The 139,286-nt window shown below is 45.1% G+C and overlaps 1 protein-coding gene across 1 annotated transcript; it reads right to left on the bottom strand.

Moving 5' to 3' along the window:
* Positions 1 to 25,468: 25,468 nt before the first annotated feature.
* On the bottom strand, positions 25,469 to 93,033 carry DEPDC1B (DEP domain containing 1B). Its single transcript, XM_040420170.1, has 11 exons — positions 92,947 to 93,033; positions 79,056 to 79,321; positions 66,291 to 66,426; positions 64,332 to 64,459; positions 51,092 to 51,222; positions 49,003 to 49,050; positions 48,024 to 48,164; positions 30,695 to 30,861; positions 27,485 to 27,661; positions 27,215 to 27,400; positions 25,469 to 26,097 (listed from the first exon to the last, which is right to left on the bottom strand). The coding sequence occupies exons 1-11, from the start codon at positions 92,992 to 92,994 to the stop codon at positions 25,936 to 25,938; spliced, it is 1,590 nt and encodes a 529-aa protein (XP_040276104.1). The 5' UTR covers positions 92,995 to 93,033; the 3' UTR covers positions 25,469 to 25,935.
* Positions 93,034 to 139,286: the final 46,253 nt, after the last annotated feature.

The following is a 139,286-nucleotide window of genomic DNA, read 5'->3' on the forward strand; positions in this document are numbered from 1 at the left end:
GGAGCCTTGTGTCTGGACGAAGGCTTGTTACCTGTTTGGCGTGAAAACAGGTTGGTTCTGCAATGGTAAAGGACTCTTTGAGGCAGAATTGCCGCATGGTGTGAATTACCACCAACCCCGCAAGGTGACTTTTTGTTTGATTATGACTGCTTGTTTTGTCACTTGCCTAAAGTGTGAATAAAACACTGAACTGTTTGATCCAAAGAACTTGTTGTTGCCTCTATACTGCGTCCGCTAATCCTGTCTACCAGAGCAAAACCCCACAGTAGTCAGGGTAATTATGTAATATGCTCAGAAATGAAGCCTGCACAGTAAAAGCTTATATAGCATTGAATTTTTCAGTGACTATTAAATGTCATTAAGAACCCGCACTGCACATCTATGTGTGTCTACTGAGAGAACAGGATGGCGGATAATATACTGAATGTCAGGGTGTTGATGGATAAACTGTACATCTCTTGTGGTTGTAGCCGTGCGCAAGTTCATGTCATGAAGATGACTTGAATTTCCACCAATCAGAGGGCAGCACTGCTCAGAAGAACAAATTCAAAACACCCATGAGTCACGAGTCATAGTTACTATGATGTACTAAAGCAGGATTGGATTTCCACCAATTCTGGGGCAGCACTGCCCAGAAGAAGCAATTAGAACCACCCACGAGTAGAGTTGAGCGAACACCTGGATGTTCGGGTTCGACGAGTTCGGCCGAACTTTCGAAAAATGTTCGGGTTCGGGATCCGAACTCGACCCGAACTTCATCCCGAACCCGAACCCCATAGAAGTCAATGGGGACCCGAACTTTTGGGCACTAAAAAGGCTGTAAAACACACCCGGAAAGGGCTAGAGGGCTGCAAAAGGCAGCAAAATGTAGTTAAATCCCCTGCAAACAAATGTAGATAGGGAAATGATGAGTTAACATAAAATAAATAAAAATTAAACAATATTAATTGGAGTGAGGTCCCATAGCACAGAATCAGGCTTCAAGTCACCCACCAATGGAGAAGGTCACTTACTATTATTTTGACCACAGCACCCAGACAAAGGAGAGAGGTCCCACAGCAGAGAACCAGGCATCATATCACCCACCACAGGAGTAGGCCACCATTTAGTTACTTTGACCCCTACACCCAGACGGAGGAGAGAGGTTACACAGCAGAGAATCAGGCATTTAGATCACCCACCACAGGAGTAGGCCACCATTGAATCAGACCCCGGCAACCATGTCAGATGGCACAAGCATAAGCTTTATATCAATCAGCACAGGAGAAGGCGACTTTGACAGACTTTGACCCCTACACCCGGACGGAGGAGAGAGGTTTCAAAGCAGAGAATCAGGCATTTAGATCACCCACCACAGGAGTAGGCCCCAATTTAATGGGACCCCGGCAACCATGTCAGATGGCACAACCATCAGCTTCATATCAATCAGCACAGGAGAAGGCGACTTTGAAAGACTTTGACCCCTACACCCAGACGGAGGAGAGAGGTTTCACAGCAGAGAATCAGGCATTTAGATCACCCACCACAGGAGTAGGCCCCCATTAAATCAGACCCTGGCAACCATGTCAGATGGCACAACCATCAGCTTTATATCAATCAGCACAGGAGAAGGCGACTTTGAAAGACTTTGACCCCTACACCCAGATGGAGGAGAGAGGTTTCACAGCAGAGAATCAGGCATCATATCAACCACCACAGGAGAAGCCACCATTTAGTTACTTTGACCCCTGCACCCAGGAAGAGGAGAGAGGCACCACAGCACATATTCTGGCATCATATCAGCCACCACAGGAGAAGCCACCATTGAGTTACTTTGACCCCCGCACCCAGGAAGAGGAGAGAGGCACCACAGCACATATTCTGGCATCATATCAGCCACCACAGGAGAAGCCACCATTGAGTTACTTTGACCCCCGCACCCAGGAAGAGGAGAGAGGCACCACAGCACATATTCTGGCATCATATCAGCCACCACAGGAGAAGCCACCATTGAGTTACTTTGACCCCTGCACCCAGGAAGAGGAGAGAGGCCCCACAGCACATATTCTGGCATCATATCAGCCACCACAGGAGAAGCCACCATTTAGTTACTTTGACCCCTTCACCCAAACAGAGGAGAGAGGTTCCACATCAGAGAATCAGGCATCATATCAACCACCACAGGAGTAGGCCACAATTTAATGGGACCCCGGCAACCATGTCAGATGGCACAACCATCAGCTTCATATCAATCAGCACAGGAGAAGGCGACTTTGAAAGACTTTGACCCCTACACCCAGACGGAGGAGAGAGGTTTCACAGCAGAGAATCAGGCATTTAGATCACCCACCACAGGAGTAGGCCCCCATTGAATCAGACCCTGGCAACCATGTCAGATGGCACAACCATCAGCTTTATATCAATCAGCACAGGAGAAGCCACCATTGAGTTACTTTGACCCCCGCACCCAGGAAGAGGAGAGAGGCACCACAGCACATATTCTGGCATCATATCAGCCACCACAGGAGAAGCCACCATTGAGTTACTTTGACCCCTGCACCCAGGAAGAGGAGAGAGGTTCCACATCAGAGAATCAGGCATCATATCAACCACCACAGGAGTAGGCCACAATTTAATGGGACCCCGGCAACCATGTCAGATGGCACAACCATCAGCTTCATATCAATCAGCACAGGAGAAGGCGACTTTGAAAGACTTTGACCCCTACACCCAGACGGAGGAGAGAGGTTTCACAGCAGAGAATCAGGCATTTAGATCACCCACCACAGGAGTAGGCCCCCATTGAATCAGACCCTGGCAACCATGTCAGATGGCACAACCATCAGCTTTATATCAATCAGCACAGGAGAAGCCACCATTGAGTTACTTTGACCCCCGCACCCAGGAAGAGGAGAGAGGCACCACAGCACATATTCTGGCATCATATCGGCCACCACAGGAGAAGCCACCATTGAGTTACTTTGACCCCTGCACCCAGGAAGAGGAGAGAGGCCCCACAGCACATATTCTGGCATCATACTAACCACCACAGGAGAAGCCACCATTGAGTTACTTTGACCCCTGCACCCAGGAAGAGGAGAGAGGCCCCACAGCACATATTCTGGCATCATATCAGCCACCACAGGAGAAGCCACCATTGAGTTACTTTGACCCCCGCACCCAGGAAGAGGAGAGAGGCACCACAGCACATATTCTGGCATCATATCAGCCACCACAGGAGAAGCCACCATTGAGTTACTTTGACCCCCGCACCCAGGAAGAGGAGAGAGGCACCACAGCACATATTCAGGCATCATATCACACACCACAGGAGAAGGCCTCTTTCAGTGATTTAGGCCTTTGGACCCAGACAGAGGAGAGAGGCACCACAGCACATATTCTGGCATCATATCAGCCACCACAGGAGAAGCCATCATTGAGTTACTTTGACCCCTGCACCCAGGAAGAGGAGAGAGGCCCCACAGCACATATTCTGGCATCATATCAGCCACCACAGGAGAAGCCACCATTTAGTTACTTTGACCCCTGCACCCAGGAAGAGGAGAGAGGCACCACAGCACATATTCTGGCATCATATCAGCCACCACAGGAGAAGCCACCATTTAGTTACTTTGACCCCTTCACCCAAACAGAGGAGAGAGGTTCCACATCAGAGAATCAGGCATCATATCAACCACCACAGGAGTAGGCCACAATTTAGTTTATTTGACCCCTGCACCCAGGAAGAGGAGAGAGGCCCCACAGCACATATTCTGGCATCATATCACACACCACAGGAGAAGGCCTCTTTCAGTGATTTAGGCCTTTGGACCCAGACAGAGGAGAGAGGTCAGAGATTAGCTTCATATCCCCCAGCACAGCAGAAGACCGCTTTATTTGACTTAGGCCTCAGCACCCAGACAGAAGACAGAGGTAGCATGGCAGAGGTTATGGCTTCATGTCACCCGTTAGTTTAACCGGCCACTTTCATCTGGTTAGGCCCCGGCGCCCAGACAGAGAAGAGTTTCATTCAACTGTGGGTTTCATAAAATTTGTATCAAATAAAGAAGTGGCCCGTAGCACAACAAGACATGTTTTAGGCAGTTAATAAGGACTACTCTGCACAAGGGAGGGACAGGTCCTGTGGGATCCATGCCTGGTTCATCTTTATGAAGGTCAGCTTGTCCACGTTGGCTGTGGACAGGTGGCTGCGCTTGTCAGTAATGACGCCCCTTGCCGTGCTGAATACGCGTTCAGATAAAACGCTGGCCGCCGGGCAGGAAAGCACCTCCAAGGCATAACATGCTAACTCTGGCCACGTGGACAATTTCGAAACCCAGTAGTTGAATGGGGCCGAACCATCCGTCAGGATGTGGAGGGGTGTGCAGACATACTGTTCAACCATGTTAGTGAAATGCTGCCTCCTGCTAACACGTTCCGTATCAGGTGTCGGTGCAGATAGCTGTGGCGTGGAGACAAAACTTTTCCACATTTCTGCCATGCTAACCCTGCCCTCAGATGAGCTGGCCGTGACACAGCTGCGTTGGCGACCTCTTGCCACTCCTCTGCCTTCACCTTCCACCTGTTCCCCTGTGACATGTGGGAATGCTCTCAAGAGCGCCTCTATCAGCGTGCGCTTGTACTCGCGCATCTTACGGTCGCGCTCCAGTTCAGGAATTAAAGTGGGCACATTGTCTTTATACCGGGGATCCAGCAGGGTGGCCACCCAGTAGTCTGCACACGTTAAAACGTGGGCAACTCTGCTGTCGTTGCGCAGGCATTGGAGCATATATTCGCTCATGTGGGCCAGGCTACCCATGGGTAAGGACAAGCTGTCCTCTGTGGGAGGCGTATCGTCATCGTCCACCGTATCCCCCCAGCCACGCACCAGTGATGGGCCTGGGCTGCCACCCCGCTGTGAACTTGCGTCATCCTCGTCCCCCTCCACCTCCTCCTCCTCATCCTCCTCGTCCTCCAGTACAGTGCCTTGGCTGGCGACTTGTGAACCTGTCCTCTGCTGCTTAAACAAACCTCCCTCTGAGCCACTTCGAACAGACTGGCCCGAAAGTGTTAGAAACGAGCCCTCATCCTCCTCCTCCTCCTCCACCTGGGCCACCTCCTCTAACATCATTGCCCTAAGTGTTTTCTCAAGGAGACATAGAAGTGGTATTGTAACGCTGATAACAGTGTCATCGCCACTGGCCATGTTGGTGGAGTACTCGAAACAGCGCAGCAGGGCACACAGGTCTCGCATGGAGGCCCAATCATTGGTGGTGAAGTGGTGCTGTTCGGCAGTACGACTGACGCGAGCGTGCTGCAGCTGAAACTCCACTATGGCCTGCTGCTGCTCGCACAGTCTCTCCAGCATGTGCAAGGTGGAGTTCCACCGGGTGGGCACGTCGCATATGAGGCGGTGAGCGGGAAGGCCGAAGTTCCGCTGTAGCGCAGACAGGCGAGCAGCGGCAGGATGTGAACGGCGGAAGCGCGCACAGACGGCCCGCACTTTATGCAGCAGCTCTGACATGTTGGGGTAGTGGTGAATGAACCTCTGCACCACCAAGTTCAGCACATGCGCCAGGCAAGGGATGTGCGTCAAACCGGCTAGTCCCAGAGCTGCCACGAGATTTCGCCCATTATCGCATACCACCAGGCCTGGCTTGAGGCCCACCGGCAGAAACCACTCGTCGGTCTGTTGTTCAATACCCCGCCACAACTCCTTTGCGCTGTGGGGCCTGTCCCCCAAACATATGAGTTTCAGAATGGCCTGCTGACGTTTACCCCGGGCTGTGCTGAAGTTGGTGGTGAAGGTGTGTGGCTGACCGGATGAGCTGGTGGAAGCAGTGGAGGAGGAAGCCGAGTAGGAGGAGGAGGCTACAGGAGGCAGAGAATGATGCCCTGCGATCCTAGGGGGCGGAAGGACGTGCGCCAAGGAACTGTCCGCCGGGGGCCCAGCCGCCACTACATTCATCCAGTGTGCAGTTAGTGAGATATAGCGTCCCTGGCCGTGCTTACTGGTCCACGTATCTGTGGTTAGGTGGACCTTGCCACAAATGGCGTTGCGCAGTGCACACTTGATTTTATCGGACACTTGCATGTGCAGGGAAGGCACGGCTGTCTTGGAGAAGTAGTGGCGGCTGGGAACCACATACTGCGGGACAGCCATGGCCATCAGCTGTTTGAAGCTGTCTGTGTCCACCAGCCGGAATGACAGCATTTCAAAGGCCAGCAGTTTAGAAATGCTGGCGTTCAGGCCAAGGGCTCGAGGGTGACTCGGGGGGAATTTGCGCTTCCTCTCTAAGGTTTGAGATATTGAGAGCTGAACGCTGCTGTGTGATATAGTGGAGACGCTAGTTGACGGTGGCGGTGGTGGTGGTGTCGGTGGCACATCCTCTGTTTGCTGCTCGGCAGGTGGCAACATTCCTCTCGAGGCGGAAGCCGAGGCAGCAGCGGTAGAGGGAGCAGGGGGAGCCTCAGCGAGTGCCTGGTTTTTAAGGTGTGTACCCCACTACAGTTCATGCTTTGCATGTAGATGCCTGGTCATGCAGGTTGTGCTGAGGTTCAGAACGTTAATGCCTCGCCTCAGGCTCTGATGGCAGAGCGTGCAAGTCACTCGGGTCTTGTCGGTAGGACATTGTTTAAAGAAGTGCCATGCCAGGGAACTCTTTGAAGCTGCCTTTGTGGGGCTGGGTCCCTGTTGGCGATGTCCAGTAGCAGGCGAACTCTGGGGGCGGCGGCTCGTCTGCTTTGGCCCCCTGCTCCCTCTTTGGCTTCGCTGTTGTCTCGGTCTCACCACTACCTCTTCCTCTGAACTGTGAAAGTCATCGCCACGACCTTCAGTCCATGTGGGGTCTAAGACCTCATCGCCCTCTGCATCGTCTTCCACCCAGTCTCCCTCCCTGACCTCCTCCTGTTCAGTCTGCACACTGCAAAAAGACGCGGCAGTGGGCACCTGTGTTTCGTCATCATCAGAGAGTCGGTGACTCTGCTGTGGTGGTATTCCCATGTCCTCTTCATCTGGAGACATAAGTGGTTGTGCGTCAGTGCATGGTATGTCTTCCTCCACTGGGGAAGGGCTAGGTGGACGCCCCTGGGAAACCCTGGAAGCAGAGTCTTCAAACAGAAGAAGAGACTGCTGCATAACTTGTGGCTCAGACCGTTTCCCTGATATGCTTGGGGGTGATGTGACAGACTGATGGGCTTGGTTTTCAGGTGCCACCTGTGCGCTTTCCGCAGAAGACTGGGTGGAAGACCATGTGGTGAACGTGCTGGAAGCACTGTCGGCCACCCAATCGATTAATGCCTGTACCTGCTCAGGCCTTACCATCCTAAGAGCGGCATTGGGCCCCACGAGATATTGCGGTACATTCTGCCGGCTAGTTGAGGGAGTTCGTTCCCTACTGTGTGCGCCTGGGGCCGAACGGCCACGTCCTCTACCAGCAACAGAGGCTCCACGGACACCACCACGACCGCGTCCTCGTCCCTTAATAGTATTTTTCTTCATTGTTGCGATTCAACTCGCACCACAATGAAATATATTATTTTTTATAAGCAAAATCCCCTCACTGGAATACTTTCAGTCTTTTGACTGTATGGATTGCAGATGGAATGACTGTTATATGTGAGTACCGCTTTCTTTGACAGATTCTAGTATGGGTACATATATGTTTTCCCAACTGCAGCACATTAGTTTGCTAATTCCAGATGTATGAAACGCAGGCCTAACTGTATCTAGTATATTGAACGCCAGATAAACTAACTTGGCCTTTTTTAAATAAAAAAAATCCCCTCACTGGAATACTTTCAGTCTTTTGACTGTATGGATTACAGATGGAATGACTGTTATATGTGAGTACCGCTTTCTTTGACAGATTCTAGTATGGGTACATATATGTTTTCCCAACCCCAGCACATTAGTTTGCTAATTCCAGATGTATGAAACGCAGGCCTAACTGTATCTAGTATATTGAACGCCAGATAAACTAACTTGGCCTTTTTTAAATAAAAAAAAAATTCCCTCACTGGAATACTTTATGGCTTTTCACTGTATGGATTACAGATGGAATGACTGTTATATGTGAGTACCGCTTTCTTTGACAGATTCTAGTATGGGTACATATATGTTTTCCCAACCCCAGCACATTAGTTTGCTAATTCCAGATGTATGAAACGCAGGCCTAACTGTATCTAGTATATTGAACGCCAGATAAACTAACTTGGCCTTTTTTAAATAAAAAAAATCCCCTCACTGGAATACTTTCAGTCTTTTGACTGTATGGATTACAGATGGAATGACTGTTATATGTGAGTACCGCTTTCTTTGACAGATTCTAGTATGGGTACATATATGTTTTCCCAACCCCAGCACATTAGTTTGCTAATTCCAGATGTATGAAACGCAGGCCTAACTGTATCTAGTATATTGAACGCCAGATAAACTAACTTGGCCTTTTTTAAATAAAAAAAATTCCCTCACTGGAATACTTTCAGTCTTTTGACTGTATGGATTACAGATGGAATGACTGTTATATGTGAGTACCGCTTTCTTTGACAGATTCTAGTATGGGTACATATATGTTTTCCCAACCCCAGCACATTAGTTTGCTAATTCCAGATGTATGAAACGCAGGCCTAACTGTATCTAGTATATTGAACGCCAGATAAACTAACTTGGCCTTTTTTAAATAAAAAAAAAATTCCCTCACTGGAATACTTTATGGCTTTTCACTGTATGGATTACAGATGGAATGACTGTTATATGTGAGTACCGCTTTCTTTGACAGATTCTAGTATGGGTACATATATGTTTTCCCAACCCCAGCACATTAGTTTGCTAATTCCAGATGTATGAAACGCAGGCCTAACTGTATCTAGTATATTGAACGCCAGATAAACTAACTTGGCCTTTTTTAAATAAAAAAAATCCCCTCACTGGAATACTTTCAGTCTTTTGACTGTATGGATTACAGATGGAATGACTGTTATATGTGAGTACCGCTTTCTTTGACAGATTCTAGTATGGGTACATATATGTTTTCCCAACCCCAGCACATTAGTTTGCTAATTCCAGATGTATGAAACGCAGGCCTAACTGTATCTAGTATATTGAACGCCAGATAAACTAACTTGGCCTTTTTTAAATAAAAAAAAAATTCCCTCACTGGAATACTTTATGGCTTTTCACTGTATGGATTACAGATGGAATGACTGTTATATGTGAGTACCGCTTTCTTTGACAGATTCTAGTATGGGTACATATATGTTTTCCCAACCCCAGCACATTAGTTTGCTAATTCCAGATGTATGAAACGCAGGCCTAACTGTATCTAGTATATTGAACGCCAGATAAACTAACTTGGCCTTTTTTAAATAAAAAAAATCCCCTCACTGGAATACTTTCAGTCTTTTGACTGTATGGATTACAGATGGAATGACTGTTATATGTGAGTACCGCTTTCTTTGACAGATTCTAGTATGGGTACATATATGTTTTCCCAACCCCAGCACATTAGTTTGCTAATTCCAGATGTATGAAACGCAGGCCTAACTGTATCTAGTATATTGAACGCCAGATAAACTAACTTGGCCTTTTTTAAATAAAAAAAATTCCCTCACTGGAATACTTTCAGTCTTTTGACTGTATGGATTACAGATGGAATGACTGTTATATGTGAGTACCGCTTTCTTTGACAGATTCTAGTATGGGTACATATATGTTTTCCCAACCCCAGTACATTAGTTTGCTAATTCCAGATGTATGAAACGCAGGCCTAACTGTATCTAGTATATTGAACGCCAGATAAACTAACTTGGCCTTTTTTAAATAAAAAAAAAATTCCCTCACTGGAATACTTTATGGCTTTTCACTGTATGGATTACAGATGGAATGACTGTTATATGTGAGTACCGCTTTCTTTGACAGATTCTAGTATGGGTACATATATGTTTTCCCAACCCCAGCACATTAGTTTGCTAATTCCAGATGTATGAAACGCAGGCCTAACTGTATCTAGTATATTGAACGCCAGATAAACTAACTTGGCCTTTTTTAAATAAAAAAAATTCCCTCACTGGAATACTTTCAGTCTTTTGACTGTATGGATTACAGATGGAATGACTGTTATATGTGAGTACCGCTTTCTTTGACAGATTCTAGTATGGGTACATATATGTTTTCCCAACCCCAGCACATTAGTTTGCTAATTCCAGATGTATGAAACGCAGGCCTAACTGTATCTAGTATATTGAACGCCAGATAAACTAACTTGGCCTTTTTTAAATAAAAAAAAAATTCCCTCACTGGAATACTTTATGGCTTTTGACTGTATGGATTACAGATGGAATGACTGTTATATGTGAGTACCGCTTTCTTTGACAGATTCTAGCATGGGTACATATATGTTTTCCCAACCCCAGCACATTAGTTTGCTAATTCCAGATGTATGAAACGCAGGCCTAACTGTATCTAGTATATTGAACGCCAGATAAACTAACTTGGCCTTTTTTAAATTAAAAAAAAATTCCCTCACTGGAATACTTTATGGCTTTTCACTGTATGGATTACAGGTGGACTGGTATTAGTAGGGGTGACACAAGCACACCCAAGTCCCTGATGTAGGATTTCTATGGCACAGACCACTATTACAAGTGATTAATGGACGTTGGGAGAGATTGTGCTGCAGCACTAGTCCCAAGATGGCCGCCGCCTATCAGCCCAGTAACATGTGCCACAAAATGGTCTGCACAACCTTTAAAAAAAATAGCCTTGGACTGTGCTGCTAAATCGCTATTGGTCTGAATCCCAGGTGTAGATGTCTGACTTGTTTGGAGCTTTGGAATGCACACTGTGGCAGCTTCTGCTGCAGCACTACAAGTCGCAAAATGGCGGCCGGCGGTCAGCCCAGGTACATGTGGATGGAAAAATCACTCTGGCCACTCTAAAAATAGCCAATCCCTATCAAAAAAGCAGCTCAGCTGCAGTTGTTCAGATGAATCACAGGTGGAGGAGAGAAATTTGCTTCCAGTTATTCAATTATCCCTGCCTATTCTCGCCCTAGCATCAGCTGCGTCTATCCCTGTTCTATTCACATCGGGAGTGAGCACGTCCCGACGTGCGCACAAGCTTATAAAGAGGCTGAGTCACATGCTGCACTTGGCCAATCACAGCCTTGCCAATAGTAGGCATGGCTGCGATGGCATCTTAGGGCAAGTAGTATGATGCATGTTGATTGGCTGCTTTGCAGCCTTTCAAAATGCGCCAAAATACATGCCGAACGACGAACCCGAACCCGAACTTTTACGAAAAAGTTCGGGTTCGGGTCCGTGTCACGAACACCCCAAAATTCGGTACGGACCCGAACTATGCTCGAACTGTTCGCTCAACACTACCCACGAGTAATGAGTCACGCTGACTGTGATGTCATAAAGCAGTCTTGGATTTCCACCAATCAGAGTGCAGCAGTGGTTCTAACTATCAGCGCCATCACTTCTCCTCCTCATTCTGGCTTATTGTCTTGTGCAGTAGCCTTTCTGTTCCTTGTGAGCATGTCACGTAGCAGAGATGGCAGAGGACAGAGCAGAGCCAAAGCCAAGATCAGCAGAACATCCAGACCTGGCCTGAAGTTTCTAAGGAAAGGGAATTATGGCAAACGCTTCAGTGCCAATGCTCCAGTGATCCTGGCCGCTGTGATGGAGTTTATGACTAGGGAGGTCATCTTCTTGGCTGGGTATGAACACCCGCCGCATTACTCCTCCTCACCTACAGCTGGCAATGCATGTAGATGTGGAGCTGGATGAACTGTTAAAAAATGTTGTCATACCAAAGGGGGGCGCTATGTACTTTTCTCCCATCAAGGAAGTGTACCCTGCTTCATCCAGATACTGCCACCTGCAGACCTCTAAATGCCTCTCTCACTGACCCAAAGGCCCTTTTAAGGGCCACCCACGTGTCAAAAATAGAGCTAACATACTTACTTAAAAGGAGTTGTGCAGCTAGTAATATTGATGTAGGTAAAAAGGCTGGGCACACCTGAGGAAATTTGGTCACTGCGTTTATTAATTGCGATATAAAACTAAAAGCACATATAGCTAAAGGGTAGTAAACCCAATTAGCGCTCCAATATATAAGATGTATAGTAAAATATAGGTGGATAATAAACAATATAGCCTTTATTGAGTAGTGGGGTGATACTACTTGACTGTGAGCACCCTGGTTGGTGACTAGTAGCCCTGTGCATCCTACTACCCTATATTCTCAATCATAGTAATATTGATGACCTATCCTTGGATTGGTCTGGCCCAACTCCTGACAGCCCCGCCGATCACCTGTTTAAAGAGGAGGCGGCGCTCCTTCCTCTTCAAGATTGCACTGCTCATCGTCTCGCTTGCAGCAGCGCAGTGTACTAATTACACTACTGCTGCGCCTAGACTTCTGAGATGACGCGCAGTGCAATCTTGAATAGTATGTAGTGCTCACACGAGAGCCTCCTCCTTTTCAAACATCTGATTGGCGGGGGCATTCAGACCCCACCTATCAAATATTGATGACCTAGCCCAAGGATATATAAATTTGGTGCATTCTATATTTGCAGCATCTTACAAGATGATCAATATCTGATTGGTGGGGGACCGACTACATCACCTCTTTGAAGAGGAGGCGGTGCATCTATGAGCATTTCTTCCTCTTCAAGATTGCACTGCGCATCGTCTCGCTTGCAGTGGAGACGCCATGTAATTACAAATGCTTGTTCCATTCTAGTGAATAAAACTCTCTCTTGTAATTACACTACCGCTGCGCCGAGACTTCCGAGACGACGTGCAGTATAATCCTGAAGATAATGTAGTGCTCACACCAGCGCCTCCTTTACTTCAGCTGATGGGCAGGGTGCCGGGAGTCGGACCCCCACCGATCAGATATTCATGACCTATCCAGAGGATATATAAATTCGGCGCAAGCTAGATTTGCAGCAGCTTACAACAACTTGTACACTTTTCTGTTGCTTTAACCAGCTCATGGCTGGCCAATTCGAAAAATGAATTTAGCCCGAAATAACTGGAATCCATTAATAAATATTACCCCAAAGGTGTCCATAACCTTTGGAAGTCAAACTTTCCAATAACAATATTATCAGGGAACAAAAAGAAGAAAACGCACACAAACACAACTTTAGACATGAAATACTGAAAAACATAGATATTTATTAAGTGCACATGACAGACTATATCATTATACAACAAATACATTTATACCATTGTAGCAGATCTTTAAAATTGTTTATGGAACAGATTTTTCTAAAATAAATTACAAATATTTTTCACTAAGCCTTTTTTATTTCCAAATGTGATCACTGAAAGACGGCAATTAAAAAAGACATGCCCAAAAATTTGGATTATAACTACAGTCTACGGCTCTGCAGGCCCCAAAAGCAGTAAATGATGGCCAGGCATTTAACAGGGCCAGTGTTTTGTTTTTTCCTCCCCACTTTCCAAGAGCAATAAGTTAAAAAAAAAATTCTAGTTATATAGCTATAAAAGGGCATTTTTTGCAGGACAATTTATATTTTTTAATAGCACTATTTAATGTACTACAGTTTGTATTCGGAAACTGGAAAATTTGACCTTTTGAGGTCAAATCATAAAACCCTGCAATTCTGCCATGGTTTTTAGGTTTGAGGTTTGCGGAGTTCACTGTGTGCCAAAAATGACATGACAACCTTATTCTGCGGGTCTGTATGAATACGGCGATACCAAATTTATACTATTTCTATTATGTTTTACTACTTAAATACGACCTTTAAATTTTTTTTTTTGCATCATTATATTCCGACAGAGCTGTGTGTTTATTGATTAATTTCTTGGCTTCGCAGGCAGCTGACTGACAGCGTTGTGAGCTTGCACAAGGCAGCAGGCAGTCATAGCAATAGATAGGAGTCTCTCCCTTTGTCTAACCCCATCGCAGTTGCTATTGATCATGACATCTTAGGGGTTAAATTACTGAGATCAGAGTTATTACTGATCCCGATTACGGCCAGTGTATGAATAAAGCTCAGCGAATAAGCCCACTTCATGCAACCTCTTAAGGGCTCATGCACATGATCGTTGGAGGTCTTGCAGACCAAAAAATGCGGATCCACAATACACGGACACTGGCTGCGTGCATTCAGCAATGGTTATTCACTTTTATTTATTTTACTCACTCATATAGCGCTGACATATTCTGCAGAGCTTTACAGACATCATCATTACTTGCTGTTTCCAATGGGGCTCACAATCTAAATTCCCTATCAGAACTTCTTTGGAGGGTGGGAGGAAACCCACACAAACATCATGAGAACATGCAAACTCCAAGCAGATATTGTCCTTGGTCGAATTTGACCCTAAGACCCCAGCGCTAACCACTGACCACCTGTGCTGTCCTGGACAACATAGAAGGACCATGACGTTTTAACGAATACAGCAGTACGGTTTTCTTCTGGTCGATTCTCTGCATATTTGCTGGGTTGCGGTCAGATCTCTGCTGGTCCCCATTACAGTTAATGGGGCCGGACGGAGACTTTCAAGCTTCCGGCAATGCTGGAATGCAGAGAGATCTGGCAGGCTGTTCCCTGACGGATCTGCCTGCTGCATCCTTAGTACTAGTGTGAAGCTAGCCTTATTTGACTTATTTCTTGTCCACCTTACTGAGGAGGTCACACATGCTCAGTTTAAATCTTCGATTGTCAACATCCGTATACTCTGTTAAAAGATGCAGCAGTTACAGGGAAAGAGCCACCGCTGAAAGGACCCACCCCCTGAACTGTCACCTTAAAGGGCTTCTGTCACCCCACTAAAGTGATTTTTTTTTTTTGGGGCTAGTTAAATTAGTTATATAGCGATATATGAAAATATAATTGTGTTACTTACATTGATCCAGCAGTTTATTCAAAAAACGAAGTTTTATCATATGCGAATTCGGTCTCTACCAGCAAGTAGGGCGGCTACTTGCTGGTAGCTGCTGCAGAAATCCGCCCCCTCCTCTTGTTGATTGACAGGGCCAGCCGGGATCTCCTCCTCCAGCTAGCCCTGTCGGCATTTCAAAAATCGCGCGCCTGTGTTGATTCGGCGCAGGCGCTCTGAGATGAGGAGGCTCGTCTCCTCAGAACTCCCTCAGTGCGCCTGCGCCGATGACTTCTTCTATTTCGGTGATGTCATCGGCGCAGGCGCACTGAGGGAGTTCTGAGGAGACGAGCCTCCTCATCTCAGAGCGGCTGCGCCGAATCAACACAGGCGCGCGATTTTTGAAATGCCGACAGGGCTGGCCGGAGGAGGAGATCCCGGCTGGCCCTGTCAATCAACAAGAGGAGGGGGCGGTTTTCTGCAGCAGCTACCAGCAAGTAGCCGCCCTACTTGCTGGTAGAGACCGAATTTGCATATGATAAAACTTCGTTTTTTGAATAAACTGCTGGATCAATGTAAGTAACACAATTATATTTTCATATATCGCTATATAACTAATTTAACTAGCCCCAAAAAAAAAAAATCACTTTAGTGGGGTGACAGAAGCCCTTTAAAGAGAATCTAGCACAATAACTGGAGCAATGAATGGGGAGATCTCTGGTTCCATGTGAGGTACAGGGTTTGTTAGCAAGAGATCATCATGTACTATATGATGCCTGATTTTAATTTTTTTACATCAATCATGGCATAACTCCTTTAGGTGATAGAGAAGCATAAAAAAATAGGAATTAGACTTACCGGTAATTCACTTTCCAGAGATTCCCTCATGACAGCACAACAGGAGGATGCTTCCCTTTGACCTTCTTGGGACAGGAATCAGAGAGGTAAAAGGTCCCTCCCACCTCCACCCACCAGTGTTTTCCAGATTACTACACCAGGATGAATGCAACTGATTCATTAAAATCATCAGAAAATAATGCAATATTAAGGGTACTTTCACACTTGCGGCAGGACGGATCCGGCAGGCTGTTCACCATGTCGGATCTGTCCTGCCGCTTTTTCGCCGTGCCGCCGCTCCGTCCCCATTGACTATAATGGGGACGGGGGCAGAGCTCTGGCGCAGCACGGCGAAAGCCGCCGGACTAAAAAGTCCTGCATGTCCGACTTTTTAGTCCGGCGGCTTTCGCTGTGCACCGCTGGCGCTCCGCTCCCGTCCCCATTATAGTCAATGGGGACGGAGCGGCAGTCCGGCGAAATAGCGGAAGGACGGATCCGACATGGTGAACAGCCTGTCGGATCCGTCCTGCCGCAAGTGTGAAAGTACCCTTACATAGTAAGGGAGGGAATGTACGGGTGCTGTCATGAGGGAATCTCTGGAAAGTGAATTACCAGTAAGTCTAATCCTATTTTTCAGTTCGTCCCTCGTGACAGCACAACAGGGGACGTACCAAATTATAAATTTGGGGGGGGGGGGGGGGGGAGGGGGAGACCAAGTCTAAGGACAACATATCTCAGATATTTATCATTGGATAAAAATACCAATTTTATAGAATCAAGAACAAACCTGAGACAGAAACTTTTTGATTCTGCTAGAAAACTAAATTTTGATGACAGAATTTGTGAACCCAGTCGTATCTCTGAAATGTCTCTATCTGCATCCTTGATCAACAGACCTACCTCTGTTTTTAGACTTAAATACTTAGAGGAAGAATAAATTATCTTATTAGACATCGGTCATAGAAAGGATGCCCTTTACCTCTAAGCCTAGTCAATATGGTAAGTACCATTGCATATAAGCTACTCGCTCTAAAACCGGATAAAATATGGTTATAATCTGATAAACAACCAACTTCGGATGTCTACAAGGTATATGTAAGAAACAGAGCCAAGCTGACAGCACTGGCACACGGCAGGCATGTACATCAACCATGAGGTAACCTGTACCATTAACTTCATACTGGTCCAGGATAAGCTTGGGATCCCGTACCAGGAGGTGTTGGGTATGAACTCAAGGAAGAAGAAGGAGAAGTACCCTCCCGACGAAACCAGGCCAACCGAGAACCCACCTGCCTGCATAGCTTCAAGGTCAGAAGCAGTCTTAAGGGTTCGACAAGATCTTTACATGGCACTAACCAGGAGACACAGGGACTGAGGAGTGGCAAAAGGTTACAGGACCTGTGCAGCGTACAAACCGGATTCCAAAAAAGTTGGGACACTATACAAATCGTGAATAAAAACTGAATGCAATGATGTGGATGTGCAATATTTTATTCAGAATAGAACATAAATCACGGAACAAAAGTTTAAACTGAGAAAATGTACCATTTTAAGGGAAAAATATGTTGAATCAGAATTTCATGGTGTCAACAAATCCCCAAAAAGTTGGGACAAGGCCATTTTCACCACTGTGTGGCATCTCCCCTTCTTCTTACAACACTCAACAGACGTCTGGGGACCGAGGAGACCAGTTTCTTAAGTTTAGAAATAGGAATGCTCTCCCATCCTTGTCTAATACAGGCCTCTAACTGTTCAATCGTCTTGGGCCTTCTTTGTTGCACCTTCCTCTTTATGATGCGCCAAATGTTCTCTATAGGTGAAAGATCTGGACTGCAGACTGGCCATTTCAGTACCCGGATCCTTCTCCTACGCAGCCATGATGTTGTGATTGATGCAGAATGTGGTCTGGCATTATCTTGTTGAAAAATGCAGGGTCTTCCCTGAAAGAGATGACGTCTGGATATGAGCACATGTTCTAGAACCTGAATATATTTTTCTGCATTGATGGTGCCTTTCCAGACATGCAAGCTGCCCATGCCACACGAACTCATGCAACCCCATACCATCAGAGATGCAGGCTTCTGAACAGAGCGTTGATAACAACTTGGGTTGTCCTTGTCCTCTTTGGTCCGGATGACATGGCGTCCCAGATTTCCAAAAAGAACTTCGAATCGTGACTCGTCTGACCACAGAACAGTCTTACATTTTGCCACACTCCATTTTAAATGATCCCTGGCCCAGTGAAAACGCCTGAGCTTGTGGATCTTGCTTAGAAATGGCTTCTTCTTTGCACTGTAGAGTTTCAGCTGGCAACGGTGGATTGTGTTCACTGACAATGGTTTCTGGAAGTATTCCTGAGCCCATTCTGTGATTTCCTTTACAGTAGCATTCCTGTTTGTGGTGCCGTGTCGTTTAAGGGCCCGGAGGTCACGGGCATCCAGTTTGGTTTTACGGCCTTGACCCTTACGCACAGAGATTGTTCCAGATTCTCTTAATCTTTGGATGATGTTATGCACAGTTGATGATGATAGATGCAAAGTCTTTGCAATTTTTCGCTGGGTAACACCTTTCTGATATTGCTCTACTATCTTTCTGAGAGACACTGCAACTCTGAGAAGCTCTTTTTATACCCAATCATGTTGCCAATTGACCTAATTAGTGTTAATTGGTCTTCCAGCTCTTCGTTATGCTCAAATTTACTTTTTCCAGCCTCTTATTGCTACTTGTCCCAACCTTTTTGGGATTTGTTGACACCGTGAAAATTGGAATCAATGTATTTTCCCTTTAAAATGATACATTTACTCGGATTAAATGTTTGATCTGTCATCTACGTTCTATTACAAATAAAATATTGACATTTGCCATCTCCACATCATTGCATTCAGTTTTTATTCACAATTTGTTTAGTGTCCCAACTTTTTGGGAATCCGGTTTGTACATAGCTGCAGCTATATGTGTGAGCGTGGCTGTAAGTGTGAAAGTGGACAAAGGAAAGCACAGTCTCTATTGCCATTTTGTTCCCTGGGTTGGCTTGCAGTGAGAGGAGTCTCCTTTCCAGAGGCGACAGAGGTGCCCTTGAGGTTATGGGTATTAGGTGCAATGAAGGCTGGGTCCCTAATGTTCGTGACATCAGCGCCCTTAGGTGCAAATAGATAGAATAACAGAGCAGCTTAGTTGGGCATAAGTTGACATTTACTGAAAGTCATTTGTTTTGAGGTTGATATACCAATTTATTGCCTTAGAAGGAACAACTTTAGTCCATACAAGACAAATTCCCAGCCAGTATGGTGCTGCCTCCCAGTATAACGGGTCAGTGTAGGATCTTTACTAAATTTCAGAGCTCTGGTCACACTAATGTTCCTTTAACTTCAGACTGACCCATACTATCTCCAGGTAAAGAGTATACTATACCCTATAAATCACAAGGACGGTACACATATATGTCTTGCACTCCTTGAATTACATACGATTTCTATTAATATTGTCCAAAGAGGAATGCGGCTCCAAATACAGCTTTGCATTAAACTGTAAATCGTGAATAGGCACTGTAGGCTACTCCACTCACCTAATGAGAGTAGAGAGTGCATAGATTGAACTACCACTCATCTCCACTAGGCTTTCCCTAATCTTTCTGTCACACTGGGTCCTTATCTGGGATCTTCACCTTAGGACCCTTTTAGCTTTAACTTAACTTCCTGCCTCCTAGCCTGGTAGGCGGCAAGTGTCGGCCGGCCACTGCCCGGAGGCAAGTGGCAGGAGGCCATGCACAGAGGCAAGTGGCAGGAGGCCATGCACAGAGGCAAGTGGCAGGAGGCCATGCACAGAGGCAAGTGGCAGGAGGCCATGCACAGAGGCAAGTGGCAGGAGGCCATGCACAGAGGCAAGTGGCAGGAGGCCATGCACAGAGGCAAGTGGCAGGAGGCCATGCACAGAGGCAAGTGGCAGGAGGCCATGCACAGAGGCAAGTGGCAGGAGGCCATGCACAGAGGCAAGTGGCAGGAGGCCATGCACAGAGGCAAGTGGCAGGAGGCCATGCACAGAGGCAAGTGGCAGGAGGCCATGCACAGAGGCAAGTGGCAGGAGGCCATGCACAGAGGCAAGTGGCAGGAGGCCATGCACAGAGGCAAGTGGCAGGAGGCCATGCACAGAGGCAAGTGGCAGGAGGCCATGCACAGAGGCAAGTGGCAGGAGGCCATGCACAGAGGCAAGTGGCAGGAGGCCATGCACAGAGGCAAGTGGCAGGAGGCCATGCACAGAGGCAAGTGGCAGGAGGCCATGCACAGAGGCAAGTGGCAGGAGGCCATGCACAGAGGCAAGTGGCAGGAGGCCATGCACAGAGGCAAGTGGCAGGAGGCCATGCACAGAGGCAAGTGGCAGGAGGCCATGCACAGAGGCAAGTGGCAGGAGGCCATGCACAGAGGCAAGTGGCAGGAGGCCATGCACAGAGGCAAGTGGCAGGAGGCCATGCACAGAGGCAAGTGGCAGGAGGCCATGCACAGAGGCAAGTGGCAGCAGGCCATGCACAGAGGCAAGTGGCAGCAGGCCATGCACAGAGGCAAGTGGCAGCAGGCCACAGACACAGAAGTAACAGGCCAGGCACAGAAGCCGTGAGGCGGCACGCTGGGCACAGAAGCCGTGAGGCGGCACGCTGGGCACAGAAGCCGTGAGGCGGCACGCTGGGCACAGAAGCCGTGAGGCGGCACACCGGGACCAGGCACAGTATAATTTTTCCTAGATAAAAAAAACAAGTCAGACAAACTAAGCCAGGTTGCTAGACATGAAAAGCTTCAAGTCTGTGACCTTGTCAAATTGAATGCAGCCTGAAAATTTTAACTCCACATTCAGTCCTCAAACAGGTGATGATACTATTGTTTGAGTTCCCATTTAGATCCACACACAGGTTCTTAATTAAAGTAATTAGAACTGTTGAGGCAATCCAGTTGGTTAAACACATGTCTAGTTTAGGCTACTTTCACACTTGCGTTCAGAGCGGGTCCGTCTGGGGTCTGCAGCGTTCAGGTGTCCGCTTGCTGAGCGGAGGCTGAACGCTGCCAGACTGATGCATTCTAAGCGGATCCGCATCCACTCAGAATGCATTAGGGCAGTACGGATGCGTTCCGGGCCGCTTGTGAGCCCCTTCAAACGGAGCTCACAAGCGGAGCCCCGAACGCTAGTGTGAAAGTAGCCTTACTTACCTGACAAGTAGTTTGCCTGGTTTACTTACCAATCTTGGAGTATGTGCCGCCAAAGCAAGCACCAATATTGTCACGCAGCTTCTGCCAACACCTGCATACACAGCGTTGGTAAGGAGAGGAGAAAAGGCCCCATTCCAGCTGCTGACTTTTTCAGGCACACTGAGGCGCGATCCTGCTGAACTCCACATGCCCAGAGGCAGGGTTAAGGAACAGCAGATCTAAGCTCCATTAACCCATAGCCATCCATAGTGAGGTAACCACCAGCTGCATTACCCATTTCATCAGGGTTAGGAGCAAGCCAGGGACCTCCGCATAAGAGGTACTGGCAAGGCCACTTATACGGTAGGAAGGATGAGGATGAACCCAACGATCTAACACAGGCCATCAGAGAACCCACCTATAGGCTTGGGCTCCACAGAGTCAGGCAGCAAGCCATGCACCACCAGGTGGGTTCCGGGCTGCTAAAAGACCTCTACCCAGAGAGGATTTAGCAAGGCTATTTGAGACCTGGAAGGGGAGGCCCGACACCCCCCCCCCCCCCCCGATCCTAGTGCCAGCCTTAGGCCCTAAAAGTTCTTGTAGAATCTCTTCAACCCTAGAGCAGGGAACCTCTCTGCGTCCTTCCAGGAATAGGACAGGAAGAACACTGGTGAGTGGAGGTGGGAGGGACCTTTTTAACCTCTCTGTTTCCTGTCCCAAGAAGGTCAAAGGGGAGCATCCTCCTGTTGTGCTGTCATGAGGGATGAACTAGAAAAAAAGCATTTCTCAGTCTGCAAGGACTTTATTCAAAAAAGCTAGCAGAGAAAAGAGTATTTCTCCATTCCAGACAAAACAGTGATTTGAGGTTTCAGCTGCAGCAAAACACTTTCCAGATAGAAAATAGTCTAAGCCCCACCCATTACTCTACACTGGTACGAGGAAAAAGAGGGATGCGGGTCAAGATTAATTCCATGTATGACACATAGAAATTAAAGTAACAATTTTTGTACTTTATTGTCTCTAACACTTATTATTTACTCCCACTTGACAAAGAAAAAAACAAACATCCATTATCAGAATCATTGATAATAATAATAATAATGCAAAAAAGCACCCTGCCATCTCATCAGCAGGTATATTAACATTCTCTATGGACATAGTATGGCCCTTCTAGAATAAGTGGCGCCGAATATCAAAAGCAGAAATGACAAAATAATTAAAGGGGTTGCCTGCGACTCAAATACTGATGGACCTATTTTCAGTAGAAATCATCCATATCTGATCAATGGGGGGGGTCAGACTCCCGGGACCCTCGGATCTGTTGTCTGAAGGGTCCAGGGTGCTCGGACAACCACTGCAGCCTCTTCACTGCGTACAAAGCACAGCGTTGCACATATTATGATACTGCAGCTTAGCCCCATTCACTGGAATACGACTGAACTGCATAAAGGACGATGTGCAGCGTCCCCTTTCAACAGCTGATCTGCTGAGTGATGGGCCCCTATCAATCAGATATTGATGACCTATCCTGAGGATAGGTCATCAATATTTGAGTCTCAGACAACCCAGGTAATTCTGTGGAGGTCTTGCATTCCCAGTTTCATGAAAGCAGCATTTTCAGTAGTATATAGTTATAAAAGAAATTATTTACTTTGTAAGTCTCACAAAGTATATCATAGTCATATTTATTGTAGTTTTTCAAGAAACACAATTTTAATGCTATCAAGTCTTAAAATGAACCAGAGAAAAAATGAAGAGCATGATGTATGGGTCTGCATCCCAATGCCATATGCAATACAAGCCTATATATCTACAGCATTGCACACATTAGCTTTCAAAGGGTAACTTGCCTGCAGTGTTTTATGCCCATATGATCAAAGGTAAACCATTGTCCTAGGATATGAGAATGAAGGCCTGTGCCTGAACAGGGTAAAATAGCAACACACCGATATAATTCAGAGTAGCTATGTTGCCTTATGCAGGTGTAGACATACATGACAAAAGTGATCAGTTTACCTTCAGCCAAAAAACGGGGAAGTAATGGCGGATTTACACGGCCAGAGGAGCAGTCGATTATCAGGAAGGAAGCGCTTCTTCCAGACAACTGGCTGCTCGTTCAGTGGGGGTGAAGATCTGCATTTATACGCAGTGATCCCCTCCACAATATGAGAACGAGTGGTCACTGCTGCCATCACTCTTCCTCATAGAGCTGCATTGTTTCTGGGCAGCAGAAGATTGTTTAGACGGCACGATCTGCTGGCCAGAAACGATAATTTACCTGCCTTCATTAATGACTGTTTCACCCGAAAAACGAGCGTTTCACTCATTCATCGGGTGATTGGCTGCACCTTTAAACGTGCAGATTATGGGGAAGGAGCATTCATAGAAACATTAGCCCTTGATACTCTGCCCGACAAGCAGGCCGTGTAAACCCACCTTAAAAAGGGGTTCTCTGGGAAAGATAAAAATGAAAATACTCAAAAAAGCATGTTCTTAAATGCCTTTAATTATTTATAATAGCTCGTTTTGTCTAGAGGACAATAAGTGAAGGAGTTAAAATGGTGGCTCTCAGATTTCTGAGCATGAAATCCATCCCCCTCGAGACACTGCAGGACGGCCTGTGTGAGGAAGCAGAGCACAGAGTAAAGTCTGCCGGTCTCAGCAGTGTGAAACTCTACATTATGTGCAGAGGACAGCTGAGATAACTGCTCAGGTGTGTCCCTGTGCTTCAGAAAGGAGTTTACCTCATCCCATACTCACAAGCTGAAATGTTTTCTAATGACGCTCCTCCCCTACAGCAGAGTGTCTGGTCCTCATTCCTAGACCTCAGCCGGTGAGTACGGGATGAGGTAAATTCCTTTCTGAAGCACAGGGACACATCTGAGCAGTTATCTCAGCTGTCATCTGCACATAATATACAGCTTCACAGTGCTGATACCAGCAGTCTGTGCTCTGCTTTCTCCGTGTCTCGAGGAGGACGGATTTCATGCTCCTAAATCTGAGAGACACCATTTTAACTCACTTACACTGATTGTCCCCTAGATAAAACAAGCCATTATAAACAATTAAAGGCATTTAAGAGTTTATTTATAATACGTTTTTTCAGCATTTTAATATTTATCTTCCCTGGAGTACCCCTTTAAAGAATTCAATATAGGACTATACATCATCGAGACATTAAGATGAAGATGCACTGCACCATCCGCCTCTGTGCAAGACATTTGTACACTAACCGTTATGAATATTTGAAGATTTCATTTGGATGACTCAGTGGTATGAACAGATCATTGTGTTATTATAGGTCTCTGTATCGGGACCTGATAGTTACCAGACTATTAACTGGTAATAGAAAAGTATATACATCTCATTTTGAACTCCCTTCATAAAGGATATTTTACCCCCAGAAATGAAACAGTAATCTATGATCAGAAAACAAAGTTTTGTGCTAGAAACAAATTCTGGATTATCAGACACTCTTGATTAACAGATGACAGAACAAAGTAACTGTGCTTTTTATGTGCTGTCCTGCTTTATTTAGTCAATATTAAAGAAGCACTCCAACAATTGTTTGCCTGTATGGTGCAGACTAGCTATTATTAAAGAGAAATCCAGGGGCTCATGTGTATGCCTTGTGTGTTCCTATTATAGCTGATGCACCATTGATGGGTCTACCATGCTGATTTATTCATCTCATCTCATCAGGTTTCCCCAAGTCAGTCAACATTCCGCACTATGCTTCTGGATCTTTAGAGACAGAGTGGGGTGAGTCTTATCACACAGGGGGCAGAGTCTTGTACGCTGTCCCAGCTAAGGACCACCAGTAATAAATTAGGGATATAGAACTGCTGTCTCGTAACTCACGCTGTAGAGTCTCTTTGTATTCCTATGTGATGCAACTGCAGCCTGCCTCCCCCGTCTCCTGCTTATGATAGCTATACTCCTGTCAGCTCTTACAAGCAGGAGACCAGGAGAGCAGTGTGAAGCTGCATTTCATAGACATACACTGGAGAGTCTACACACAACACTTGCAGATAGTAATCAGGCAGTGTGAGTCAGGGGAGTTTTATAATTGCTTCTGCCCACTATGTTCCTCCCCATTTCTCTCCACTTTAGAAAAATGCCAAGAAGCGGAAAAAATGGCAAATTATGACATAAATACGGTATGTGCCATAATTTGTGACTTTTTAACACCACAAGTGACATAAAAGCTTTAATAAAACGTCCCCCGTTGTCTGTTAGGGCAGAGTGAGATCTTCAGCAGCACATTGTAGATAGGTCACATACAACAAGGAGGGTGGAGCTGGTTGGGGAGGGGGGTAAGAATTGGAAGGGGGGGGGGGGATTTGATAGGCGGTTATGTAAAACTGTAGATCACAGGAAGTCAACCGACTATGGTTGCATGACACAGCTGCCCATAGTGAAAGGAGTCGAAACGTACAGATACAACTGAGACGGGATTTCACAAATTACACTGCTAGAATACTGCCGGTGAGTTACCATTACACATAAACAAAAATTGCTTGAGTGCTTCTTTAATCAATAGATAGAGCTTCACTTTATATTGCTTTATTACAGTCTAATTATATAAAAAGTAAAAATGTATAAAAAAAAAATAAAAAAAATTTAAATGACACTTTTGCAAAAATATTAAATATTACTAATCATTAAAAAATGGTTTATTTTCTGACACTAAACTGATTGTAGATAAAGACAATTATCAGAAGGTTTATATACAGTGCTACCTCATTTTTCAGTCATCCAGTGTATTGAAGAAATTCAAGTACGTACATAATTTTAAACCTTTTTTAGTCAAGTTTTAAAATGTTCCCCCGAGAATAATGTTCAGTCAATTTTACATTTTCAGTAGTCACATAAAAAAACAAAACACTGTCCATAAGGGGAAAAGTCTTGAAATGTTTGCCGAATAACAACATTTAAGTTCATGTTAACAACTGACCTATTGTAATAGATAAAATACTGATAAGTGGTCATCCTATCTCGTGTCTTGGCATGTAAAGTATCTTTATACATTGTAAACCGTCACCTCTGTTCCAGGTGGAATCAGAGAGTTCTTTTACATGCGAAAGCTTCGTGTCCTCTGAAACGACTGGAAAGGCCGTTTTAGGGTGAAAAAGGATAGCTGAGATTTTAGGCTCGTTTTCTCTGGAAATATAGCAGCTTCACTCTCTGGCGTTGGGAAACGTTCCTTGTAGATTTGAGGGTGAGCTCTCTGAAACTGAAGAACCAAAAATAAAATTAACAAGACCACTAAGGTGCACAGCCCCATACTGCAGTTAGGATGATGATTACAGCAGACCTGGCATATAGAACGTAAATGGTCTGAACTTGCTGTACACGCCTGTGATATACGTTTTTGTCGGATTTCAAAATAACCATCATTAGTGCATGGATTTTTTTTTCTCACTTTTCTTTAATGTGATGATTTCAAAATTTAATTTATATGTTGCTGCCATTTTCTATGAAACTGCTCTCTTTAGATAGGAAGTGACATCAGAACTCTCCAGATAACCCTATCCTTCACCCAGCTAGATATCAGCGGTCCACAGTCACTGTCAAAGCTGCTTATCCTTGTCCTGCAGTCTAAAAGAATTGTCATTGACTGCTTAATTGTACTGCCTCATCAAGTAAAAGGTACAGCACCACAACAGCAACAGCCAACATGCAGTACTGCCCGATGTGAACAGATCTCAAAGGGTCACCTCTCAATGTGGTCTCACCTCATTTACACATCAGTGTTCCACGTATGTGTGCTCTACGTGTTCTCCACAGACAGCACACGACCCCATTCATTTTAATGTCTGTATTTTACCACGGTCTGCGGGTCCGTGTTTTTAACACGGGAGCATGCTCTATTTTGTTAGTGTTCACCGATCTCTCCCGCCCATTATAGTCTATGGGTCCTTGAAAACCGCGTATGCCATCCGTGTTTCACGGATCATTAGGAAGAGATGCTTTGAAAATTATTTATTTTTCAGCTGTGCAGTGTCAGTGAAACATGGATTGCACATGGACAGGTAAAAACGGATATGCGGACTAAGCACGGATCCTTCACGGACATCTTCACAGAGGCATTACTGACCACCGTTTCATGGATTTGAGCACGGACGTGTGAATGAGGCTTTATACTGTCTCTTGCTAATATAATACACCTGGGTCAAATGGAAGGAGTGCTGATACCATGACAAAAAAATATAAAAAAATGTTTTCTATACATTGGCATAAAATCACTACACTTCAGTCAAGAAGGCATGTACTGGTTCTCCATAACTGCTGGATGTGTGGATTAGTTTGTACCTTGAAACACACATAGATATGAGGAAGAATATACTAACCTGTTTCAGCTTTTTCTTCTTATCCTTGGAAGACAAGGTCTTGTTAGTTATAATTTCTTCTAGTGCAACTTTCACAGGATCTTGAGGTTTGCTCAGCTTCTGATATTCATACTCATGTGTTGTCCCCTGTGGCTGGATGAAAGTTGGATGAAGCGTGCCGTCAATGTTAGCCCCTGGATATTTTATCTGAAACCAGAAAAATTGTTAAAAAGTGAAATAATCTTATTATGTCTGGATGGTCCTATGTAAAAATAAAATAAAAATACATGCCTGGACCCTTCTTTGGTGTGCCACATAATCTTCCACAGCGTTTTTAAAAGACGTCGGAACAGTCAGAATATCCTGGCAATTGTCCATCATGAAGGTTACAAGATTAGTGGATAAAAGTTCACCCAGGTCCGCCTCCTCCTTAGAGCGAAGGACGCAGCGAGAAAAGGTCTGCACCATCTGATAACAATGACAGAGAGATGAAAGAGTCATCGTCCCTTTGGAAGGGATTCTATAAAGAATAATCTGAATACATTTTAGGTGGAAATTCTTCTGAGGTCATAGATAAAGAGGAGACCAGTGAAGTCGGTGATCTGATCACCAAGCTGGATATTTTCCCATTTATCTATGATATATCAGAAGAATACTCACAACCATCAAGAAACAAAATATGTATTAAAATCAAAAGTAAAAAGCTACACTCAAAAAAAAAAAAAAAAAAAAAAAAGTGTGAATATGAAGTTAAAAGAGGTTGTCCAGCTTCCACAGGAAAACGAACAGCCAAGGGGATTGACTTGTAATAAACAATATTTGATTACTTAAAGAGAACGTCTCCCCTCCCCTGACAGGTCTGTTTTAGTAACTACTTGCATTCCCCATGTAATACCAATTCTGGAGCATCTATTCTTATTGCTCTTTGTGCCATTCCTCTGTTATTTATATTAGTTTATGAATGAATTGCCAGCACCTTGCAGTAAAGGTACAGATGGGTTTTACTATCAGTATTAAGGATGGTATAATAAGATGAATTGTCACAATAGTTTTTAAGTAAAGAGCATTTTGTGAAAAAAGAGTGACTTGTTAAAAATACCTTTAATAAATATTAGAGTGGGTATAGGTATATATATACCAACTGTGAAGGAACTACGTTGGCTGAGATTACTCAGTAGGGGAGTAGTGGCCCCTTAAACAAGAAAAACATACATAATGACACGGTAACCATTAAGATGAATAGGTACGGGAAATTAGTTATTAATTTCTGGCCTGGTGTGTATAAGGCCAGGAACATGAACCAACTACCCCTAGAGTCCCTAGAGGTCTGCTGTGCCCAGGGTGGCCCCCTGATGGTGGAGGTTCCCTGTCCCCGTACCTAGTGCTAACCGATCCCTGGAAATCCCTACAAAGGAAATTAATATAAAAACTCCAGGATAGACAAAATAAAGAATAACAGGAGCTCTATGTAGATGTCTGTCACCGTTACTCTCTATAGAACCACATCTGTTGGTCACTATTGGTTCCCAACACTAAAAGAAGGTCACCAATAATCCCCGACGCGTTTCGCCTAATAACTTATTAGGTTCATCAGGGGGTAAAATGAATTGTGGTACTTAGCTTTGTGACCAGATACAAAGACCATGATAGTTATTTCACTGCTGGTCCCCAAGAGGAGAAAATGGACCTCTTTCATCCCGCTCAGTGGTGCAGGTGGGAGAAATGGGGGTCTGTCCAGGCAGGGGGTCGGGCTTTCTGGGTCCAAAGGTCCTGGACAGACCCCCATTTCTCCCACCTGCACCACTGAGCGGGATGAAAGAGGTCCATTTTCTCCTCTTGGGGACCAGCAGTGAAATAACTATCATGGTCTTTGTATCTGGTCACAAAGCTAAGTACCACAATTCATTTTACCCCCTGATGAACCTAATAAGTTATTAGGCGAAACGCGTCGGGGATTATTGGTGACCTTCTTTTAGTGTTGGGAACCAATAGTGACCAACAGATGTGGTTCTATAGAGAGTAACGGTGACAGACATCTACATAGAGCTCCTGTTATTCTTTATTTTGTCTATCCTGGAGTTTTTATATTAATTTCCTTTGTAGGGATTTCCAGGGATCGGTTAGCACTAGGTACGGGGACAGGGAACCTCCACCATCAGGGGGCCACCCTGGGCACAGCAGACCTCTAGGGACTCTAGGGGTAGTTGGTTCATGTTCCTGGCCTTATACACACCAGGCCAGAAATTAATAACAGATGGGTTTTACCAGTAGCGGGTGTGTCTGACCCTGGCAGCACTGATTGGACAGAGTCAGACACACCTGCTACTGGTAACGCCCAGGAGTACCTTTACTGCAGACTGCTGGGAACTTATTTGTAAACTTCTAGCAGGAATAATAAAAGGACAGACACAACATAGAGTCAGAAGAATAGATGCTCCAGAATTGGTATTACATGGGAAATGCAAGTAGTTACTAAAACGGACACATCAGGAGAGGTGACAGGTGCTCTTTAACTGATAGATCCCTCGTCGCCACTCCAGTTCTCCTGGCAGAGCTCTTTTTCCCTGGCTGCCGTGGTGAAATCATGTCAACAACACCAGACATCACCGCTGTAGCCAGTCACCAGCTTCAGAGATGCACTGAAGAGGTGAGAAATTGGCTGCGGTGGTCATGTGTTGCCGATGTGATATTACTGCAGCAGCTGGCAAAACAGAGCCCTGCTGGAAGAACCAACCTGTGAGCGAGCGATCTGTCAAATAAGTAATCATCTACTGTTTATTACAGGTAGATCCCCTGAGCGGTCAGATTTTCCCTTGAAACTGGACAACCCCGTTAAAGGTTAGGGCAAAATTTTGCAAATGCATCAATATTTTAAGCCACCAATAATAACTGTATAGAAAATGTCATCTCAGACTTCAAAATTCTAGTAATAGCAACTGAAGTATATTTAAATAGGATTGTCCAGTATTAGAGAAACATGGCTGCCTTTTTTCAGAGACAGCACCACCCCTGTCCACAGGTTGTGTGCAGTATTGCAGTTTCGTCCATTGACTCCAATGGAGCCGAGCTGCAATACCAGATACAATGCGCAGAGGTTGTGCCGTCTTTGAAATAATGCAGCCATGTTTTTTCTAATCCTGGACAACCCCTTTAATGCATTGGTAGAGAGTATTAAAGATTCTACTTGCTCTGAAAAGCAAAAGTGAATTCATTTCCTAAAACCAATAGCTTTAAGTGAGTTGTACTACGATTCTTCTTCTCAGGACCCAGCCCGTACATGGCACTGTTCTCTCATGGCTTTATCCCTTTGCCTTGGTGTGGTACTTAGCTTAGAATACTATGTATTTGTGTAAGCTTTTACAAACTGTTACAAAGTGGATTGCTCACAACATTTCATATACGCTTCATTGTTAGCAGTTGCAGCCCTCTCTAAGAGGAGACCACTATAGTGCTGAGCACAGCAGTCGAGGAGCTTCAATTATCCGGACTCTAATAACATACCAGCGCTCGGTTTCCCGTTGTATCACACAGAGGTGGCATTTCTCGGTTGAGGCTTATTCTTGCCATCATCCTCATTAGCAGCTGCAGTTTCCTGCGATTTTCCGGAGGAAGAAGTAGACAGCAAACCTGAAGAGCTTCAATAGCTGCGAGCCTCTTTTGCAGAAGACCTGTGACAGGACAAATCACAATGAACGAATAGAAAGAGATTTTGTACCTTAGATGGCCTGAGTGACGTTATCACCTCTGGTAACAAACACGTCATAAGAAATAAATCACATAAGAAAGAAAGAAAACAAAAAAGGGAAAAAAGAAACTATATCAGCTTTACACTGGAAATCTGTGTGCTGCCTGGACAATATATCTAAATTTAAACTTAAAAAAAAAAAAAAAAACACCACCACATAGCTTCTCACATCATCTTTAATGTGAAATTGCCATGTATGACAGCTGAGCTGCCGTATGCTGGCACAACAACTACAAAGTGGATGGTGCGTTCTGCTTCTGGCACGGTGTTATTTCCGGTGCCTTCTGGGAACAGATGATTGGTGGGGGTGCGGGGTGTCGGAATCTGCTATTGACATCAATATCTAGAACCTGGAGAACACCTTTAAAGAGGACCTTTCACCACTCCTGACATTTCGGTTTAAAAACTTCATGCATTCCCCATGTAACAATAGTTCTAGAGCATCTGCTCTTATGTCTGTATGTTGTGCCATTCCTTTATTATTTCTACTAAGAAGTTATGGATGAATTACTAGCAGTCTGCAGTAAGGGTACAGAGGGGTGGTAACCAGTTGGGTGTGTCTCTGCACAGTCTAACAGTGGCAGCACTGATTGGATAGAATAAGACTGTGGAGGTACACACACCCAACTGGGTACCTACCAACCCTCAGTACCCTTACTGCAGACTGCTAGCAGTTCATTCATAACTTCTTAGTAGAAATACAGTAATAAAAGGAATGGCACAACATACAGACATAAGAATAAATGCTCCAGAATTATTGTTACATGGGGAATGCATGAAGCTATTAAAACAGGCATTTCAGGAGTGGCGACCGGTCCTCTTTAAGGCGTTACTCCCAACTCATCTCCACAAGATTAGAGTTGAGCGAAGCGAGCTTTAGATGCTTCATCCGAAGTCACTTCATTCAAAACTTCAGAATAATACTATATGGTGATCCGTCTCCATACAGTATTAGAATGTATGGGCTCCCATGAGGTCAAGTAAGTTCGTTGAATAAACTTCAGTAGTTTATTTTTATTTTTTTACTCGTTTTATTGAAGTTTAACAAGTAGGGCATGTTACATCAGGACAAAGCAGGGGTAAATCCCACGCAGGGGATACATTGACATCATAATATAACTCAAGAATCTTGCATCAGGTCTAAAGAGGAATCTTTTCTCGATCAGACATAAGGAAACAGCGGGAGTATTGAGGCATTAAAGGGATTCTGTCACCTCGTATAACACAAATTCAGATTTTAAACCAGTCATGCTCCACAGCTTACCTTGAATCGGCTGTGCTGTTTTTTTATTGTAATCCGTCCAGCAGTTTTGCAGTCTTGCGCGCGCTTCGGACGTCACTGGGCTCGGCGCATGCCCAGTGACGACGATGAAGCTCCTGCCCTCAGTCTCCAGCAAATCGCACTGGCGCAGCCCTCAGACTTCGCTCGGCCGTCAGGGAGGGGGAGGAGAGGGATGAGATGCTGTGGGCGGTTAGGGATTCTGGAGGAAGGCGTTTTGGGCACTGTAAGAGGGGCGTTACTGGGCACACAATGGGGAACATAACGCCCCTCTGGGCACCTTCAGGGTTTTATAAAAGTAGTTTTTCTGCAAAACTGCTGGACGGATTACAATAAAAAACAGCACAGCCGATTCAAGGTAAGCTGTGGAGCATGACTGGTTTAAAATCTGCATATCATCATACAGCCGGCATATGGACGATATCAGCCACCGAATACATACATGCATTGTGCAATGTCAAAGGAGATGAGCAGCACCCTCCCCATACCTTATGAAACTTTTGTGGATATTTTCTGTGAATAAATAAAAAGATTTTCAAACTCACAGAGTGATTGGCCAATGATTTCCATTGACCTAGTGTGGGTGCTCTATCAGCCATCCACCTCAGAGCAATGGCTTTTCTAGCAAAGAATAAAGTCTCACTCAAGAATACCCTGTGGTGATGCCCCCAAACCTCTTCATCTAATATCCCCAGAACACAAATTTTTGGGCATAACGGCACTGCAGTGGGAACCATAGTTGTCAGCACCTCTATTACTGCATTCCAGAAGCATTTTAAGTACGTGCAATCCCACATGAGGTGCCAGAAGTCAGCACCATCCTGCGAGCACCTATGGCATCTATTGTGTGATATCCTGCCCATTTTGTGTAGTCTAGTGGGCGTTTGTTAACTTCTGTTCAGAATAAACAGCTGGATCAGCCTGTTATTAATTGATGGAGAGACCCTTACTGGAGCCATCAGGGCTTCATTCCAGTCATCAGCCGATAGAGAAGGTATTGAGTTCCTCCACCTTCCCTCAACTGCAAGAGGGTTAATCAGCATTCGGTTGTTGAGCAGATGCATATAAAGCACAGAGATAATACCTCTCGGACCCTGTGATCTTAGGACACCTATTAGGGGCTATTTTGAAATTTTCCGACCTCCTGCCCCGAATTGAACTGATAATGTGTGCCTCAGTTGCAGATACCTAAAGAAAAAGTTGCGAGGTAGTTCAAATTTCTCCTGCATCTGCAAAAAGGAGCATAGAGTGCCCCCAACATATAGGTCTCTCAGGGTAAGAACCCCGTGGGCCTTCCACAGATTCACTCCCTCCAATTCTTTCAGATGGGCAAACATAGGGTTATCCCATATCGGTATATCATCCGGGAGATCCTTAAATGATTGCATCTTGGCAGCACTCCATACCTGGTGAGCCAATTTATGTATAGGGAGCAAGCGCATAGGAACAGAACGTGATCCTTCCAGCACTGGCCACAGGGAGGACATGCTTACATATTTCCTGAAATAATATTCTGCATTTGTCAATTCTGACATTAGAATCCAGGGGGTTAAGAATTTCAGCTGACCAGCTAAATAGTATAGGAAGAAATCAGGCAGGGCGGCACCACCCTCTAGCTTGGATCTCTGCAGAACATTAAGGGAAAGTTTCCGTCTAGACTCCCACCAAATGAAATTAGCTACCAGTGAATGGATGCGACCAAAGAATCCCTGCGATACCGGTGTGCATGCATGCGCTAGGACAGTGATGGCGAACCTTTTAAAGGCCGAGTGCCCAAACTGCAACCCAAAACCCACTTATTTATTGCAAAGTGCCAACAAAGCAATTTAACCTGGAATACTATAGTCCAATATAGTATATCCTCTATGTACTTTATTATTTAGCCATAATAGCCTGCCTACATTCAGTGCGCTGCCTGTGCTGTTCATAGTGCGCCTGCGCTGATGAATGGCAGGAAAAGTCTAAGGCATATTGTACACCATAGACTTTTTCCAGAGTGCGGGTGCCCACAGAGAGGGCTCTGAGTGCCGCCTCTGGCACCCGTGCCATAGGTTCGCCATCACTGCGCTAGGAGGTATAGCCCTTTGGGTAAGAGGATCATTTTGACCAGATTTAATCTCCCCATAGTTGATAACGGTAGGGTCTTCCATATTCTGAATTTATCGACGAACAGGGGTTTCAGGGGTGCTATATTTAATGAATACGCCAATTGTGGGTCCCTGGTGATCACAATTCCCAGATACTTGAAGTGGTCTACAACCAGCAAGTTACAGTATTGCAAGGGCCACGAATGTGTCCATAGGGGCATAATTGCTGATTTCATCCAATTTATGTGCAAACCCGAGTATTCCCCGAACCTTTCTATTATGTCAATCGCTCTGGGGAGCGTAGCGTCAGGTTCATCCATAAAAAGAAGATCATCCGCGTATAATCCAACTTTATCTGTTCTGTCTCCCATGCACACCCCTTTAAAGACCTGGTCCTGCCTGATTCTTAGGGCAAGATGTTCTATCGCTATGGCGAAAAAGAGCGGCGACAGGGGGCATCCTTGCCTAGTGCCTCTATGAAGTTTGAAGGACTCTGAGAGCGACTCGTTCACCAGTATATTAGCTTTGGGAATTTGGTATAGTATCTCCATCCACTTGACGAACTGAGGGCCAAATCCAAAACTCTGCAGCACTTCTATTAAGTACACCCACTCCACTGAATCAAAAGCTTTGGCTGTGTCCAGCGAAGCCAGAGCCCAGTGCTTATCCCTTGCCACATCTGCACAATGGCCTGCGCTCTCCTAATGTTATCAGATGTCGACCTACCCGGTATAAATCCTGACTGATCTTTATGCACTATAGTGGTGATTACCTTGTTTAATCTAGTAGCCAGTAGTCTTGTGAGTATTTTATAATCTAGGTTCAGGAGCGAGAGGTAGTTTATTTTTTTAAGTGGAAAACCACTTTAAAACTTGAAACCAAACTCTGCTTCGGTTCCGACTAGTACCTCGTTTCAAGAATGTTAGGCTGAGTTCACACTTCATTTGGTCAGTTATTTCCATCAGTTATTGTGACCCAAAACCAGTAGTGAAGCCTACACAGAGATTAGGTATAATGAAAATATATGTACCTGTCCTGTATTTTTTACCCGCACCTAGTTTTGCCTCACAATCATCTGTTGGGTGCAATGCTGTCATGGAGACTTTATACATACAGTAGATATAAAAAGTCCACACAGCCCTGTTAAAATGTCAGGTTTCTGTGATGTAAAAAAATGAGACAAAGATAAATCATTTCAGAACTTTTTCCACCTTTAATGTGACCTATAAAATGTACAACTCAATTGAAAAATAAAGCATCCCACAGCAAAAGCCATGGTCCACAGCAGGGCTGTGGAGTCGGTAGATAAATGTTCCGACTCAGACTCCTCAGTTTTATGTACTTCCGACTCCGACTCACTGACTCCGACTCCTCTGTATTAATATGCGAATGTATTTTATACATTCCTTGAGGGAAAGAAACGCAACCTACCACAGGACTACTGGCTGGGAAGCCAACAGTCTACTGTATTGCACAGTTTAAGCAAAAGACAAACACAATGAAAACAAAGGAGGATCCAGGAAGGGGCATTTATTCTAAAACATGATTTTCCTAGGAGAATCCCATAGTCATGTTTAAAGTTTAAGCTAACAATCGGAGTTTACAAGTTTTTATAGCCTTAGCTAAATGACAGCAGTTTTTCCAATGGTTTACAGCTTAAGTCTTGAACTATTGGCCCTCCATTCCCTTCACGTATACAAGTGTCTCACTCTCTAGTCCTGCAAAAAATTTATTTAATCCCTTATCAGTGAGAGGCTAGGTTACACATGGACGCTGCGTGTAACACAACACTATGGAAAGTATAAGTATTGCAGCTCCTAATTGTGCGTTGCGTGCCATATAGTGAAGCACATGAAAAGCATGCTTCTTCACGGTCACTTAACGTGTTCGTTTTGCGGTTACGTGAGGCACTGCATGCATTGGTCTTTATTCTTACAGTAGAGAAGTCATTAATTATAACTTTTTGTGAATTGGGACATTTAAACTTGCTTTTTTTTATTTTATTAATCCAATCTAAATTTAGTAGGAGTCGGAGTCGGTGCATTGTTTGCCGACTCCGACTCCAGGTACCCAAAATTTCCCCCGACTCCGACTCCTCGACTCCGACTCCACAGCCCTGGTCCACAGAGAGCTTCCAAAGCTTCAGAGGGATCTCATTGTTAAAAGGTATTAGTCAGGAGAAGGGGACAAAATAATTTCCAAGGCATTAGATATACCATGGAACACAGCGAAAACAGTCATCATCAAGAGGAGAAAATATGGCACAACAGTGACATTACCAAGAACTGGACGTCCCTCCAAAATTGATGAAAAGAGAAGAAAACTGGTCTGGGAGGCTACCAAGAGGCCTACAGCAACATTAAAGGAGCTGCAGGAATATCTGGCAAGTACTGGCTGTGTGGTACATGTGACAGCAATCTCCCGTATTCTTCATATGTCTGGGCTATGGGGTAGAGTGGCAAGACTAAAACCTTTTCTTACGAAGAAAAACATCCAAGCCAGGCTAAATTTTGCAAAAACACATCTGAAGTCTCCCAAAAGCATGTGGGAAAAGGTGTTTTGGTCTGATGAAACCAAGGTTGAACTTTTTGGCCATAATTCCAAAAGATACACTGCTCAAAAAAATAAAGGGAACACTTAAACAACACAATGTAACTCCAAGTCAATCACACTTCTGTGAAATCAAACTGTCCACTTAGGAAGCAACACCGAGTGACAATCAATTTCACATGCTGTTGAGCAAATGGGATAGACAACAGGTGGAAATTATAGGCAATTAGCAAGACACCCCCAATAAAGGAGTGGTTCTGCAGGTGGTAACCACAGACTACTTCTCAGTTCCTATGCTTCCTGGCTGATGTTTTGGTCACTTTTGAATGCTGGCGGTGCTTTCACTCTAGTGGTAGCATGAGACGGAGTCTACAACCCACACAAGTGGCTCAGGTAGTGCAGCTTATCCAGGATGGCACATCAATGCGAGCTGTGGCAAGAAGGTTTGCTGTGTCTGTCAGCGTAGTGTCCAGAGCATGGAGGCGCTACCAGGAGACAGGCCAGTACATCAGGAGACGTGGAGGAGACCGTAGGAGGGCAACAACCCAGCAGCAGGACCGCTACCTCCGCCTTTGTGCAAGGAGGAACAGGAGGAGCACTGCCAGAGCCCTGCAAAATGACCTCCAGCAGGCCACAAATGTGCATGTGTCTGCTTAAATGGTCAGAAACAGACTCCATGAGGGTGATACGAGGGCCCGACATCCACAGGTGGGGGTTGTGCTTACAGCCCAACACCGTGCAGGACGTTTGGCATTTGCCAGAGAACACCAAGATTGGCAAATTCGCCACTGGCGCCCTGTGCTCTTCACAGATGAAAGCAGGTTCACACTGAGCACATGTGACAGACGTGACAGAGTCTGGAGACGCTGTAGAGAACGTTCTGCTGCCTGCAACATCCTCCAGCATGACCGGTTTGGCATTGGGTCAGTAATGGTGTGGGGTGGCATGTCTTTGGAGGGCCGCACAGCCCTCCATGTGCTCGCCAGAGGTAGCCTGACTGCCATTAGGTACCGAGATGAGATCCTCAGACCCGTTGTGAGACCATATGCTGGTGCGGTTGGCCCTGGGTTCCTCCTAATGCAAGACAATGCTAGACCTCATGTGGCTGGAGTGTGTCAGCAGTTACTGCAAGACGAAGGCATTGATGCTATGGACTGGCCCGCCCGTTCCCCAGACCTGAATCCAATTGAGCACATCTGGGACATCATGTCTCGCTCTATCCACCAACTTCACGTTGCACCACAGACTGTCCAGGAGTTGGCAGATGCTTTAGTCCAGGTCTGGGAGCAGATCCCTCAGGAGACCGTCCGCCACCTCATCAGGAGCATGCACAGGCGTTGTAGGGAGGTCATACAGGCACGTGGAGGCCACACACACTACTGAGCCTCATTTTGACTTGTTTTAAGGACATTACATCAAAGTTGGATCAGCCTGTAGTGTGTTTTTCCACTTTAATTTTGAGTGTGACTCCAAATCCAGACCTCCATGGGTTAAAAAATTTGATTTCCATTTTTTAATTTGTGTGATTTTGTTGTCAGCACATTCAACTATGTAAAGAACAAAGTATTTCAGAAGAATATTTAATCAATTCAGATCTAGGATGTGTTATTTTTGTGTTCCCTTTATTTTTTTGAGCAGTGTATGTTTGGCGCAAAAACAACACTGCACATCACCAAAAGAACACCATACCCACAGTGAAGCATGGTGGTGGCAGCATCATGCCAAGGGGCTGTTTTTCTTCAGTTGGAACTGGGGCCTTAGTTAAGCTAGAGGGAATTATGAACAGTTTCAAATACCAGTCAATATTGGCACAAAACCTTCAGGCTTCTGCTAGAAAGCTGAACATGCAGAGGAACTTCATTTTTCAGCATGACAACGACCCAAAGCATACATCCAAATCAACAAAGGAATGGCTTCACCAGAAGAAGATTAAAGTTTTGGAATGGCCCAGCCAGAGCCCAGACCTGAAACAGATTAAAAATCTGTGGGGCGATCTGAAGAGGGCTGTGCACAGGAGATGCCCTCGCAATCTGACAGATTTGGAGTGTTTTTGCAAAGAGTGGGCAAATCTTGCCAGGTCAAAATGTGCAATACTGATAGACTCATACCCAAAAAGACTGTAATAATGTGCTGTAATAAAATCAAAAGGTGCTTCAACAAAGTATTAGTTTAAGGGTGTGCACACTTATGCAACCATATAATATTTTTTTCTTCCCTCTACCTAAAAGATTTCAGTTTGTTTTTCAATTGAGTTGTACAGTTTATAGGTCACATTAAAGGTTGAAAAAGGTCTGAAATGATTTATCTTTGTCTCCTTTTTTTACATCACAGAAACCTGACATTTTAACAGGGGTGTGTAGACTTTTTTTTATATCCACTGTATCTACCTCCACACATATACACACTGAAATGGCTCTATTTAACAGAGGTAGGACACACAAATAAATTGTATTTGGAGATTAGGATCCAAGCAAGCTCCAGTACAACACTGAACCATAGGATATGTCATGAATGTCCAGTAGGTGCAGGCCCCACCTCTGGTACCCGTTCCTATCTGCATTCACTTCTATCATAGTTTCAAAAATAGCCAAGCTATTTTTGGAATTCCCATAGAACGGAATGGGCATAACCATGCATGTGTAGCCACCTCTCTATTTCCGCTGGCCCCAACATGAGGCCCTGTTCTCAAAGACAGAGGAGGGACCCACACCAAATTTTGTAGATATCCCATATATGTCCCAGACGGGAATGCCCCTTTAACCCCCTAACCCATAATGCCGTATATATACACAACGTTATGTGCCGCGGGTGTATGGAGCGCGCCTCTGCAGTGACCTTGCTCCATAGGCGCCACGTGTGCCAGCTGCATCATACAGCCTGCACCCTGCCGCTCCCTGTCAGTGCGGCCATCGCGCCGCCCCCGTTATTTAACCCCTTAGGTGCCGCGATCAACGCTGATCGTGGCACCTGTGAGTGAAGGCAGAGGGATGTGGTTCCCTCTGCTTTCCAATCAGAGCCCCCGCAGAATGCCATTGCATTCTCCATGCTGAGCTATGCACGAGGCATAGCTCAAAATGGAGGGAGTAAAAATCCTATTCACCTTAATAGATCTTGAGCGGTGAACGCCGAAATAGAAAAAAAAAAAACGAAAAAAAAAACAACAACTCGATTTGCATTTCCCCCCCCCCCCCAAAAAACTGTTCAAGTTTGGTATCGCCACATTCGTATTGAGCCACAGAATAAGAATGTCAGGTCATTTTTTGTGCATAGTGAACGCTGTGATGTCAAAACCCCAAAGACCTTGGTGAAATTCAGTATCTCTTTTTTTCAATTCTGCCACACAAAAATTCTTTTTCCTATTTTCTAATACAAAACATGGTAAATTAGGGTACTTTAACACCAGCGGCAGGACGGATCCGACAGGCTGTTCACCCTGTCGGATCCGTCCTGCCACTATTTCGCTGTGCCGCCGCACAGTCCCAATTGACTATAATGGGGACGGGGGCGGAGCTCCGGCGCAGCACGGCAGTTCGCGGTGAGAGGCCGCTGGACTAAAAAGTCGGACATGCAGTATTTTTAGTCCGGCGGCCTTTCGCCATGCTGTGCCGGAGCTCCGCCCCCATCCCCATTATAGTCAAGGGGGATGGAGCGGCGGTCCGGCGGCACGGTGAAATAGCGGCAGGACGGATCCGACAGGGTGAACAGCCTGTCGGATCCGTCCTGCCGCTAGTGTCAAAGTAGCCTTAACCACCTCCGGACCGCCTAACGCAGATTCGCGTTCCGGAGGTGGCAGCGCTGCGCACAGTCACGCATATACGCGTCATCTCGCGAGACGCGAGATTTCGCTCCAAGCCGGCCCGCGCATGCGCATCGCGGGCCGGCAAAAGTTAAAGAACAAGTTAGTCACCAGCCTGCCAGCAACGATCATTGGCTGGCAGGCTGGCGATTTTTAAAAAATCCAATCACAAGCCATGTAACAGATCATATTAGTAAATATGATCTGTTATATGGCTTCTCTGCTCCTGTGCTGGTCCTTTTCGTCGGTTGGATCCAGCACAGGAGCAGACTGAACTGTGAGTAGCACCAACACTACACCTTAGCCCCAGATCACCCCCCTGCACCCCAATTAACCCTTTGATCACCCCTTTGATCGCCCCTGTCAATCACCAGTGAAAGGAAAAAAAGTGATCAGTGTAAACTGTCACTTTTTTTTTTTCACTAGTATTGGCTGTTAGGTTTTAGGGATAGTTTAGGCCCCTTGGTTAGGTAGTTAGCGTCAGTTAGCGCCCAGCCCACCGCACCGCAGTCACTTTTATTCGCTGAATAGCGTATCGCTAATCAGCATTTGTACTTTTATAGTATCTGTAAGTGATCAAAACTGATCACGGTCAGATCTATAATAGTATTAGTGTCACTTTAGTTCGCCCTCCACCCAAAACGCAGTGTTTGCCCGATCAGGCCTGATCGGTCGCCCACACGTGCGTTCACCCACGCCCGCCCCACCGCAGTGACAAAAAATATATATTTTTTGATCACTGCACATTCATTTTACACGCACTGCGGCGATAAAAAAATCAGTTTTGATATTTTTTATCAACCGCAGCGGCCTCCGGTACTTCGCTAGCCTCCCCTTTGTAAGACAGGTTTGCTTTTTTTCTTGGGTAGTCTCAGGGAATACCCCTAAATTTAGTAGTCCAAAATGTCAAACAGGGGGTATTCTTCTGAAGAGGCCTACAGGATTCTGACCCAGTCGGATGAGGAGTGGGAACCCTCATCTGATGAATCTAGCGGGTCAGAATATGAACCTGTGGAAAGCAGTGGCTCTCTGACCCAAAGTTCGGACGAGGAGGTGGAGGTCCCTGGCAGCACCAGGCGTACCCGGCCCCATGTCGCTAGACCACAGGTTATGCAGGATCCGCTTCAAGAGCAGCAGAGTGGGGCTGTCGCTGCCGGATCACGTGGTGAGGCATACACCAGCAGCGCAGCCCTCCCTGGACCTAGTACCAGCACTGCCGTACAACATGGTGACGTGGCGAGCACCAGAAGGGCAGTTGAAGCTGGTACGGTGGCACGTGCACTAGTTACCCCGTCGCAGCCACCGCAAAGACAGGCCCGTAGAGCCCCTAGAATCCCTGAGGTGCTGGCAAACCCTGATTGGCAGTCACCAACTTCAGCCGCACCTGTAGTTCCCCCTTTCACCGCCCAGTCTGGAGTTCGGGTTGAGACGGCTCAAATCGGTTCGGCCCTGGGATTTTTTGAGCTGTTCTTGACTGCGGAGCTCTTGGACTTAGTCGTGGCAGAGACCAACCAGTATGCCACACAATTTATATCCGCCAACCCGGGAAGCTTTTATGCCCAGCCTTTCCGGTGGAAACCAGTCCAAGTTTCCGAAATTAAAATTTTTTTGGGCCTTCTCCTCAACATGGGCCTGACAAAAAAGCATGAATTGCGGTCATATTGGTCAACGCACCCGATTCATCACATGCCCATGTTCTCTGCTGCTATGTCCAGGGCACGATTTGAGGCCATCCTCCGTTTCCTGCATTTTAGCGACAACACCACCTCCCGTCCCAGAGGCCACCCAGCTTTTGACCGGCTCCACAAAATTCGGCCCCTCATAGACCATTTCAACCAGAAATTTGCAGATTTGTATACCCCCGAGCAAAACATCTGCGTAGACGAGTCCCTAATACATTTTACCGGGCGCCTTGGCTTCAAACAATACATCCCAAGCAAGCGTGCCCGGTATGGGGTCAAATTGTATAAGCTCTGTGAAAGGGCCACAGGCTATACCCACAAATTTCGTGTCTATGAGGGAAAAGATCAGACCCTGGAGCCGGTCGGTTGCCCTGACTACCTGGGGAGCAGTGGGAAGACAGTCTGGGACTTGGTGTCACCCTTATTCGGCAAGGGGTACCATCTTTATGTGGACAATTTTTACACAAGTGTGGCCCTCTTTAGGCATTTGTTTCTAGAACGGATTTGCGCCTGTGGCACCGCGCGAACTAGTCGCGTGGGCTTCCCCCAACGGCTTGTAACCACCCGTCTTGCAAGGGGGCAGAGGGCTGCCTTGTGTAACGAAGAACTGCTCGCGGTGAAATGGAGAGACAAGCGTGACGTTTACATGCTCTCCTCCATTCACGCAGACACGACAATCCAAATTGAGCGAGCAACCCGTGTCATTGAAAAGCCCCTCTGTGTCCACGACTATAATGCGCTCATGGGAGGGGTGGACTTCAATGACCAGATGTTGTCTCCGTATTTAGTTTCCCGCAGAACCAGACGCTGGTATAAGAAGGTGTCTGTATATTTAATTCAATTGGCGCTGTACAATAGTTTTGTTCTCTACAGTAAGGCTGGGAGAACACGATCTTTCCTCAAATTCCAGGAAGAGATCATCGAGAACCTCCTTTACCCAGGAGGTTCCGTGGCCCCATCCCCCAGTGTAGTTAGCCGTCTACACGAGCGACATTTCCCCAGTGTCGTTCCTGGTACCTCAACCCAACCGTCACCCCGAAAAAGATGTCGTGTCTGTAGCAGGAGTGGAATAAGGCGTGACACCCGCTATTTCTGTCCTGACTGTGCTGACCACCCTGCCCTATGCTATGGAGAGTGTTTCCGGAAGTACCACACACAGGTACACCTAGCATAGGGATTGCATCTCACAGGACAGGCACACAGGGCTATTAGGGCCCTTTTACTCTCAGCTGCTGCAAACCTCTCCTTTCACCTGGGATAAAGTGCATAACGTACTTCGCCACATCTTTGGGCGATTTGCGCTTTGCACATTGTCCCATGGGGAAGGAGAGGTTTGTTCTATAAAGGTAAAAAAAACTAAACAAAAAAAAAATTACCGGTAAGTAAAAAAGTTAAAAAAGTTTAAAAAAGTTAATATGTTCTGTTCTAAAGTTAATAAAGTTATTGCTTTGCGGCCTGGTTTTTTCTTTTTTGTTTTGTTTTTTTTACCTTCCAGGTGGACCAACCGATCGACCAGCTGCAGCACTGATGTGCATTCGGACAGAAGCATTGTGCTGCTGTCAGATTACACGCAAGTCGGTGTATGCGGCGCTGCAAGACGAGATTTCTCCTCTGCAGTAAAAGATATGTTTGCCGAGGCATATGAGCTGAGGAGGTGGCGGTGTTCATATACTTTGGCAAACACTTTGTATATATAAAAAAAAAAATCCCGGCAATGATTTATTCATCCACATCGATTGATGTGAATGGAGAAATCTGGTTTGCCAGGGCATACGAGCTGAAGTGGGTATGGATGTTGGGCGGAGCTCCTATGTCCTGGCAGACGCCTTTCCCCTCCTTTTTCTTTTTTTGGCAGAGATTTTTTCATCCACATTGATCGATGCGAATGAAGAAATCTGTGCCGTTCATTTTTTTCTTTCAGCCCAGAGGCTGAACGGAAAAAAAAAATCTCATTACCCGTATGCTCAATATAAGGAGAATAGCAGAAACTCCTAATGCTGGGCATACATGTAATGATTGCGGAGACCCTCAAATGCCAGGGCAGTACAAACACCCCACAAATAACACCATTTTGGAAAGAAGACACCCCAAGGTATTTGCTGAGGGGCATATTGAGTCCATGAAAGATTGAAATTTTTGTCCCAAGTTAGCGGAAAGGGAGACTTTGTGAGAACAAAATCCAAAAAATCAATTTCCGCTAACTTGTGCCAAAAATTTTTTTTTTCAATGAACTCGCCATGCCCCTCATTGAATACCTTGGGGTGTCTTCTTTCCAAAATGGGGTCACATGTGGGGTATTTATACTGCCCTGGCATTTTAGGGGCCCCAAAGCGTGAGAAGAAGTCTGGTATCCAAATGTCTAAAAATGCCCTCCTAAAAGGAATTTGGGCACCTTTGCCCACCTAGGCTGCAAAAAAGTGTCACACATGTGGTATCTCCGTATTCAGCAGAAGTTGGGGAATATGTTTTGGGGTGTCATTTTACATATACCCATGCTGGGTGAGATAAATATCTTGGTCAAATGCCAACTTTGTATAAAAAAAATGGGAAAAGTTGTCTTTTGCCAAGATATTTCTCTCACCCAGCATGGGTATATGTAAAATGACACCCCAAAACACATTCCTTACCTTCTCCTGAGTACGGAGATACCAGATGTGTGACACTTTTTTGCAGCCTAGCTGGGCAAAGGGGCCCACATTCCAAAGAGCACCTTTCAGATTTCACAGGTCATTTACCTACTTACCAGACATTAGGGCCCCTGGAAAATGCCAGGGCAGTATAACTGCCCCACAAGTGACCCCATTTTGGAAAGAAGACACCCCAAGGTATTCCGTGAGGGGCATGGCAAGTTCCTAGAATTTTTTATTTTTTGTCACAAGTTAGTGGAAAATGATGATTTTTTTTTTTTTTTTTTTTTTTCATACAAAGTCTCCTATTCCACTAACTTGTGACAAAAAAAAAAAATTTCCATGAACTCACTATGCCCATCAGCGAATACCTTGGGGTCTCTTCTTTCCAAAATGGGGTCACTTGTGGGGTAGTTATACTGCCCTGGCATTCTAGGGGCCCAAATGTGTGGTAAGGAGTTTGAAATCAAATTCAGTAAAAAATGACCTGTGAAATCCAAAAGGTGCTCTTTGGAATATGGGCCCCTTTGCCCACCTAGGCTGCAAAAAAGTGTCACACATCTGGTATCTCCGGACTCAGGAGAAGGTGGGGAATGTGTTTTGGGGTGTCATTTTATATATACCCATGCTGGGTGAGAGAAATATCTTGGCAAAAGACAACTTTTCCCATTTTTTTATACAAAGTTGTCATTTGACCAAGATATTTATCTCACCCAGCATGGGTATATGTAAAAAGACACCCCAAAACACATTCCTCAACTTCTCCTGAGTACGGCAATACCACATGTGTGACACTTTTTTGCAGCCTAGGTGGGCAAAGGGGCCCATATTCCAAAGAGCACCTTTCGGATTTCACTCGTCATTTTTTACTGAATTTGATTTCAAACTCCTTACCACACATTTGGGCCCCTAGAATGCCAGGGCAGTATAACTACCCCACAAGTGACCCCATTTTGGAAAGAAGAGACCCCAAGGTATTCGCTGATGGGCATAGTGAGTTCATGGAAGTTTTTATTTTTTGTCACAAGTTAGTGGAATATGAGACTTTGTATGAAAAAAAAAAAAATCATCATTTTCCACTAACTTGTGACAAAAAATAAAAAATTCTAGGAACTCGCCATGCCCCTCACGGAATAGCTTGGGGTGTCTTCTTTCCAAAATGGGGTCACTTGTGGGGTAGTTATACTGCCCTGGCATTCTAGGGGCCCAAATGTGTGGTAAGGAGTTAGAAATCAAATTCTGTTAAAAATGACGAGTGAAATCCGAAAGGTGCTCTTTGGAATATGGGCCCCTTTGCCCACCTAGGCTGCAAAAAAGTGTCACACATCTGGTATCTCCGTACTCAGGAGAAGGTGGGGAATGTGTTTTGGGGTGTCATTTTATATATACCCATGCTGGGTGAGAGAAATATCTTGGCAAAAGACAACTTTTCCCATTTTTTTATACAAAGTTGTCATTTGACCAAGATATTTATCTCACCCAGCATGGGTATATGTAAAAAGACACCCCAAAACACATTCCTCAACTTCTCCTGAGTACGGGGATACCAGATGTGTGACACTTTTTTGCAGCCTAGGTGGGCAAAGGGGCCCATATTCCAAAGAGCACCTTTCGGATTTCACTCGTCATTTTTTACTGAATTTGATTTCAAACTCTTTACCACACATTTGGGCCCCTAGAATGCCAGGGCAGTATAACTACCCCACAAGTGACCCCATTTTGGAAAGAAGAGACCCCAAGGTATTCGCTGATGGGCATAGTGAGTTCATAGAACTTTTTATTTTTTGTCACAAGTTAGTGGAATATGAGACTTTGTAAAAAAAAAAAAAAAAAAAAAAAAAAAATCATCATTTTCCGCTAACTTGTGACAAAAAATAAAAAGTTCTATGAACTCACTATGCCCATCAGCGAATACCTTAGGGTGTGTACTTTCAGAAATGGGGTCATTTGTGGGGTGTTTGTACTGTCTGGGCATTGTAGAACCTCAGGAAACATGACAGGTGCTCAGAAAGTCAGAGCTGCTTCAAAAAGCGGAAATTCACATTTTTGTACCATAGTTTGTAAACGCTATAACTTTTACCCAAACCATTTTTTTTTTACCCAAACATTTTTTTTTTATCAAAGACATGTAGAACTATAAATTTAGAGCAAAATTTCTATATGGATGTCGTTTTTTTTGCAAAATTTTACAACTGAAAGTGAAAAATGTCATTTTTTTGCAAAAAAATCGTTAAATTTCGATTAATAACAAAAAAAGTAAAAATGTCAGCAGCAATGAAATACCACCAAATGAAAGCTCTATCAGTGAGAAGAAAAGGAGGTAAAATTCATTTGGGTGGTAAGTTGCATGACCGAGCAATAAATGGTGAAAGTAGTGTAGGTCAGAAGTGTAAAAAGTGGCCTGGTCTTTCAGGGTGTTTAAGCACTGGGGGCTGAGGTGGTTAAATGGAGGCACTAAAAAAAAATTCATCTTGTCCCGCCAAAAATAAGCCCTCATATAGCTGTGTGAACAGAAAAATAAAAAGTTATGGCTTTTGGAACATGAGGAGGAAAAATCGAAAATGTAAAAATTAAAATAGGCCTGGTCTTTCAGGGGTGAAATGATACCTAGCAGAAGAAATATATGATTTGAAGGGGTGGGTTGTCCTACTTTTAAAGTGTAACTGCCATTATTTTTGTTAAGTGTACGGCAATTGATAATAAACATTTTTTCAATATTCTTTATTTATGGATTTTGCATTTTTTTTATTTAAAAAAACTGACCCTGTATTTGACTTTTGGCAGAGAGCTGCACTAAAGCGGTCTCTCTCTATAATATTTGTCAAAAACGGTGTCATATATTTTTTTTTTTCAGAAATAATGCAAAATCAATAAAGTATATTAAACTTCCTGCGCTCAATTGCCATATAGAGACAATTTATAAAATAGAACAGCAATGTTTCAATGCTGTGTTTCCTCAATAAAAAGTATAGAAGCTATAGTAATTCACTGAAAAAAACTGCAAAAAACAAACAAAAAACAAGCGCTCGTTATTTCAGAAAGACATGTTCATTCACAGGCTTACCGAGTATATTCACAAAAACATCAAACAGCTGAAATGTCAGCAGTGGCTCCTGCAGAGAACTGTAATAATCAGCGATGGTCTTAAACACATCTTTTTCAAAGCCCAAGTACATTGGCTGCTTCATTTCAGAGCAATTTGGCCCTAAATAAGAAATGTTAAAAGTAAAATAAGAATTAAATACATTATATGTATATTGGGCAGACTGGATGGGCCAAATGGTTCTTATCTGCCGACACATTCTATGTTTCTATGTAAAGTAATAGTCTACTAAGCAAGTTATCCACAAATTCATGCAAATACAAGTCCTAAAACAGTCTAGGATCTGAAGTAACGGTCTGTCTGGTATAGCTGCTCTTCTCCTTTCATGTGAATGGACCGACGCTACAGTTCCAGACACAGGTGATATTTTTGTTTTGTTTTGGGGTGGGGTTACTTTTTTCTTGAAATTAACCTCTGCAATAGGTCTTAAAAGGGTTATCCAAGAATGGGGGGACCTGAAAAAGGAAGGATTACTTACCTGCTTTCCGGCACTGGCGCCTTGCTCCTTCTCCTCCAGTCCTGCAATGCTCCGTTGGGCTCCCGCACTGTAAAACTCCAGTTTGACATCGCCGCGACCGCTGGCCAGGATGGTGACTGGCTCCCTTTACATCATGATAAATAGTCACATGACGCAAGAGGTCCTGGTCTCCGCCACGGCTAGTGATTGGTTGCGGCGATGTGAAACCGGATGTTTACATCGAGGGAGCCCTGTGGAGCATCACAGGCTGGGAAAAGGAGGAGCGGGGAGCCCGTGCAGGGAAGCAGGAAAGTGATCTTTCCCTTATAGGTCCGGTAACTTCACCCCCTCCCCTTCCCAATATTTGCATAACCCCTTTAATTAAAAAATTCCTATTGTTTTGTTTCTACTAGTAAATCAATGGACCTCACAAACTAAATCATTGTACATAAATATGGATGAAATAGGTCACTATATACTTACAACTAGCGAGGCATTTCATTGCTGACAGCAGCCAGTGCGGAAGTTCCTCTGTAGAAACACAATAATATTGTCTGCGTCATTAGAGCAGATTTTATGTGAATGCCATATGGCGGTGAGTCTCTAGATATTTACAGGGGTCATTAAGAAATTTCAAATGATGGACAACCCCCAGAACTCCCACTGAACAATAAAACGTAGGGGATGAAATGCGTGCTGACGAATAGGTATATACAGACACAGCACCATATGAGTGTGGTCATGGCTGGTACCTGAAATGCACAAACACACTGGTTTTGTGGTCCAGGGGGTTAGACACTTCATGAAGCGTTAAAAGGGGTTTCCGAGATTTTTTTTTTTTACTGATGACTTATCCTCTGGATAGGTCATTAGTATTTGATCGGTGGGGGGCCGAAACCTGGGACCCCTGCCGATCAGAGGTTTTAAGAAGGAAGTGGCGCTCCTGTGAGCACCGCTGCCTTCTCACAGATTACAAGCACAACGCTGTACATTGTATAGTGGCTGGGCTTAGTATCGTGCTCAGCCCCATTCACTTGAATGCGCATAGGCCACGTGTCACATGAACTTGTTGGCACTCAGCCTAGGAAAAGCAGAGGGAAGGGCGAGGCGCTACTGCTAGGGTGACGTGTTTTGGAGGCAGACTGATTCTTCCTCAGGCTAACGAATACTGACACCATTGCCAATTTATAGCAATGCCCCCGAAGTGGAAAGTAAGTGCAAAGGTCATAGTATGAACCATATTGTGTTGAAAATAAATAAATAATATAAGTCATAATAAAAGAGAAATAGATATAAAACATACTAATATAAGTGCCATATTATGAAATAATTGTGATAAGGAAAAATTACCAAAAACACATGAATATAATGGGAAAAAACTAAATTATGACAAATATGTGAGGGTGAACAAACAATAATGACAATTGTAATTAACATATAACTTACCGTTCAATAATGTATGTTGAATATTAACATTATTATTTGTTCACATTCACATATTCATTTATGTAATAATAAATGTTTTGGGGGGAGGGGGGGTGTGTCACATAATATTCATGTATTTTTGGTAATTTTTCTTGATATCACAATTATTTCATAGAATGACACATATATTAGCATCTTTATGTATCTTTTATTATGATCTATATATTATTTTTTCAACACAATATGGTTCATACTATGACCTCTGCACGCACTTTTTACTTCTGGGGCATTGTTATAAATTGGCAGTGGTGTCAGTATTCGTTGGCCTAAGGAAGGAGGCAGACCGCCTCTGAAATGCGTTGCCTTCTGCTTGTCTGGTTTTATGGATTTAATGATTTATGTGCAATAAATTACAGTTTTAGTGTGCAGCGTCCCAGAAGACCATTTTTTCTGTTTTTGTTTTCACTCATCTATATCGGGTTCCAGCACGGATATCCTGCTTGGTTGAGAGCAGCGCTCACTCCATTTGACTGTATGAACTTCTCAGAGTTGTGCCTGAAATAGCCACAACTGGTCTGGTAAGCGCAATTATATTGCTGGCCATCATTGTTATTAACAGCGCATCAATAGGAAGCGCCCGGGCGCTCTGTTCTCGGAAAACCCCTTTAATTCATAGCTTTTTATAAAGATAGGCCACCTGATCAAAGTACTGGACAAAACTTCATTCTAAACAAAGCCACTTAGTTTAAAGGAGTTTGCCAGGAGTTACATATTGATAGCCTATGCTCAGGATAAGTCATCAATATGAGATTGGCAGGGGTCTCACTCCCAGGACCCCCACCAGTCAGCTGTAAAAGAGGCTGCGGTGCTCCATAAGCACTTAGACCTCTTCCTAGGCCATGCGATGTCACATTCATCGGGCACATGCCCTAGGCACAGCTTAGCAATACCAAGCACAGCCACTATACAGTGTATGGCATGGAGCTTGGCAAGCTGCAAGGAGGATGTGGTGCTCAGGGAAGCACTGCGGCCTCAACACTTGATCGGCCGGAGTGCCGGGAGTCAGACTCATAGGGATGAGTGATAGGTCATCACTATGTAAATCCTGGATATCCCCTTTAACAATAGGGCAGAAAGCAGCACTCACTTGATCTGTCATCCATCACCACAATCCCTTGCTTGTTGACATTGTACACATTGTGCATTATGTGCTTCCCATTTGCCTGCTTAGTGTCCATCACTTCTTCCAGAGAATCAAGTCCAAGTATCTTCTGTATACTGCAAGACAGGGAAAAGTCAGACTGAAACCATTAATCATTCACAAAATTGCTTAAAGGAAATAATGGATTGAAAGGGATTAACCTTTTCCCAACCAGCGGCGTACTAGCTGACCGAGTCTTTAAAGATGGCGCACGCTCCTGAGCAGAGCAGGCACCCTAGCTGCAGGGTGCCTGCTGTTTCCTATAGCAGACACCTGCGGCTAATGTCTGCAACCGGCGGTAATGCTGACCACTGCATCTAAATGCACGAAACACCGGAAGAGGGGTGCTGCACACAAGCTCCGGCTCCTCCGATCGCCGCAAGGGGGAGCCCGGAGCTTGTGTGCAGCAGCCCCTGTCTTTGTGAATGACAGGAGGCTGCTGCATAGTATTTCCTATGGAGCCCTTGCCTGTAAGTGGGCTGCATAGGAAACTAGCAATTTTCTAATAGACTCCAATGCTAATGCATTAGGGTCTATGATAGCAATCTAATGATTGCTTGTTATAGTTCCCTATGGGAACTATAAAAAAAGTGTAAAAAACAAAAACAAAAAAAAAAACACATCATGGGTATCGCCATATGCGAAAACCCCATAGTATAAAAATATCTTCCCCAAATGGCAAACAGCAAAATGGAAAAAAAAAAATCATCAAAATGGCTGATTCGTCGTTTTTGGTCGCTTCATTTTCTAAAATTATTTTTTTTAATAAAAAGTGATCAAAAAGTCATACACACCCCGAATTGTATCAATGGAAAGTTCAGATCGCCCCGAAAAAAAAAAATGAGCCCCAATACAGCTCCGTATACATAATTACAAAAAAGTTATATGGGTCTAAATATGGTAATGAGAAAATAAAACTGATTTTTTTCCAACTTTTTTTTATTTTAGCTCAAAACGCAAGAAAAACTATACTAAAGATATCGCCAGATTCGTACTGACCTGTAGAATAAAAGTTACTGGTCAGTTTTATCGCACATCAAACGTCATAAATAAAAAACCCGTAAAACAGTGGCGGAATAAGATTTTTTTCCCCGCTTCCCACTACATCATATGCTATATTAAATTGTGTTGTTGGAAAGTACAACTTGTCCTGCAAAAAAAAAAAAAAAGCCCTCATACAGCTATGTGAACAAAAAAAAAAAAAAGTTATGGCGCTGGGAAGGTAGGGAGTGCAAAACAAAATAGCCTCCAGGGCAGAAAGGGTTAATCTGATAAATAAAAAATAATAATAGTAATTATAATTATATGTCCGGGAGGCTATTTTTACATACAATAGTTCCTTTCAGAACAGCCTATAAGATGGTTGAGATGGGGTCGGACGATATCAAAAATATTCCCACGATAACGATATTAAGAAAATTTATCGCGATAACGATATATATCGTGATAAATGCCCATTTAGAAGAAAAAAACCACTTGGGGCCACAAGGAGACGTTGCACTGTATGGGGGCAGCCACAAGGAGACGTTACACTGTATGGGGCAGCCACAAGGAGACGTTATACTGTATGGGGGCAGCCACAAGGAGACGTTATACTGTATGGGGGCAGCTACAAGGAGACGTTATACTGTATGGGGGCAGCCACAAGGAGACGTTATACTGTATGGGGGCAGCCACAAGGAGACGTTATACTGTATGGGGGCAGCCACAAGGAGACGTTATACTGTATGGGGGCAGCCACAAGGAGACGTTATACTGTATGGGGGCAGCCACAAGGAGACGTTATACTGTATGGGGGCAGCCACAAGGAGACGTTATACTGTATGGGGGCCACAAGGAGACGTTATACTGTATGGGGGCCACAAGGAGACGTTATACTGTATGGGGGCAGCCAGGCAGCCACAAGGAGACGTTATACTGTATGGGGGCAGCCAGGCAGCCACAAGGAGACGTTATACTGTATGGGGGCAGCCAGACAGCCACAAGGAGACGTTATACTGTATGGGGGCAGCCAGGCAGCCACAAGGAGACGTTATACTGTATGGGGGCAGCCAGGCAGCCACAAGGAGACGTTATACTGTATGGGGGCAGCCAGGCAGCCACAAGGAGACGTTAATTGTTATACTTTTATATGTAATTTTTCACCATTTCGGGTATATGTAACTAGTCAATTGACTTCTAGTAACGACAAAAACATTACAGGGTTAATGCTGTACCAGTACGAGTGGTTTATAGTAATCTTGTGCATCATCTCCTACTAGAAGGTGTATTGCAGGCTGTAAGCAGAAGTGTTGGTGGCGCTCCTGTCCTGCGCTGAGCAGCCTCGCCTGTCATCTGAGTCAGACGTCAGTGGGCGGAGCCTGCATTGAGGACATGGGGTAGACGCTGCGGGCAGCAATTGGTGTAGAATCATGCTGGGGCGGGGGGCCGCGGATGCAGATTTTGAAGCGGACAACGCACATGACCGCTTCTATGACGTCACAAAATACCGCGGTAATTAGGAAACAGCGATATTGCCATATCGCCGTTTTTTTTTATACCGCGGTATATCGTGATACCGGTATATCGCCTCACCCTAGGTTATATCGCCTAACCCTTGCCATTCTCAAACTGATGACTTATTTTAAAGCTGGCCATACACATTAGGTAAGAGTTGGTTGATGGTTGAACAGCAGTTGAACAAACATCTGGTGAAGGTTTGCTCCACAGACATGGCCATATACATTTTTGCTCATATTGGACATTACAGTTGTGCAGACTGCTCATACACATTCAATGAAACCAGGCAAAAGATAAAAGAAATTTCTGGAAACATTCTTTGAATGTTTTGTTCATGAACGAACTTACGGTACTTTCAGTAAAGATCTTTTGTCCGACTATCTGACTGTTCTGTCATTCTTTTCCGTTGAAATCATCCATTTTGATCCACTTTAGACTAATGTATGTGTAGGCACTCTTAAAAAAAAAAAATCACTGTACTTTCGTACAATTTCATTTACTAGAGAATGGGGTAACCAGCAAATTTCTAAATCATTTCATTTTAAAATCTGCCTGCATCCACCTGAAAAAATCTGTAAAGTCATGGCCACTAGGGGTCTCACTGCCACCTAAGTTGTAGTCCACTGCCTGTTGTCAGGAAAGATCCATCCCTGGTAACAGACTCAGAATACGGTGGAGAGGAAGTGGGGGCTAAGATCAAGAGCCTGATAAAACAACTGCTTCTATACTGCTTTTGAACATCACAGGAGCCTCCTGTGTGCCTGCAAGTGTCATTTATCCCTCGTTATCTGTTTTGTGAGGTCTGGAGCTGAAAACAAACATAGTCAGAAGTAAGGGAAAGGACATCAAAGCAGTACAGTGCTAGCAGAAGGGAGACGCCCCCTACTTCTGAGTGAAATGCATCTAGCTGTGCAGCTGAAACAGGGAATAATATGGCTGAAAAGAAAAATTATGGAAGCCAAAACATAGCTGTTCCTTCACAGTTATGATTGTGCAACAAAGCACAAACAATTTTTTCTATTGGTACCATTTGGGGGGACATGGTGATTAAAAATTGGGGAACATTTTTCCATTACTGTTTTCAATTTGAAGAAAAAATATTTCTTATATTTTAACAGTTAGGACATGGTGATTTTTACTATTCTTGTTTATTTACTTTTTATATATAAAATTGTGAAAGGGGTGATTTGAATTATATATTATACATACATACATACATACACATACATAGTGGGATGCGAAAGTTTGGGCAACCTTGTTAATCGTCATGATTTTCCTGTATAAATCGTTAGTTGTTACGATAAAAAAAAATTCTGTTAAAGAGGACCTTTCACCTGTATAAACGATGTTAACTGAGTATGCTGCCATATAGAGCGGCGCCCGGGGATCTCACTGCACTTACTATTATTCCCGGGCGCCGCTCCGTTCTCCCGTTATAGGCTCCGGTACCTTTGCTTCTTAAGTTATAGTAGGCGGGTCTTCTCTTGTCCTGTGGGCGTCTCCTTCTCCTAGGCTGCAGCGCTGGCCAATCGCAGCGCACAGCTCACAGCCTGGGAGAAAAAAAACTCCCAGGCTGTGAGCTGTGCGCTGCGATTGGCCAGCGCAGCAGCCTAGGAGAAGGAGACGCCCACAGGACAAGAGAAGACCCGCCTACTATAACTTAAGAAGCAAAGGTACCGGAGCCTATAACGGGAGAACGGAGCGGCGCCCGGGGATAATAGTAAGTGCAGTGAGATCCCCGGGCACCGCTCTACATGGCAGCATACTCAGTTAACATCGTTTATACAGGTGAAAGGTCCTCTTTAACCCCTTAAGGACATAGGACGTACCGGTACGCCCTATTTCCCGAGTCCTTAAGGACCAAGGACGTACCGGTACGTCCTAACTTTTAAATCGGGATTCCGGCGCCCGAGTGGTTAAACGGAACGGGATTTCGGCTGAAATCCTTCAGCCGGCATCCTGTGACAACGCCAGGGGGGGGTGATGTGACCCCCCCGTGTCGGCGATCGCAGCAAACCGCAGGTCAATTCAGACCTGCGGTTTGCTGCGCTTTTTGCAGTTTCTGATGCCCGCGGTCCCTGACCGCGGGGATCAGAAACTTTTGAGTGCCTATAATCTATATTTTTCACCCCCCCCTGCACCCCTGCATGATTTGATGCCGGCGGGTGGTGCGGGGGGGGGGGTGTCGTAGGCGGTGGGGGCGTTGCGGGAGGCGGGCGGTGCGGCAGGCGGGATCGCGATTCCCCGCCCGCCTCCCCATGAACGATCGTTGGCTTCTAGTGGTTATACCAGGGTGCCAGCACATTGCTGGCACCCTGGTATAAACGGCTGACATCTGTGCAGATGTCAGCCGTTTAACCCTTTCCATACCGCGGTCTGTACGGACCGCTGTATGGAAAAAGTTATCTGTCATCGGTCAGGGAGCTCCCTCCCTCTCCATCGGGGGGCTGCTGTGCCTTTGCAGCCCCCCGATGGAGAGGGAGAGAGCCCCCCTTAGCCCCGTGCTTACCCTTCCCCGTCTGCGAAGTTCTGAGCAGACGGGGAGGGTTCCCATGGCAACAGGACGCCTGCTCAGGCGTCCTGCTGTCCATGGTGCTGAACAGATCTATGCTGAAAGCATAGATCTGTTCAGTGTAAGTAAAATACAGTACAGAACAATATATATTGTACTGTACTGTATTATACAGACATCAGACCCACTGGATCTTCAAGAACCAAGCGGGTCTGGGTCAAAAAAATGTAAAAAAAAAGTGAAAAAAGTTAAGATAAAAAAAAAAACATTTATCACTGAATAAAAATTAAAAAAATAAAATAAACTACACATATTAGGTATCGCCGCGTCCGTAACGACCTGATCTATAAAATGGTCATGTTACTTTCCCCGCACGGTGAACGCCATAAAAATAAAAAAATAAAAACTATGAGAAAATTGAAATTTTGCCCACCTTACTTCCCAAAAAAGGTAATAAAAGTGATCAAAAAAGTCGCATGTACGCCAAAATAGTACCAATCAAACCGTCATCTCATCCCGCAAAAAATGAGACCCTACTCAAGATAATTGCCCAAAAGCTGAAAAAACTATGGCTCTTAGACTATGGAAACACTAAAACATGATTTTTTTTTGTTTCAAAAATAAAATCATTGTGTAAAACTTACATAAATAAAAAAAAAGTATACATATTAGGTATCGCCGCGTCCGTATCGACCGGCTCTATAAAAATATCACATGACCTAACCCCTCAGATGACCACCGTAAAAAAATAAAAATAAAAACAGTGTAAAAAAAGCCATTTTTTGCCATCTTACGTCACAAAAAGTGTAATAGCAAGCGATCAAAAAGTCATATGCACCCCAAAATAGTGCCAATCAAACCGTCATCTCATCCCGCAAAAAATGAGACCCTACTCAAGATAATCGCCCAAAAACTGAAAAAACTATGGCTCTTAGACTATGGAAACACTAAAACATTTTTTTGGTTTTAAAAATGAAGTTATTGTATAAAACTTACATAAATAAAAAAAAATGTATACATATTAGGTATCGCCGCGTCCGTGACAACCTGCTCTATAAAATTACCCCATGATCTAACCTGTCAGATGAATGTTGTAAATAACAAAAAAAAAAAAACGTGCCAAAAAAGCTATTTCTTGTTACCTTGCTGCACAAAAAGTGTAATATAGAGCAACCAAAAATCATATGTACCCTAAACTAGTACCAACAAAACTGCCACCCTATCCCGTAGTTTCTAAAATGGAGTCACTTTTTTGGAGTTTCCACTCTAGGGGTGCATCAGGGGGGCTTCAAATGGGACATGGTGTCAAAAAAACCAGTCCAGCAAAATCTGCCTTCCAAAAACCGTATGGCATTCCTTTCCTTCTGCGCCCTGCCGTTTGCCTGTACAGCTGTTTACGACCACATATGGGGTGTTTCTGTAAACTACAGAATCAGGGCCATAAATAATGAGTTTTGTTTGGCTGTTAACCCTTGCTTTGTAACTGGAAAAAAAATATTAAAATGGAAAATGTGCCAAAAATTTGAAATTTTGAAATTGTGTCTCAATTTTCCATTAAATCTTGTGCAACACCTAAAGGGTTAACAACGTTTGTAAAATCAGTTTTGAATACCTTGAGGGGTGTAGTTTCTTAGATGGGGTCACTTTTATGGAGTTTCTACTCTAGGGGTGCATCAGGGGGGCTTCAAATGGGACATGGTGTCAAAAAAACAGTCCAGCAAAATCAGCCTTCCAAAAACCAAACGGCGCACCTTTCACTCTACGCCCTACTGTGTGCCCGTACAGTAGTTTACGGCCACATATGGGGTGTTTCTGTAAACAGCAGAGTCAGGGCAATAAAGATACAGTCTTGTTTGGCTGTTAACCCTTGCTTTGTTAGTGGAAAAAATGGGTTAAAATTGAAAATTAGGCAAAAAAATGAAATTCTCAAATTTCATCCCCATTTGCCAATAACTCTTGTGCAACACCTAAAGGGTTAACGACGTATGTAAAATCAGTTTTGAATACCTTGAGGGGTGTAGTTTCTTAGATGGGGTCACTTTTAGGGAGTTTCTCCTCTAGGGGTGCATCAGGGGGCTTCAAATGGGACATGGTGTCAAAAAACCAGTCCATAAAAATCAGCCTTCCAAAAACCATACGGCGCACCTTTCCCTCTACGCCCCGCTGTGTGGCCGTACAGTAGTTTACGGCCACATATTGGGTGTTTCTGTAAACGGCAGAGTCAGGGCAATAAAGATACAATCTTGTTTGGCTGTTAACCCTTGCTTTGTTAGTGGAAAAAATGGGTTAAAATGAAAAATTAGACAAAAAAATTAAATTCTCAAATTTCCTCCCCATTTGCCAATAACTCTTGTGCAACACCTAAAGGGTTAATAATGTATGCAAAATCAGTTTTGAATACCTTGAGGGGTGTAGTTTCTTAGATGGGGTCATTTTTGGGTGGTTTCTATTATGTAAGCCTCGCAAATCGACTTCAGACCTGAACTGGTCCCTAAAAATTTAGTTTTTGTAAATTTCTGAAAAATTTCAAGATTTGCTTCTAAACTTCTAAGCCTTATAACATCCCCAAAAAATAAAATATCATTCCCAAAACAATTCACACATGAAGTAGACATATGGGGAATGTAAAGTCATCACAATTTTTTGGGGTATTACTATGTATTACAGAAGTAGAGAAACTGAAACTTTGAAATTTGCAAATTTTTCCAAATTTTTGGTAAATTAGGTATTTTTTTGTGCAAAAAAAATAATTTTTTTGACTTCATTTTACCAGTGTCATGAAGTACAATATGTGACGAAAAAACAATCTCAGAATGGCCTGGATAAGTCAAAGCGTTTTAAAGTTATTAGCACTTAAAGTGACACTGGTCAGATTTCCAAAAAATGGCCTGGTCCTTAAGGTGAAAATGAGCCCGGTCCTTAAGGGGTTAAATATATCATATAGGAGACAAACACAGTGATATTTGAGAAGTGAAATGAAGTTTATTGGATTTACAGAAAGTGTGCTATAACTGTTTAAACAAAATTAGTCAGGTGCATACATTTGGGCACTGTTGTCATTTTATTGATTCCAAAACCTTTAGAACTAATTATTGGAACTCAAATTGGCTTGGTAAGCTCAGTGACCCCTGACCTACATACACAGGTGAATCCAATTATGAGAGAGTATTTAAGGGGGTCAATTGTACGTTTCCCTCCTCTTTTAATTTTCTCTGAAGAGTAGCAACATGGGGGTCTCAAAACAACTCTCAAATGACCTGAAGACAAAGATTGTTCACCATCATGGTTTAGGGGAAGGATACAGAAAGCTGTCTCAGAGATTTCAGCCGTCTGTTTCCACACTCAGGAACATATTGAGGAAATGGAAGACCACAGGCTCAGTTCAAGTTAAGGCTCGAGGTGGCAGACCAAGAAAAATCTCGGCTAGACAGAAGCGACGAATAGTGAGAACAGTCAGAGTCAACCCACAGACCAGCACCAAAGACCTACAACATCATCTTGCTGCTGATGGAGTCACTGTGCATCGTTCAACCATTCGGCGCACTTTACACAAGGAGATGCTGTATGCGAGAGTGATGCAGAGGAAGCCTTTTCTCTGCCCACAGCACAAAAAGTGCCGCTTAAGGTGGGCTAAAGCACATTTGGACAAGCCAGCTTCATTTTGGAATAAGGTGCTGTGGACTGATGAAACTAAAATTGAGTTATTTGGCCATAACAAGGGGCATTATGCATGGAGGAAAAAGAACACAGCATTCCAAGAAAAACACCTGCTACCTACAGTAAAATATGGTGGTGGTTCCATCATGCTGTGGGGCTGTGTGGCCAGTGCAGGGACTGGGAATCTTGTCAAAGTTGAGGGACGCATGGATTCCACTCAGTATCAGCAGATTCTGGAGACCAATGTCCAGGAATCAGTGACCAAGCTGAAGCTGCGCCGGGGCTGGATCTTTCAACAAGACAACGACCCTAAACACTGCTCAAAATCCACTAAGGCATTTATGTAGAGGAACAAGTACAACGTTCTGGAATGGCCATCAGTCCCCAGACCTGAATATAATTGAAAATCTGTGGTGTGACTTAGGCCTCATGCACACGACCGTGGTGTGCATCCGTGGCTGTTGTGCCGTTTTCCGTTTTTTTTTCGCGGACCCATTGACTTTCAATGGGTCCTTGGAAAAATCGGAAAATGCACCGTTTTGCAGCCGAGACCGTGATCCGTGTATCCTGTCCGTCCAAAAAATATGACCTGTCCTATTTTTTTGACGGACAACGGTTCACGGACCCATTCAAGTCAATGGGTCCGTGAAAGAACACGGATGCACACAAGATTGGCATCCGTGTCCGTGATCCTTGGCCGTAGGTTAGTTTTTATACAGACGGATCCGAAGATCCGTCTGCATAAAAGCTTTTTCATAGCCGAGTTTTCACTTCGTGAAAACTCAGATCCGACAGTATATTCTAACACAGAGGCGTTCCCATGGTGATGGGGACGCTTCAGGTTAGAATATACTAAAAGAACTGTGTACATGACTGCCCCCTGCTGCCTGGCAGGTGCTGCCAGGCAGCAGGGGGCAGTTCCCCCCCCCCCCCTGTAGTTAACACATTGGTGGCCAGTGGGCCCCCCTCCCTCCCCTGTAGTTAACTCGTTGTTGGCCAGTGGGCCTTCTCCCCTCCCTCCCCCTCCTAATTAAAATCTCCCCCCTATCATTGGTGGCAGCGGAGTGTACTGATCGGAGTCCCAGTTTAATCGCTGGGGCTCCGATCGGTAACCATGGCAACCAGGACGCTACTGCAGTCCCGGTTGCCATGGTTACTTAGCAATTTGTAGAACCATTATACTTACCTGCGAGCTGCGATCTCTGCGTCCGGCCGGGAGCTCCTGCTACTGGTAAGTGCCAGGCAGCAGGGGGCAGTCATGTACACAGTTCTTTTAGTATATTCTAACCTGAAGCGTCCCCATCACCATGGGAACGCCTCTGTGTTAGAATATACTGTCGGATTTGAGTTTCACAATGTAACTCAAATCCGACGGTATATTCTAACATAGAGGCGTTCCCATGGTGATGGGGACGCTTCAAGTTAAAATATACCATCGGATTGGAGAAAACTCTGATCCTATGGTATATTAACTCCTGACTTTACATTGAAAGTCAATGGGGGACGGATCCGTTTGAAATTGCACCATATTGTGTCAACTTCAAACGGATCCGTCCCCATTGACTTGCATTGTAATTCAGGACGGATCCGTTTGTCTCCGCACGGCCAGGCGGACACCAAAACGACTTTTTTTTCATGTCCGTGGATCCTCCAAAAATCAAGGAAGAGCCACGGACGAAAAAACGGTCACAGATCACGGCAAAACGGAACCCGTTTTTGCGGACCGCAAAAAAATATGGTCGTGTGCATGAGGCCTTAAAGAGAGCTGTCCATGCTCGGAAGCCATCAAACCTGAATGAACTAAAAGATGTTTTGTAAAGAGGAATGGTCCAAAATACCTTCAACCAGAATCCAGACTCTCATTGGAACCTACAGGAAGCGTTTAGAGGCTGTAATTTCTGCAAAAGGAGGATCTACTAAATATGGATTTCATTTCTTTTTTGTGGTGCCCAAATTTATGCACCTGCCTAATTTTGTTTAAACAATTATAGCACACTTTCTGTAAATCCAATAAACTTCATTTCACTTCTCAAATATCACTGTGTGCGTCTCCTATATGATATATTTAACTGACATTTTTTATCGTAACAACCAACGATTTATACAGGAAAATCATGACGATTAACCGCCTCCGGACTGCCTAACGCAGGATCGCGTTCCGGAGGCGGCTCACTCAGGCAGAGTCACGCATATACGAGTCATCTTGCGAGACGCGAGATTTCCTGTGAACGCGTGCACACAGCCGCGCGCGTTCACAGGAACTGCAGGTAAGCGAGTGGATCTACAGCCTGCCAGCGGCGATCGTTCGCTGGCAGGCTGTAGATGCGATTTTTTTAACCCCTAACAGGTATATTAGACGCTGTTTTGATAACCGCGTCTAATATACCTGCTACCTGGTCCTCTGGTGGTCCCTTTTGCTTGGATCGACCGTGAGGGGCATGGCGAGTTCCTAGAATTTTTTATTTTTTGTCACAAGTTAGCGGAAAATGCTTATTTTTTTCTTTATTTTTTACCTTGGGGTGTCTTCTTTCCAAAATGGGGTCACTTGTGGGGTAGTTATACTGCCCTGGCATTTTAGGGGCCCTAATGCGTGAGAAGTAGTTTGAAATCAAAATGTGTAAAAAATACCCTGTGAAATCCTAAAGGTGCTCTTTGGAATGTGGGCCCCTAATTTACATGAAGAGACACTACTACTTTGCCCACCTAGGCTGCAAAAAAGTGTCACACATGTGGTATCGCCGTACTCAGGAGAATTTGGGCAATGTGTTTTGGGGTGTCTTTTTACATATACCCATGCTGGGTGAGAGAAATCTCTCTAAAAGACAACTTTTCCCTTTTTTTATACAAAGTTGGCATTTTACTAAGATATTTATCTCACCCAGCATGGGTATATGTAAAATGACACCCCAAAACACATTGCCCAACTTCTCCTAAGTACGGCGATACCACGTGTGACACTTTTTTGCAGCCTAGGTGGGCAAAGGGGCCCACATTCCAAAGAGCACCTTTAGGATTTCACAGGGCATTTTTTACACATTTTGGATTTCAAACTACTTCTCACGCATTAGGGCCCCTAAAATGCCACGGTAGTATAACTACCCCACAAGTTACCCCATTTTGGAAAGAAGACACCCCAAGGTATTTCGTGATGGGCATAGTGAGTTCATGGAAGTTTTTTTTTTGTCACAAGTTAGTTGAATATGAGACTTTGTAAGGAAAAAAAAAATAATAAAAAAAAAAAATTTCCGCTAACTTGTGACAAAAAATAAAAAAACTTCTATGAACTCACTATGCCCATCATCGAATACCTTAGGGTGTCTACTTTCCGAAATGGGGTTATTTGTGGGGTTTTTCTACTGTCTGGGCATTGTAGAACCTCAGGAAACATGACAGGTGCTCAGAAAGTCAGAGCTGCTTCAAAATGCGGAAATTCACATTTTTGTACCATAGTTTGTAAACGCTATAACTTTTACCCAAACCATTTTTTTTTTTACCCAAACATTTTTTTTTATCAAAGACATGTAGAACAATAAATTTAGAGAAAAATTTATATAGAAATGTAGTTTTAAAAAAAAATAAAAAAATACAACTGAAAGTGAAAAATGTAATTTTTTTTGCAAAAATTTCGGTAAATTTCGATTAATAACAAAAAAAAGTAAAAATGTCAGCAGCAATGAAATACCACCAAATGAAAGCTCTATTAGTGAGAAGAAAAGGAGGTAAAATTCATTTGGGTGGTAAGTTGAATGACCGAGCAATAAACCGTGAAAGTAGTGTAGTGCAGAATTGTAAAAAGTGGTCTGGTCATTAAGGGTGTTTAAGCTAGGAGGGGCTGAGGTGGTTAACAAGGTTGCCCAAACTTTTTTTTTTTTTTTACATTTTCCACCCCCTGAACATGCCATCTTTTGATCGCTAGTACCATACACTGCATAAGAATATATTGCAGTTTATGGGATATTTATAGGCTGCCTTTCAAGCCCTGCCACCAGCACGGCTTAGCAGGCCGCTTACTATGACAGCCCTGGAAGTCTTCACAAGGCACCAAACTGTCATAGCAAAGGCTTGGAGATGCACAATTCTTCGTCGGGGACCCCTCTCAGAGAACAGAGGGAGCCCCCACTGTCTGACTGCTACGATGCCTCAGTCGCAATTGAATGTGGCATCTGAGGAGCTAAATGACCATAATCAAAGTTAAAATCCTAGTTACTGGGGCCAGGTGTCTGCTGTGTTGTACAGCCACCACACACACTGTATGGAGCAGGTTCAGCTTGTGAGCCCACTCCACATATTCCGTGCATGCTAATATTGCACATGTACACCATTATGCGTTAAAGAGTTAAAGGGTTATTCCAGTTTAACAAGTTATGCCCTATCCACAAGATAGCGGATAAATATTAGATCACTGGGGGTCCGACCACGAGAAAAGAGACACTGTACCCTGCGGGGGCCCCTGAAATGAATGGAGATCATGTAAAACTGCAATAACCATAAGACTGTGATACAACATGGCTGACTTACCGTAATAGTGTCCTAGATTTCCATAGCTCTTCAATATTTGCTGGGGTTAACTCTCTGCGATACACCAGTCGACAAGCAGGAACCTCCCCGATAGCAATGCTGTGACGTTTATACCACAACTCAGAATTCTGGGGGAAAAAATTATTTCACTTAGGCTAGGTCTACACGACGACATTTGTCGCGAGACAATTTTTATAATCCATTTGAGATGTATTTTTCTGCAACTGTCGCATCATAATCGCAGCATGTCGCATGTCACAGTGCAACACCATAGACTATCATTATAAAAATTGTCGCGCGACAAATGTTGCAGTGTAGTTGTGCCCTGTCGCGCGACAAATGTCGTCGTGTAGACCTAGCCTTACAGGCAACAGCAGAGAGCTTTTCCTCTGACATGCTGTACATTTAATACTTAAAGGGAACCTGCCAGGATGAAGAAATGACAGATATGCTGATTTTGGTGGGGTGTAATTTTTGTGCCAAATGGCGGAATTATTATGAAACTTACAGTACTGTGATCTAGGAGTCTGACGTATTCATAATCTGTGGGCTCTCCACCTGCCGCTATTAGACAGCTTTCTCACTATGTATAGCGACAGGGAGAAAGCTGTCAATCAGTAGCAGGAGTAGCCTGCATCCTATAATTATGCTGGACTCCTAGTTCACAGCATTGGCTTCACACTGCAACTAATAAACATGCTGCCAACAGGCTCTCTTTAAGGGCGCATTCACACGACTGCAGTGTTTTGCGGATCTACAAAACACGGATACCGGCCGTGTGCGTTCTGCAATTTGCGGACGGCATATGGCCTCAACTATAATAGAAAATGCCTATTCTTGTCTTGCCTAAAATGCCTATTCTTGGGGAATAAATGCGGACTCATTCATACAGCCGTCTGAATGAGCCCTAAAAAGAGAAATGCGTTAAAGTGGCTGCATCAGAAAAAGCCACCATGAACATATGTGGGTGTCATGTACATTGAAGATAGTGGGGAAGGCCCTGATGTATGGACTTGAGCACCAAAACATTCACATGAAGAGACACTACTATATATGATCGCTGGTGGTCCAACTGCTGGAACTCATGAGACTGCATAGTGCTCGGCTATCTCCATCGCTCCTACAGACGTGAATGGAGAGGTAGTCCCTAATGGGACTACTGCTCCATTCACACAGGAGACTCGGGAGCCCCCCTTCTCATGATCAATGGGCCTCCCTGTGGTCAGATCCCCAGCGATCATTTATCACCTGTGGATGGAATAAAACTCATTTAGATTAAACGCTTCATAAATACAAGAACTTTAATATTTCTAACGACAGAGTTCCTGGAATTGAATCTTAACAGCAGCTCAAGTGATTAAAATGGCTGATGCTTGAGCAATCACTGGAAAACAATCTTCAGAAACACCTGAGTCTGTAAACCACAAAATCAACTTGACACCAGAGCAATTTGTCTTGTGCTTGAAACCTGAAGGGCTGGATCCATGGAACGAGAGGAAATGCCTTTGATTAACATTTCCCCTTCATTCACTTGGGAATAAATATATTAGCATAACAGGGCATCAGCCGTGAAGATGAAAGTGCGGCAGGTGGCATTGTCAGAAACCACAGAACACACAGAAAGCTAAAGAAATGTTTCCTGGATCAAGGACACAAGGTACGCGTCAAAAGTCCCTGAAGGCGGATACCTGATCCAGCAGGGGAGAGGCCATGTAGCAGGCTGGATCTATTTCATGTTGCACATTCTCATCGGCAATGCATTGGATAAGATGTGCAAAGGTCAGAAGACTTCTTTCTCTGGAGCCCCCGAAAGTGGACATCACCAGCTGTGGGCGCTGTAGAGATAGACTACCCCACAGCACTGACCGTCCACTGCTGCTCCATCACAATCGTCCGCATACAGTCCTCACGCAACTTTTAGGGAGTCAAAGGAAAGGGAGGGGAAGAAATGAAACTCACCATTACGACAGGTCTCACAGGAATATGAGCATATGAAGTGACAGAGTCTTCATCAGTCCAGCGAGGGAACGGAAGAGGCTCCACTTTTTGTGCAGGTGTTTTTGGGTATGGTTTCAGCGGTGAGGTCGGTGGAAACCTGTACACAAAGAAAAAAAAAATAATAATATTAATGTGTAGAAGTCTGGGTCTCACTCCCCAATTCTAAAATGCACATCCCAACCCATCCCTTGGTTGAACTTGATGGACTTATGTCTTTTTCCAACAGAACTAACTATGTGAATTGTGCCAATGATGAACCAGAAGTGTTACCAGTGAGTAGAAGATGTCTCCCAAGCTAATCTATGAATGCATATGTACCAAATGAGTTATTGAGGTCGACTAGATTTACACATACATAGCTATACCCTTCAGGGGGTATTCAGGTTGTTTGAAGTTATCCCCTATCCACAGGATAGGGGATAACTATTAGATCAGTGGGGGTCCTATCGCTGGGACCCCCACTGATCATGAGAATGAGGGCCCCGTACCTCCTGAATTGAATGGAGCAGCCGGTCGCACATGTGCATGGCTGCTCCATTCATTTCTATCGGAGTTCTGGAGATGGAGTACAATGCTCCACTATCTGCAGAACTCCCATAGAAATGAATAGAGCGGCCATACGAATGCCTGATTGGCCGCTCCGTTTATTTCAGGGGGCGGAAGAGTTATGGAGCCCCGGTTTTGGGGTTTGGTGGGGGTCCCAGCAGTAGGACCCCCACTGATCTAAGAGTTACCCCCTATTCTGTGGATAGGAGATAACTTCAAACAACCCAAATACCCCTTTAATAAAGATAGAAGGGCATGATAAAAAAATATATACACTGCTCAAAAAAATAAAGGGAACACAAAAATAACATCCTAGATCTGAATTAATTAAATATTTTTCTGAAATACTTTGTTCTTTACATAGTTCAATGTGCTGACAACAAAATCACACAAAAATTAAAAAAATGGAAATCAAATTTTTCACACTCAAAATTTAAGTGGAAAAACACACTACAGGCTGATCCAACTTTGATGTAATGTCCTTAAAACAAGTCAAAATGAGGCTCAGTAGTGTGTGTGGCCTCCACGTGCCTGTATGACCTCCCTACAACGCCTGTGCATGCTCCTGATGAGGTGGCGGACGGTCTCCTGAGGGATCTCATCCCAGACCTGGACTAAAGCATCTGCCAACTCCTGGACAGTCTGTGGTGCAACGTGACGTTGGTGGATAGAGCGAGACATGATGTCCCAGATGTGCTCAATTGGATTCAGGTCTGGGGAACGGGCGGGCCAGTCCATAGCATCAATGCCTTCGTCTTGCAGGAACTGCTGACACACTCCAGCCACATGAGGTCTAGCATTGTCTTGCATTAGGAGGAACCCAGGGCCAACCGCACCAGCATATGGTCTCACAAGGGGTCTGAGGATCTCATCTCGGTACCTAATGGCAGTCAGGCTACCTCTGGCGAGCACATGGAGGGCTGTGCGGCCCTCCAAAGAAATGCCACCCCACACCATTACTGACCCAATGCCAAACCGGTCATGCTGGAGGATGTTGCAGGCAGCAGAACGTTCTCCGCGGCGTCTCCAGACTCTGTCACGTCTGTCACATGTGCTCAGTGTGAACCTGCTTTCATCTGTGAAGAGCACAGGGCGCAACTGGCTAATTTGAGAATCTTGGTGTTCTCTGGCAAATGCCAAACGTCCTGCACGGTGTTGGGCTGTAAGCACAACCCCCACCTGTGGACGTCGGGCCCTCATATCACCCTCATGGAGTCTGTTTCTGACCATTTGAGCAGACACATGCACATTTGTGGCCTGCTGGAGGTCATTTTGCAGGGCTCTGGCAGTGCTCCTCCTGTCCCTTCTTGCACAAAGGCGGAGGTAGCGGTCCTGCTGCTGGGTTGTTGCCCTCCTACGGCCTCCTCCACGTCTCCTGGTAGCGCTTCCATGCTCTGGACACTACGTTCACAGACACAGCAAACCTTCTTGCCACAGCTCGCATTGATGTGCCATCCTGGATAAGCTGCACTACCTGAGCCACTTGTGTGGGTTGTAGACTCAGTCTCATGCTACCACTAGAGTGAAAGCACCGCCAGCATTCAAAAGTGACCAAAACATCAGCCAGGAAGCATAGGAACTGAGAAGTGGTCTGTGGTCACCACCTGCAGAACCACTCCTTTATTGGGGGTGTCTTGCTAATTGCCTATAATTTCGAACTGTTGTCTATCCCATTTGCACAACAGCATGTGAAATTGATTGTCACTCAGTGTTGCTTCCTAAGTGGACAGTTTGATTTCACAGAAGTGTGATTGACTTGGAGTTACATTGTGTTGTTTAAGTGTTCCCTTTATTTTTTTTGAGCAGTGTATATATATTATATACACATATATACACACACATTAATGTTTTTTTGTTTTTTTTTCATACTGATATGTCATCAATATCTGAATGCCAGGAGTCCGACACCCTGCACCCCCACCGATCAGCTGTATGGGGTAATGCATTCTAGTGCATTCTGTTTCATTCAGTTCAAGTTTGTCTCCATTGACAATGAATGGGGACAAAACGGAAGCGGTTTCTCCACTATTAAGATCCTGTGACGGCATTCAATAGCGCAAAGGGTAAGCGCAGATGTGAAAGTAGACTGCGAGAAGCCCTTATCAAACAAATGATCGCGCAGGGGTCCCAGGTGTCACACCCCCACCGATCAAATACTACAGATCTATCCAAAGGATAGGTTATCAGTATGAAAAGTTGGAAAACCCCTCTAAATTCAATACAAAACAGTAAGCTCCTCAGCAGCCCCTAGAGCAGTGATGGCTAACCTCCGGCACTCCAGCTGTGCTGAAACTACAACTCCCAGCATGCTCCATTCATTTCTGAGAACAGCCAAGCAAGTGTGCATCTTGGGAGTTGTAGTTTTGTCACAGCTGGAGTGTCGGAGGATCGCAATCACAGCCCTAGAGGCTGCAGCTAGAATTGAATGGTGTAATCTATAGGAGGACGTTACAAAGCCATTTATGCCAGTTTTATGTTAGTTCTCCACTAGATTGGGGATAAATAACTGATCGGTGGGGTTCTGACCGCTGGGACCCCTACCAATGCTAAAGAAGCATAGATTTCGTTTTCGGTCACACAGACAGCCTAAAGATCCACCAACGTTATCAGGAAGCAGGTGCCTTTTAATAAATTTGAGTATAGTAAGAAATTTTACTGCAGTGTACATTGGGTTAAAGTGCTCTGTGGAGTTCTAAAGTATCTAGAGGCAACTAGGGAATTTAGTAAATCTGACTATTGACTCAATACCTAGGACAAAACAAAGGACGTGCTGCAGGCAAGACTACTATTGCACTCTGGATCAGATTAGCCATTGTTCTCCATTATGAAAAAAAGGGTGTTTCTCCCCCACAAAGGGTTTGAAGGCACACTCTACTGGGCTGTATCTACCGCCTGGGCGGAGGGGGCCTCCGATTCCCTAGAACAGATCTGCCATGCAGCCACTTGGACTAGTCCGTCCAACTTTTTCAGACATTACAAATTAGATGTCTTGTGAAATAGAGATTTAGCTTTTGGGTGAAAGGTTTTGTCTGCTGCTGTCGCACCTTAAAAAAAAAAAACTGGTTTCTCTCAAAATCCTCCGGGTTAGTGCCGTTGGGGTGGCATGTGGAAAAGATGAAAATTACTCTTACCGGTAATTAGCTTTTCCATTAGTCTGCACAACGGCACTGGGGATTCGCAACCTTTATGCTTAAAAATTGTACAATGTCTGTTGTCATTCGTTTTGTGTGTCATTCAATTTCTTGCCTCTATCTTCGAATCCTAGGTTATTAACTGGAGCAGGTAAAGGGGAGGGGGCCTTTAACCACTGATCTCCACTGAGGAGGCGAGGTGACCTCCGGGTTAGTGCCGTTGTGCGGGGGCGTATGGAAAATCCAATTACCGGTACAAACAATTTTCATCTTTTTAATGGCAGCATTTTGGAGTACACATAAGTTACTGATTAACTTATAACCCTTTCTGGGGGAGATGAGAAAAATAAAATAAAAAAAATAAATAAAAAATACAGCAATATCACCATTGACTTTTTATGTTGTAAAATAGGCTACTTTCACACCTGCGTTCAGGTGTCCGCTCGTGAGCTCCGCTTGAAGGGGCTCACGAACGGTCCTGAACGCAGCCGTCCAGCCCTGATGCATTCTCTATGGAGGCGGATCCGCTGAGAATGCATCCGCCTGCCAGCGCTCAGCCTCCGCTCCGCTCAGTGAGCGGACACCTGAACGCTGCTTGCAGCGTTCGGGTGTCCGCCTGGCCGTGCGGAGGCGAGCGGATCCGTCCAGACTTACAATGTAAGTCAATGGGGACGGATCCGCTTGAAGATGACACCATATGGCTCAATCTTCAAGCGGATCCGTTCCCCATTGACTTACAATGTAAAGTCTGAACGGATCCGCTCAGGCTACTTTCACACTTAGAAAATTTTCTAAGTTATAATGCAGACGGATCCATTCTGAACGGATGCAAACGTCTGCATTATAGGAGCGGATCCGTCTGATGAAACATCAGGCGGATCCGCTCCGAACGCTAGTGTGAAAGTAGCCTTATGAGTTCATTGTATGGCATAGATAACACAATAACTATTCTCTGGGACAGTAAGATTTATTTTTTTTTTTTAAGTTTTCACTACTTTTGCACAATAAAAAAAAGGAGACTTTTGTATTACTTACCAGTAAAGTCTCTTTCTCGCTCTTCCTTGGGGGACACAGGAAACCATGGGTATAGCTCTGCTCCCTAGGAGGCGTGACACTAAGTGAAAGCTGTAAGCCCCTCCTCCATCAGCTATACCCTTCAGCCTGGAGAGAGAGACTACCAGTTGCGTGTCCAAGTAGTGAAAGATAACCACCAACCGGAAAAAAAGGAACTGTCAAGCCCCAACGGGGGCAACCAAGCCGGAACCACAACTGTAAACCCAAATGAAGGGCGGGTGCTGTGTCCCCCAAGGAAGAGCGAGAAAGAGACTTTACTGGTAAGTAATACAAAAGTCTCCTTTTCTCGCCCATATTCCTTGGGGGACACAGGAAACCATGGGACGTTCCAGAGCAGTCCCAGAAGGGAGGGACCAGAACAAACTAGACCAACACCGGAGGCATCAATCAACTGCCGCCTGCAACACCAGACGGCCTAAAGCAGCGTCAGCCGACGCATGAGTATGCACCCTGTAGAACTTGGTGAAGGTGTGCAAGGAGGACCAAGTGGCCGCCTTGCAAATCTGCTCCGTAGAAGCCCGATTCCTCTGAGCCCAGGAAGCCCCGACCGCTCTAGTGGAGTGAGCGGTAACACCGAGGGGCGGAACCTTGCCCTTGGCGAGATAAGCCTCAGTAACAGCCATCTTGACAAAACGGGCGATAGCAACTTTGGATGCCGCCATCCCTCTGCGCGACCCCTCCGGAACCACAAAGAGCGAGTCAGTACGCCTGAAAGAGCTGGTTACCTCCAGGTAAACCTTGAGCGCCCTGACAACGTCCAGGCGATGAAGCTCCCTCTCCCGGGGGTGGGAAGGGGAAGGACACAAAGAGGGGAGAACGATGTCCTCGTTCAGATGAAAGGCGGAGACCACCTTAGGAAGGAAGGAAGGGACCGGACGAAGGACCACCTTGTCCTGGTGGAACACTAGGAAAGGTTCCAGACAGGAGAGTGCAGCCAATTTGGACACCCTCCGAAGAGAGGTGACGGCCACAAGGAAAATAACCTTGCAGGACAGAAGTCGCAAGGAAACCGTCCGCAGAGGCTCAAAAGGAGAAACCTGGAGCGCTGAGAGAACCAGGTTCAGGTCCCAGGGCAGTACCGGAGGGCGGTACGGGGGAACCGCGTGAGCCACGCCCTGAAGGAAGGTCTTGACAGGACCAAGGGGGGCCAGTGGGCGCTGAAACAAAATGGACAGCGCAGACACCTGACCCTTCAAAGAACTAAGACCCAGACCCTGGGCGAGTCCGCTCTGCAGGAAGGACAAAACAGTGGGGAGAAAAAGGCGGAGCGGAGGAATCCCCAGATCGGCACAGAACCCCAAATAGGTCCTCCAGGTCCTATAATAGATCCTAGAAGAGGACAGCTTGCGGGCACGGATCATGGTGCGGACGACGTCCGCAGAAAAACCCCTACGTGTCAAGACGGTGGTCTCAACAACCACGCCGTCAAACGTAGGGACCTTAAACGCGGGTGGAAGATCGGTCCCTGAGAGAGAAGATCTTCCCTGGCGGGCAGCGGCCAGGGCGCGTCTGCCAGGAGCAGCATGAGGTCGGCATACCAAGATCGGCGGGGCCAGTCCGGAGCGACCAGAATCACCGAGACGCCCTCCGCCGCGATCTTCCGAAGGACCTTGGGCAGGAGTGGGATGGGAGGGAATATGTACGGACGCGCGAAGCCTCGCCAAGGACGAACGAGGGCGTCGGCTCCGCAAGCTCCCGGATCCCTGGCCCTGGACAGATAGGCGGGGACCTTGTGATTGAACTTGGAGGCCATGAGGTCCACGTCCGGCATGCCCCAACGAAGGCAAATGGCCTCGAATACCTCCGGGTGAAGAGACCACTCGCCGGGGTCGACAGTGGTGCGACTGAGGAAGTCCGCCGCCCAATTGTCCACCCCTGGAATAAAAATTGCCGATAGAGCCGGGACGTGGGCTTCCGTCCAACGGAGAATGCTGGTGACCTCCCGCATCGCTGCAGCGCTGCGAGTGCCCCCCTGGTGGTTTATGTATGCCACGGCCGTGGCGTTGTCCGATTGCACACGAACTGGATGACCCTTCAGCAGATGAGTCCAGTGTCGCAGAGACAGAAGGGCCGCTCTCAGCTCCAGGACATTGATCGAGAGTTTGGACTCCGATGGAGACCAAATGCCCTGGACGGATCGGGGAGGAAACACGCCTCCCCAGCCCAAGAGACTGGCATCGGTTGTAACCACCAACCAGTTGAGCGGCAGAAAGGACCTGCCCAGAAGAGGGGACTGTAACCACCAGCGGAGAGATGACCGCACCGGAGGCGATAGATGGAAGGGATGATCCAGAGACTGCGGCGATTTGTCCCAGGAGGAGAGGATCGCCCGTTGGAGAGGGCGGGAGTGAAACTGCGCAAATGGGATCGCCTCGAAGCAGGCAACCATCTGCCCCAAGACCCGCATGCAGAAGCGGAAGGACGGTCGACGGTGGAGAAGGAGACCCCGAATCGCCCGGCGGAGGGTCAATCGTTTTTCCGAGGGAAGACGTACCTCTGCCGCTCCCGTGTCTAAAAGCATTCCCAGGAAGACCAGTTGTCTGGAGGGGGGAAGGGAGGACTTGGGGAAGTTGATGACCCAACCGAACCTCGCCAGAGTCTCTAGAGTGAGATCCACGCTGGCAACCGCTTGAGAAAGGGACGGAGCCTTGATGAGGATATCGTCCAAGTACGGTAGCAGAAAAATACCCCTGGAACGGAGTAAGGCCAAAACCGGGGCCAGGACCTTGGTGAACACCCGGGGGGCTGTTGCCAGCCCAAAGGGAAGGGCGACAAATTGGAAGTGGAGGTCCCCCACGGCGAATCGGAGGAAGCGATGGTGACACCGGGCTACCGGAACATGGAGGTAGGCATCCTGTATATCGATGGAAGACATGAAGTCTCCCCGCTCCAGGGAAGCCACCGCGGAACGGAGGGACTCCATCCGAAACCGTCGAAGGAGGAGAAAACGGTTGAGCTTTTTGAGGTCCAAAATGGGCCGCACCGAACCTCCCTTCTTGGGAACTACAAAGAGGTTCGAATAGAACCCTTGGAACCTTTCCTCTAGAGGAACGGGGGTAATCACTCCTCTGTCCAGTAAGGCTTGAACAGCCGCGGAGAACGCAGCCGCGCTTTTCGGGTCCCGCGGCGGGCGGGAGCGAAAGAACCGATCTGGAGGGAAGGACGCGAATTCGATTTTGTATCCGGAGGACACAATTTCGAGAGCCCAGGCGTCGGAGACGTGAGCCATCCAGACGTCCCTGAAAAGGAGGAGCCGGCCCCCCACCCGGGTGGGTGGGGGCGCGCCTTCAGGCAGAGGACTGCTTTGCTGCGGGTGTGCGGGTGTGCGGGCAGCCTGCGGCCTGCGCCAGGAGGGCTGCGCCCGAAAAAACGGCTTCCTACGCTTATCCTGGGGAGGGGCCGAAGCGGCAGCTGCGGGGGGAGCCCCAGAGTTCCTGCGGGAGGACCGAAAACGAGACGCACCGGGGCGTCCGCGGGGGGCGCCCCTGGCTTGGGGTTGAGGAAGATGGGTGCTTTTACCACCCGTGGCCTCCGAAATAAGCTCGTCTAGGCGGACCCCAAAAAGGCGGGAACCCGCAAACGGTAGCCCCGCCAAGGAATGTTTGGAGGCAGCGTCCGCTTTCCAAACCTTCAGCCAGAGCTCCCTCCTGACGGAAACCGCCAGGGCGGAGGAGCGTGCAATAAGGGCTCCCGCATCAAGGGAGGCCTCACAAACAAAATTCCCGGCCCGAATAATAAGCTGGGCCAAGGAACGTAGGTCCTGGATGGGGACGTCCGAGTCCAACTCCTGTTCCAGCTGCGCACCCCAAGCAGAGATTGCTTTACCTGCCCAAGCAGAGGCAAAAACCGGTCTGAGGGCAGAACCGGAGGCAGCAAAAATGCCCTTGGAAAGGGTCTCCATGCGACGGTCCTCCGCTGACTGAAGAGAGGACCCGTCGGGAACAGGGATGGCCGTGTTCTTTGACAAACGGGCCACAGGGGGGTCCATCTTGGGTGGGGACGACCAGGTGGCCACGACATCGGCCGGAAAAGGATAGCAAATGTCCAGCTTCTTGGGGTTGACAAAACGGGCGTCCGGGCGAGCCCAAGCCTTAGACACCACGGAGGAGAAATCAGAGTGGATTGGAAAAACTTTTGAGGCCTGCCTGGGTCTGATAAAGGAGACGCTAGCTGCGTCAGAGCTAGGGGGGTCATCTTGCACCTTAAAGGTGTCACGAATATCAGAGATGAGCTGACCCATCGCTGAGGCTAGCTTGGACGGCAGGGCCGAGTCCATTTCCAAATCTGAAACCGCCAATTCACCTTCAGAGAGCGAATCCTTTGGAGAGGAGAGGCTCGTCTGAGTGCGCACGCGTGGCGGGGAGAGGGAGGCATCCGAGGAGGAGGCTCGCTCTACTCTAAAACGCTTCTGAGAGTGCCTAGCTTGGGAAGGGTCACTAAGAGAGGGTGAACCCGCCGCAGCGGCAGAAGCGATGGACCCGGAGGGCGCGACAGTAAGAGTGGCGTCCTGCGGGGTAGGCGGCCTGTCTATTAGGCAGCCCACGACCTGAGTGAGGCTTTCCACGGCCTGGGACAGGGATCTAGCCCAGTCAGGCGGGTCAGAGGAAGCAGGGAGCGACACAGCGGGCGACTGAGGCTGCGGTGGAGCTCGGCATGCAGGACAGTGCGGATCAGACTGCCCCCGGGGAAAGGCTTCCCTACAAGCGGTACAGGCATGGTACCAAGGCTTGGCAGCTGCAGAAGGGTCTGACATGGTGGAAAAAAAGTTGCACTTAAAGTGGGAGACCCCAGGTGGAAAAAAAAAAAAAAAAAAAAAAAAAAAAAAACGGGGATCACACCCAAGTAACAGTACTGGTGGCACGGATGGGGTTAACAGTCCTACCAGACCCAGATGATGCAAGCGGCAGACAGCAAGGGCAGCAGACTGAAGGGAGGCTGTGGAGGAGAGGCGGCAGGCACAGAAGACAGAGCTCCACGCAGCATCTGAAATGTGGAGCCCGACGAACCAGGAAGTAGCGGAGCGCATGTAGAAAGCTCCGCCCCCCCCCCTTGCCGCGCTGAAGAGAAGCAGAGCCGCGCGCGCGGCAAAATGATTTAACCCCCTAGGTAGATGAAGTGCCGGCCATGAAAAGGTGCCGTTCGCGCCAAGTAAGCGGCCCCCGCCTGAATGTGACGACTCCTCATACAGCCGTCCCCCTGACTGCCCTGCCGTTGAAGTGGTAGTCACCCCCCTAAGAACCACCTTGTCCTGGGTCTGCAACACCAGAACGAAGTCCCCCCCAAATGATGGCAGGTAAAGTTGCCGGCCCCGATATGCCCATGGGGGAGGGGAGGGAAGGGGGGGGGGGAGGGGGGGTAGATGGACACCACGGAGAGATGTAGCAGCGGTGGGAGGGAGGGAAGGGGAGGCTGGAGCAGCCACTCTCACCATACGCTGTCTTCGCCCTCAATCCATCCAGCAGGGTCGCCCCTTCAGCCACTGGCACCGCAGTGGCAGGAAGCCGGGGGAGGGACTTGGCGTGCGGGCGACCCTTGAGCTGGCGGGACGCAGGGGAGCGAGGCTGCCCTGGTCCACCTTGTCTTCTGTGGGGGAGGCGGCAGTGCGGTATTACCGGCACTGGCGCGACTCAACCCCGGGAGTAAACAGAGGGGTCTAGTGCGCCTCTGTTGTCCCTGTAAGTAGAAAAAAACCGAATTAAAAACAACAAATAACGCAAAAATAAAAAAATTATAGGAAAACAACCCTGCCTAAGCAGGGAGTGTCTTGCCTCCTTGGACACTAAGCAAAAACTGGTAGTCTCTCTCTCCAGGCTGAAGGGTATAGCTGATGGAGGAGGGGCTTACAGCTTTCACTTAGTGTCACGCCTCCTAGGGAGCAGAGCTATACCCATGGTTTCCTGTGTCCCCCAAGGAATATGGGCGAGAAAAAAGCTTTTTCATTGCCACATTCTCAGACCCATAACGTTTTTATTTGGGAGGGCTTGATTTTTGCAGGACTTGTAGTTTTCATTGGTACTATTTTGTGGTTAATAACACTTTGATATCTTTTTAGTCCTCTTTTTGGTGGTGAATAAGAAAAAAAAATAAAAAATTCCTGAAATTAAAAAAAAATTTTTTTTCCAGCAATCCTCATAGGTCTGATCAATACAGATACATTGATACCAAAGTATTTTTAAATGAAATAAAGTTGTATTTTTAACTTGAATCTTTATTTAAAATCTTTATTTTACACTTATTAGCCCTACAAGATGACGGACATGCGATCCTTTGTTCGTTTACATAATATACTGTACTACTTATGTAGTGCAGTGTATTATGCTGCCAATAGGATACTGGGCTACTAGGCCTTCACTGCACCCCAGCATTCCATGTACAGACATCAGCACCCTGCAATCTCATCCGCAGCTGTGCTGATGCGTGACAGAGGAAGTCTCTTCCCTCTGCAACTACGCAGATGCCAAGGTCGCTATTGATTGCAGCATCTAAAGGGATTAAATGAAAATTAGCGCTTCTGACGATTTGGGCCATTAGAGCATAAGCCTGGCTGTCATAAGAGAGCTGAACTACTGCTCTTTGTGTTGAGAAGAAACACAAAAGCAACTTGTGAACCCAGCCTAAGGCCTCTTTCACACTACAGTTTTTTTTTTTCCGGTCCGTATACGGTACCATTCATTTTAATGGGTCCGCAAAAAAAACTGAATGTACTCCGTATGTATTCCGTTTCCGTGTTTCTGTATCTCCGTTCCGTGCAAAGATAGAACATGTCCTATATTTGGCCGCAAATCACGTTCCGTGGCTCCATTAAAGTCAGTAGGTCCGCAAAAAGAACGGAATGCATACGGAAATGCATCCGTATGTCTTCCATATCCGTGCCGTTTTTTGCGGAACCATCTATCCAATTTGTTCTATGTAATTACTGTATATGCCATACGGAAAAACGGAACCGAAACGAAAAACGGATCCATGAAAAACAGACCACAAAACACTGAAATAGCCATACGGTAGTGTGAAAGAGGCCTAAATAAAACTGGTTCCCAGAGCAGTGTAACCAGCTACTAAAGTCTGAAATAATTAGTTCCACCATTTAAACTTGCCTACTAATCTAGTAAAACACCAGATAAACTTGTAGATGTTAATACCAGGTTACTACGTTTTACCCAGCAAAAGATCTTCCATCTATCCAGAAGTTTCAAGGGTTAACACTTTATACAGTAACAGTTAGCAATTAAAAGGGCTGTCCAGGATTTTAACATTAATGGTCTATCCTCAGGATACTAGATTGGCAGGTCAAGCCTGACCGAAACTACACAACTCTGTCTATTGTGTAGAGCAGAGGTCAGCACCCTCCGGCACTCCAGCTGTGGTGAAACTACAACTCCCAGCATGCTCCATCGACTTCTATGGGAGTTCCAACAACAGCCAAGCATGTTTGTATGCTGGGAGTTGTAATTTCACCACAGCTGGAGTGCCGAAGGTTGCTGATCCCTGGTGTAGAGGATGAAGTGCTGCTCCCATAGAAATGAATGCTGCAGTTATGAGATCATATCATTATCGTGCCAAAAATAACCTAGCGCTGGATTGGGTATTTCCGTCAACCCCATAGTGGCGGCTACGCTTGCGCGGTGTGCTTCCCATTCATTTCTAAGGGACTTCTGAAAATAGCTGAACACACCTTTCAGCTATTTTCAGCAATCCCATAGAAATGAAAGGAGAGCAGCCCCACATGCGGGCACCATTTTAGAGATAGCTGTGGGTCCCAGAGCAGACAGAGTGATAAGATAGTGCTTGAGATGACAACTCCTTTAAAATCCTGGAAGGCCCCTTTAAATCTACTGCCTTTATTATGTTGTTTTATGCTTTCATTAACATTTTCGAGTTTCCCTTTGTATGTAAATTAAAAGGAGGGTGTGGGCGCATGTATCCTGAAAGCCAAGGACCAGGTCATGCACATCATTTGCACATTGACAAAACTCACCTGTACAGGTTGTTGTTATCCTCAAAGTCTTCCTTTCCCCATCTTCCTTTCACATCCTCGATGACGTGGTTCTTCTGGAACTTCTTTAACAGCTGGACGGTTTGACTGCGAGTTACTTCTGGTCCAAAGTTTTGGTTGCACTGGAGCAGTTCATGTAACCAGTCCACGGCTTCTGTCGCAGTAAAGCAGCGCTCATACATCTTAAAGTGCACACGATGCTTCTTCTGGGTCATTCCAGAGCGGAAAAGCTCAATTGTTTCATTCCACTGTAAGACGGAGGAGAAGAGAAGAACTACGTTATGCAATGTCCTGCATCATCAGCAAATTTAAAAGGGGTATTCCGGTAATCTGAAGTTACCCCCTATTCACAGGATTGGGTATAACTATTAGAATGGAGGGGGTCATCACCGATCACGAAAACGGGGACCCCGCACTCCACTGGGCCCTCCGACAACTGACTTCCACTACATTCATCTCTATGAAACTGCAGAGATAGAGTACAGTCACTATGGACATACTGGGCAGCATCGGGGAAGCCTGATGGACAATCAATGTCTTAGGTTTAAAAGAAAGGCGTCACCATTTTTTTTTTCTGCCAGTTACAACCAGATAGTAGCACATACCCTTTTTTTCTAATTTTAGATTTTTTTAAATTCTATTTCCTGAACATGATTATGGGGCGGCCATCTTGTCTGAGCTGTTCAATTGAATAGGAAGGAGCAGCCCGTTCTGGAGAGGTAGGGCCTGCACCTATCTGACATTGGTGGCATATCCCAGTTATATGCCACCAATGTTTCAGACAAGACAACCCCTTTAAGACCCTGGGAACGATCATTCAGCCAATCACTGCCTGAGGTAAGCCATTGTTGGTGCTGGTATTTGGCCGAGCGTTCGGTCCCTCTGTGTCGAGAAGCACCAGGAAGTAGGGACTGGTGGAGGCTCAGGATTGGTGTGCCATCATTATTTACATTTCTTGTAGAAGATTCTGAGCTTTTCTAAATATTTTTTTTAAGTAATGGCACCAAACCCAACGAATAACAATTCAAAAAAGTTAATTTTTCGATGCAAGCCTCTATACCTGGAGTCCGAAAATAACCGTAGATGATGACTCATGTCCCTGGGCTCCTTGATGGCTTTCTCAAGCTTACATTTTCTCCTTTTAAGTGAAAAGGAAATATGAAATCTCTCACTGTGAAATTGAGTTGAGCAATGAATACTAAAGATTTCTCCACAGGCCAGTTTCAGGGAGACAGGGTTCTGTCACCCGCACCCATTATTCAGTGTTAATTAACGGACTGTGAAAGTGACCCCTGCAAACACAACCTCGCTGGAGCAAACTACCAGCAGTCCACACTTTCTGGTTGTCTTTCATACTGCTGGAAACATCACATTTCAGGTTTGTGCCCTCACCAACAGGACTAGCTCAGGTCATGATCAGCTTGTGGACTAGATCAGAGAGGACCCTGACCGATTACATGACCCCACATTCTCTGGTGATAAACACTGAATGCAGCTGGTCAAACTTGGTACGAAGGAGGACCTTCAATGAAATGCAGGCCAATTCTGGAACATCTTTCCTTTAGGCCTCATGCACACGAACGTTTTTTTTCACGGTCCGCAAAAACAGGGTCCGTAGGTCCGTGATCCGTGACCGTTTTTTCGTCCGTGGGTCTTCCTTGATTTTTGGCGGATCCACGGACATGAAAAAAAAGTCATTTTGGTGTCCGCCTGGCCGTGCGGAGCCAAACGGATCCGTCCTGAATTACAATGCAAGTCAATGGGGACGGATCCGTTTGACGTTGACACAATATGGTGCCATTTCAAACGGATCCGTCCCCATTGACTTTCAATGTAAAGTCCGGAGTCCCTTTTATACCATCAGATCGGAGTTTTCTCCAATCCGATGGTATATTTTAACTTGAAGCGTCCCCATCACCATGGGAACGCCTCTATGTTAGAATATACTGTCGGATATGAGTTAGATCGTGAAACCTCATTTCCGACAGTATATTCTAACACAGAGGCGTTCCCATGGTGATGGGGACGCTTCTAGTTAGAATATACTACAAACTGTGTACATGACTGCCCCCTGCTGCCTAGCAGCATCCGATCTCTTACAGGGGGCCGTGATCAGCACAATTAACCCCTCAGGTGCCGCACCTGAAGGGGTTAATTGTACTATCATATCCCCCTGTAAGAGATCAGGGCTGCCAGGCAGCAGGGGGCAGACCCCCCCCCCCTCCCCAGTTTGAATATCATTGGTGGCCAGTGCGGCCCCCCCCCCTTCCTCCATTGTAATAAATCGTTGGTGGCACAGTGTGCGCCCCCCCCTTCCTCCCTCTATTGTAATAATTCGTTGGTGGCACAGTGTGCGCCCCCCCCCCCTTCCTCCCTCTATTGTAATAAATCGTTGGTGGCAATCATTGGCCCCCCTCCCTCTATAGCATTTTCAACATTGGTGGCCAGTGTGCGGCCTCCCATCTTGCGCCCTCTATTGTAATAATTCGTTGGTGGCACAGTGTGCCCCCCCCCCCCCCTTCCTCCCTCTATTGTAATAATTCGTTGGTGGCACAGTGTGCGCCCCCCCCCCCCTTCCTCCCTCTATTGTAATAAATCGTTGGTGGCAATCATTGGCCCCCCTCCCTCTATAGCATTTTCAACATTGGTGGCCAGTGTGCGGCCTCCCATCTTGCGCGCCCCCCCCCCCCCCCCCCGATCATTGGTGGCAGCGGGTTACTAGCAATAGTACAAGATTCATACTTACCTGGGAGCTGTGATGTTCGTGTCCGGCCGGGAGCTCCTCCTACTGGTAAGTGACGGTTCATTTAGCAATGCGCCGCACAGACCTGTCACTGTCACTTACCAGTAGGTGGAGCTCCCGGCCGGACACGAACATCGCAGCAGCAGGTAAGTATTAATCTTCTACTATTGTACTATTGCTAAGTAACCATGGCAATGAGGACTGTAGTAGCGTCCTGGTTGCCATGGTTACCGATCGGAGCCCCAGCGAATAAACTGGGACTCCGATCGGAACTCCGCTGCCACCAATGATGATGGGGGGGAGGGGGGGGGGGGGAGATGGAGGCTGCACACTGGCCACCAACGTTGTTAATGCTATAGAGGGGGGGGGGGGGGCAATGGGGGGCGCACACTGTGCCACCAACGATTTATTACAATAGAGGGAGGGGGGGGGGGCGCACACTGTGCCACCAACGAATTATTACAATAGAGGGAGGGAGGGGCGCACACTGTGCCACCAACGAATTATTACAATAGAGGGAGGGGGGGGGGCCGCACTGGCCACCAATGATATTCAAACTGGGGAGGGGGGGGAGGGTCTGCCCCCTGCTGCCTGGCAGCCCTGATCTCTTACAGGGGGATATGATAGTACAATTAACCCTTTCAGGTGCCGCACCTGAAGGGGTTAATTGTGCTGATCACGGCCCCCTGTAAGAGATCGGGTGCTGCCAGGCAGCAGGGGGCAGTCTTGTACACAGTTTGTAGTGTATTCTAACTAGAAGCGTCCCCATCACCATGGGAACGCTTCTGTGTTAGAATATACTGTCGGTTCTGAGTTTTCACGAAGTGAAAACTCAGCTTTGAAAAAGCTTTTATGCAGACGGATCTTCGGATCCGTCTGTATAAAAACTAACCTACGGCCACGGATCACGGACACGGATGCCAATCTTGTGTGCATCCGTGTTCTTTCACGGACCCATTGACTTGAATGGGTCCGTGAACCGTTGGCCGTGAAAAAAATAGGACAGGTCATATTTTTTTCACGGCCAGGAAACACGGATCACGGTCTCGGCTGCAAAACGGTGCATTTTCCGATTTTTCCACGGACCCATTGAAAGTCAATGGGTCCGCGAAAAAAAACGGAAAACGGCACAACGGCCACGGGTGCACACAACGGTCGTGTGCATGAGGCCTTAGGTTGTGTTAATCCTCTGCCATTCCTCCGGAAAATTTATGACTGCATTAAGAACTGGATGTTATCATACCACTTGTGAAAGATGTGTGTCCCTACATAGTTGGACATGCTAGTCCTTGACTGGACAGAGTCAAAGTATGCAGGGATACATCCCAAATATACCAGTGCATGTGAGGTCTTGCACTGGACAACCATTGACCCAAGATGCAACATAATAGTAATAATAACAACAACAACAGTGTTAACAGCATATACTTGGGAAGGTGAAGCTACTCTGTGTTTTGCAGTGTCCATTGGAGGTACAGGTTAGGCTAGCTTCACACAGCAGTAAGAGATCCAGCCGTCTGTTCCAACAGGGCACAGCGTGCCGAAGCTCTCTGGATCTGGTATTGCCAGATGGTACCTCAATGCCTGCTGCTGGCCTCATTAACTATAATGGGGTCCAGCAGGGATCCGGCTGCAACTCTGCAAATATGCAGAGAATATGTCGGGCAGCCTGCTGGATCTCGTGGCGCTTGTGTGAAACTAGCCTTAGGCTACATGCACACGACTGTATGCGTTTTGTGGTCCGCAAAAAAAAAACGGATGCCATCCGAAATTACAAAATAAATTACACAGTGCAAATTTTTAAATATTTTTTTTTACAATCTACTGCACTACTCCATAAAGCAAAAAAATTACACATTTTCTGGCTCATACGTTGGAAGTGCACTGCAAATGCAATGTGTGAAGGTGCATTTACACTTACTGAGTAGCAGCAGGTTGCTGGGAAGGATGCGTTCCTTCCCAACAGTCGGCTGCTCTTTCAGTGGGGGTGAAGCATTTACATGTAGCGATCACCTCCACAGTATGAGCGAGCGGTCGCTGCTGCTAACGCACCTCCTCATTCAGCTGCATAGTTTCTGGGCAGAAGATCGCTGTTTAGACAGGACATTCTGCTGCCCAGAAATTATAATTTAGTTGCCTGTATGAACTACAGTTTCACCCGATGAACAAGCATTTTGCTCAGTAATCTTGTGATCGGCTGCGCCTTTACGCGGGCAGATGGTCGGGAACGAACGTTCATTCCTAATAATCTGCCTAGTCATTGCACTGGGAGAACTCACCTTAAGTGGCCTAGTGGTCAGCCACAGTGCAGAGTATATTTTATCATGTAAATATCAAAGTATGAGCGGAGTAGACAAAGGAGACAGTCTACAAGAAAAGAGAGTGTTATAGTGAGAGGCCCAGCCTGTGGAGGGGTGTATACATGGGCTGGCAGCAGGACAGATACCGCTAGAAGCAAGGGTCACCGTGGTTTATATAGTGGAGCCCTGGAAAGATAAGAAGGGTGAAGTCATCAATTACAGTCAGACTAAAGTACATGCAGCCGGCTCAAAGTAAAACAGAAAACACATAGTGAGATATATATATATATATATATATATATACACATACACACACACTGTCAGTGAATGGGTATATTCTAGTTATCACCCAGAAGCCTAATATCCTGAGGCTTATTTCACACACAGGTTTGGTGAACATGGATGCAAGGTCCCAAGGCTGCTAGTGTATTAGAATCATTAGCATCCTTGGTGTAGCGGGCCTTCAGCAGATAGTTTTTTTCGTAATAGTTGTATGGAACATCTATAGAGCTGTGGTGCATGTCCTGGAGCCGGGAACGGGAGGTAATGCGCATGCGACGGCCTCTATGCTCACTCGCTCCTGGGATTTCCCGTCACCAGAAAAGCTGGATGCTTCCCTTGCTGCACACAAGAGCAGCCATTGCTACTGCATGGCAGGAGTGGAAGTAACCCCTTAGAAACAAGCAGGGTCTCAAAGGTTTGATAGGGTCTACTAATGGATCACAGAGGAATAATGGTAAATAGACACACATTAGTAAATCTCTTAAAGGGAGACGTTATAACTGATCCCCAATCCTCAGGATAGGTCATCCATATCTGTTCGGTGAGGTTCCGAGACCTGAGACCCCCGATGATCAGCTGTTTGAGAAGCCACGGCCTTCTCTAAGCTTTTCTTAGGCCACTGACGACACGTTCATCACTCACATGGCCTAGGTGCAGCTCAGCCTATAGAAGTGAATGGGGCTGAGCTCCAATTAGGCCTTGTGACCAATGTACAGGCGGCCTAGGTAGAGGCTACCATGCTCAAGGCCTCTTCTAACAGCTGATGGGCGCAGGTCCAGGGTGTCACACCCCTGCAGATGTGATATTGATGACCTATCCAGAGGATAAGTCATCAGTAGTAAAAAGTGGACAACCCTTTTAAGGAGGCCGCAGCACTCACCGCAGCCTCTTCAAACTGATCGGTTGGGTTATTGGGTGTCAGACCCCACCAATCTGAGGGCAGTTCCTGAGCATAGGCAATCAATATTAAACTCCCAAAAAACCTTTAAGAAATCTCATCCACACACTGTGTCCAAAAAGTCGTAAGTGGTGCAAATTAAAAATTTGCAGTGTGTCAATTGCAGATCTCCATTGCACATTTCATCCATTGCAATAGAAAGGGGTGAAATCCACCACCATTTCTGCAGCAAAAACCACAGCACACTTTTCCGCAGACCTTTAAGCGCGTGTGGACGTACCCTAAAACCTGTTCTAATCAATCAGCTCTTGTTTTACTAATTCATCTCCACGCTACGCGATTTTAGAGCGAAGTGTGTCTCTGAGATCACCCAAGATTGCTGCAAAATCCTTATGTTGAACAAGCATGTTTTTTTTTTTTAAGGTTTTCATGATGAGACACATGAGCAGTTGTACAGCCTTTAACGGCCCGTACAGGAATGAGGCATTACTCTAATAAAAGACAAAAAAAAACAACAGGCCCACAATCACCGCTAGCAGCGTGCTGGAACTTGTACTGACAGAAGAGGAAGAACTACAGCTCAGGAGGAAACTTGCCGAGACCTCAATAACCATTATGTACGGTACCAACTACATCATGTAAAACGGGCAGGAAATTGCCAAACCACAACTCGTACAGAGGTATGTAACGAGAAGTGCCCTGCCACCCGATATTACACCACCCACACACGGGAAAAGATACCAGAGCACCGCCTGAACCTTCAGAAGGGTCCTGTCACCTAGCTTTGCCAAACAGCTGAAGGAGATATATATATATATCCCTCTAAAAAAGAAAAAGAAGTTAAGAGGAGAAATGTTTATATATCAGTTTTGCTCCCCTTCACTTGAATGCGAGCTGACTAGGTAACAGGTGATCACTGGGGGTGCTGGGTGTCGCACCACTACTGATGGATGATCAATCCAGAGAAAAAGGTCATCAATATCATTAGCCAGAGACCCCCTTTAAGTCCACCACCCCACCCATACCATCAGCTATTAGTGGAGAGTTGCCGGGCCCCATATACAGTGGGTGATCAGTACCATCAGCAGGCACGCTCAGCCACAGATTACATTTTAACTAATTGGGGGAGATTTATCAAAACTGGTGCAAAGAAAAAAACTGGCTTAGTTGCCCATAGCAACCAATCCGATTCGACTCTTCATTTTTCACAGCTCCTTTCGGAACATGTAAGATGGAATCTGATTGGTTGCTATGGCTACAAAGCCATTTTTACTTTGCACCAGTTTTGATAAATCTCTCCCTATAGAATTGAAAGCATAATGGATACTAAGGGCCGATTCACACAACAGTGATGAGGCCGGGAAACGCAGTCCGTGTGTCGGCCGCATCTCCGGGGCCGACTGTGGCCCCCCTGACCCGAACTGACTGCATCATAGTGATTTCAGTCTTCATCTGACTATAAGGCCTCCTGCACACTGGTGCGGGTGAACACACACAAGAGCCGCACAAATTTCCATGTGGATTTTTGCTCATTTCTGCAGCATATCGCACCAAAATCCACAATTTCTAAATTGTGGATTTTGGAGAGGACTAGACGCAGTTTTGCCGCAGATCTCAACTTTAGTTGAAAACGGGTGAAATCCGCAGCTAAAAACCACAAACATAACTGACGTGCTATTTACTTTTGAAATCTGCAATGCAGGTCAATTACCGCATGGAGAAAAAAAAAAACGTAAAGTGTACATGAGGTTAGTGTCATCTCATACACTTTGCCGGTATTGTAATACGCAGTGTTTTTTCCACATGGGAATCCTCGTGGAAAAAACACACGTATTCCGCAACATGTGCAGATGGCCTAATAGGGTCCGGCAGTGATCCGCCCACTTTCCAGCATAAATAACGGGTTTCATCCGGAATTTATACCGGATCAGGCATTCTGTAGATGTGAACGTACTCTAATATCTGCATGTAAATCATGCAAATTTTGCCACTGATTCATCCCTAATTTTTTTTTATTTTTTTTTTATTTATGTCCCATGTGGACAATGCCCTAACAAAGTCCACTGAAATCAATGAGGACAGTAAGGCCCTGTGCAGGACAGTCGACTTGTTGCAGATTTTGCACTGAAAATCCCCAAAAACAGGCCTACGGTTCACATCGGTGCCATTAGGAGCCTGTCACAGACTCCCAAATCACCGCCAGATGCAGCTGTATATTGTCAGGCAGAATGACAGGAACCATTAGGCCCCTTTCACCCGTGATGGATTGGCTCCAGATGCGTTCAGTAAAACTTGCACCATTTTGCAAGCAAGTTCAGTCAGTTTTGTCTGCGTTCAGTTTTTTCCGCGCAAGTGCAATGCGTTTTTCACGCGCATGATAAAAAACTGAAGGTTTACAAACAACATCTCTTAGCAACCATCAGTGAAAAACGCATTGCATTCGTATTTGCTTCCGGACGCAATGCGTTTTTTACTAAAGCCCCATTCACTTCTATGGGGCCAGGGCTGCGTGAAAAAACAGAATATAGAACATGCTGCGATTTTCAGGCAACGCAGAAGTGATGCGTGAAAAAAACGCTCATGTACACAAACCCATTGAAATGAATGGGTCCGGATTCAGTGCGGGTGCTATGTGTTCACGTTACGCATTGCACCTGCGCGGAAAACTCGCTAGTGTGAAAGGGGCCTAAGGCCTCTTTCACACGAGCGTGTCCGGATGCGTTGCGGCAAACCCGCGCGAGTAGGTACGCAATTGCAGTCAGTTTTGATTGCGTTCCTTTGTTCAGTTTGTATCGCGCGGGTGCAATGCGTTTTGCACGCGCGTGATAAAAAAACTGAATGTGGTACCCAGACCAGAACTTCTTCACAGAAGTTCAGGTTTGGGTTCAAGGTTGTGTAGATTGTATTATATTCATTATAACATGGTGATGGATCATGTGATGAGCGTAGTGATGTCATCAAAGGTCCTATTCCTCACAGAAGAAGACAGAAGAGATGCCGGCTGCGCGAACAAGTGGATTAAGGCAAGTTAAATTATTTATTTATTTATTTTTAACCCCTCCAGCCCTATTGTACTAAGCATTCTGTATTCAGAATGCTATTATTTTCCCTTTATAACCATGTTATAAGGGAAAATAATAAAGATCGGGTCCCCACCCCGATCGTCTCCTAGCAACCGTGCCTGAAAATCGCACCGCATCCGCACTTGCTTGCGATTTTCACGCAGCCCCATTCACATCTATGGGGCCTGCGTTGCGTGAAAAATGCACAAAATAGAGCATGCTGCGATTTTCACGCAACGCACAAGTGATGCGTTAAAATCACCGCTCATGTGCACAGCCCCATAGAAATGAATGGGTCCGGATTCAGTGCGGGTGCAATGCGTTCACCTCACTCGCCAGTGTGAAAGGGGCCTAAGAGTGGCTGCACACGGTGCGGTTTACATATGGTTTATCCGTGCAGATTACGAGTGGAAAAACCGCAGTGTATAACAATACCAGCATTACACAAATCTACTGCACACTTAGCTTTTTTTCTTAGGTGCAGAAATTGTGAATTTTGAAATCTGAAGCACGTCAATTGTTGTCGCATTTTTTGGGTGAATTTCACCCTTTTCAATGGAAGGGAAACATCAAATCCACGCCAAAAACTGCAATAAGTAGTGCACATTTAGGCCTCTTGCATACGAACGTTGTGTGCCCGTGGCCATATAGCCGCATACGGCGGGTCCTCAATACTGTGCACTCCGCATCATGGATGCAGACCCATTCACTTGAATGGGTCTGCAATCGCGGAGATGCGGAACGTAAGCACAGATCGGAACCCCACGGAAGCATTACGGAGTGCTTCCGTGGCGTTTCTGTCCGTGCCTCCGCACCGCAAAAAAAATAGAACTTGTTCTATTTTTTGCGGTGTGGATGGATCACAGTCCCATTCAAGTTGAATAGGTCTTGATCCATCCCGGCCGCCGCACAGACGTTGCCCCGTGCATTGGGGACCGCAAATTGCGGTCCCCAATGCACGGAACAGATGCACAACGTTCGTGTGCAAGAGGCCCTATGTGCAATTTCAGTGCAGATTTCTTGCAGATTTTCTGCCGCTTAGGCCTGTTTCACACTTGCGTTCTGGCATTCCGGTCTTCAGATCCGGCAGAGGATCTCAAAACTGGGCCAAAACGGTTCTGTATTGTTCCCATTGACAAAGAATGAGGACAAAACTGACCAGTATGCCTTCCGTTCCATTTTGTTACGTTTGCGGTTTTGGGTCCGGTCTGCGAATCGGAACAAACCGGATCCAGCAGCAAAATCAATGCAAGCCGATGATGCCAGATCCGGTTTTTATTTCGGATCCAAAAAAAACAAAACAGATCTGTCACCCATTGACTTAGGCCTCATGCACACGGCTGTGTTCCACGGCCGAGAGCGGTCCGTGGTAACCCGGCCGGGATTCCTGCTGACAGCAGGAGCGCACGGTGTCATTGGTTGCTATGACGCCGTGCGCTTCATGCCGCCGCTGCTGTACAGTGATACACTGGTACGACCTATACGAGTGCATTACTGTACAGCAGCATGAAGCGCACAGCGTCATAGCAACCAATGACGCCGTGCGCTCCTGCTGTCAGCAGGAATCCCGGCCGGGTTACCACGGACCGCTCACGGCCGTGTGCACGAGGCCTTACAATGAGTTTAGTCCTGGATCCCGTTTGTTCCATTTCAGTGTAACATAAACGCATCGCAACGGAACGGACGCGTCCGAATGTATTAACATCAAACTGAACCGTTTTGATCCGGCTTTGAGATCCTCTGCCGGAACTCAAAACCGGAAACCAAAACGCAAGTGCGAAACAGGCCTTATGGAAAGCAGACAATCGCCTTTTTGGTTCAAAGGTCCAGTTGGGCATCTTGGTGCCCAGCACATGCTGGATTTGGCACTTTCTAATCTATTTATTTTCTGTCCCCCATACCAGAACAGAAACGAAAATAAAATGCTCTGCTCCTCCCCGTACTGCATAGCGCACAGGGAATAGGAAACGCCATTCACAAGCAGAGGAGAGATCTGCACAGAATTCAGGGCACCGGCTTAGTTGCCCATAGCAACCAATCAGATTCCACCTTTCATTTTCCAAAGGAGCTCTGAAAAATGAAAGGTGGCATCTGATTGGTTGCTAGGGGCAACTTAGGCCTCTTTCACACTTGCGTTGTCCGGATCCGGCGTGTACTCCACTTGCTGGAATTACACGCCGGATCCGGAAATACGCAAGTGTACTGAAAGCATTTGAAGACGGATCCGTCTTCAAAATGCTTTCAGCGTTACTATGGCAGCCAGGACGCTATTAAAGTCCTGGTTGCCATAGTAGGAGCGGGGAGCGGGGGAGCGGTATACTTACAGTCCGCGCGGCTCCCGGGGCGCTCCAGAATGATGTCAGAGCGCCCCATGCGCATGGATGACGTGCCATGCGATCACGTGATCCATGCGCTTGGGGCGCCCTGACGTCACTCTGGAGCGCCCCGGGAGCCGCACGGACGGTAAGTATACTGCTCCCCACTACACTTTACCATGGCTGCCAGGACTTTAGCGTCCCGGCAGCCATGGTAACCATTCAGAAAAATCTAAACGTCGGATCCGGCAATGCGCCGAAACGACGTTTAGCTTAAGGCCGGATCCGGATCAATGCCTTTCAATGGGCATTAAAGGGGTTATCCCACTTAGCAGTTTCATACTTACCTGCTGCCACCGCGCGTTCACTTCCTGGATTCTGGCTGGGGGCGGGCTTCATCTTGATTGAAGTCTTCTCCCGGCCGGGCCGCGCGCTGGACTGAACGCGCACGCTGCCGCGCATGCGCAATGTGACTTATTTCTGGCCAGTATAGTACAGAGCCGGCGTGCGCGTTCGCAGCTCTGTACTATTCTGGCCGGGAAGAAGTCACCGTCGGGCATGCGCGGCAGCGTGCGCGTTCAGGACAGCGAGTGGCCCGGCCGGGAGAAAAGAAGAAGTCTTCTGGGCAAGCGCGACCATCGGGATTTTGCGGAAGAGCGGTGGTCGTAACCAGGGGAGACCGAGTCACAACAATAAGGTAAGTGGGGATGAATTTTCTCCTAATCGGTGGGAATTTGTTAATAAAGTATATTTACAAAAATGATCACTGTCAAATCATTAACAGATTTAACAGTGATCATTATGATGGGATAACCCCTTTAATTCTGGATCCGGCCTTGCGGCAAGTGTTCAGGATTTTTGGCCGGAGCAAAAAGCGCAGCATGCTGCGGTATTTTCTCCGGCCAAAAAACTTTCCGTTCTGGAACTGAAGACATCCTGATGCATCCTGAACGGATTTCTCTCCATTCAGAATGCATTAGGATAAAACTGATCAGGATTCTTCCGGCATAGAGCCCCGACGACGGAACTCTATGGCGGAAGACAAGAACGCAAGTGTGAAAGAGCCCTAAGCCAGTTCTACTTTGCACCAGTTTTAATAAATCTCCCCCTATGTTGCAAAATTGCCACAGGTGCTCAGGTTTCGCTCTTTTGCATTGTGTGAAATCTGTAACATTGGTGAACTAACGCGAACGGAAACCTTCGAGTGAAAAACCATGCATCAGAACAGAGAAAAAAGCGTCATTGTGAACAGAGTCGTAGATTATTTCCTGTCATACAGGTACTTTCAGCAGCCTTCTCCCATCCAGGCTGGGGGCTGAAGTGGCACAAAAGCTTAGGCTACTTTCACACTTGCGGCAGAGGGATCCGGCAAGCAGTTCTGTCGTCGGAACTTCCTGCCGGATCCGGCAATCTACATTCAAACGGACAGCATTTGTAGACTGATCCGGATGAGGATCCATCTCACAAATGCATTGCAAGAACGGATCCGTCTGTCATACGGATAAACTGATCCGTTTCTATTTTTTTTTCTCTCACATTTTTAAAGGTCTGCCCATGCGCACACCGGCATTGCAGTATTTTTAATGCCAGATCCGGCACTAATACATTTCAATATAAATTAATGCCGGATCCGGCATCTGATCCGAAATTTTGGACGGAGATAATACCAGAGCATGCTGCGGTATTTCCTCCGTCCAAAACGCCGTTCAGTGACTGAACTGAAGACATCCTGAACGGATTTCTCTCCATTCAGAATGCATGGGGATAAAACTGATCAGTTCTTTTCCGGTACTGAGCCCCTAGGATGGAACTCAGTCCCGGAAAAAAATAACGCTAGTGTGAAAGTACCCTCAAAGGGCAGATGTGCGACTGCACCAAGGAGCTGACCATCACTTTAGTAAGCGATCAGAGATGTGACCCGTGATGTGCCAGGTAGCGGCGCTCTATAGGCTTGTAACGCGTGCACCCCGTGGTGTGGGTGACTACCTGGCAGGACAAGTCATGTGACATCAGAAATAAAAACTGCACAACCCTGGCCTGACAACAACATGGCACATAATGCACACACTGACTGCAATCTCCAGAACGGATTAGATCAGCCACTGCTCAAGTCTAAAAATTTTCATAGTATTCCCCATATCTAGGACTGAGCATAGCTTAGAAAATTTGCAACCATGTATATACAGGACCTCTGACGTCATACCACCGCAGCGCAGACTATAGAAATCCCCATGCAGCGCCCTGACTACAGCGCAGAGGTAGGTAGCTCTCACCAGCTTGGTAGCTCTGTAGGGGCCCGGGCCTATGATGCGGTGCTCCATGTCCCCGGCCCGGTCGCCTCTCCCCGGTGTTGCTGTGTCTCCAGGAGACGGACACAGTTTGAATCTTGTACCTGTGGGACGGCGGCCGCCTATTGGCTGTGGGGACACCACGTGACGTCTCTGGGGAGTGAAGGAGGAGGTGGCGGGGGCGGCGCAGGGACTTCTTCTTCTCACTTGCTGGGGCCGCTGCGTGCAGTGTGCGGGGCGACTACCTGCGGGAGCACATAGGATGGGGGCACCCTACATCATGCTGTGCCCCCTCAACTAAAATGCCCCCACCTAGTGAGCCGCCGCCGGGCACAGGGAGATGAGCGCTTCCATTGCGCTCATCTCCATTGTAAACTGCCTGTGCCAGCGGAGCTGCGGAGGTGCAGGGGAGGGAGAGGCGTGTCCCTTCCTCTGATAGGCTGCAGGCAGGCCCCGAAGTGGAGGAGAGGCCCCGCCCCCTAATTGCTCCTGTTTATCTTTCTAAAGCTAAAGGACCTTTGATGATGTCATCACAGGTCCTGTAAGGGAACTGCACAGTGTAAAGTGTAGTTCCCAGGTTAGAACAGTGCATCTGCCAGGACCTGTGATGACATCATCTTCAACATCACAGGTCCTGCAGAATCTAGCAAAGGAACTGCACCAAAAATGGTGTAGTTCCTAGGTTTCAAAGGTATATCTGCCAGGACCTGTGATGACATCATCACAGGTCCTTCAACCCCTAATAGCAAGTATTAGAAGTTCGCAAGCAGCTCTGCATTGATCCATACAGACTGGAATGGAGAGGTAAGAGGAGGTCCTCCACTTCTCATCATTTACCCCCCCCCCCCTCCATGCCCTGTTTTTACTCATTGCTCACTCATGTATAATACTTCAGACAGGTACAGTGACCACAACCTCATGTACCTCACACACACAGTGACCATAATGTATAACTGACCACATATTTCTGTAAACACTGCATCTACAGTATTATACCTTGTATGTGTCACATCAATACACTGCTCTGTGTGTAATATATATATATAGATACACACACATACATGCACACACACTGCATATATTACACAGTATTATACATGAAATATGTACAGATATATAGTATATACCGCAGTGCACTGATATGTGAGGTACAAGGTATAATAGATGCTGTGTGTACAGATATCAGTACACTTCTGTATATACTATATATGTGAGGTACGAGGTATAATAGATGCAGTGTGTACAGATATATAGTATATACAGCAGTGTACTGATATGTGAGGTACGAGGTATAATAGATGCAGTGTGTACAGATATATAGTATATACAGCAGTGTACTGATATGTGAGGTACGAGGTATAATAGATGCAGTGTGTACAGATATATAGTATATACAGCAGTGTACTGATATGTGAGGTACGAGGTATAATAGACGCAGTGTGTACAGATATATAGTATATACAGCAGTGTACTGATATGAGGTAGGAGGTATAATAGATGCAGTGTACAGATATATAGTATATACCGCAGTGCACTGATATGTGAGGTACAAGGTATAATAGATGCAGTGTGTACAGATATATAGTATATACAGCAGTGTATTGATATGTGAGGTACGAGGTATAATAGATGCAGAGTGTACAGATATATAGTATATACAGCAGTGTACTGATATGTGAGATACGAGGTATAATATATGCAGTGTGTATAGATATATAGTATATACAGCAGTGTACTTATATGTTAGGTACAAGGTATAATAGATGCAGTGTGTACAGATATATAGTATATACAGCAGTGTACTGATATGTGAGGTACGAGGTATAATAGATGCAGTGTGTACAGATATATAGTATATACAGCAGTGTATTGATATGTGAGGTACGAGGTATAATAGATGCAGAGTGTACAGATATATAGTATATACAGCAGTGTACTGATATGTGAGATACGAGGTATAATATATGCAGTGTGTATAGATATATAGTATATACAGCAGTGTACTTATATGTTAGGTACAAGGTATAATAGATGCAGTGTGTACAGATATATAGTATATACAGCAGTGTACTGATATGTGAGGTATAATAGACGCAGTGTGTACAGATATATAGTATATACAGCAGTGTACTGATATGAGGTAGGAGGTATAATAGATGCAGTGTACAGATATATAGTATATACCGCAGTGCACTGATATGTGAGGTACAAGGTATAATAGAGGCTGTGTGTACAGATATCAGTACACTTCTGTATATACTATATATGTGAGGTACAAGGTATAATAGATGCAGTGTGTACAGATATATAGTATATACAGCAGTGTACTGATATGTGAGGTACGAGGTATAATAGATGCAGTGTGTACAGATATATAGTATATACAGCAGTGTACTGATATGTGAGGTACGAGGTATAATAGATGCAGTGTGTACAGATATATAGTATATACAGCAGTGTACTGATATGTGAGGTACGAGGTATAATAGACGCAGTGTGTACAGATATATAGTATATACAGCAGTGTACTGATATGAGGTAGGAGGTATAATAGATGCAGTGTACAGATATATAGTATATACCGCAGTGCACTGATATGTGAGGTACAAGGTATAATAGATGCAGTGTGTACAGATATATAGTATATACAGCAGTGTATTGATATGTGAGGTACGAGGTATAATAGATGCAGAGTGTACAGATATATAGTATATACAGCAGTGTACTGATATGTGAGATACGAGGTATAATATATGCAGTGTGTATAGATATATAGTATATACAGCAGTGTACTTATATGTTAGGTACAAGGTATAATAGATGCAGTGTGTACAGATATATAGTATATACAGCAGTGTACTGATATGTGAGGTACGAGGTATAATAGATGCAGTGTGTACAGATATATAGTATATACAGCAGTGTATTGATATGTGAGGTACGAGGTATAATAGATGCAGAGTGTACAGATATATAGTATATACAGCAGTGTACTGATATGTGAGATACGAGGTATAATATATGCAGTGTGTATAGATATATAGTATATACAGCAGTGTACTTATATGTTAGGTACAAGGTATAATAGATGCAGTGTGTACAGATATATAGTATATACAGCAGTGTACTGATATGTGAGGTATAATAGACGCAGTGTGTACAGATATATAGTATATACAGCAGTGTACTGATATGAGGTAGGAGGTATAATAGATGCAGTGTACAGATATATAGTATATACCGCAGTGCACTGATATGTGAGGTACAAGGTATAATAGAGGCTGTGTGTACAGATATCAGTACACTTCTGTATATACTATATATGTGAGGTACAAGGTATAATAGATGCAGTGTGTACAGATATATAGTATATACAGCAGTGTACTGATATGTGAGGTACGAGGTATAATAGATGCAGTGTGTACAGATATATAGTATATACAGCAGTGTACTGATATGTGAGGTACGAGGTATAATAGATGCAGTGTGTACAGATATATAGTATATACAGCAGTGTACTGATATCTGAGGTACGAGGTGTCAATACACTGCTGTATTTACTATATACCTGTACACACTGCATCTATTATACCTCGTACCTCACATATTACACTACTGTATATATTGTATACCTGTATACACTGCATATATTATACCCCGTACCTCACATATCAGTTCACTGCTGTATATACTATATACCTGTACACACTGCATCTATTATACCCTGTACCTCACATATCAGTACACTGCTGTATATACTATATACCTGTACACACTGCATCTATTATACCCTGTACCTCACATATCAGTACACTACGGAATATACTATATATCTGTGCACACTGCATCTATTATACCTCGTACCTCACATATCAGTGCACTGCTGTATATAATATACATCTGTACACACTGCATCTATTATACCTCTTTTGTGTGCCAGGGCTGTTTTGTAATCCCATTCCGGCCCTGATGGCATAAATTATAAAACGCAGCAGCAAGAATAGTTCATGGAACAAAGGGAGGGGCTATAAAAGGGGAATGGGGGCCCAATTTAGATTCCTGCTATGGGGCCCAGTGATTTTTATGGACGCCCCTGGCTGCAGGCACTAGGCCGGCAACATATCAGAGGCCGGCGCAATGACGTCATCATGCCGCCAGAGCCTTATATTACAGCGTGGGACACAGGAAGAGGCTGCATCGCTGAGACTGAGACTGAGGTAAGTATAAGTGTTTTTTTTTTGTTTTTTTTACAATAGTGTTACTGGCACTTTGGGGGGGGGCTTATTACAATACTGGCACATGATGATGGGGGGACTTTATACTGGCACATGATGATGGGGGACTTAATACTGGCACATGATGATGGGGGGACTTAATACTGGCACATGATGGGGGGGACTTAATACTGGCACATGATGGGGGGGACTTAATACTGGCACATGATGGGGGGGACTTAATACTGGCACATGATGATGGGGGGGGACTTAATACTGGCACATGATGGGGGGACTTAATACTGGCACATGATGGGGGGGACTTAATACTGGCACATGATGGGGGGGACTTAATACTGGCACATGATGGGGGGGACTTAATACTGGCACATGATGGGGGGGACTTAATACTGGCACATGATGGGGGGGACTTAATACTGGCACATGATGGGGGGACTTAATACTGGCACATGATGATGGGGGGGACTTAATACTGGCACATGATGATGGGGGACTTAATACTGGCACATGATGATGGGGGACTTAATACTGGCACATGATGGGGGGGACTTAATACTGGCACATGATGGGGGGGACTTAATACTGGCACATGATGATGGGGGGGACTTAATACTGGCACATGATGATGGGGGGGACTTAATACTGGCACATGATGATGGGGGGACTTAATACTGGCACATGATGGGGGGGGACTTAATACTGGCACATGATGGGGGGGGACTTAATACTGGCACATGATGGGGGGGACTTAATACTGGCACATGATGGGGGGACTTAATACTGGCACATGATGGGGGGGACTTAATACTGGCACATGATGGGGGGGACTTAATACTGGCACATGATGGGGGGGACTTAATACTGGCACATGATGGGGGGGACTTAATACTGGCACATGATGGGGGGGACTTAATACTGGCACATGATGGGGGGACTTAATACTGGCACATGATGATGGGGGGGACTTAATACTGGCACATGATGATGGGGGGACTTAATACTGGCACATGATGATGGGGGGGACTTAATACTGGCACATGATGATGGGGGGACTTAATACTGGCACATGATGGGGGGGGACTTAATACTGGCACATGATGGGGGGGACTTAATACTGGCACATGATGGGGGGGACTTAATACTGGCACATGATGGGGGGACTTAATACTGGCACATGATGGGGGGGACTTAATACTGGCACATGATGGGGGGGACTTAATACTGGCACATGATGGGGGGGACTTAATACTGGCACATGATGGGGGGACTTAATACTGGCACATGATGGGGGGACTTAATACTGGCACATGATGATGGGGGGGACTTAATACTGGCACATGATGATGGGGGGACTTAATACTGGAACATGGGGGGGCTTAATACTGGCACGTGATGGGGGCTTATTACTGGCACGTGATGGGGGGCTTATTACTGGCACGTGATGGGGGGCTTATTACTGGCACATGATGGGGGCTCTTGTTACTGGCACGTGATGGGGGCTTATTACTGGCACATTGGGGGGCTCTTGTTACTGGCACGTTATTGAGGGCACTTATTACTGGCACATTATTGGTGGGCACTATAGGGGCATCTACTGAGGCCACAAAGAAGGGGTGTTTTATATGGGGGGCTCTGTACAGTAGCATTTTATACTGGGACACATTATGGTGGGTACTATGGAGAAGGGGAGACAGGAGTACTATGGAGTCATCTACGGGGGGCACTAAGAAGGGGTATTTTATACTTGCAAATTATGGGGGACACTGAGGCCATCTACTGGGGCACGATATATGGGGCATTTTATACTGGTACATTATGGGGGGCACTAGCAGGAAGGGGGGAGAGGAGCACTATGGAGGCATTTACTGGGGCACTATATAGGGGTATTTTATACTGGCACATTATGGGGGACATTAGCTCAACTGGGGGCATAAGGGGGTATGTTTTGCACATTATAAGGAGAATTATTTCTACTGGGGGGCATTATGGTGGGTGTTATTACTCCCCCATGGTATGACCCCCTAGTAGCAGCACCAGTCTCTCTCTGATCTGCTATCCCTCTGCCCTTCTCCAAATACTTATTATGAAATCTTTCTCATTAGGATAAAACACAACATCAGCTCCGCCGAGCCCCCGGCCAAAGTGTGGAAGTGGCGTCCGAGATCCCCAAGGGCCAAGCCAAGTAATTGTAAGTGTTCATGTGAAATATGTTTATTTTATATATGTACACTCCTGTGAGAGGCGGGGAGGGAGATCTGTGGATGACACTGTTATGGAGGGGGAAATGGGGATGACACTGTCATGGGGTGGATCTGTGGATGACACATATAGCATAAGATGCTATATACGGTATGTGGCATCCACAGATCCCCCCCATAGCAGTGTCATCCACAGATCCCCCTCTCTATAAAAGTGTCATCCACAGACAGCTGGACTTTTCTTCCCTGTTGCGGTTTTAGGTATTGGGTAAAGTATCGCAGCATTTCTAAGCGTACTTGTGTAAATGTATCGTTGTTATAGCTGCCCCCCCTACTTTTGTCCTGGCCCCCAGTGTGCCCCCCCAAAATTTGAAAGCTAGAGACGCCACTGGCTATGCCTCACAACTTTCTGGACATGCATAGCTGTAGGTTGGGGGGGAGACACCCTACATGATTTTTAGCCATTTTTGCTCCTGTAGTATGTTTTAACACCTGAGGTTTTATATGGATTTTTAATGGGAACCTGTCACCGGGATTTTGGGTATAGAGCTGAGGACATGGGTTGCTAGATGGCCGCTAGCACATCCGCAATACCCAGTCCCCATAGCTCTGTGTGCTTTTATTGTGTAAAAATACCAATTTGATACATATGCAAATTAACCTGAGATGAGTCCTGTACGTGAAAGGAGTCAGGAGCAGGACTCCTCTCAGGTTAATTTGCATATGTATCAAATCGTTTTTTTTTTACACAATAAAAGCACACAGAGCTATGGGGACTGGGTATTACGGATGTGCTAGCGGCCATCTAGCAACCCATGTCCTCAGCTCAATACACAAAATCCTGGTGACAGGTTCCCTTTAAAATCGAAAAGTAGGGTATAAACCCCACCCCCTGTAATGTCGTTTTCTGAGAAGAGCAGAGGAGAATATGTTGTTGGTACCAAAACGTTTTTGTTTAAGGCTATGCCCACATTTGACTGAAATGCTGCAGATCTGTACAGTAGCATGGGGGTCATTTACAAAGACCGGCTTTTTACACCAGTGTTAGTTTCCCCTTTGCGCTGGTGGAGGATGCATATAATCGTCATAAATAAACACTACGCCAGCCCCTGACTAGTCATTTTTTTTCACCAACAGAGACAATTTAAAAAAGTTAAAGGAACCCGTCATTATGAAAATGCAGTGCAATCTGCGGGCAGCATGTTATAGAGCAGGAGGAGCTGAGCACATTGATATATAGCTTTATGGGAAAAGATTCAGTAAAACCTGTCATTTATACATTTAAAGGGAACGTGTCATCAGAAAATAGCCTGCTGTTTATAACATATTTTTAATTTTCCTCGTCACTTTTCATATTTAAAGGGTTTCTGTCACCACAATGTTTGCTATTAAACAGGCTGACATTATACTGTACATGTGCAAATGTCACCTGAATTTAACTCTGCTATTCTTTTTTTTCAGTGTGCCCCCATTTTTGTGCTATTATCACTTTTATTATATGCAAATTAACCTCTAGGAGCGGGGGTAAGGGGGCGTTGCACCTGCTCCTAGAGGCTCCGTTCTCCCATCTCATGTCACACCCTTCCTTGATTGAGAGCGCCAGGCCAGCTTTGGTCTCCTCCTAATAGCCCTGTCTGCCGGGGAAATCTCGCGCCTGTGCTGTCCCGTTCAGTATTCAGCGCAGGCGCAGTGAGGAAGGACGCTTGCAGTCTGCTTAAACTAATAACACACAAAGAATTAAATGTTACCATGTTTTTATTGAACACACCATGCAAACATTCACAGTGCAGGTGGGAAAAGTATGTGAACCCCTAGACTAATGACATCTCCAAGAGCTAATTGGAGTGAGGTGTCAGCCAACTGGAGTCCAATCAATAAGATGAGATTGGAGGTGTTGGTTACATCTGCCCTGCCCTATAAAAAAATACACCAGTTCTGGGTTTGCTTTTCACAAGAAGCATTGCCTGATGTGAATGATGCCTCGCACAAAAGAGCTCTCAGAAGACCTACGATTAAGAATTGTTGATTTGCATAAAGCTGGAAAGGGTTATAAAAGTATCTCCAAAAGCCTTGCTGTTCATGAGTCCACAGTAAGACAAATTGTCTATAAATGGAGAAAGTTCAGCACTGCTGCTACTCTCCCTAGGAGTGGCCGTCCTGTAAAGATGACTGCAAGAGCACAGCGCAGACTGCTCAATGAGGTGAAGAAGAATCCTAGAGTGTCAGCTAAAGACTTACAAAAGTCTCTGGCATATGCTAACATCCCTGTTAGCGAATCTACGATACGTAAAACACTAAACAAGAATGGATTCCATGGGAGGATACCACAGAGGAAGCCACTGCTGTCCAAAAAAAACATTGCTGCCCGTTTACAGTTTGCACAAGAGCAGCTGGATGTTCCACAGCAGTACTGGCAAAATATTCTGTGGACAGATGAAACCAAAGTTGAGTTGTTTGGAAGAAACACACAACACTATGGGCCAGATTTATCATTACTCTGACAGCTCACTCCACTTTCACATATGGCTAAAGTCAGTTTAGGCTAAAATAAGTCAGATTTATGATCGGCCCTTTCAGACTGTAATAAATGTGGTTTGACGGTAGCAGTTTATCCGTCAGTAAGCAGCTTTACAAAAGTCGCATGTCTTTACGAAAAAGTTGCATGACTTTTTAAATTGTCACAATAGTAAATCTGTCTAGAGATTCATTTACATAAGAAAACACGCCCACTTTCAGAAAACTGGCGAGCATATCAATAAAAGTCGCAAATGTTTGCGCAGTTTAAGCGATTGTGCAAAAATTTGCGACTTTTTTACTCCATTATTCTGACTTGAGCTAATGATAAATCTGGCCCTATGTGTGGAGAAAAAGAGGCACATCACACCAACATCAAAACCTCATCCCAACTGTGAAGTATGGTGGTGGAGGCATCATGGTTTGGGGCTGCTTTGCTGCGTCAGGGCCTTGACGGATTGCTATCATTGAAGGAAAAATGATTTCCCAAGTTTATCAAGACATTTTGCAGGAGAACTTAAGGCCAACTGTCCACCAGCTGAAGCTCAACAGAAGATGGGTGTTGCAACAGGACAACGACCCAAAGCATAGAAGTAAATCAACAACAGAATGGCTTAGGGTACTTTCACACTTGTGGCAGGACGGATCTGACATGCTGTTCACCATGTCTGATCCGTCCTTCCTCTATTTCGCCGGACCACCGGTCAGTCCCCATTGACTATAATGGGGACGGGGGCGGAGCTCCGGCGCAGCACGGCGGTGCACGGCGAAAGCCGCCGGACTAAAAAGTCGGACATGCAGGACTTTTTAGTCTGGCGGCTTTCGCCGTGCTGCGCCCCCATTATAGTCAATGGGGACGGAGTGGCGGCACGGCGAAATAGCGCAAGGACGGATCCGACATGGTGAACAGCATGTCGGATCCGTCCTGCCGCAAGTGTGAAAGTAGCCTTAAACAGAAGAAAATACGCCTTCTGGAGTGGCCCAGTCAGAGTCTTGACCTCAACCCGATTGAGATGCTGTGGCATGACCTCAAGAAAGCGATTCACACCAGACATCCCAAGAATATTGCTGAACTGAAACCGTTCTGTAAAGAGGAATGGTCAAGAATTACTCCTGACCGTTGTGCACGTCTGATCTGCAACTACAGGAAACGTTTGGTTGAAGTTATTGCTGCCAAAGGAGGTTCAACCAGTTATTAAATCCAAGGGTTCACATACTTTTTCCACCTGCACTTTGAATGTTTACATGGTGTGTTCAATAAAAACATGGTAACATTTAATTCTTTGTGTGTTATTAGTTTAAGCAGACTGTGATTGTCTATTGTTGTGACTTAGATGAAGATCAGATCACATTTTATGATCAATTTGTGCAGAAATCCATATCATTCCAAAGGGTCACATACTTTTTCTTGCAACTGTATGTCTGTATACACAGCCATAGAGGGAAGTCATTTAAGCCTGCATTTTATATTAAAAATGACATGGAAAAAAAAACCTGAGCTCTACATTACAGTTGTACCTATACAAGAGAAAGCATGCTGAGCAATACACTTATGTTTTCCATTTGGAAAATCATAAAGGGGTTATCCAACCCCTATAATGACCCCCAAAATACCCGGGCCCCTCCTCTAGAGCATACTTACCTGCTCCCCAGTACCCGCGTCCCTCTGAATCCCTGCACAGCCGCAGCTGCATCTATCCGTCAAGCGATCAAAACATAGCAGCTAGGGGCAGATTAAGGCTAGGGCTACATGACGACATTTTGTCGCACCAATGTTGCGCGACCGTTTTTATAATGATAGTCTATGGTGTCGCACTGCAACATGCTGCGACACAACAGGATTTTTCTGTGATTGTCGCAGTGCGACACCATAGACTATCATTATAAAAATGGTCGTGCGACATATGTTGCATGTCGTTGTGTAGCCCTAGCCTTATTGGAACGAACGTTCCTGCGAAAACTCGTTCCCGGCAATCTGCCAGTCTAAATGTGCCACCAATCACCAATGCTGTACCTCGGAGCGTCTAAATCCCTTTTTACTGATCGTTGCAGATATCTTGAAATCTGAAGCCCTTGACAGAGAAATATATCCAGGCGTCCTTTTACACTGCCTGATTACGGGTGTAAATAGATGATAAAACCAGTTTATCTGTGCTCGCTTAGAAAGCCTTTACACAACCCAATGGAAAGTGCATGGGGGACTGCGATCATTCTTCCCCCCTTGTGTTTCACATTTGGTCAGCAGCACATCCCCAGTTTATATGGAGAGATGTTCTGCAGACCAGTGAGCATTTTGGTGCTTGTATATACAATCAGATCAGCCGACAATTAAGAAAACACCCTGAACTTAAAAAAATTTGAATAACAAATAGTACGTATGACCCTGGTAAACAAATACTGACCCTGACCAGAATCCCTAAGTAAACACAGACTGCCTAAATGCTGACCCCAGCATGGGGTACCTTGGAACTAGGGATGAGCGAATGGACTTCGGATGAAACATCTGAAGTCGATTTGCATAAAACTTTGTTCCAATACTGTATGGAGCAGGATCTCCGCACAGTATTAGAATGTATTGGCTGCGATGAGTCAAAGTTATTGCTTCGCGAAGTCTCACGAGACTTTGCGCAATAACTTCATAAATGAATTTTTACTGTAAAAAAAAAACATTTCCCGAACTCGTACAGCTACTGCTCCTTACAGTATTGGAACAAAGTTTTATGCAAATCGACTTCTGATGTTTCATCCGAAGTCGATTCGCTCATCCCTACTCATAATAGAAGTCTATGGCCAGCATAGACTTCTATTATGACAGAATGCAAGATGAAATGCCTCTTATAGGCCTCCGTGGTGCATGCCGTCATAGAATTCCGTTATGGTCCGTGGTAGCGGAATCCATAACGGGATTCTCCGATAACCCAAACCTTGGACGCCGAACTTAAAACACAAGTTCGTTTAACACTAATCATAGGGCTACATGGCAACATGTATCATACAATGACAAAGTCGCACGACATCTCATGTAATGTATGTCTATGGCGTCGCAGTGCAACATGCTGGGACGCAACTGTCGCAAAATAATCCAGACATGCCAAATTTTCTGTTGCAAGTTGCTAGCGACAGTCACTCCAATGACTTCAATATGTCACAGGCGACTCGGTTAGGTTTTGACAGCCAAATCACACCTCTAAAATTGTCACGCAACAGCAAGTTGTAGACAACTTTGTGTCTCAAAACTTTGCCGTGTAGCCCTAGCATTGCTCTCTCGGATATATTCAGGGGGCGGTGACACGTATGCTTTTGGTTTGACCAATTTTTATCAATAACGGTATAACAGTAGCTACTTGCAGTGATTGCTGAAGAGATTTGTCCTGAGGACATACCGTAGCAAAGTGGACGTGTCAGATTTGGCTGCACCCCATGAACACCTGTCCTTCCCCACTGCTCAAGGGGCGTCTGATTTGAGTGGATTAAGAGCTGAGTGACAGAGTCAACTGTGTGGCTGCTAAACGTTATGTAGATGTGATGCTGAAGATGCAGCTGCCGGCACCACCTGGCCGCCCCCACACACGCACTTATGATAAGTACCTACTTACGACAAGTTGTATTTCTCAAGGCCTCTTGCACACAAACGTTGTGCCTCCGTTCCGTGCATTGGGGACTGCAATTTGCTGTCCCAATGCACGGGCAACGTCCGTATGACGGCCGGGACGGATCAAGACCCATTCAACTTGAACGGGTCCGTGATCCGTCGGCACGGCAAAAAAATAGAACAAGTTCTATTTTTTGCGGTGCGGAGGCACGGACAGAAACACCACGGAAGCACTCTGTAGTGCTTCCGTGGGGTTCCGATCTGTGCTTCCGATCCACATCTCTGTGATTGCGGACCCACTACGGCCACAGGCACACAACGTTCGTGTTCAAGAGGCCTAACACAGTCACACAACAGCTGAAAACTCATCCTCTCCTAGTCTTAGGTTATATTCACACATCGCAGTTGAGATGTGGTAGAAGCTTTTGGAAAAACAATGTAGCTTTGATACAGTTGCGGTTTTTACAGATGAAACGTGTTAAATAAATGTATTTTACATGTAAAAACAGCAACCACATCCAATGGCTTTTAACTCTATCTCAATGGTTGGGTTTCACACATTTGTTTTTAAACTCCGTGTTTTTGCCATATTTTATTGCTTTTTTTCGGCATTTTTTTGTGCACCAAGGCAGTAACATTTCACATCACCACTTTCTGTGGAGTCTTAAAGGGGTTGTCTCACTTCAGCAAATGGCATCTATGATGTAGAGAAAGTTAAAGGGGTTGTCCAGGTTCAGAGCTGAACCCGGACATATCCCCATTTTCACCCAGGCAGCCCCCCTGACTTGAGCATCGGAGCAGGGCAAAGGCATTTTCTGGAGTTCCGGTGACGTACAGGGGCTCTCCATGGGGCTGCCAGGCGGAGGCTTCCGCCCAGCAGTGAGCCCGGTGACGTCACCGGCACTGATGGGCGGGCTTTAGCGCTGCCCTAGCCTGAAAGACGGCTAGGGCAGCGCTAAAGCCCGCCCATCAGAGCAGGTGACTTCACTGAACACACTGCCGGGCGGAAGCATGAAATGCTCCAATGCTAACATCAGGGGGGCTGCCTGGGTGAAATTATGGGTATGTCCGTGTTCAGCTCTGAACTCGGACAACCCCTTTAATACAAGCCATTTTCTAATGTATTGTGATTGTCCATATTGCCTCCTTTGCTGGCTAGATTCATTTTTCCACAATATTATACCCTGCTCATATCCAGGGGTTACAACCACCCTGCAATCCAGCATTGGTGGACATGCTTGCACACTATAGAACAAAGAGTCGGCCTCTCTGGTGGCCAGGACAGCGGTAGTGCCCATAGGCACTCATGCATAGCAGCTCCTGTCTTGACCACCTCGTATCTGCGCTGCAGAAGTGGTCATAACCATGGAAACAAGCAGTGTATAATGTGATGGAAAAATGAATTAAGGCAGCAATATGGACAATCACAATACATTGGTAAGTTCCTGGTCTACATGATAAAGGACTTTTGCTGAAGTGAGACAACCCCTTTAAATGCAACACTCCATGCCCTTAGCATGGGCTACCCTTGCTGTGGGTCAAATTACAAAATTTAGTGGACTGGCACCTTTTCTGACATCAAAGGACTCCTGATGTGGGCCTGCACTGCTGCTATTTTAAACTCTCTTTTTTTTTATTGCACGCTATCAATAATACAAATCAGTGCTCCAGACTAAAAAAAAATATCAAGGAGCCATTGGCTCCTAACCTGACAAATTTAGGAGCCAAATTAAATTTTTAGTAGCCAAATTTAAAATGCATATAATATAGCTGGGATGCTTAGGAGCAGGGGGTTTTCTAAGCTACAGCCCACGCAGTTAAAGTGGTTGTATGCTAATTTCCATGACCTGCCAGACTAGCCAGATTTGCATTGGTAATCCCTAGGTGCTGGGTCCTGGCTCATTCGCTTCCAGGCCTCCGCTGCTCGTCTGCTTTTTCGAGAGTCTCATCCAAACAAAAACTTTCCTTGACTGAGTAAGGGCTCATGCACATGAACGTATTTTCTTTCCGTACCAGATTTTTTGCGGTACTGTATGCGGAACCATTCACTTTAATGGGTCCGCAAAAAAAAACGGAAGTTACTTCGTGTGCATTCCGTTTCCGTATGTCCGTTCCGCAAAAAAATAGAACATGTTCTCTTATTGTCCGCATTACGGACAAGGATAGCACTGTTCTATAAGGGGCCAGCAAAATGCATACGGTCGTGTGCTTGAGCCCTAAAGCACATAATTTAGATTTGGATGCTATGTTCTCCTCTCCAACCTTTTTAGCCACTAAGAAGCACTGGGGTACAACCCCTCTTACCCTCACCAGGAGTACAGCACCAAGCTACACTGACACATTGTAACAAACCCACAGCTCTGTTGCCAGTTGGTTCAGAGCTCGAGGGGGCTGAAGCCAGAGACTGAGTAAACGGCCTCTGGAAAAGGGATTGTGTGGGACCTGAGCTCTACTTAAAGTACGGTACCTTCAGCGCGGACCCAAACTCCATTTTTATGTGCTATTATTATAGGTAGAACAGACCTACTCCCCGATTCTGGGACTGCAGCTTTTGATTAATTTTAGGAACCGCACACAAAAGGTTCTGTTTAGAAGTTACATGTATAGGGATAAGTGTGTTGGTTTCTAAATACATACTAAGATGGATATATTTGATTTTAGGGAAAATATGCACCTTAATGTGGAAGAGGTTTTTAATATAAGAAAAGATGTTCAACAGACCAACGATATTGATGGTATTTTTGAGGAGTTGGAACACCTGATGGCTAAAGAGATTAGGACGATCTGGGATGTTATTTCACTAGAGAAGTTTTTGGTGGAGGAGAAAATCCCAGAAGGCTTGAGGTGGCAACTCCCTTTTAAGGCTGAGTTCACACGTGCGTGTCCGGATAAGGTCTGGATGCGTTGCGGCAAACCCGCGCAAGTAGGTACCCAATTGCAGTCAGTTTTGACTGCGATTGCGTTCCGTTGTTCAGTTTTTATCGCACGGGTGCAATGCGTTTTGCACGCGCGTGATAAAAAACTGACTGTGGTACCCAGACCCAAACTTCTTCACTGAAGTTCAGGTTTGGGTTCGGTGTTGTGTAGATGTTATTATTTTCCCTTATAACATGGTTATAAGGGAAAATAATAGCATTCTTTAATACAGAATGCTTAGTAGGTGGTCAATTGAGGGTTAAAAAATAATTAACTCACCTTCTCCTCTTGATCACGTAGCTGCCGGTCTCTTCTTACATCTTTAATCATGAGCTGCTGGCTAAAGGACCTGTGGTGACGTCAGATCACATGGTCCAATCACATGGTCCCTCACCACGGTGATGGACCATATGATTGGACCATGTGATGTGATGTCACCACAGGTCCTTTAGCCAGCAGCTCATGATTAAAGATGTAAGAAGAGACCGGCAGCTACGCGATCAAGAGGAGAAGGTGAGTTAATTATTTTTTAACCCTCAATTGACCACCTACTAAGCATTCTGTATTAAAGAATGCTATTATTTTCCCTTATAACCATGTTATAAGGGAAAATAATACAGTGAATAGACTGTCATCTTAGCAACCGTGCGTGAAAATCGCACCGCATCCGCACTTGATTGCGGATGCTTGCGATTTTCACGCAGCCCCATTCACTTGTATGGGGCCTGCGTTGCGTGGAAAACGCACAATATAGAGCATGCTGCGATTTTCACGCAACGTATAAGTGATGCGTGAAAATCACCGCTCATGTGCACAGCCCCATAGAAGTGAATGGGTCCGGATTCAATGCAGGTGCAATGCGTGAGGTGAGGTGAGCGCGGAAATTTCGACCATGTGAACTCAGCCTAACTCTAACGATGAAGAGGAACTAAGTGACTGGGAAAAATTTGTGAATTCATGTGGACTGAATGCAATGAGATTCATTATTGATAAAAGGAAATGCAAACCCACTAATTTGTATAGTAGAATAGAATATATAAAAACAAGGTTATCTCCATTTAACCCCTTCAGGACCCTGCCATTTTTCACCTTAAGCACCAGGCCATTGTTTGCAAATCTGACATGTGTCACTTTATGTGGTGATAACTTTAAAACGCTTTTACTTATCCAAGCCATTCTGAGATTGTTTTCTCGTCACATATTGTACTTTATGACACTGGTAAAATGGAGTCCAAAAAATTTATTTTTATTTATAGAACAATTCCAAATGTACCAAAAATTTTGAAAAATTTGCAAATTTCGACATTTTTATTTCTCTACTTTTATAATAGATAGTAATACCTCCAAAAATAGTTATTACTTTACATTCCCTATATGTCTACTTCATGTTTGGATCATTTTGGGAATGCCATTTTATTTTTTGGGGACGTTAGAAGGCTTAGAAGTTTAGAAGCAAATCTTGAAATTTTTGGAAAATTTCCAAAACCCACTTTTTAAAGACCAGTTCAGGTCTGAAGTCACTTTGTGAGGCTTACATAATAGAAACCACCCAAAAATGACCCAATTTTAGAAACTACACCCCTCAAGGTTTTCAAAACCGATTTTACAAACTTTGTTAACCCTTTAGGTGTTCCACAAGAATTAATGGAAAAAAGAGATAAAATTTCACTTTTTTGGCAGATTTTCCATTTGAATCCATTTTCCAGTTACAAAGCAAGGGTTAACAGCCAAACAAAACTCAATATTATGGCCCTGATTCTGTAGTTTACAGAAACACCCCATATGTTGTAAACTGCTGTACGGGCACACGGTATTGCGCAGAAGGAAAGGAACGCCATTGTCATGCCCTGCTCAGGTTATGTGCGGAGGTCTGCCAGGTTAGCAGCACGTGTGTAGTTTTTTGTTTGTTTTGGGTTTGGAGTTGAGCTGTATCTGCCTCATTCAGGTGCACTGGGTGGGGTCGTTTGTGCGAGTTTAAATTACGCCCCTTCCCAGTGTCCTGTGTGGGTTATAGCTTCTATCTTGCTCTGTGGAAAGGTGGATTTGCTGTTTCTGCTCTGCTACAAGATAAGTTGGTTTTGGTTTCCTTTCGTGTTCTGTCTAGGCTGTTAGAGAGACACCTGCCTCCTCCAGGACCTGAGGAAGCAGGCTGCCTTATTCCCCCTTTCCACCATCTCAGGGATATTAAGGAATCTTCAGCCTTAGGCACGGCACACGTTGATTCCCACCTTTTAGGGTCTGAACGTGGGCACAGAAGTCCAGGGAAAGCTGGTAGGGAATTGTCAGGAGGTGACCGTTATCCCCAGCTTCTGGCCCAGATGCTTGTTTTGCGGTTTTCTGTAGTGTTGAGCGGGAGGTGCCATATTCGATTTCGCAATATTTCGCGAATATTCGATTGAATATTCGACTTATATTCGTCGAAATCGAATATTCGTCATTATTCTATTTATCTTGAATAATATGCGATTTAATTATTCGCGTATTGTGATTTTCTTTACACTGTATAAGGCAACTTTCATATTGGTTGGCTATGTCTTTGGCTAATATGTGTATTTTACTAATATTCGCTATATTGCTATAACTTAGTTTTTTGATTATTGGGAATATTCTAAAATACGAAGTTACAGCAATATCACGAATATTCGTAAAATACACATAATTTAGCTAATATAGTGCTCTAAACTTTTTTTTATAGTCTAATTTTTTGGTCTTTTCTGAACTTAATTTTTTGAAAAAATTTACACTATTAAAAAAAATACTACAGCACTATATTAGCTAAATTGCAGTCTGTGTATTTTTCCAATATTCGCTATATTGCTATAACTTAGTTTTTTAGAATATTCTTCATATTCTAAAAAACAAAGTTATAGCAATATAGCGAATATTCTTAAAATACACATATAGACTGCAATTTAGCTAATATAGTGCCATAATTTTTTTTTATAGTGTAATATTTTTGTCTCTTCTGAGCTTTAGAAGAGACAAAAAAATTAGACTATAAAAAAGATTTTAGCACTATATTAGCTAAATTGAAGTCTATATGTGTATTTTACGAATATTCGCTATATTGCTATAACTTAGTTTTTTAGAATATGACGAATATTCCAAAAAACTAAGTTATAGCAATATAGCGAATATATTCGTTACTTTTTAAATCTGTACTGTTCCACTTTTGCAGACTGCTCCCCGACAAGCGTCCCCGTCACCATGGTAACGGCTGTGGGTTAGAATATACCATCGGATCTGAGTTTTCACGATCTCAGGGAAAACTCAGATCCGATGGTATATTCTAACCCACAGGCGTTCCCATGGTGACGGGGACGCTTGTCGGGGAGGTGTATGCCGAAGTTGATTAAATAACGAATATATTCGCTATATTGCTATATATTTGTTTTTTCGAATATTCGTGGAATAATCGAAATCTTGATTTTGACTTTTTTGTTCCAAATAATATTAGATTTTTTTTTTATTCTCTATCGCTGTCCCTAATTTAAATAAAGCGGGTAACGTAAACGTTCGTGAAAAAGCGTATGACGTAATTTACAGTACTAGAACCGCCCAGTGACTGTGACCAGTGTCTATAAAGCATTCATCATCACTATTTGAACTTTACAAGTGAATGGCTACTGGAAGTACGTCAAAGTTCAGACACATATTTGAGAAAGATGAGGACGACATCATATTAACTGTAAGTAATATTCTCTTAAAGCATATATGTTGTTTGTGTAGATATTGCATGCAGCACAATGATTGTTCTGTAGATCACGAATTCTGAAATATTCGTAGATGCGATTATTATCTATATTGATACAATTTTATTTTTTGGACTGTATGTCTCGAAGGACATACGGTCGTGTGCAAGTGGAGTAAGTGTCTAAAGTAGCTAGTAAATATAAACTACCCAAAAAAATAACATTAAACTGTATCCGAACTATCTCTAATCTAAAAAACACTACAATGACCATAAACATGTGTAACTTTTGGATTTAGATGTAAATCTTAAAGGGGTTCTGACTGTTTACCGCGGGCCCACTGACGTCACGACTAGTATCAACTAGTGTGGGCGGGGCTAAGCTCCATTCACTTGAATGGAGCTTAGCCCCGCCCACGCTAGTTGATACTAGTCGTGACGTCAGTGGGCCCGCGGTAAACAGTGAGAAGGCCGCGGCGCTGCTGGAGCGCCGCTGCCTTCTCAAACAGCTGATCGGCGGGGGTCCCGGGTGTCGGACCCCCGCCGATCAGAAACTGATGATCTATCCAGAGGATAGATCATCAGTTAAATGAAAGTGCAGAACCCCTTTAAGTGTTTATACACCTACTCCACACAATGCACTAATTCTCTGATAAACTAAATTGCATTAATATTTTCTTTTCTTTTAAACATACAGTAATCAATAAATGCCATAAACGAATGGCCAAGTACCAGAGGAGCAAGAAAAGGATCGATTGGCTCTAGATAAGCTTCTGCGGCGGGTTTCAAAAAAGGTTCGGGGGATGGATCAGAGGAACAGTAAAATAAAACATATAGTTGCATTTCATGAAAAAAAATTAAAATAAGCCAAAAATGACTGTTATTGTTAAAATGTTTGATATTGTTATTGTTAAAATGTTATTAAAAATATTTATCTGCCACAGACTTGATGTGTCCGATCTTGAAAGTTCTATCAGTCAGAGGAATGCTTCGTGTGTAGCTAATTTTGTACTTCTTTTTCTTGTTGTTTAAAAAAATTATTTTTTATTTAAACAAAAATTTTAGAAAGTCAAATAGTGTAATTTTTTTCATGTTAGCCCATTCCTGCTGCACACTTAGTCAGAGGTGACTTGGTTTATTTTCGGTGTTGTCCTGGTCTGGTAGGGGCCCATTCCTGGGAACAAATTCCTGCTGCACACTTCGAACATGCTGCTGACTGTCGTGCTGAGTTAGGCCGAGCTACAGTACAGACCAAAAGTTTGGACACACCTTCTCATTCAAAGAGTTTTCTTTATTTTCATGACTATGAAGGCATCAAAACTATGAATTAACACATGTGGAATTATATACATAACAAACAAGTTTGAAACAACTGAAAATATGTCATATTCTAGGTTCTTCAAAGTAGCCACCTTTTGCTTTGATTACTGCTTTGCACACTCTTGATGAGCTTCAAGAGGTAGTCCCCTGAAATGGTCTTCCAACAGTCTTGAAGGTCCAGCTCACCCCAAACCATCTCGATTGGGTTCAGGTCCGGTGACTGTGGAGGCCAGGTCATCTGGCGCAGCACCCCATAACTCTCCTTCATGGTCAAATAGCCCTTACTTTCAAAGTTTTCCCAATTTTTCGGCTGACTGACAGACCTTCATTTCTTAAAGTAATGATGGCCACTCGTTTTTCTTTACTTAGCTGCTTTTTTCTTGCCATAATACAAATTCTAACAGTCTATTCAATAGGACTATCAGCTGTTTATCCACCTGACTTCTCCTCAACGCAACTGATGGTCCCAACCCCATTTCTAAAGCAAGAAATCCCACTTATTAAACCTGACAGGGCACACCTGTGAAGTGAAAACCATTTCAGGGGACTACCTCTTGAAGCTCATCAAGAGAATGCCAAGAGTGTGCAAAGCAGTAATCAAAGCAAAAGGTGGCTACTTTGAAGAACCTAGAATATGACATATTTTCAGTTGTTTCACACTTGTTTGTTATGTATATAATTCCACGTGTTAATTCATAGTTTTGATGCCTTCAGTGTGTGAATCTACAATTTTCATAGTCATGAAAATAAAGAAAACTCTTTGAATGAGAAGGTGTGTCCAAACTTTTGGTCTGTACTGTATGTGTAGCCCTTATACTGGACCCTTAACATCTACCTGGTGCTGATGCTGAAGTCTGTCCTGACCCTGATGACTTATGTGTGGGCCTTATACTCCACCGTTACCGATACTTGCTGTTGTAGGTCCTGACACTGCTGAGTTATGTGTGGGGCGTATACTACAGTGTTACCATGTACCTAATGCTGTCTGTTCTGCTGTGTGTCCTGACCCTGGAATAAAGGGGCCTTACAACTAATTTCTAAAATTACACCGTAACATTACATAAGACAAAACACACGTTATCAAACTGAAAAAAATGTTTTTATAACAAAAATAAGAAAGAAAACCTCTATGGCAACTTTTTTAGCTCCAATAATACTGTATCAATTTTTTTGAGCTGGTGAAGGTGTTTTTCCTCCATTTGCCGCAACCTCTTATTGAATTGATGCTGCAATTTTTTAAACTGCCCAAAATCTTTGAGGAATTGCTTTTTGGTGGCCTCCAATTCCTTTATGACCTTGTTCACAACTGGAAAAAAAATAAAAAATTTAAATTAGGGTTACTTACAAGACAATTAGTGCATTGTGTGTAGTATGTGTTTAAACACTGGCGATTTACATCTAAATACAATAAATATTGATATTTACATTAATTATATTTAGGTTTTCTTAGTGATAGTTCTGATAGAGTAGAATGTTATTTATTTTGTTAGTTAATATTTTTTCCATAGTTTACATAATATGTTGCAATTTTTTTCCCCCTATAACACTAGTTTCTGTTGTCCCCTCATTGTTACCACTTTTAACCACTTCACGGGCGGCCATTAAGAGTAGGCCTCAGCGGGACGTGACTTGATGCAGAGGGACAGTCTATTATGGACCAACAAACACCCTGCCCCCAGGCATAAACGTTTGTGAACCGGGGTGCAAATGCAACTCAGCTAAACAGGCAGCCATGTTAACTAAGGGTTGCTATTTTTCAGATTCATTACACATGTGCATTACAGCTCCGGAGATGCAGGGTGGTGTGGGGATCGTGGGATGCTTGTGAATATGTTATGTATATCAAATTATAGTAATGTGTGCACATATTTACCCTCCCGCTGGGGGGTGTAGACCACCCCTTCCTCCTCTTCTGGAGCTGAGGGGGCGGAATTAGGGTGGCTGGGAAGGTCCGGCCTCCTCCTCAGTCGCCTCTGTATCACCAACATCTGGGGGTGAAGTGGCCTGCACATTTTCTCCCTCCTCCATGGGCGCCTCCACATTTTCTACCTCCTCCTCCATGTGCGCCACCTTTTTTTTTTTTTTGTGGTGGCGGACCGAGGGAACAGGTTTACCTGTAATAATGACACAATGTTAAGAATTTACACAAACAACTCATAAATCATAACAAAGGTAAAGATCAAGAAATTCCTATATGGTGGAATCTGCATGGGATTATGAATTATACCAATAGTGGATTTACTTTATTTAAAAAAATAAATAAAAAAGTATTATAGATGGGTAAAACTAGTCTAAGTTACAAGGCAGGATGAGGTAACATGGGATTTGTTAGGAAGGTGCCCTATAGGGTATTGTGACTGGGTGATGGATGTTTAGGTAAACCAAATTAGAAAAGGGGTTATTGGATGGTGTTATGTTGGGTATATAATTTTTTGTGGCTGCCAGCGTTAGACTGTCTGCCAAGCCGCATTTTGAAGATCTGCTGCCAACACGCCCTCCCTCCCTGTTTATTTAGTTGTCAAAGTAACTTAATAATTAGAAGGAGGCTTAAAGTCTCCCCTTTAACTGTCATTTTGACTGTGACCGCCCCTTTAACAGTGACTTTAATGGTGACCGGCCCTTTCACAGTGACTTTCACGGTGAACGCCATTTTAACTGTGAACTCCACAGCTCCCGTCAATTGGCAGTTAGGATTTAAGTGAAAGGCTGGCAGGCTTGTATTGGATAATACAGGTCATTTTTTTGGAATATCTCGTGTACGTCGTAGAGAGCCGAGACCCCCGCAAGATTTATTTCCAGGTAGCAAGGGATGTGTATACCAAGTTTCATTGAAATCGATGGTTGCGTTTTTGAGTTTTTGTGGAACATACATACACACATTCATACATACACACATACATCCTTTTTTATATTTATATATATATATATATATATATATAATCTTGAATCCCATGCAAAATAGGTGGGGGATGTATGTAATGGTCGTGGACGTTGACCGGAATACTGAATGATGTTTGCAGTGTATGTAGATATAATCAAAAATACCTATATATATTTGTGTGTGTAAAATGTATGAAATCATCCGGTGACATCATACATCAGTACCGCGCTATGTGTATAACAATATATATACAATCTCAGAGAGGTAGAGATGTATGATGAAAGCGGAAGATTTTGTACATGTCACAACAGGTATTAAGTAATCATTTGAAAAGGGATGAAATACGGATGTAGTAGAGTTAACACACATGCTTTATGAGACGTGTTATGTAAACTTAATGCAATTAAATACGTTAAGATATTTTAAAAATGCCTTGTGTTTCATGATTACGCGATGAGTTAAGAAATTTGAGTTAAGAGGTTGTGTGTTAACCATACTACATCTGTACGGATTAGCAGCATAACTGAATATATACATTACTGAGTGTTGTAGAGAGAGATACAAAAATCATGTAAGCATTGTACCTGGGCATAATCTCCTACTATACTCATCGACCCGATCTAGATGTAGGCGCTTCAGGTCGCACCACTTTTTTTGAATTGCCTTGTAGTCGTGCCATATGCCGCTTTTTAATTTTAATTCGGCCCGGACAGACCGTACGATGGCCTCTTTTTCTACCCTTTTGTTGGTCCAAGGGTATCCCCGCTCCAGAAAGCGCTGAAGGATAAAGATGAAAGCATATAATCACAATTTTTTTATTATACAAATATTCAAAGAAATAACCAAAAAAGCAAAAAGTAGTTAAGTCTTTAAAACACCTTCACGCATTATGACGTAAAGGTACGTCATTGTGTGACAGGGGATGTTTGGAGCGGGCCTCTGCAGTGAGCCCGCTCCATACACACGATCTGCCGGCTATATGATACAGCCGGCATCCGGCCGCACTAACAGGAAGCGGCGATCGCGCCGCCCCTGCCATTCAACCCCTCAGGTGCTGCGTTCAAGGCTGATCGCGGCACCTGCGACGTGATGCGCCTCCATCTTTCTTCCAATCGGAGCCCCCGCAGTGAAATCGCAGGGCTCCGATCGGTTGCCATGGCAGCCTGGATGCTGTTGAAGCTATTCAGGCCTGCCATGGCTTTCTCCATACTGAGCTATGCACGAGGCATAGCGCAGAATGGAGTGTGTAAAAATCCTATTCACCATAATAAATCTCTATTATGGTGAATAGGAGAGGGGATCAAAAGATCCCATGTACGAGGCCCCTATGGGGGCTAATTGCTGTAAAAAAAAAAGTTAAATAAAGTTTAAAAAAACACCACTATATTAAAAGTTTGAATCACCACCCTTTCCCAATTTTACATATAAAACGACATAAACAATAAAAATTAAAAAAATATTGTGTATCGCCGCGTCCGAAAATGTCTGAACTATTAAAAAAATATTTAAAACCGAAGAAAAAATGAGAAACACGCGATTTGCCTTTTTTTTTTTGTCATTTTGAATAAAAATGTCAGGTAATTTTTAGTGAATAGTAAACACTGTGATGTCAAAACCCCAAAAACCTTGGTGGAATTTTGTATTTATTTCAATTTTGCCACACAAATAATTTTTTTCCTTTTTTCTGATACAAAACATGGTCAATTAAATGGTGGCATTAAAAATGCATCTTGTCCCGCAAAAAATAGGCCCTCATATAGCTATGTGGATGGAAAAATAAAAAAGTTATGGCTTTTGGAACATGAGGAAGACAATACAACAATGTAAGGCTACTTTCACACCTGCGTTAGGTGCGGATCCGTCTGGTATCTGCACAGACGGATCCGCACCTATAAATGCAAACGATGGTATCCGTTCAGTACGGATCCGTCTGCATATGTCTAAGTGTAAGGCCGAATGCACACGGCTGTGTTCCGCGGTCGAGAGCGGTCCGTGGTATGCCAGGCTGGATTCCTGTTCAGAGCAGGAGCGCACGACGAGTGTATTACTGTACAGCAGCGGCGACATGAAGCGCACGGCGTCATAGCAACCAATGACGCCGTGCGCTCCTGCTCTGAACAGGAATCCAGCCCAGCATACCACGGACCGCTCTCGACCGCGGAACACGGCCGTGTGCATTCGGCCTAAGTCAAACGGATCCGTCCTGACTTTACATTGAAAGTCAATGGGGGACGGATCCGTTTACAATTGCACCAATATTGTGTCAATGTAGACGGATCCGTCCCTATTGACTTACATTGTAAGTCAGGACGGATTCCAGAGCGGAATGGAGGCGGAACGGAGCCAAACTGATGCATTCTGAACGGATCCGCATCCATTCAGAATGCATTGGGGCTAAATTGATCTGTTTGGGGCCGCTTGTGAGATCCTTGAAACGCAGTGTGAAAGTAGCCTAAAAATGAAAATAGGCCTGGTCTTAAAGGGGTTAAAGGGGAAATATTAGATTTAAAGTTACCGATATAAGATCGGATTGTATTGCGATTATATGTATGTGAGGTCTGAGCAATCAGATATTGGCCAGCTAAGCTACGATGTACCTGTCTAGTTAAGTGACGGTACGGTATTGTGTGTACTGCTGGTTTGCATCCCTGTGGTGCACCCTGGGTAATGCTAAATGAACCATCAAATACTGGCGGTCTGACAAGAAAAGCTCATGGACATAAATTTTAATCTATATATATTGTGTGTATGGTATATAGTGTGTGTTATATATTGCATGGCAGGAAAACGGACGTGCTATGTGCATGTGATAGATATTTATCTGTCGTCCATGAATAAATGCTACTGACATAGTGCTGTGAAGTAACAAAAATACCCAATCAGTAGTATCTGCTATATATATATTTTTTTTAATCATTGTAGTTCTTATTCGCATACACGAATATTTTGCAACACTCAATCTACATATAAATAATTTAGATGTAGATCGAGTGTTGCTAAAGATTGTTCTGACATACATGCAATATGAAATAAAATACAGTGCTGTAATACAATATTACTTACAGTGAGAAGAACTTCTTCTTCCTTTTGAAATCGAATTCTTGCCATTTTCGATCGACGATTTTTCATTAAACTAACTAACGCCAAACTCCACTGGAAGCAATACAAAACCGAAAACAGGGAACATGTCACGTGACACGATTACGTCACTCCTCACGCGATTATTCATAACATTCCCGATTTTTGGGTAAAAATCGGGAATTCGAATAACAAAATTGATTCCACCCTGCTTCTTGCAATATAGCGAATATTCGAAAGAATAATTTATAATCGATCGATTTAGCTAATATAGTGGTATAATCTTATTTGTGGGCCAATGACCTCATTGGCCCACAAGCAAGAAGCAGTGAGGGATCATGTTTTTTCAGATGTTTAAAATTTACGAATATTCGATATAGCGAATATATAGCACTATATTCGAAATATTCGCAAATTCTCAAATTTGCGATATTCGAGAAAAAAATTCGCTATTCAAATATTCGCGCTCATTTCACTGGGATAATTTTAAGCTGCCATGTCACATTTGAAGCCCCCCTGATGCACCCCTAGAGTAGAAACTCCAAAAAAGTGACCCCATTTTAGAAACTACACCCCTCAAGGTATACAAAACTGATTTTACAAACTTTGTTAACCCTTTAGTTGTTCCACAATAATTAATGGAAAAAAGAGATGACATTTCTGAATTTAAGTTTTTTGGCAGATTTTCCATTTTAATCCATTTTTTCCAGTTACAAAGCAAGGGTTAACAGCCAAACAAAACTCATTATTTATGGCCCTGATTCTGTAGTTTACAGAAACACCCCATATGTGGTCGTAAACTGCTGTACGGGCACATGGCATTGCGCAGAAGGAAAGGAACACCATATGTTTTTTGGAAGGCAGATTTTGCTGGACTGGTTTTTTGACTCCATGTCCCATTTGAAGCCCCCCTGATGCACCCCGTAGAAACTCCAAAAACGTGACCCCATTTTGGAAACTACAGGATAAGGTAGCAGTTTTGTTGGTACTATATTAGGGTACATATGATTTTTGGTTGCTCTATATTACACTTTTTGTGAGGCAAGGTAACAAGAAATAGCTGTTTTGGCACCGTTTTAATTTTTTGTTATTTACAACATTCATCTGACAGGTTAGATCATGTGGTATTTTTATAGAGCAATGGCATTAGCGATCACTGCTCCCATACTCTAGAGGAGCTGAAAGAGCTAGCATTCAGCAGATTTTCGGGAAGGAACGCTTGCCTCACGACTATCTGCTGTAATATCGTCCCCTGTAAAAGGACCTTTAGAATAAGGGCTCATTCAGATGGCCGTATGTTATTTGCAGTCTGCAAATATCTGGATCAGTTGTTCAGCAAAATCTTCTGCATGTCCACAAAAAAACGGAATGTATGTTTCTGTATTTCTTCTGTATTTTACGGATACGCAAAGAAGAAATGTGACATGACAGGGTATTAAAGTTTGCGGACACATCCACAAAATATAGATTGCATACAGAACACATTCCATGTGCAATCTGCATTTTTGCAGAACCATAGACTTGAATGGGGCCACAGACCACATTTTGCAGGCAAGTATAGGACATGTTCTACCTTTTATGCGGACATACGGAAGTGGATATCACATGAAAAAAAACATTTGGAATAAATATTGGCTGCACTGTTTATTCATGGTTATTAATAAATAATCATTTATTAAAACCAAATTAAAAACCAACAATATAAATAATCAACAATGATCAAGTTGACCCAGCAGAAGCTGGGCGACACTACCCCAACAAATAAACTTTGCGACAAAAGTAATTAAAACATTGGGCTGCTGTCCGGTATTATAGACTGACAGACAATAGCGCCGTTTGCCAACATATAAAGGGAAGACTTTCCTGCTGAAAAACCATTCTTCCAATTGAAATGATTTCTTACAGCCGCTGCAAATAAACACCAATCAGTTGCCCGCAGCAACCGCATGGCAGCTGGTGGAAGACATAACGCAGTATAGCCAACCTTTACCTGACCCACAGGTACCTCATTCCTGAAAGAGAGAAAAACCATACATAGCACATACAATATTAACCCTTCAGGGACTGTTAGCATGTGTCCCCCAACTATGACACTCTGCGGGGCTCTTAACATTCTCATCCAATGTGTCAAATTGAAAGCTGACAATATTGAGGAAATCATAGATAGATATATAGATATGAGATAAGCGATAGATAGATAGATAGATAGATAGATAGATAGATAATAGATAATAAGAACAGATAAAGTGATATGAGATTTATTTTATTTATTGATTTTACTCCCTTATATAACGCTACTACAGTCCTGATCAAAAGTTTAAGACCACTTGAAAAATGGCAAAAAATCATATTTTACATTGTTGGATCTTAACAAAGTTCTAAGTAGAGCTTCAACATGCAACAAGAAGAAATAAGAGTGAGACAAAACATTTTTTGAGCATTCAATTTAATGAAAACAACGAATAAACTGAAACAGGCTGTTTTTCAGCTGATCCAAATTTTAGGACCACATGCCTTAAAAAGGCCAAATCTGTGCAAAGATGTGGATTCATTGTCATTTTCTGTCAGGTAGTCACACGTTGTGATGGCAAAGGCAAGAAAACTCTCTCTTTTTGAACGTGGTCGGGTTGTTGAACTGCATAAGCAGGGTCTCTCACAGCGCGCCATCGCTGCTGAGGTAGGACGCAGTAAGACAGTTATTTTGAATTTCTTAAATGATCCTGAGGGTTATGGAACAAAAAAGTCAAGTGGAAGACCCAAATTTTTTATCAGCACTGAGCCGGAGGATCCAATTGGCTGTCCGTCAAGACACTGGACGATCCTCGACCCAAATTAAGGCCCTTACTGGTGCTGACTGCAGCCCCATAACCATCAGACGGCATCTGAGACTGAAAAGCTTCAAAAACAAAAAACGTCTTCAAAGACCTCGTCTCCTTGAACGCCACAGAACTGCTCGTTTGGACTTTGCAAGAGAGCACCAAACATGGGACATTCAAAGGTGGAAGAAAGTTTTATTCTCTGATGAGAAAAAATTTAACCTTGATGGTCCTGATGGTTTCCAAAGTTACTGGCATGACAAGCAGATCCCACCTGAGATGTTTTCTACGCGCCACAGTGGAGGGGGCGCCATAATGGTCTGGGGTGTTTTTTCCTTCACTGGAACAATGGAGCTTCAGGAAGTGCAGGGGCGTCAAATGGCTGCTGGCTATGTCCAGATGTTGCAAAGAGCATTCCTCATGACTGAGGGCCCTCGTCTGTGTGGCAACGACTGGGTTTTTCAACAGGACAACGCTACAGTACACAATGCCCACACGAGAATAACATCCCTCTTTTGGCCCATCCTGCGTGTTCCCCTGATCTAAATCAAATTGAGAACCTTTGGGGATGGATGGCAAGGGAAGTTTACAAAAATGGACAACAGTTCCAGACAGTAGATGACCTTCGTGCGGCCGTCTTCACCACTTGGAGAAATGTTCCCACTCACCTCATGGAAACGCTTGCATCAAGCATGCCGAAACAAATTTTTGAAGTGATAAGCAATAACGGCGGAGCTACTCATTACTGAGTTCATGTTTGGAAGTTGGATTATTTTTGGAGGTGTGGTCCTAAACTTTTGATCAGCTGAAAAAACTGCCTGTTTCAGTTTATTCGTTGTTTTCATTAAATTGAATGCTCAAAAATTGTTTTGTCTCACTCCCATTTCTTCTTGTTGCATGTTGAAGCTCTACTTGGAACCTTGTTAAGATCCAGCCATGCTAAATATGATTTTTTGTTATTTTTTAAGTGGTCTTAAACTTTTGATCAGGACTGTATATTCCACAGCGCATTACAGACATTAGCATCAAGCTGTCCCATATGGGGCTCACAATCTAAGTACTTATAGACAGATGGATGAAAGGATATATAGATATGTAGATAGATAGATATGAGATAGATAGATATTAGATAGTGTGGGGTTTCGCTCTGGTAGATCGGATTAGCGGACACAGTATAGAGGCAACAACAAGTTCTTTGGATCAAACAGTATAGTGTTTTATTCACACTTTAGGCAAATGACAAAACAAGCAGTCATAAACAAGCAAAAAGTCATCTTGCGGTGTTGGTGGTAATTGACACCATGCAGCAATTCTGCCTCAAAGAGTCCTTGCTCATAGCAGCACCAACCTGTTTTCACGCCAACCGGGTAGCAAGCCTTCATCCAGACACAAGGCTCCCAGATCCCAACACAGAGACATGGCTTTTGAGCCCAGCTGCCTATTTAAGGACAGCCAGGTGCTGCCAAAACCCGGACCGGCACTTAAAATCCGGTCTGGTATTTGACCTCACCTGACTGTAAATCAGCCCAGCAGCACATGCTGGGAGAATTTTTTTTAATTTCTAACGATAATTTGTTTCCCCTTAGTCCTAGCAGCAGCACAGATGGGGTTAACCACCCGGTGGAATTATTAATGAGCCCAAGTAATAAAACAATTAAACAATTAAGTATCCCCTATAAAGGAGGGAATCACCCCCAGCCCACTAAACTTACTAGGGTGGGATATTTGTGTGCTGCTGTTATGACTAAGGGAAAACAAATTATTGTTAAAAATTAACGATTCCCTTACGTCCTACCAGCAGCACAGATGGGGAGATAGCAAGAAGAACCCCTAGGGAGGGCCCTTATGCCTGGCAGAATTAAGTATAGTCTGCCCAAAGGCCGAGTATTCAGCTAATCTGGCATCCAATCTATAATGGGAGATGAATGTTGATTCAGAGCTCCAGGAGGCAGACTTGCAAATCATGTCGAGAAGAAGAAGACTCCAAAAGTAGTAGCTACGGCCCTAGTAGAATGGGCCTTCACAAACCCCGGAGGGTCCAGAGATTGGGAAACAAAGGATTCCCTAATAGCCTTCTTAATCCATCGACTGATGGATGGTTTAGATGCCATACAACCTTTTAAACTTACCAGCAAACCAGATTAGAAGATTTTCATCTTTCCTGAACTCCTTTGATCTATACACATAGATCCGGAGACATCTCGAGACGTCCAGAGGATGTCTAACAGGTTCCTCGGAGGAGGTAGAAGGTGTAGAAAGAACCGGGAGGGATATCACCTGGTTGATATTCTGGAACTAAGGAACTTTAGGCCTAAAGTACAGGAGAAATGTTAAAAGGACCCGGTCTGGCAAAAAGATGGTATAGGGCTCGTGTGCTGAGAGAGCTTGAAGCTCAGAGACCCTCTTGGCCGAAGTCACTGCAAGGAGAAAAACAAGTTTCCATGTGACAAACTTGAAATCCACCTCCTCCAAAGGCTCAAAGAGGGAAGATGCTAACCCCCTGAGAACTACTGATAAATCCCATTGAGGAATGGGTCTCAGTACTGTAGGCTTTAATCTTTCAGCTCCTTTAAGGAACCATTTGATGAGTGTTTCCTGAGAAAAAGACCTGTTGAGGCAAGCTGAGATGGCTAAACCTTGAACCCTCAGAGTAGATGGAGCAAGGCCCTTGTCAAGACCATCTTGCAGGAACTGAAGGATGGCAGGGAGGGGTGGATCTGCAGACGCCACCTCCTTTGAGGTACACCAGGATGAGAATACCCTCATAATCCATGAATAGGCTCTCTTAGTAGAGTAGGCTCTTGAATGAGACAGCGTTCTCAGGACCGACTCTGAAAGCCCTTCTATTCTGGGAAGGGACTGATCAACCTCCAGGCTGTCAGGTTGAACCTGAGCAGATCTGAGCAGAGATGAATGTCCCACGACACCAGTGTCTGCTGAGGGGGGAGCCTCCAATATTGCCCTCGACTCATTTGGGTGAGCTGGGTAAACCAGGATCTCTTCAGCCAAAATGGTATGATGGCTATCACCGAGGCCTGATCCTGAGAGATTTTCATCAATACCCTCAGAATCATGGAAAACGGAGGTGAGATGTAAGCCAGCCTGAACCTCCAGGATATTGACAGAGCATCTATCGCCAGGGGGTTGTCCTCCCTGTAAAAGCAAAAACTCTCCACCTTGTCGTTGAACCTTGTTGCCATAAGATCCACCTCTGGCATCCCCACCTTAGGACTATATGCTTGAATATCTCCAGATGTAAAGACCACTCCACTGTTGGAAGACCGTGGCTCAGCCGATCCACTATTATATTGAGGGAGCATCGAATGTGGATCACAGATAAGTGGGAAAGGTCCGACTCTGCCCAATCCAGAATCACCCCGATCTCTGATAGGAGGGGAAGTGATCTTGTGCCTCCCTGCTTGTTGATGTAAAGTACTGCAGTCATATTGTCTGACTGGACTTTCACAGCTTTGCCCTGGATCTGAGGGGCAAAGTGAAGGAGGGCTAGCCGTATCGCTCGAATCTCGCGGAGATTGGATGAGAGAAGCCGCTCCTGAGGAGACCAGGTTCCGTAAACTGGAGAGTCGTCTAGGTGAGCACCCCAGCCTACTTGGGACGCATCTGTTGTCAATATAATCCAGGTTGGCTGGGTCATAGACTTCCCGTCTAAAAGATGGAACCACCATCTGAGGGAATACCGAGTTTGCCAAGACAGTGAGCACAGGGAGTTTAGCCCAGCAGGGCTGCCATTCCATTTGGAGAGGACCTCCGACTGTAGAGGGCGGAGGTGCCATAGAGCCCAAGGGACTGCTTTCGCAGACGCTGACATGAGCCCCAACATCTTCATGAGAGTCCGAATTGGGACTCGCCGAGGAACGGATAGGAACTCTGCCGTGTTCTGCATCCGGGATCTTCTTTCTGTAGTCAACTGGAGAGACATCCCAACGGACTCGATTATGAAGCCTAGATATCTTACCGAAGTTGACGGGCTCAAGTTCGACTTCTGCCAGTTGATGATCCAACCTAGGTGGAACAGAAAGGAGATTGCTACATGAAGATGGTGGGTTAGGACCACTAGAGAAGGGGCGTTCAAAAGCCAATCGCCCAGATAAGGAATGATGGTCAGTCCTTGAGGTCTTAAAGCCACCACCACAGAAACCACCACCTTGGTAAAAGTGTGAGGGGCAGAAGAAATGCCAAAAGGAAGGGCAACAAACGGAAGGTGTCTGGTGACACCGAAACTTGGACCGCGATCCTGAAATATTTCCTGGAAGCAAGATGAATCGGGATGTGCAGATATGCATCTTTGAGGTCCAGGGTTGCCATCACGTCCCTAGTACTGAGAACGTGAACCACTGACCTGATGGTCTCCATACGAAACTTCACCTTCCTTATATACCGATTGAAATACCTCAGATCGATAATCATCCAGAGATCTCCTGACATCTTGGGAACCAGAAAAACTGGTGAGTAGATCCCTAAGCCCCGTTCCCCTGCCGGAACCTCCTCCAAAGTCCCCTTGCGGATGTAGTCCTGAATGTAAGCTTCCAGAACTGACTGGCAGCTTGTAAGAGCTTGGTCTTAATGAACTTGTTTGCAGGAAGAGAGATGAGATTGATTAAATACCCCTCGGAGATGATATTCAGGACCCAGGGATCCGAAATATTTTGGATCCAATTCTCCTTGAAGTGGGAGAGACGGCCCCCGACGGGAAGATGAGGCAGAGGAATGGGGAAGCTTTCTGGCAGGACGGCAGGAGTAACGGGAGTCATCCAAGAGCCTCGAGGAGGCCCATAGTCAGGAGGTGGATTTTCTATCCTTGGCTGCTTCACGAGAGCGCTTCGAACCCCTTCGCTGCGCTCCCCAGTCCCTTCGAGCTCTTGACTGCTGGCCAGACCTACCTTCACGGTTCTGTCTGCCCCGCCCTCAAAAGGACTGTTGGGGGAAGACTCTTCCCCTTATCTGATAGGCCTTCCATTATTCTATCAAGCTCTGAGCCAAACAAACAGCTGGGCTCAAAGGGAAGGCCACATAAGTTATATTTAGAGGAGTTGTCAGCGACCCAAGGTTTAAGCCACAAGGGTCTACAGGCCGCTGACACAAGGGCCATGGATTTGGCCGCTAACTTCAGCTGAAGCTGCGCAGTATCGCACATGAAATCCGTAGCCAGGTTAATGGTCTTGAAGGCAGCCAGAATGCCATCACGAGACACCTTCTGATCCACGTCCGTCTGAATCTGATTCAGGTGAGTCCGGAGGAACGTAGAGACCTCGGTAGCAGCAATGGCTGTAGAAGCGGATGCTGCGGCTGCCGTGTAACCTCTTCTCAGAGTGCACTCCGCCCTCCTGTCAAGGGGATCCTGCAGACTAGACCCATTGTCTGCTGGAACCAGAGTGTGTCTGGACAATTTGGCAATAGCCATGTCCACCTTTGGAATGGAACCCCACGATTCCACCAAGGATTTAGCCATCGGGAACATGGTTCTAAATTTTTTGGTTACAACCGGAGCTTTCTCAGGTTTCTTCCACGCTGTCCGCATGACAGAGAGGAGGGTCTCATCCGCTTTAAAGTCACGAAGTGCCCAACTAGCTGGATCGGAAGGTTCCCCAGGGTCAACATCATGGTCTCCGACCTGATGAACTTGAGTAGCTTTTGTGTCTTTTCTGGAGGAAAAAAAACACGAGGTAAGCTCCTCCTCATCTGAGGAGGAAGAAACTAAGGAGACCACAGAGGATCTCTCCACAGTAGCAGAGGATTCCATAGGCGTCTGAGCAGGAAGCCTTTCATCAAGCAGGTTTATGACTCCCTTGATGGACCCATCCACATAGCTCTTCACCCATTGATACATGTCCTGCATAGTAGGTTCACTCGAAGGTTGGACCCTCGGACGGCAGCTGTCACACCTGGAGTAGTAATGGATATCCTCCAAAAGAGTGCTACAATCGTAGCAGGATAAATGATCTCTCTTAGAACCCGGCTTTCTGCAATCCGAATCCCGCGGAGAAGACATCACTGCGGGAAGAAAGACAAGTAAAATATTTGTATATTACATATAAATGTTAAGGAGAAAAGGTAAGAGGCAGACCGGAGGGAGCAGAAAACAAGGGCCAGTAGAAGAATAAGACACCAATAATCGGAGAAACACCGACTTATAGGGACTCCTGGAGCTAGCTGAGAAGCATGTGCAGCCAAAGACCAAGCTGGTGCACAATGCTTCCTTAAATAGGGAAAGGGTTGGACATGTGGGAAAAACCACTATATAACTAAACCGAAGCTACCTATTAGGGCAAGGAATAACTAAAAATCCTCCTAACAGGAGGAAAGAATGCAATTAGCATCATAATATCCTCCGCAAATGCGAAACACGGCGTGAGGAAAACCCGGAAGTGACGTCAGAGCACTCCGTCGCCACTTCCGGAAGATGACGGCGCTCAGCAGCCGCACGAAAACTGGACTGAGGACGCCGCCGGGACACGAAAGCAAAGCGCAACTGTGCGGAGCCGACAGCAGGTAAGCTGCCGGCCAAGAAGTTAAAGAAGACTGGGCAAAAGCCCGGACAAAATATAAGCAAATGGAAAAAAATAGGGGCCAACACCCCAAGACACCCAGGAAAGAGAAAGATCCCCTAGAAAAAAGGGGGGATCACCGCCAGTCCACCTTTTTCGGGAGGACAGAAAAAACACAGTGGGCTGGGGGTGATTCCCTCCTTTATAGGGGATACTTAATTATTTTATTACTTGGGCTCATTAATAATTCCGCCGGTCCTGGGGGTGGTTAACCCCATCTGTGCTGCTGGTAGGACGTAAGGGAATACCTGTTTTCCCAGACCAAACCTCTCACTGTGTCACAATAGATAGATAGATAGATAGATAATTTTATTATTTTCACTGTGTGTATTGCCGGGGTGGGCGGCCTCAGAACTCGAAACAGGCACAAGCCATAAAGTCCACAATGCCCTTGGGGCTCTGTCTTAATGTCCTGTTTAGGCTAATGCGAATCGATCTTCAGATAATAGATCAGAAGTTCCCCATAGCCACCAATCGGATTCCACCTTTAATTTTTCACAGCTCCTTTGGAAAAATGAAAGGTGGAATCTGATTGGTTGCACCTAAGCCAGTTCCACTTTACACCAGTTTGATAAATGACCCCATTTTTTTTATGCCGTTTGCGTACAGCATTAAAATATATTGGCTTAATATCACCCGAAGTTGTGTGAGACTTCAGGGAATTAGTCTGATATTCCTATCGGTGTATTTATATAACATTTTAAATTAGAAATCCGAAGTGGGCTTTGTTACCTAAGATATTCTGTGCGGCGCTCTCAAAGCTGCCTCCTCCCTCTTGCCCCGCTGCTGCTGTGTCCTCCTGGAAGACGAGAAGGACACGGCAGGTGACATCTGCTTCATTATCTGTACTCAGAGTATTGACATGATAAAGGATGTCATGCGTTCATCTGTGAATTTGCACTTTATGGATTATTTTGAAGAAGTGACCAATAAAAAATTATTTTATCGAGATGCAGTGCTGGATTTCTCTCCTTAGAGAGTTATCACTGTGTGATCCGCGGTGTTACATAGGACTGCAGGTAGAATAAAAGGGGCATGTCTACAGGTTAGGGGGCACAGTACTTGGCTTGCTCTGGGTCGCTGGCAACCCACGCTACGACACTGACCCGACAGTTCCCATTTTAGGGATGGTGTCCGGCTATGTCTAATTCTGCCAGAACACACTACCAGAATTACCAAACACAGATCTGTATGTAGCCTTAACAACGCATCCATATCCAGTATTATTTCTGTCCAACTAGATTCCATTCAATTCAAAAGTGAAGCTCTTATAAGTGCTCGAGTTGTAAAATACATTTTCACCACCAGGTGGCAATGCTGAGACATTCTATCCTAATCATTGAATGCTAACTGCTGTTACTTTATGGTTACTTGCAGTATCTTGAGTATACGCATGTCTGTGTAACACAATGTTTCCTAACCAGTGGCTTATGACAGTAAAGTAATGCTTTCCTTATATAGTCCTCATATACAATAATTTATCACACTGGTTTAAGATCACTCATATCTTGTGCCCTCTGCCTTCTCTGCCCTTGGGTAATATTAGTTTTGACACTTCTCCACCACTGAGATCTTCCATACTTCATATTATTTTGTTGCCCCTCTTATGAAGCTTCTCACTCAAAAGCCCTGGGTTCAACTTAGTACTTGTCCTGTATTGGGCACATCCACACGAACGTAAGGGCTCCATGCCCATATTGCAGACCGCAAACGGCGAGTCCGCAATATATGGGCACCGGCCGTGTGCACTCAATGCTACGAATGCCGGCCCATTGACTTGAATTGGTCAGTGATCCGCAATATACAGCCAAAGATAGGACACGTCCTGTCTTTTGTGAAGTGGAGGCACGGATTGGAAGCCCACGGAAAACACTACAAAGCGCTTCTGTGGACTTTTGGATCCGTGCCTCCTCACCAAAAAAGATAAGACATGTCCTGTCTTTGGATGTATCTTGCGGATCGTGGACCCATTCTAGTCAATGGGTCTGCATTTGCAGCAGGGAGTGCACATGGCTGGTGCCCAAGCATTGTGGTCCGCAGCACAGAGCCCTTACGTTTGGATACATGAGCCCCTTAAGGTTTGGCATCCACAGCAGATCAGGACAAAATCCACAATGGCAAAATCTGCACCAACTCAGCTGGATATTGCAGCCAATATGAATGTTGAAATGCTGCACTTGCAAAGGGTGAAATATGCAGCAGAGATCAACAAACTAAGGCTACTTTCACACTAGCGTTCAGAGCGGGTCCGTCTGATGTCTGCTCAGACGGATCCGCTCCTATAATGCAGACGTTTGTATCCGTTCAGAACGGATCCGTCTGCATTGTAGTTAAAAAAAAATTCTAAGTGTGAAAGTAGCCTGAACGGATCCATCCAGACTTTACATTGAAAGTCAATGGGGGACGGATCCGTTTGAAAATTGAGCCATACTGTGTCATCTTCAAACGGATCCGCCCCCATTGACTTACATTGTAAGTCTGGACGGATCCGCTTGCCTCCGCACGGCCAGGCGGACACCTGAACGCTGCAAGCAGCGTTCAGGTGTCCACTTGCTGAGCGGAGCGGAGGCTGAACGCTGCCAGACTGATGCATTCTCAGCGGATCTGCGTCCACTCAGAATGCATTAGGGGCCGCTTGTGAGCCCCTTCAAACGGAGCTCACAAGCGGAGCCCCGAACGCTAGTGTGAAAGTAGCCTTAGACCTCATGCACACAACTATATATATTTTTTTATATTTTGCATCTGATCACTTTTTGCAGATCGGGTGCGGACCCATTTATTTTAGCTGGGCACAACATGTGCTGTCCACATCCGTATGCTCACCCCGCAAAAAGGTAGATCATATCCTATACTTTAGTGGACAAGGATAGGACATTTGTACAAATATGAAAAAAAAATGGAGGCATTACCTGCACTAGCTTTGTAAAGGTGGTGTAATGCAATTACAACTGTTCATCCCATTCAAGTGAAGAGCAGAGGATAGCAAACACAATGCAATAGCACTCTGCAAATATAGAATACATAGACTAATACTATATAAATGAATATTAGGTACCTAGCAAATGTATTTTCTTCAAAATAATTTGTGCCCATCCACCATGGTAATGTGACATAGCAGCTTTAAAGGGTTTCTGTCACCAGATTTAACCCTTTTAAGCTAGCTGACATTAGCGATGTGCTAATGTCAGCGAAACCTAACTAGCCTATTCCTACTTTTATCTATGCCCCCGTTACGCCAGAAATCTAACTTTTATAATATGCTAATTACCCTGTAGGAGCAGGGGGGGGGGGGAAGGGGGGCGTTGTTCCTGCTCCTAGAGGCTCCGTTCTCCCACCTTTGTCGCCTCCCTCCAAGTCCTGATTGACAGGGCCAGGCAGCGCTCGTATCTGTCTGCCAGCCCTGTGCTCTGGTGAAATCTCGCTCAGTTCAGTATTCGGTGCAGGCGCGGTAAGGAAGCTGGCAGCCTGCGAGCGTCTTTCCCTCACCGCGCCTGCGCCGAATGCTGAGCGGCGCGGGATTTCACCAGAGCACAGGGATGGCAGACAGATGAGAGCCCTGCCTGGCCCTGTCAATCAGGACTTGGAGGGAGGCGACAAAGGTGGGAGAACGGAGTTTCTAGGAGCAGGAACAACGCCCCCCCCCCCCCCCCCCCCCCCCCCCACTGTTCCTAGAGGCTAATTAGCATATTATAAAATTCGATTTCTGGTGTAACGGGGGCATAGATAAAAGTAGAAATAGGCTAGTCAGGTTTAGCTGACATTAGCACATCGCTAATGTCAGCTAGCTTAATAGGGTTAAATCTGGTGACAGAAACCCTTTAAGTTTCCCTCATCAGTCAGTCCCCTTAATAAAAATGAAAACAGAATTTGAGAAAGGTTTACAAAATGTATTAAAAGGAAAAACTTAAATTTTGCATGGACATAAGTATTCAGACCCTTTGCTATGACAATTGAAATTTAGCTCTGGGGCCTCCCACTTCTCTTGATCATCTTTGATATGTTTCTACACCTTGATTGAAGTCCATCTGTTGTAAATTCAGCTGACTGGACATGGGTTGGAAAGATACAGCCGTGTCTATATAAGGTCTCACAGCTGACAATGCATATCAGAGCAAAAAACAAAGCCTCGAGTAGGAAAGAACTATCTGTAGAGCTCAGAGACAGGATTGTGTGGAAGCACAGATCTAGAGAAGGCACAAAATAATTCTGCTGCATTGAAAGTTCCCAAGAGCAAAGTGGCTCCCATAATTCTTAAATGGAAGACGTTTGGAACAACAAGGACTCTTCATCGTGCTGACCGCCCCACCAGATTAAGTAATCAGGGGAAAAGGGCTTTAGTAAGAGAGTTGACCAAGTACTCAGCGGTCACTCTCACGCTGAGGTCCAAAGATCCTGGTTTGATCCTTGCTATGGGGCCCTTACTTCTCTATGTACACCACTGGAGACTGGTCAGGGCTAAGGGAAAGATGAATGGAGCAAAATACAGATATATTCTTAATGAAAACCTGATCCAGAGTGCTCTGGACATTAGAATGGGCTGAAGGTTCGCCTTCCAACAAGACAATGTCCCTAAGTACACAGCCAAGACAACACAGGAATGTCTTAGGGACAATTCTGTAAATGTCCTTGAGTGGCCCAGCCAGAGCCCTGACTTGAACCCAGTTGAACATCTCTGGAGACACCTGAAATTGTCTGTCTACCGACGGTCCCCATCCATATTGACAGAGCCTGCAAAGACCTGCACAGAAGAATGTTAGAAAATCCCTAAATCCAGGTGTGTAAACCTTGTGGTATCATCCAAGAAGTTTGAAAGGTGGAATCCCTGCCAAAGGTGCTTCAACTAAGTCCTGAGTAAAGGGTCTGAATACTTATGTCAATGTAAGATTTAAGTTTTTCCTTTTCAATAAATTAGCAAAGAGTTCTAACATTCTGTTTTCCCTTTCTGCAACTTAAAATGTGAAAAAAAGTGAATGGCTCTAAAGACTTTCGGAATACATTGTATGACTCTATAATGTAATTACGTAGTCTGTTTGTTTAGTTTCTATATAGGCTTTATTTCTTTAACTTTGTATACTGTTAGTGAGTTCAGCCACTTTTAAAATTATCCACACAGATCGAGTTTCTCTGTTATTTAAAAAAAATAAGTAAGAGCGGTTTGCAGCAGAGTGTGAAAAAAGTACATTTCATTTAATTGCAAAAAAACAAAGCAGCCAGATATGATATTCAGGAAGGAAATGTAAATGTAGTAATAGACAATGACCACTAGAGGTCTTATGAGACCTAAGAACAGAAAGAAGACAAATATTTACAATGGTTGCACCTGCAATAATTCCTTTACTAATCTGGGGCCTTTCCTGGATTGACATTGTGGGCCCCAACATTCAGTACAAGCAAAAAATGATTTTGGTTGATTATATAGCGTCAGCATATTCTGCAGTACAGAACACAGATTGTCAGGTTTCACATTACAGGGAGTGCAGATTTATTAGGCAAGTTGTATTTTTGAGGATTAATTTTATTATTGAACAACAACCATGTTCTCAATGAACCCAAAAAACTCATTAATATCAAAGCTGAATATTTTTGGAAGTAGTTTTTAGTTTGTTTTTAGTTTTAGCTATTTTAGGGGGATATCTGTGTGTGCAGGTGACTATTACTGTGCATAATTATTAGGCAACTTAACAAAAAACAAATATATACCCATTTCAATTATTTATTTTTACCAGTGAAACCAATATAACATCTCAACATTCACAAATATACATTTCTGAATTTCAAAAACAAAACAAAAACAAATCAGTGACCAATATAGCCACCTTTCTTTGCAAGGACACTCAAAAGCCTGCCATCCATGGATTCTGTCAGTGTTTTGATCTGTTCACCATCAACATTGCGTGCAGCAGCAACCACAGCCTCCCAGACACTGTTCAGAGAGGTGTCCTGTTTTCCCTCCTTGTAAATCTCACATTTGACGATGGACCACAGGTTCTCAATGGGGTTCAGATCAGGTGAACAAGGAGGCCATGTCATTAGATTTTCTTCTTTTATACCCTTTCTTGCAAGCCACGCTGTGGAGTACTTGGAAGCGTGTGTTGGAGCATTGTCCTGCATGAAAATCATGTTTTTCTTGAAGGATGCAGACTTCTTCCTGTACCACTGCTTGAAGAAGGTGTCTTCCAGAAACTGGCAGTAGGACTGGGAGTTGAGCTTGACTCCATCCTCAACCCGAAAAGGCCCCACAAGCTCATCTTTGATGATACCAGCCCAAACCAGTACTCCACCTCCACCTTGCTGGCGTCTGAGTCGGACTGGAGCTCTCTGCCCTTTACCAATCCAGCCACGGGCCCATCCATCTGGCCCATCAAGACTCACTCTCATTTCATCAGTCCATAAAACCTTAGAAAAATCAGTCTTGAGATATTTCTTGGCCCAGTCTTGACGTTTCAGCTTGTGTGTCTTGTTCAGTGGTGGTCGTCTTTCAGCCTTTCTTACCTTGGCCATGTCTCTGAGTATTGCACACCTTGTGCTTTTGGGCACTCCAGTGATGTTGCAGCTCTGAAATATGGCCAAACTGGTGGCAAGTGGCATCTTGGCAGCTGCACGCTTGACTTTTCTCAGTTCATGGGCAGTTATTTTGCGCCTTGGTTTTCCCACACGCTTCTTGCGACCCTGTTGACTATTTTGAATGAAACGCTTGATTGTTCGATGATCACGCTTCAGAAGCTTTGCAATTTTAAGAGTGCTGCATCCCTCTGCAAGATATCTCACAATTTTTTACTTTTCTGAGCCTGTCAAGTCCTTCTTTTGACCCATTTTGCCAAAGGAAAGGAAGTTGCCTAATAATTATGCACACCTAATATAGGGTGTTGATGTCATTAGACCACACCCGTTCTCATTACAGAGATGCACATCACCTAATATGCTTAATTGGTAGTAGGCTTTCGAGCCTATACAGCTTGGAGTAAGACAGCATGCATAAAGAGGATGATGTGGTCAAAATACTCATTTGCCTAATAATTCTGCACGCAGTGTAAATCCTAACTTCAATGGGGCTCACTAGGGTAAGTAATTAAGTCAGCCATGGTGTGGCCCCTTTACATATTGAACCCTTTGTGTATTAAGAACAGCCTCCTATAATAATGTACTATGACACCTCCACAGGCACCTAAAAAAATCCACAGAAACCCCATTAGCTCACATCCACACTGGACTGAAATGCTGCATACTTGCCACCAAGTATTTGTATGTTGCAAATCCAAAGTATTTTACAGTACTAGCAATGTGGATGAACTTTTAAAGGGCATCTGTCAGCAGATTTGTACCTATCAAACTGGCCGTCCTGTGGCATGGGCACTTGGCAGCTGAAGGCATCTGTGTTGGTGCCATGTTCATATGTGCCCTCATTGCTGAGAAATATGAAGTTTTAATATATGCAAATGAGCCTATAGGAGCAATGGGGGCGTTGCCATTACACCTAGAGGCTCTGCTCTCTCTGCAACTGCCACACCCTCTGCACTTTGACAGGGCCAGGTGTGATGTTTTCACTGCCTGGCCCTGATGAGAGGGAGTGACAGCTGCAGAGAGAACAGAGCCTCCAGGTGTAATGGCAACGCCTCAGTTGCTCATTTGCATATATGAAAATTTCATTTTTCTCAGCAATGCGGGCACATATAAACATGGCACCAACACAGATGTCGTCAGCTGCCATCGCTGTGAAAAAATAATTTTCATTAGGCCTCGTTCACATTTCCATGTCCATTTGACGTCCGTGGAAAATCCATCCGCGTTTCATCGTGAAGATGTCAGCGAAGAATCAGTGTTTGGTCCGTGTGTCTATATTTTGCCCTCCATGTGTCATCCATGCTCTACGGACTCTGCTCAGCAAAAATTGACATTTCGAGAACATATCCTACCAATGGTTCGTGGAACAATCTGTGTTGTGACTGTGGTTTTTCACAGACTCATAGACTTCAATGGGTGCATTTGGTTTGTATCACGGCCCAAAGTAATGCATGTCGATGGTTAGGTGTACTTCCTTAAAATATAAAACGGAAACGAGGCCTAAATTGACCTGTGGTGCAAATTTTAACACATAGCACTTTTATTAAAAACAGTAAATTTTTGCTGCACATTTCCAGGCACTTTTATAGGGAATCTGTCACCACACACCTGTAACTAAAACTATCATATATGTCAGCAAATTCTAATGCTAATCGTCCCTTCTCCATTCGTGCCCCCAATTTGGAGAAATAAGCCTTTTTATGTTATGCAGATTAGCCCCTTAGTGCAACAAGGTGGTTGCTGTTGCACTCAGTGGCTCCACTTGTTTTCTCTGCCTGCCGTGCCCCCACCACTTTGACTGTCAGGGCCAGCCAGTGTAGACGTACTCATGCCTAGTCCTGAAGTTTTGCAGCATTGCGTTCTGCCTACGGACTGTACATGGATGTTGATGCCTGGGCAGAAGGAAGGTGCGCATCTGCCCGGCGTTCACCAGCCTTGTACTGCGCGTGCGCTGAACGTGACCCCATTCACTCTCATTAGTTGTGATGCCGGTTGTGTTACACTACGATCTTTGAGTGCTATAGTTGCAGTATAAGCCAGACCTAATAGTGGCGCCCGCTGTGTGACAGTGACACAGTTGGCACAAGTTAGATGGTTTCTCTTAAAGGGGTTGTCTCACCTCAAACATTGGGGGCATATTGCAAGGATATTCCCCCAATGTCTGATAGCTGCGGGTCCCAACGGTGGAAACTGCACTTATCTTTAGAACGGAGTTTGCAAAGTGAAAGAGGGCGGATTGCGCTTTCGGGGCTACCTTCTATTCATTCCTATGGGAGCAGAGAAAATAGCTGAGCGATGCTCTCGGGTATTTTTGGCAGCCAAAATGAATGGAAAACGCAGCCACCGCTACATTCACTTTTATGGGGCTGATGGAGCTCCGCTATTTTCGGCGCTCCCATATGAATGATTGCAGGGTGGCCATGCATGCTTGGTGCGACCTCCGTCACTTTGCAGGCTCAGTTCTAAAGACAGGTGCGGGTCCCCAGAGGTGGGAACCGCACCTATCGGACATTGGTGGCATATCCTAACGATATGCCCCCAATGTCTGAGGTGAGTCAACCCCTTTAATTATGCCAGCTTTTAGTTGGCTTACTTTAGACCATTCATTTGTGCTAAAAGACTTGTGCACGCCGCTGTCTTCCACAAGTCGCAAAACTGGGCTTTGTGACTATTTGAAAAAGAAAAAAATGGAGACATTACATTTTTACACCACTCACTCCAATTTTGATAAGTTGGCGCTGTTCGTCTGTGGCGATTGGATTTAACCCGAATTTATCAACTGCGAAATTGAAGCAACATCGTGTTAGGCTTAAAGGGGATGTCTCATTAGGACTACTTATCTCGGATCTGCAGGGGTCTGACACTGGGGGCCCCCACCAATCACGAAAATGGGAGCCCATGTTCCCAGGACAGCACAGGTCTCCGTTCTCGTAATTGGCAGAGACCCAAGTGGTCAGACTTCTGCCAATCAGACACTTATTCTCTATACTGTGGATAGGGGAGAAGTTGTCTCAATGGGACAACCCCTTTAATGATGCACTAAATTTATCAACCATTGTGTGACATTTGATACACTTGTCACAAATTAAGGCAACAGAGTTTCCTGCAAAATGGACCATAAAAATTCCTTCCAATAATTCTTTTTGCCGCCCCCTTTCATTTCTATGGCATTGCTGTAAATGGCGGAGCGCTGGCTCGGCTATTTCCATCAGAAGTGAATGGAGCGGTATCTACACTTGCGTAGTGCCCTTCTCACTCATTTCTATAGGATTTCAGAAAATAGCCAAGAACTCAGCTCGGGTATTTTTGGCACTCCCATAAAAATGAATAGAGGATAGCCACAAATATGTGGTCCACTTTCTTTCACTCTACGGGCTCTGTTTTAGAGATAGCTGCAGGCGATCTGGGACCCGCACTTATCAGACATCGGTGGCACATCCTAGCAATGAGATGACATCTCCAGCCAGAAAAGAGATGCAACAACGTTAGTAAGGGTTAATGCACATGTTGTGGATTATGTGCAGTTTTTCAGTGTGGATTTTCGTGAAGGAAAAAAAAACACTGCCTAATTTAGTACCAGAAAAGTGAATGAGATTTGGCAAAGTTCATGTACACTGCATATTTTTTCAGTGCGGAAATTGACCAGCTGTGCAGATTCCGAAATCCCCAGCATGGCAATTGTTTCTTCGGGTTTTTAGCGCAGTTTTCACCTTTTATTTTGCAAAAGATGAAACTGGGGTAAAAATCGGCATCAAAATCTGCAAGCAACACATGCAGATTTTGGTGCAGAAATGCTGAAAAATCCATGCAGAAAATGTGTAAACTTGCATCCATTTGTGTGCCCCAGTATACTCAGAGTCTCCTGTCAGGCGCCCACCCAACCTCTCATATCAGGAAGGAAAATATGAATTTTCCCTGCTCCATTCTATCCCCAGAACCATATCCCACATAAATTAC

The sequence above is a fragment of the Bufo bufo genome, chromosome 2 (genome assembly GCF_905171765.1).
Source record: "Bufo bufo chromosome 2, aBufBuf1.1, whole genome shotgun sequence".
Lineage (NCBI taxonomy): Eukaryota > Metazoa > Chordata > Amphibia > Anura > Bufonidae > Bufo > Bufo bufo.

Excerpts from the sequence above, each read along its gene's own strand:
- DEPDC1B (XM_040420170.1), bottom strand. The coding sequence starts at position 92,994 with ATGGAGCACCGCATCATAGGCCCGGGCCCCTACAGAGCTACCAAGCTG. Across the intron at positions 27,401-27,484 it reads CACACCAAAGAAGGGTCCAG|ATAAAATATCCAGGGGCTAA; the intron begins GCATGTATTTTT and ends TTCTGGTTTCAG. Across the intron at positions 26,098-27,214 it reads AGAAGAAAAAGCTGAAACAG|TTTCAGAGAGCTCACCCTCA; the intron begins GTTAGTATATTC and ends TTGGTTCTTCAG.